We start from the raw sequence: 144,179 nt of genomic DNA, 5'->3' as shown, positions 1-144,179 counted from the left end.
TACTGGTGGAGAAGAATGAAGAAAGATATTGTGGGGTTTGTAGTTTGTGTCTCAATTGTCAGCAGGTGAAATTTGAGCATCATAGACTGGGTGGTTTACTTCAGCAGATGGATATTCCCAAGTGGAAGAGGGAGAGGATCACTATTGACTTTGTAGTTGGACTTCCACAGACTTTGAAGAAGTTCGATGCTATTTGGGTGATTGTGGATCGGCTGACCAAGTCCGTGCACTTCATTCCAGTATGTACTACCTATTCTTCAGAGTGGTTGGCAGGGATCTATATCCGAGAGATTGTTCGCTTGCATGGTGTCCTAGTTTCCATCATTTCAGATAGAGGTACTCAGTTTACTTTGCTATTTTGGAGGGCCGTGCAGAGAGAGTTGGGTACTCAGGAGGAGTTGAGCACAACTTTTCATCCTCAGATGGACGGGCAGTCTGAGCATACTATTCAGATATTGGAGGACATGTTGCGTGCTTGTGTCATTGATTTCGGAGGGTCATGGTATTAGTTTCTATCGCTTGCAGAGTTTTCTTATAACAACAGCTACCAGTCGAGTATTCAGATGACTCCATATGAGGCTTTGTATGAGAGGCAATGTAGATCTCCAGTTGGTTAGTTTGAGCCTGGTGAGGCTAGGCTATTGGGGACTGATTTGGTGCAGGATGCTTTGAAGAAGGTGAAGGTGATTCAGGAGAGGCTTCGTACAGCACAGTCGAGGCAAAATAGTTATGCTGATAAAAAGGTTCGAGAGGTGTCCTACATGGTTGGCGAGAAGGTTCTACTGAAGGTTTCACCCATGAAGGGTGTTATGAGATTTGGGAAGAAAGGGAAATTGAGTCCGCGGTTCATTTGTCCTTTTGAGGTGCTTCAAAGGATTGGGGAGGTGGCTTATGAGCTTGCTTTGCCACCCAGCTTGTCGAGTGTACATCCGGTATTTCATGTTTCTATGCTCTGGAAGTATATTGGGGATCCGTCTCATGTTCTGGATTTCAGCACGGTTTAGTTGGATGATGAATTGACTTATGATGTGGAGTCAGTAGCTATTTTGGGTCGGTAGGTTCAGAAGTTGAGGTCAAAGGATATATCTTCAGTGAAAGTACAGTGGAGAGGTAGACCCGTGGAGGAGGATACCTGGGATACCGAGCAGGAGATGCGGAGCAGATATCCTCACCTGTTTGAGGTTTCAGGTATGTTTCTGGATTCGTTCACGGATGAACGTTTATTTAAGTTGGGGAGGATGTGATGATCCGGCCAGTCGTCTCATGAGTTACCACTCCATTTCCCCCATTTCTACTTCTTTATGCTTTGTTATCCCTGTTTTATGATATCGGGTTGGTCGGATCGAATCCGGAATGATTTTGGTAAGGTTTGAGACACTTAATCTCTTTTAAGGGAGTTTGAGTTGGAAAGTCAAATGGATGTTGACTTATGTGTTAAAGGGCTCGGATGCGAGTTCCGATGGTTCGGTTAGCTTCGGTAGGTGATTTATGGCTTAGGAGTGTGATCGGAATGGGTTTTAGAGGGTTGGAGTAGTTTTAGGTTTGAATTGGCAAAGTTGATATTTTGGCGATTTCCGGTTGATAGGCGAGATTTTGATATAGGGGTCGGAATGGGACTCTGAGAGTTGCAGTAGCTCCGTCGTGTCATTTGGTATGTGTGTATAAAATTTTAGGTCATTCGGACGTGGTTTGTTTGGGTTTTGATCAAAGCATATTTCGGAAGATTTTAGAAACTTAGGCTTGAATCCGATGTGATTTGGTAGAATTGTTGTTGTTTGAGGTATTTTGACGATTGGAACAAGTTTGAACAAGGTATTAGGTCATGTTTATGCTTTTGGTTGATGTCCCGGGGGCCTCGGGATGATTTTGGATGGTTAACAGAGAGGTTGAGATATTTTGCAGCTGCTGAAGTTTTTGCTGCTTCTGCTGTTTTTGCACCTGCGGTTTGGGGACGGCAAGTGCGGCATCGCAGGTGCGATGAGGGAGTCGCAGAAGCAGAGAGGTTGAGGGAGTCAGGGATCGCAGAAGCGGTCAGTTGGACCACATCTGCAAGGTCGCAGATGAGGAAGGTGATCGCAGAAGCGGGTTTGGCTGTTTAAGTGAGTACCGCAGAAGTGGTTGGCGAGTCGCATATGCGAAAATGCCTGGCAGATCATATAAATTATTTTATTTCGCGCGTTTGAGTTATTCCACCATTTTTGGACTTCGGCTTGCGAACTTTTGAACGATTTGGAAGAGGGATTTCAAGGGACCTTCGCAAAGGTAAGGATTTCGGACCTAAAACACATTTCTATGGTAGTATTTCATGGATTAAGACTGAAATTTAAGGAATTAAAGGGCTAAAAATGGAGGATTAAGGCTTGAGTTTAAGAGAACTTAAAATAAGGATTTGAGGGTTCATTTGAACTCTGATTTTGGTATTCTTGATATGCATAGACTCATGGGGAGATGAGAAATCTATTAATGTAAATTTTTTTGATTTTCAATATGTGGGCCCAGGGGTCGGATTTTGGTTATTTCGGGATTTGTGCCCTTTTATTGATTGTTTTCACTTGGGCTTCGTTCCCTTAGCATATTTTGACGTCGTCGTTCTGATTTTGGGTAGATTTGATGCGCATGGAGGCCGATTTGAGGGGCAAAGGCGTCGCGAGCTAGATATTTAGCCGGTTCGAGGTGAGTAATGATTGTAAATGATGTTATGAGGTTTTGAAACCCCAGATTTGCACATCGTAGTGCTACATTGAGGTGAGGCACATGCTTGATGACGAGCATGGGGTCGTGCACTATTGGGGATTGTGACTTGGTCCGTCCCAATTGATGATTTTACCGCATATTTGATTGAAAACTATTTTCTATCATCATTATTTGGGCTGAATGCCATATTTGGGCCTAGTGCCAACTATTTGAACCCTTCGGGGCTTTTTATTGATATTTCCTCACTGTTTTGACTTTACACTTGAACTCAATCATGTTATTTTTCACTGTTTTACTACTTAGCCATGTTTACTCAGTTTTAATACTTGAATGATATTTTAAATGATGTTTGGGTTGAGAAACACTGTTTTACTATTGCCGAGGGGCTTGTGAGTAGTTTTGACTGAGTAAGGCCGAGGGCTTAGTTGTGAGGAAACACTGATACTGATTTGAGGCCGAGGGCTTGAGATATGTACGCCACGAGGTGGCTTGATTGAAATGAGGACGAGGGCCTAGTTTGATACCACGAAATGGCTTGTTATTGCGCTTGGGCCGTAAGGGGCCCCTCCAGGAGTCTGCACACCCCTAGTGAGCGTGGGTACCCATTGTGATGTGAGATAGAGCCTGAGGGACTGGTATTGTTCTATGTGATTGAGCCAGAGGGGCTGGTATTGTTCTATGTGATTGCCCGATGAGCTGGTACTGTTCTAAGATGTTGCCCGAGGGGCGGATTTATCGATACTGTGCCCGAGGGGCGAGCCTTTATGTGTTTACTTTTCATAATTGACTGTCAATTACCTTCTTAATCATTTAAAAGGGCTTTTTCATGAAGTTAAATTTTGAGTTAAAGGATTTTACCTATCTTTCACTGTTTTACTGTTTTGAAATGGTTTTACTGCTTCATTATAAAATGCTTGTGCCCTATGTGATTTCCTACTTTCAGTCTTTATTTACATTTGTTACTCACTGAGTTGGAATACTCACTTTACTCCTGCACCACTGTGTGCAGATTCAGGCGTTGCTGATCCTGCCAGTGCGAGTTGAGAGCTCTCGGCGGACATTCGGAGTTTTACGAGGTAGCTGCTTGACGTTCGCAGATCAGTGTTTCTCCCTCTTTATCATTTCTATATCATATCAGATTTTTGTACTAGTTGTAGACCTTTCAGACTTGTATTAGGTTTTATAGATGCTCATGACTAGTGACACCCCGATTAGGGCTGTATTGGGTTGTACTTCCGCACTTTATTGACATTATTCACTATTTAGTATTGCTATATCATGTTTTAGACTGCCTTTATGTTGTTAACTTCTTTAAAAATTGAATTGGGTTTAATTGGCTAGCCTTGTCTTCACGAGAGGTGCCATCACGACCGAGTTCGAGTTTAGGGTTGTGACAGAAACACACCTGAGACCCCCGGGACCCCGTCTAAATACACAAACAAGTTCTATAAGCTAATACAGACTCGCTCGGGGTCTCAAATCATATCAAACAACACCAAAAATGTAAATCGCGCCATGAATCGAACTATGAACTTTCAAATCTTCCAACTTCGAAAACGCATGCCGAAACCAATCAAACCAACTCGGAATGACGCCAAAGTTTGCAGAGAAGTCCCAAATGAAAAGACGGAGCTGTTCCAACTCTCGAAATTGCATTCCAATCCCGATATCACAAAAGTCAACTATGGGTCAAACTTCTCTATTCTCCAAACTTCAATCTTTCCAACTTTTTGCCGAAATGCCTCAAATTATCCTACGGACCTCCAAATTCAAATCCGGACACATGCCTAAGTCTAAAATCATCATATGAAGCTGCTGACATGATCCAAAACTCATTCCGAAGCCGTGTACACAAAAGTCAAATTTCGGTCAAATTCTCACCGCTTAAGCTTCCAAAACTAGATTTCTTCTTCCAATTCGGTTTTGAATCATCCGGTAACTGAATTCAACCATGCACGTAAGTCGATACACATAATATGAAGCTGCTCATGACCTTATACTACTGAACAAAACATAAATTTTCAAAACAACCGGCTGGGTCGTTACATGAAAAATCCAAGTATTTCAAAAAGTCATATTTTTCTAACGTGTCAAAACTTACCGAACTATGCGGGTCTGATTCTCACCGAATATGAGATACGCAGGTAAACCTCATCAGTTCGGCCCCAATTTTCAAAAGAAAAATATCCAAAAATATTTTCCTTTACTTCCTTCTTTATAAAAGTCTTTCTTGGAGACCCCAATTTTTAAAAATCCAAAAATATTTTCTTTTAATTTCTTCTCAAAATTCAAAAATATTTTCATTCTTCTTCAAAAGTTTTTCGTTCAAAAATTGAAAAAAAAAATAAAGATCCAAAAATATTTTCTTTTTTCTTTAGAAGTCTTTCTTTCATAAAATCAAAATAATAGTCCAAAAATCCTAAAATATTTTCTTTCTTCTTTAGAAGTCTTTCTTTCAAAAATCTCAACAAAAAAACACAATAACAAAAATATTTTCTTTCATTATAGAAGACTTTAATTCAAAAAAAAAATCAATCAAATCAAAATCAATTTTGTTTCGTTTTCCTATTTTAGAAGTTTTTCTCCCAAAAATCTAAAAAATAAATTCAAATCAAAATCCAAAAATATGTTCTCCCAAAAAAAAATCAAAATCGAAAATTCATAAAAAAAAGAAAAGAAAATTTCTTTCTCCTTAAAAAATCTTTCATTCGAAAATTCAAAAAAAGGAAACAAAGAAAAAAAATCAAAATCCACGAATGTTTTCTTTCTTTAAGAAGTCTTTTTTTGAAAAATTCCTAAAGAATAAATAAAAAAACAAAGCTAGCTTATGAACTTTGTTCCCGATATCCCCGAACTGTGTAATGATCTGATTCATGCAGGCATTACGATACGTAGGCAATCCCCATTGGATTCAATCACAGCCTTAAACAAATTGAGTGAAAAATAAACTAAAAAATAGAAAGAAAGAAAGAAAAATTGAATGAATAAGAAAGAAAAGAGTGACAAAAAATAACAGAGAAAAACAAAGAGCGAAAACAACAAAAAGAGAAAATCAAGATGTGAAAGATCCAAAAAAAAGTGTGCGGAATGAAAAGAAAAGAGGTATTGAGTGAAAAAGGGTTAGTTAAAGCCGGGATGAAACACACAACCATTCAAACACATGGTAGAAACGTCTAATTGTTTAAGTGCATTGCATCCCAGCGTGCGATTTTCTATCTATTAAATGTCTCAAAACTAGCAAGGTTTTTGTGTGTGCAAATTATCCAAGTTCTTTTCAAGGTGGTTGATTTTTGTTGGTAATCTAGCTTCCCATCCTTACTTCACAAGATCCAAAGTGTCACGACCTAATTTTTCCTCCGTCGGGTATCGTGATGGCACATAGTTTTAGGGACTAGGTAAGCCTAACATTAATTGAAATAATAATATTATTTAAATAATATCTAACACTTTGAAATAGAAATCTCTTAAAATTTACAGTTCTCAAAATCGGTAGTACAGGTCACAAGCTCTACAGAGTTCGCTACAACTTCTAAATACAACTGTTTGGAAATAAGTAAAAACAGTGTGAGTACAAAATAGGAAGGTGACTCCGAAGCCTGCGAATGTAGCAACAGGTTTACCTTGAGTCTCCTCAGCAAGAATCCGCATAGCTACTAACGATCAAATACCTGGATCTGCAAAAAAATAATATAGAAGCGTAGTATGAGCAAACCATAGGGGTGCCCAGCAAGTATCAAGATTAACCTCAGTGGAGTAGTGACGAGGAACAATCAAGACACCCACTGGTCTAATAAACTAAACAGGTATAAATATAGAAACAACAAAATACGATATTTGCATAAAGACTACACAATATGGCTAACAATACAGTAATTGCAATAAGAAAGGAAACAAAAGTATCAGCAAAATACCAATAAAATGACACAAAAGAGTGAATGGAACACAACCTAAATCCGAACTCACATATACAACAAGGACAAGTAATAACTCAACAACTATAACCGCTTTTATATCAGGTTTTAGTCAACAAACTCCACGAGGTGCCGAACCTCGGACAAATCACAGCTCACGATCTCAATACCTGAGCCCTAACACTTGGCATCCTGTGCCCTCGTAACACCTCATAACTGCACTAACGACTCACATGCCAATAGAGCCATTCTTACATAGAAGGCAAGTAACAAGAGTGTGGATCTATACTCAATAATATAAAGAAAACCTATTATCCGATATGATTGCTTAACTACGTGTATGCTTGTGCAAGTGTCCTAACATAGTCCATACCAGCAAATAAGCATAAGGAGAATATTTTCTCCCAACTTTCATAAGATAAAGCTCACACAGGTAAGTGTACCACTACACAAATATCAAAAACAAGAATGCCCCCAGGCCATCACAAATCATCACCAATCAATCCCTGACATAGCCCACCTTGTCTCACCACGTGTGCAATAGTAACATAAATGCCCGCCTTGTCTCGCCATACGCGCATAATAATATTACCACCTTGTCGCACCACATGTGCAACCCATATATATATATATATATATATATATATATATATATATATATACACATATATATATATATCCCGCCTTGTCACGCCGTATGTGCAAATATCAATATTAATAATAACACGACAGAAATCTCGTGCAACCCCATAACAAAATCCGCACGGCAGAAACCTAGTGCATTGCAATGTCAACATCCGCACGACAGAAACCTCGTGCATCACCATAGCAAGTACAACAAAAACAATGACAATAATACAAAGTTCGGCAAGTAAATCAGCGCAAGAACTTTAAATCACAAAGAAATGGTAGAACCAGTTCACAAGAAATAACCACAGTAAAGAATGCTAGGCGTAAAGAAAACAGCTTAACAAGGAAAAACTAATGTGTAGCATCGATCCCATAATATAAAATTCAACAACAAGGAAGCTGACACGAGTCAAATAGTTCCAAATAAAGACAAGTCAACTAAGATATAGGATATCTAAACTTCTTTTAAGGTTGAGAAATTATGAAGAATATTCAACAATTCAATTAAGGATAGGCAGCGAAAAGATAATCATAACCTCAATTAAGACTAAACAATTATAGGATGAGATAATTATAATTTCAAATCAAGATAAGCAGTTATGAAAAGATAGCATGACAATAGAAGAGGTAAAATCTTTAGTTAAGTCAAATAAGAGTCAAATAGGCAATAAGAGTGAATCCTAAAGCAATTAATTCTAATTAAAGCATATAGAGGTGAAACTAGTAATATGAACTCAATCATATCAAGAACAACTTCATACTCAGTGAATATAAGGACCTAATAACCTAAAAGGCTAACTTTCCATAAATAAATCCGAGCACGCACTCGTCACCTCGCGTACACGGACTACAATCAACATAGAACACTCAAATCCTAAGGGAAAATCCCCTACACAAAGTTAGGCAAGATACTTACCTCAAAGAAGAAAAACCGATACTCTAAAATGAACTTCTCGGGTAAAATGAACTCCGAACGACTCAAATCTTACCAAAAATAACTTCAAAGTACAAATAAAACTCATAAGAAACTTTTCCGGATCATAAAGTCTCAATTTTTATCAAAATCTAAAAGTCGAACCACGGGCCCGCACCTCGAAACCCGACAAATTTTACAAAATTTGAACACCCATTCTGATATGAGTTCAACCATATAAAAATTATCAAATTCTGATACCATTTTGCCCTTCAAATCATGATTTTTCATTTTGAAAAGTTTCTTCAAAAACCTCTATTTCCCTCAACTCAAAACACAAATTAAATGATAAAAATAAAGATAAAATCATGGAATATAATAAATTCTAGGTGAAGAACACTTACCCAATCGATTTACTAGAAAAAACCGCAAAGAATCGCTCAAAACCGAGCTCTACAAGTCAAAATATGATAAAAATGTTCTAACCCTCGATTTGAAGATCTAATATTATGCCCAGGTCCGTATGCATCGCGAACGTGGAGAAGAAAATTGAGGCTGCCAAGAAATACCCTTCACAAATGCGAGTGAAGGGACGCAAACACGATGAACAATGGACAAGAGCTTATGCGAAGGCAAAGAGGAAAATGATCACCAGCGCCCAGGGCCTGGTTTCTGCTACGCGAATGGGGAAGGGAGGATGCAAACGCGATGAAGGGGATGTGCAGGGCTATGCGATCGCGAGGCATACTATGCGAATGCGAAGAAGGAAAATCTGACGGGTCAGTAGAACACTATGCGAACGCAAAAGGCACTTTGTGATCGCAAAGAAGGACATTAGACACTAGAAACCAACGATGAAAAAATAGAGGAAATTAGCCCGTAGCCCATACGGACACACCCGAGACCCCCGGGACCTCACCTAAACACACAAACAAGTTCTATAACCTAACACGGACTCGCTCAGGGCCTCAAATCACATCAAACAACAACGAAAATACAAATCGCTCAATCAAATTTATGAACTTTCAAATCTTCCAACTTTTAGAACTCTTGCCGAAACCTATCAAATCAACCCGGAACGATGCCAAATTTTGCAGACAAGTCCCAAATGACATAACAGAGCTGTTCTAACTCTCGGAATCACATTACAACCTTGATATCATAAAAGTCAACTCTCGATCAAACTTCTCCATTTTCCAAACTTTAACTTTTCCAACTTTCGTCGAAACGCCTCAAATTACCATAGGGACCTCCAAATCCAAATCCGGACACGCGTCTAAGTCCAAAATCACCATACGAAGCTGTAGAAATCATCCAAATCTCATTTCGGAGCATTTTACAAAAAAGTCAAAATTCCGGTCAACTTACACCGCTTAAGCTTCTAAAACTGAAATCTTTCTTCCAATTTGACTCCGAATCATCTGATAAGTGAATTCGACCACGCACGCAAGTCAATACATAGGAGATGAAGTTGCTCAAGACCTTATGCTGCTGAATAGAACTTAAATTCTCAGAATGACTGGTCAGGTCGTTGCACAAATGCAGGATGTTATATCTCTGCTTGTTGTCTACAACCTGAATCAACAACTACTAAATAGAATAGGATGTTGTATCTCTACATATTGGAAATGTGGGACGCTTGGTATAATGGTAATGAACCACAAAGTGCAATTCCTGGGTTCCATAAGTTGATCCCAAGGTCAGATGGGGCTACCAACATCCCTATGCCTAACCCGCTCATCCCATGCGGGCACCCTCCAATGTCGTCTAACTGTACTGGTATGTGTTAGTTTCCAGGGCACCTCCAGTATTGTTCTCCACAGCGCCTGTCTTTACCACGGTGCAACCAACCGTGCCTAGGACATGTTTTAAACCTCCAACATTCACTTTCCAGGGACCACAATTTCAACAGGATATGTGCTATATAACTCCGGACTCATATACTCAACCTCCACAGTATGAGTTCCGGCTGAGCCAGAAAGAATAGTCAAAAATCCCGAGCAGGAAGAAATGGCTCGATAAATGAAAAGCCTAGATGAGAGTTTGAAGAACATGCGGGGCTTGAGTGGCCAAAAGAGCGTCTCTTACGCCAACTTGTGCATTTTTCCCCATGTCCACTTGCTAGCTGGCTTCAAGATGCTAAAATTTGAAAAGTACAACGGGCATAGAGACCCGATCGCTCACCTGAAACGATACTCTAACCAGCTGTGCGGCGCTGTTGGAAAAGATGAGCTGTTAATGGTCTATTTTGGTGAAAGCCTCATCAGAATTGCTTCCAAGTGGTACATGGATCAAGAAATTACCCATTGCCATCTATGGGATGATTTGGCTGAGATTTTGTTCGCCAGCTCCAGTATAATATGGACATCGCTCCCGACGAAAACTCTTTGTCCAATTTGAAAAAGAAAATAATAGAAAGATTCTATGAATATGATGTCAAATGGCACGAGCAAGACACCGGGGTAAAGCCTCTAATGGACGAAGCAAAAATAGTTACAGTTTTCCTACAGGCCCAAAAGGCGGACTACTCTCAGAACATGATGTCCATTATGGGTAAACCATTTGCTGAGGCTATAATAATTGGGGAGATGGTCGAAAATGGTTTAAAAACTGGCCAAATCTTGAGTCATTCTTCCTTTTAGGACACATCATAGGCCATTCAGAATGGTTAAGAGGATTTGATAAATAGAAACATGAGGCAAGAGGGAGCTATGATGGCATCGAGCTCAAGGGGGCCTGCAGGTCATTCAACTAATCATATATGCTTCCTAATGTTCCACAACACTATTATCCCCATTAAGATGCTGCTTATGCTGTGGCACCGCCTCCCTAGTGATGAATGTGCAACCTTACACGCGACCACAATGTTATACACAAAATCAAGCTCCACCTCCCAGAAATGCCCATCCCTTCCAAGCGCCGTATAATCCCCAACCAAATGTTCCCCAATACAATCCTCACCCAAGATAGCCGCTCAGAAGGAATCAGTTCACCGCTATTGGTGAATCGTATTCAAGTTTGTTTCAAAACCTAATCAGGCTAGGTCTTTTACAGCCAGTGGCGCCGAACCAGCCAAACCCCGAGTCCCCCTCACACCAAGTTGATGCTAGATATGAATACCACTATGGAGTAGTAGGACATGATATTGAAGACTGTTGGACTCTTAAAAGAGCAGTGGAAGACCTCATTGAGGTCAAGGTAATAATGTTTAGGGATGAAGAGGCCCTAATATGACGAACAATCCTTTGCCTACTCTCATCAATGGGCCAGTAGTTGGAATGATCTGTGATGATGGGAAATTTGATCCGGCACTGAAGGCCATAACAGCCATTGCCAAGACAGAATAAAAGCAAGAAAAAAACGGTCACCAAACTTGAATGTTCCCTGTCATATGGGAGTCTCGGTAGTCGGTCTTGCTATCATTTCTGCGTCCGGATTAATGCATGGTGTAATCCAGATATTTTACCTTTATTGTCTTAGTTTTGTGATGCAAACCCTTCTATCTTTAAAAATTTAAAAAATCAAATGAAATTAATACTTCATTGTCTATGAATATCTCTTTTCTTAATCTTTTCACTTTTCTTATTCTCTTTTCAGTTCTGTTAATGTAGATTTTAATGAAATGACATATTTGCGGACTTCATGCCAAGATCCTAAAATGCTATCAGACCCCGAAATAATGAATCAAGAAACATAATATTTTGAAGACAAGGATTGTAGGAAAATAAATAGAAAATTGAAACAAAGTTGAGATTCCCTCTCTTCGGATCATTGTTGAAGCCGAGATTGAGGACAAAGATTGGGTCAAGAACCAATTGGAAAAATTTACACTACTTGATGAAAAACGATTGGCCGCAGTTTGCCACTAGCAATTGTACCAACAAAGAATGGCCCGTATCTACAACAAGAAAGTGCGGACCAGGAAATTTCAAATAGGACAACTCATTCCAAGACGTATCCTCCTACCTCATGAACAAGCTAAAGGAAAATTGGCTCAAAATTGAAAAGGTCCATACATTGTAATGAGAGTACTGCTAAAAGAGGGCGTTGTACCTGAAAAGTACCTAGAAAGCACCGAAGGAAATGTCCCTGAAACAACTCTCAACACGGATGCAGTCAAAAGGTACTATGTTTGACCCTCCATGAAGTATTAATGTTCTCTGATTGGGATGGCGAAAACTTTCATTCTCGCTATCCAAACATCATTAACCCTTTTGTTAACCCTTTTGAGCCGGTTACCTTTCTTTAATTACCCTATTTGGAGCATGAAGATTTTATTTAAAAAAAGAGAAGAAAAACAAAACAAAGAAGAAAAAAAAAGAATAAAAAAAGAAAAAAGAAAAAAGAAAAGGAAAAAGAAAAAAAAGAGAAAAAAAGAAGAAAAAGAAAAAACAATCCAAACAAGTTCATGTTCATTGAACTACGTTCGACTTGATTCCAAAAGGATAAGTAGGTAGCCTCTCTCTGGGGTTCAGTCACACCAAAACAAAAATCTACATTCCCCCAAAAGATAAAACTGGGACAGAAGTTATAATGGTTCGACAATAGTTTTGCCCGAAAGGTTCCAAAGTTGTAATTTAATCCAAATTCTTTCTACCTAAATCATTTTCAAGACCTTTCGATCAATTGATGAGAATGTTCAAGAATTGGAGGATACAATTACTTTTGTCTGATAAGACCAAATAAGAGAAATAAAATGAGAGAGTCTTATTGATGAAAACCCTCACGGGCATAGTAAGGTGACAGTGAATAAAAAAACCAAAATGATAGTCTTGTTAGTGAAAATTCGCAAAGAGCACTATAAGGCGATAGTGAGAAGAGAAAAAAGAGAGGTAGGCTGGTGAAAACCCGCAAAGGGCGCCACTGATCGAAAAAGATTATCCTCACAGCCATTGGCATCGAAACAATCCTGGGCAAGGTTTCTCGGATTCGAAGCAAAAGTTGTGATGAATTTCTGAGAGTTGGACAGTTTGTATAAATCAGGCATCAAATCTAAAAGACATGTCATATTCATTGAAGTCCGCATGTATTCCAGATAGATCTTTCTTTCCTTTCCCTGAAAGGGATACCTTTCTCCATTCTATTGTTTGTTTTTCTTTGAATCCATTTCTGTCTAACTTTATTCCAAAAAACTAAGATGAAGAAGAGATGGCAAGACTGATTTACAGAACTTTTGTTTGCCACAAGCTGATATTCAAGAGGCACCCAGCCTCGGCAGGTGCATCAAGTCGACCCCGACTGGCATGATGGCTGATGTTTCGAAGTCAAAACTCTCAAAAAGGAAATCAAAGTGAAGTGCCTACAAGGGAAAAATGAAATTGAAAAGGATAAGTCCGAAGTGGCTAACCGTCTTGGCAAAGTTTGAAAAGCCAAAAGTCCCTAATGCTCTAAAATTAAAATTAGACTAAAGAAGTCAAATGCCCACAAAGGCCAAATAAAGTTGAAAAAGGTTAAGTCCCACGCGACTAACTGTCATGGTAAAATTTTGGAAAAGCCAAAGGTTCTCCGGAGCCAAAAATGTAATCGGTATTCAGGAAACAACTAGTTGCAGGTGAAATTATCATCAATGAAGCCAGCCAAGATCAAGTGACTAAAGCACTCAAGGCCGCAAAACCAACACCATTTTAAACTAACAATTGTTCTTTGTTTGAAAAACATAAAACTGATACAATCCAAAAGCAACCTTGCAAGAAGCAGGTGCAAGCAAAAGAAATTGCACGGTGGCTAGAAATAGCTCTGCAACAACAACAACTCCAAAAAGGGAAGTCTTCTCCAAATTCTTTCCAGCATTTTACTCATACTCTTAATTAAAAGAATAAAGAAAAGAAAGAAAGTTCAAAATCATGGTAATATAGGGTCTCCAATCTGTAGCTGCGTTTTCCAACATAGAGTCTCCACTCCCTAGTTGTGTTATTTTAGACATAAGGTCTCCACTCCCTAGTCCCTTTTCTAACATAGGCTCTCTACTCCCTAATTTTATTTTATTTTAGATATAGGGTCTTCACTCCCTAGTATCTTTTCCAACATTGAGTTTCCACTCCCTAGTTGGTGTTATTTTAGACATAAGGTCTCCACTCCCTAGTCTCCTTTTCCAGCATAGGGTCTCCACTTCCTAGTCTCTTTTTCCAACATAGGGTCTCCACTCCCTAGTTGATGTTATTTTATATATAGGGTCTCCACTCCCTATTCTTCTTTTTCAAAATAGGTGTTTACCGTGAAAATGGTAACAATAATTAAATTTGTAAATGAGATTCTAAAAATACGTGATCTATTCCCGAGCTAGTTGTTAGAGCAGTTGATGCTAATGATATGGATTTTAACAAAGAAAAGCAAGCTAAAATGAGATAGTAATAGAACCTTAGGGCCTGCTGCCCGGGTATAGGTCTGATTGATGAAGGACCTCGGGGTCGACTTCGGGGTCAAGCTTGAACTATCGGGGACAGTCGAGGATGGGATAACAGTTGAAGATATAATTAAACAAGGCTTTTTGTGGCCAATACTAAGGCATACAATGAAGAACAAGTAAGAACGCGATGAATATCGAGGTGGCCTCAGGCCAATGAGAACGAACAAGGTAGAAAGAAAAGAGAGAGAGAGAGAGAGATTATTGTATTTGTGGAGAAATGGGGCTACATCAGTCCAGTCTACAAAGTAATGGGGATCCCCTTTATATAAGAGGGAAATCCAATATGGTACAGGGAACGTTAGTCGTAAAGGTATAAAGACAAGATGGCAAGACATGGCATCTTGAAAAATAGGCCATGGATAGACCAACCATGTCAGGTTAAGCCGCGTGCCTTGGGGACTTCTCTCTCACTTGTCATAGCTTGATGTACCTGTTAGAACACGATATCCTTCGGACTGATATGTATGTCGAACCTCGAGGATGAGTCTCGACCTCATCTCCGAGTGTTGAGGGATGTGACCGCGAGATGGTTCTATGACGGGGGGAATCAGGCTCCCGGATTCTCCGTATACAGATAGTCTCCGCATTTCTTAGAGTGAAGGCGATGAGAAATGATAAGAAACAGTTCTGAATCTTGCTTCCTATGGTTCCCTTATGAATGGATACAAGGTATTAAGGCGTATTACATGTAGCGATCCTGCAGATTTCGGCATTGACTGCGGCGGTTGGCTTCCTTCAATACGCCTAGGATGCTTTTATAAATACTTATTTCTTCCTTTTTGGGTTACATCTTGTGCCCAAAACCCTTGGTGAGGTCTTTTTCCTCTCGTTCTCGTCCTTTCTCGGGGACGCGAACCCTCCTTTTTCTTCTTTCCTCAGATTACTCCAAGGATGACGAATATTACCACTTCTCCTTCACAGGAGGTTGCGGGCTCATCTTCATCGCTTTTCTCTCGAGGTGAAGTGGCCACTCCCCCCATGCTTATGAGTGCATTACGGGGTCTTTTGCGATGACCTCCAATTTTAGGGTTGAAAGACCCTCCTTGAAGTCAGGGAGCCATGAACCTGTAACTCGGTACATTAGTTCTATAATGGACATAAAAAGAGTGAAGGCAGACTGCTGCTGGGGAGATACCATGCTCATGAAGATCCCCACCCATGATGAAGATATTACGGCTTACGAAGCCGACTTCTTGAGTGTGTATACCTACCCATTCTCTTTGGGGCTGGTGGGATTGCCCTCGTTCTCAATTGACCCCGTGATTCTCGACTTCTGCCGGAGTTATCAGGTGACTCTAGGTCAAGTCCACCCTTTGTTCTGGCACGTAGTTTATATGATCAGGCATTATTCGAGCATGATAGAAGCAATGCCCTTTACCCTAAATCACTTGGTCTAGATGTATATCCCTCGTCTGCTTCGCAAAGGCTTAGTCAAGCTTCGAGATCCCTTTTTGATCCCACCGGGGAATTTGAGGACGGTGCATGGTTAAGCCATTTTGTTCTAGTGAGGACATCTGATCTGATTCCGGCGGAAAAGCTGCCGTTCCCTGAGATATGGAATGCTGGGTGTAAGTAGACGTGGTGCCCTTGCCCTTTCTTGGTAACTTTTCTTCATACATTTGACTCTATCTTTCTTGTCTTTTTAGCCATAGCGATCTATCCCTGTGCGGTGCCGGACCTTCAAGATTGGATTGGTCGTTTACACTCAATCTGCTCGTACACCGACCAGGCGTGTGGGATTTATCCCGAGCCCGGTGGGAGGCCGGGGGCCCCGGTAAGTCTTGAGTCTTGACGCACCTGTGCATTTTGATGTAGCTTGATATCAGTAGCTTTCTCTGTATCGTGCATTTTAACATCTGCATTTATGCAGGTTTGGGAGAAACCTCACTAGTAAGGGAGTTGTCGTCCGTTGGAGGGGACACTCAGATGCATGACGAGGAGAGGAAGAGGCATGGGAGCCTACCGGTTGAGCCGCCAGAGTCCAAGAGTATCAGAAAGGAGGATCCAAAGGTCGGCCCATTGGCCCCTGTATCCAGGGCGACGAGAAATCTTCGTGCTGAGGGGTGAAGGAGAAAGCAACTTCTTGACACCCTATGAGGAGCGTTTGGGGCTGATTAATCCTTGGGCCGTGGAAATAGATGCTTCTGGGAAGGTGTGTGGTGCTGGCGCTGCTCAAATTCGTGGTGGCGAGGCAATGGATGGGGTATCGAGAACTGGCCTTGAATTGACAGGTGGCCGGAGTTCTCCCCGAACTGGGACGCCCTTGACATGCAGTTTGTAGGGACCTCGAGTTGGGCCTCGAGATGAACAAAGGACGGAGATCCAGATTAACTATGTTAGTCCGTTGGATATTGTTGATTCTCCAAAGGGGGATATCCTTCCATCTTCCAAAATTCAAGAGGAGTCTTGCGAGGAGCTTCTCATGGTGGGAGCACTGGCCAAGGGTGGAGATGCACTCAGGAGGCCGGTGATTATCCTTGAGGGTAGTTCCAAGGTCGATGCCTCATCTATTTTTGGCAAGATGGGCATGCTTTGCGAGCAGGAAACTTCATCTAGCCTTGTTTGCTATCTCGGGATGCTCCATCTTTTATCTTAAAAATTTATTTTATGTGGTTTCAGGCCGAGGAACTTTATAACCAGGCTCTCGCCCAATGTCAGGATGAGGTGAGTCGCCGTGACCGTGAGAAAGCCTTTTTCACCGAGCAGGTTATCTATCCTTTGCTTTTGTTGTCTTTTGAGCCCTTGTAAAATTTCGTCGCTTTTAACTCTTTGTGCCTCTATCTTGGGGCCACGGATACTAAAATATCCAAACTTAGCCGGCGTGTGGGCGAGGTGTCTTCTAAAAGGGACCACCTGAGGGAGAGAGCTACCTTGATTGAGCGTCAGTTTTAGGGCACAAGGGAGGATATCGACAAGTATAGGAGCCTTCATTCTAAGCTGGTGGCTGCATTGCTTCGCATCAAAGTTTACACTGAGGCGTTTGTATCTCCGCATGGGGAAGGCGCGGTTGCCGCATATTCTTGCATCGAGAGGGCGTTTGAGGGGGCTGGCCCGGATTTGCCTCGAACCGTGAGTCATGCTTGGCTGTCTTCTCGGGGGTTGGCCGTTGAGGGTGTGTTGGAGGGCAACTCGAGCGGGGTTAAAAATGGGGGTGGGTCCCCAGAGAGAGGGGATGTTGTCGAGAAAAAGCCATCGGGGGATCTATAATCATCTGGATGTAACCTTTTGAGGCCGTTAATTTGGTAATAGATTAGGATATGCTATTTTTTCCCGTCGATCCCCCTGTTTGTTTGTATAGTACTTTTAATTTGGCATTTTATGTGGATAATTCAACGACTCTATTTCCCTTTCTGTTTTGAATTCACTAATGATTGGCTAAAAAAACCTTAGATATGTAATATAGCCCTATGGCTTTTTTGGGCTAGCTCGGGGGTTCATCGCGTGGCCGGTTGGTGCGTCCTTCGACATGAACCGCCGTGAGGGACCCCGCGCTTTCGCCCTTGGGTATTTTGCTGTTTCCACTATTTTGGGTTCAGTCTCTGAGTCGCGCTGTGACTCGAGGTTTAATTGACCCTTAAGTTCTTTCATGCCTGCATAGATAGACGGTGATGGCCTTTTTGTGTTTTGGGTCGAAGTGACCTTACAGGTGGGTGTCCTGGAGGATCACTGATAGTGGCATTTATGTTGTTCCCTTAAGAATATTGTATTTTAGCTATTGCGGGTCTAGTCTCGAGTCGCGTTATGACCCGAGTTTTAATTGACCCTTAGGCATTTTCAGGCTGGCAATAATGCCTCTTATGTTTCAGGTCGAAGTGACCTTACAGATGGGTAGCCCGGAGGCTCACTCGGTTGGTGATAGCGGCATTTATGCAGTGCCCTTAGGCACGCTGTAGTTTAGCCATTCCAGGTCCACTTTCCGAGTCGCGTTGCGATCCGAGATTTAATTGACTCTTTTCGGTCGTCGAGACCTTTCAATATGTTGCCTGGAGGCCTGCATAGTTAACTATTTTGGATCCGATCTTAGAATCGGGTTACGATTCGAGCTCATTTTAATCCTCAAGTTGTCAATTTTTTAGCTGGCGACGATGGCTCTTATGCCTATTTGGTCATTGAGACCTTTTCATATGTGGCCCGTAGGCTTGCTTAGCTGGAGACAATGTCTCTTACGTTGTGTTTGCCCGTGGGATTTTTTGTAGGCTTTGTTTTCCGCTCGTTAAGGTCTTTTGGAATATTTTCGCCTGACCCGTCGTTGGTTCCGGAGAACCTCGATTTCAAGTCGTTATTGGCGATGTTTCGAGCACCTCGGAAGGTTCATAGCTCGTAGGTCAAGTAGATCAACGCTATTGCGATTTGGAGCCGACATGGTCAGAGCTCATTTTTGACTATTGAGGGAAGCCTGTTTTAACCGGTTCTTTCTGAAGTATATTCGGAGTAGTAGCCTGCGATTTTAGCGACAGTCGGGCATCCCCAAGTCACGTTATTTTGGCTATATCAGCCGTTTTGACCATAGTCATGTGCATTTGGCCATACCATTTTTGATCTCGAGTGATAGTTTAGGTGTCTACGCCGAGGGTATGCCCTTTAGGGATTCTTACAAATGCGACATATAGCCTAAACATTGGGATTTTCATGCCTGTTGAGATCTTACAATTTATTATGCCTGTTGAGGTCTTACAGTTTGTATAATGTAGAATAGATCTGGTCACACCGAGGCTGCCCGTTAGGGGTCTTACAGTTTTGGGTTTTCCAGCGTATGGTGATTAATAGCAGTCCCCGAGTCATCGAGTTTGTTCAAGCTTGAAGACAGCTTCTCATGAGCTCAGAGTTGCCTTGTAGGGGCTTCTTGAGCCCGGAGTTCCGATGCTAGGGTCGTGCGGGTGTTGAATTGCTGATGCTAAGTCTCCGAGTATCTCGAAATTCAATCGGCAGAGAGGCCCTTACCGCGAGTATGTTGAAATCCCCTTTCCGAAGTACGGAATGCCGAAAAGATATTCTTTATTCCTTGGCGTGCATATATGTTGTAAATACATGCGGTCTTGAGCTTGATCTGATATGTTGTTCTCTATCGGAGCCCTATTCGTCTTTCTCCCGGGGCGGGGTCGACTGCGAAAGAAATCCTGCAGGTTCTTTGAATCCTTCTGGGGAAACGTATAGACATCGTCTCATTAAAAACCTTGCTGGCAAAAACCCGTTTTGGGGGTAAAAAACCCAGTCGAAGGAAAAAATTGAGACGTTTGCTCGAGGATATTCGTGGGGTTTCCCATTCGGCCGCCTTAGCAGTAGTACCGTTTAAGCATCGATATATTCCAGTTACTTGGAAGCTGCTCGCCCTCTATGGTACCAAGCTTGTAGGATCATTTGCCGACTATCCCAAGGACACGGTATGGTCCTTCCCAATTTTGGCCCAGCTTCCCCTCATTAGGGTTTCTGGTGTTGAGGGTAACCTTCTTTAGGACGAAGTCCCCGACTCTGAAGTATCAAAGATTCATTCTTCGGTTGTAGGACCTTTCAATTTTCTATTTCTGGGCGACCACCCGAACCAGCGAGGCTTCCTATCTTTCGTCGAGTAGTTCGAAGGTCGTTGACATGGCTTCATTGTTTGACCCCTCGCTAGTGTGTCGGAATCTGGCGCTTGATTCTATGGCCTCCACCGGTATCAGTGCCTCGGTGCCATACACTAGAGAGAAAGGCATCTCTCCGGTGCTTGATCTTTGAGTTGTCTGATACGCCCACAGCATCTCGGGCAGCGTTTCTTTCCATTTTCCCTTGGCACTTTCCAACTTCTTTTTTAAGTTCTGAATGATGGTTTTATTTGTAGATTCGGCTTGGCCATTTGCACATGGGTGGTACGGCGTTGATATGATTCTCTTGATTTTGTTGTCTTCAAGGAACTGTGTTACCTTGCTCCTGATGAATTGCCTCCCGTTGTCGCATGTTATTTCGGATGAGATTCCAAATCGGCATATGATGTGTTCCCATATAAAATTGATGACTTCCTTCTCTCTTATTTTTTCGAAAGCCTACGCTTCCACCTATTTTGAGAAATAATCAGTCATGAATAAAATGAATCTAGCCTTACTTGACGCCGTCGGCAAAGGACCGACAATGTCCAGCCCTCATTTCATGAACGGCCATGGTGATTAAATGGAATGCCGTTGTTCTCCGGGCTGGTGGATCATGGGGGCGAACCTCTAATGCTTGTCGCATTTTCGAACGAATTCCCTTGCATCCTTTTCCATGCTGTCCCAATAGTAGCCCGCTCTGATCACCTTTCAAACTAAGGAATCGACCCCATAGTGATTCCCGCAGGTGCCCTTATGGATCTCCCGGAGTACGTAGTCCGTATCGCCCGGCCCCAAGCATACCGCCAAAGGTCCATCAAAAGTTCTCCTGTAAAGAGCCCCATCTTCATCGAGCGAGAACCGGACCACTTTGGTTCGTAGGGCCCTAGATTCCTTCGGTTCCGTAGGTAGTTTTCCATCCTTCAGATAATCAATGTATTTGTTTCTCCAGTCCCACGTCAGGCTGGTGGAATTAATTTTTGCGTGACCTTCCTCGACCACAGATTTGAACAGTTGAACGACGGTTCCGGGGAGCAGGTCTTCTTCTTCAGTGGAATATCCTAGGTTCGCGAGGGCATCGGCCTCACAATTTTGCTCTCGAGGTACATGGACTAAGGTCCATTCTTTGAAGCGACGCAGTGCAATTTGGATTTTTTCCAGATACCTTTGCATTCTATCTTCTCGAGCTTCGTAGCTTCCGTTCACTTGGCTTACCACGAGGAGAGAGTCACATTTTGCCTCGACAGTCTTGGCTCCCAAATGTTTGGCCAATTCTAAACCTGCAATCATAGCCTCATACTCAGCCTCATTGTTAGTCAATTTTGTGATTTTTATGGATTGTCTGATTATGCCACCGATTGGCGGTTTTAGGACTATATCGAGTCCGGATCCCCTTACATTTGTGGAACCATCCATGTGCAGGGTCCATACCCCGGAAGACGTGCCTAATTTTAGTAAAATCTCCTTCTCTACCTCGGGTACGAGGGTCGGGGAGATGTCGGCCATGAATCTGCCAGGATTTGGGACTTGATGGCCATCCAAGGTTGATACTCGATGTCATACCCTCTGAGTTCGATGGCCCACTTGGCCAACCAACCCGATAACTCAGGTTTATGCAGTATACTCCAGAGAGGATAGGTTGACAGGATGCAAATACGGTGGCACTGAAAGTAAGGCTTTAGTTTACGCGAGGCGCTTATCAGTGTGAGAGCCAAATTTTTAGATGGGGATACCGGGTTTCGGCGTCCCCTAAGGTCCGACTCATATAATAAATAGGAAATTATGTACCTTGCTCTTCTCGGACTAGTATGCCGCTCACCTCTATCTTGGATACGACCAGGTATAGGTATAGCATTTCATCCTCCTTGGGCGTGTGCAACAAAGGCGGGCTAGATAGGTACCGCTTCAGTTCTTCCAGGGCGTGTTGGCATTCTGGAGTCCATTCGAAGTTGTTCTTTATTTGGAGCAGAGCGAAGAAATGATGGCTTTTGTCCAACGATCTCGATATGAATCTGCCCAGAGCCGCTATCCGCCTCGTCAGTCGTTGAACGACTTTTACGTTGTTTACCACCGTAATCTCTTCAATGGCTTTTATTTTGTCAGGGTTGATTTCGATCCCCCTGTTTGAGATCATGAAGCCCAGGAATTTGCCCGAACCTACTCCGAAGGCGCACTTCTCAGGATTGAGCTTCATGTTGTAGCTTCTGAGGACAACGAAGGTTTCCTACAAATGAATCATATGGTCCTCTGCGCACAGGGATTTGACTAGCATATCATCAATATATACTTCCATTGATTTTCCTCCTTGGTGTTCGAACATATTGTTAACCAGCTGTTGGTATGTTGCTCCCGCATATTTTTAGCCCGAAGGGCATTATGTTATAACAATATGTACCATATTTTGTGATAAATGAGGTATTTTCCCTATCCTCAGGGTTCATCTGGATTTGATTGTACCCCGAGTAGGCATCGAGGAAAGTGAGGGTCTCGTGGTCGGCCGTAGCATCGATCAGGCAATTGATATTAGGCAACAAGAAGGAGTCTTTTGGGCATGCTTTGTTCAAGTCTTTATAGTCTACACACATCCTTAGCTTATTCCCCTTTTTTGGTACTACCACTAAGTTAGCTAGCCATTCGGGATACTTTACCTCTTTGATGGATCCGATTTTAAGGAGCTTCGTCACTTCCTCCTTGATGAAGGCATACTTTACCTAGACTGTGGCCTTTTGTTTGCTTCACGGGTTTGAATTTGGGGTCAACGCTCAATCTGTGGGAGGTTATTCCCGGAGGAATACCTGTCATATCCAAGTGGGACCAAGCAAAATAGTCGATATTGTTACTAAGGAATTGAATAAACTCTGCCCTAAGTTCAGGGGTCAGCCCTGTTCCCATGTATACCTTGCGATCCAGGAGGTGTTTGATCAAAATAGTTTGCTCCAGCTCTTCGACTGTTGACTTGGTCGCGTCAGATTCTTCGGGGGCGACGAAGGTTCGGGGTGAAAAGAAGTCTTCCTCATCGTCTTCAAGGATCCGCATGCTTCCCTCCTTGTCCGGGGCCGGGCATGCGGGGGTTGGCATCTCGTGGTGGACCGCGATAATTTCCCTCATTGGCCGTTGTTCCCCATGTATGGTCGCGATGTCGTCCCTGGTGGGAAACCTTATCACCTGGTGCAAGGTCGAGGGCACTGCCCTCATGTTGTGTATCCAAGGTCTACCAAGTAGGGCATTATATCTCATGTCATCGTCGATGACTTGAAACTTGGTGTTCTAATTCGTGCCAGACGTGTTGTTTGGGAGAATGATTTCTCCCTTCGTTTCTTCTCTGATCATGTTAAAACCATGGAGGACCCAAGGGGTGGGAACAACTTGATTGAGCAGCCCTATCTGTTCTACTCCTTCTGACTTGATTATGTTGATCGAGCTACCTGGATCCACGAGCGCGCACTTTATTCTGGTGTTGTTTGAGAGAAACGAGATTACTAGCTCGTCGTTGTGTGGTTCCATCATTGTTTCGAGATCCTCTTTGCTGAATATGAGGGTTTCTCCAGGTAAGCACTCTCGGGCCGACCCCTCCTCTGTAGTGTTCGTTCTCGCTCGTTTGGTCACGGGTCCTTGGGGAATGTTGGTTCCCCCAATAATTATGTGGACATCGGCCTTTGGGTTGGTTGTTCCCTTTTCTCCATCGCCTTTGAGGTTCCAGCTTCCTATTTCACCGGTCAAACCAGGTGCCTCATCCTAAAAAAGAGATCTTGGACAAGAAAGATTGTGAAAGAGAATGTTCGTCTGTGCAATGAAACTAGCAAGAAAATAAACACTCTTATTTTTATCCCCACGGTGGGCGCCAAACTGTTTACCGTGAAAATGGTAACAATAATTAAATTTGTAAATGGGATTCTAAAAATACGTGATCTATTACCGAGCTAGTTATTAGAGCAGTTGGTGCTAATGATATAGATTTTAACGATGAGAAGCAAGCTAAAATGAGATAGTAATAGAACCGTAGGGCTTGCTGCCCGGGTATAGGTCTGATCAATGAAGGACCTCAGGGTCGACGTCGGGGTCGAGCTCGAACTTTCGAGGACAGTCAGGGAAGGGATAACAGTTAAAGATATAATTAAACAAGGCTTTTTGTGGCGAATACTAATGCATACAATGGAGAACGAGTAAGAATGCAATGAATATCGAGGTGGCCTTGGGCCAGTGAGAACGAACAAGTTAGAAAGAAAAGAGAGAGAGAAAGAGAGATATTATTGTATTTTATGGAGAAATGGGGCAACATCAATCCAGTCAACAAAGGAATGGGGATCCCCTTTATATAAGAGGGGAATCCAACATGGTACAGGGCGCGTTAGTTGTAAAGGTATGGAGACAAGATGGTAGGACATGACATCTTGAAAAATATGCCCCGGATAGACCAACCATGTCAGGTTAAGCCGCGTGCCTTGGGGACTTCCCTCTCGCTTGTCATAGCTTGCTCTACCTGTCAGAACACGATATCCTTCGGACCGATATATATGTTGAACCTCGAGGATGAGTCTCGACCTCGGCTCCAAGCATCGACGGATGTGACCGCGAGATGGTTCTATGACGGGGGGAATCAGGCTCCCGGATTCGCCGTATACAATAGGGTCTCCACTCCCTAATTGATTTTATTTTAGACATAGGGTCTCCACTCCCTAGTTTTATTTTCCAACATAGGGTCTCCACTCCTTAGTTGATGTTATTATAGACATAGGGTCTCCATTCCATAGTCTCCTTTTCCAACATAAAGTTTCCACTCCCTAGTTGATGTTATTTTAGACATAGGGTATCTACTCCCTAGTATCCTTTTCCACCATAGGGTCTCTGCTCCATAGTTGATGTTATTTTAGACATAAGGTCTCCACTGCCTAGTCTCCTTTACAATATATGATCTCCACTCCCTAGTTGATTTTATTTTAGACAATCAGGGTACACCATTCTCGAAGAATCATGTTTTCTCAAGGTACACCATTCCCGACCTTTTATTGCTTTCAATAATGAAGTAATATAGAGTTTTGTTACAAATAACTCACGAAATTTTCCTACTAAAACTGGGGCAGACAAATTTTGTCTATTTGTTTGTTTTAGTGTTTGAGCCAGTTTTACCTCGAGGCATGGCATTCAAGATGACCAAAAGAAGAAGTCTCAGTCCTAAGTAAATAAAAGGAAAGAAAAGAAATGAATCCAAGATGTAGAAGGGGATGAAAAGATGTGGACTGTTCGGACATGATTTGCACCATGAACATTGCATTTCCCCTTTTGATCAAAAGAAGTCGTAGAAGAATGAACTAGCATCTGCAGCTAGCAAGTATCAAGGTTCACATTAGATTCTGTAGAAGAACTAGTCAAGACTCAAGATTAAGTTTTAGAAGACTTATAGATAGGAATCTTGTAACTCGTGGCTGATAGGCTTGTTTATTTTCTTTTTTATTTTGACTTTGGTGCAATCAAGAGTTCAGCAAGAAGTAACAGTAGCAACAGCAGTGAAATCACAGTTTATTAGTAGTCCTAGCTACCAAAATTCTAGAACTACACTGACCTGATTCCTTTATAGCCAAGGATATGTCGACAACCTCGGAAGCAAGGGTTGATCAAACTTTTTCAAAACGCCTCCCATGGAGTGTCAAACAGGCAAAAATTGTTCATAATTGCTTACTTTACCTTTGCTCGAAAACTCTTCATGTTCTCGAGCAAAGAAGGGTATCTGTGAGCACGTAATATTTGCTTAATTATACAACTTTTAATTATTTTATATAATTTTAGGAATTTTTCTATATTTTACTTGATTTGTTTTGTGCATATTTGTGTTTGGTGCATTTTTAGTAGAATTTTAAATCCTAAAAATAACAAAAATATTTTAATCTTTACATTTTTAGATTTTGAATTGCATAATTAATTGCATTTGTAAAACATTAAAATACCAAAAAAATACTTTGGTCACTTTACATGCATTGTTAGTTAAACAAAATTAGTTAATTGTTAAAAAATATTTAAATGGGTTAATTTACAAATTAGTTTTAAATTAGGTTTTGTTAAGATAAGTGGTAAATTTTAAATTAAAACAAAGAAAGGAAAGAGGGGTCTTGTGATTTGGGCCAATTTCAACAGCTCAATCTCCATGTCTGCCCAGTCCACATTCTTAACCGGCCTGCTCCTTTGTAACACTGCAAACGACGTCGTTCCAATTTCCCCACTCACTAAAACAACCCCAATCCCCTCCAATCAGATAGAGATCACCCCCTTTACACAAAAAACCCTAGCCACCCCCATATTTCCCGATCCTCTAATGACATACCCCCTTTCTCGCCTCTGTTTATTCTCCTCTCCTCACTCACACAAAGATATGTGGCGACCCGGCCGGTCGTCTTAAGAATTAATGCCCCGATCCCCTATTAACTGATTTGCCTGAGTTTATTTCTGTTATTTTGATTTGCCAGGATGTTCGGTTTTGAGTTTTGGAGAGTTTTAGGACACTTAGTCCCTAAATGAGAGCTTAAGTGTTGGAAAGTTGACCGTAGTCGGAACAGTGTGAAAACGGCCTCGGAATGGAAATTCGATAGTTTTGTTAGCTTCGATATGTGATTTCAGGCTTAGGGGTATGATCGGATTATGTTTTGGAGGTCTGTAGCTAATTTATTCTTGAAATGCCGAAAGTTGAATTTTTGAAGTTTCCGGTCCGATAGTGAGATTTTGATCCGAGGGTCAGAATGGAATTCCGGAAGTTGGAGTATCTTTGTAGTGTTGAATGTGATGTGTGTGCAAAATTACCGGTCATTCGGACGAGGTTTGATAGACTTTTGATCGAAAGCGTATTTTGAGAATTTTGGAGTCCATAGGCTTAAATCCATGGTTAATTCGAGGTTTTGATATTGTTTTAGCTATTTGAAGGATTAGTACAAGTTTGGGTAGTGGTTTGTGACTTGTTGGTGCCTTTGGTTGAGGTCCCGGAGGCCTCGGGATGAATTCGGATGGTTGATAGAAGCATTTGGAGTTTGAAGTTTGCTGCAGCAGCTGGTTTTCTGTCATAACCGCACCTGCGGTTTAGGTCATGCAGGTGTGGAGCCGCAGAAGCGGCAGAGAGACCGTAGAAGAAGAATTGAGGGAGGTCAGCAGTTCCCACATATGCGAGATAATTTTCAGAGAAGCGGTACCGCATCTGCGAGTTAGAGATCGCAGGTGCAGAAGTTGGCCTTTAAGTGAAAGGTCGCAGGTGCGACCTTGGCTCTACATAAGCGAGACCACAGATGTGGGACCGCAGATGTGGAAATCGCTGGGCAGAACATATAAATTCTTGCCTTCAAGAAATTTAGCCATTTTTCATCTTTTTCTAAACGGGAAGAAGCTTGGGGAGCACTTTTCAAGAGTGATTTTCAGAGGAGTTCATTGGGGGTAATGTCTTTGGTCCCTAAACTTGTTATTGGAATGAGTTTTATCAATTTAAGCATGAAAAATTATGAAAAATCAGTGGTAATTGGGGGTTAGGGCTTGTCTAATTGGAGACCTTTGAGTGATGATTTGAGGGACAAATTGAGGTCCGATTTTGGTGTTTTTGATATGACTGAACTCGTGAGAGTGCGAGGTTTCTGATAATATAAATTTTATCCAATTCCAAGACGTCGGCCTAAGGGGCAGTTTGGTCATTTTATATAATTTCACGTATTAGCTTAGAATTTAACTGTAGAATCAGTTACTTGAAGTGTTATTTACATTATGCAATTGAATTGAATAGATCTGGGCCATTTGGAGTCGAGTACTCGTGGCAAGAATGTGGTCTCAGGTTGATTTTGAGCCGGTTCGAAGTAAGTGGCTTGTCTAACCTTGGGTGGGGGACCTTCCCATTAGGATTGTCACCCCTCCTTTTTGCGCGCCCGCCCCGAAGGGTTAGAAATGCGCGGGTGGAGTTTTTCCAATTTAAGTGACAATATTCGAAATGGGATTATTTAATTCAGAGTCGCCACTTGGGAAAGGTTTGGCTTTTGGTGTCCCAAGTCACCGGTTTATCTTGAATCCCAAATCGAGGAAATTTTCGACTTTTCCAAATGGAGTCTGCGAACCAGAAATTCTAAGTAAGGAATTCTGTTGACCCGAGGGAAGGTGTTAAGCACCCTCGAATCCCGTGGTTCTAGCACGGTCGCTTAAATTGTTATAATGGCTAAATATCTGATTTAAATACATGTTGTGACTTATGTGCTTTTATTAAGTTTTAACCGCTTTTATTATTATCATTTATTTTTATAGAATTGCAACGTCGTGAAAATGTATCTCGAACCACGTCACAATCAATGCACCCGTAATTGTTAACACATTTCGACTCCATTGAGATTTGAAATTGGGTCACATAAATGCGCACCCGAATTTAGGAATGTAATTTGATTAAGTCGCGCCTAAAGAATCTAACGCGTTATTGTCTTCGGGGAGGGGAGTGGAATTCACTAAACAGCCCGTCCCAAATTCTAAGTATTTATTATGACCAATTATTGAGGGCCCCGCAATTTGCCTTTTGATTCGGCGAGGCTCGTCTCATTATTTTAGAAGGGTACCCTACAAGGACTACATTTTTACTACATTTATCTTTAAAGGGAAGGATGATGCCGAATTTTGCTGGTTTAGACAAATACGGACTGAATCCTTATTATGTTTGCCGAACCTAAACTTGTTTGATTACCTGATTGATTGTTCATGAGGTGAAAGCTACGGCATTCTTTGTCTTCAACAAGTGAATATGCTTATTAATTCGCTAAGTGAGATTGCAAACAAACTAACAACATATATTGAGTTATGTTTTAACGACCTCCAAGTTCTATTCTTAACACTCTAACCTATTTGAAATTGATAAAGAAATCGGCTGTATTATTAGGAAAAATTACTACTAATTGAACTCAAAAATGATTATTAGTTTTTCTCAACAATCATTACATCATTTCGAAACGAAGAATCTGTACCGAAACCTGATATCAAACCGGCATTGGAACAAATAAACTGACAAGCGAAACTGGCATTCATAGCCAGACTTTTAATATGACTGCATGAGAGTTTGTTTGGGATACATCTATCCCAGACCTAATACCACAGATTTGTCGATTCAGTGGTCTGGGCAGAAATACATACAAGTGTTTGCCCTGACTCTATGTTATACAGTCGTAACTAAACCAAACAGTATTATACTGAACTGAACGTATCCCAAATCAAACATGTTGTCTATCATATTGTTATTGCTATTGAACAGCGCTATCTAACAGTCCATCTCAGCAGAATGTATGCTAGTTTTATACAAAGTGTTTGCAGTTTGCAGTAAAATACAATCCCACTAACATTCGACCTATTTTTAACACCAATGTTATAACATGAACAGCTGTTCTTTTCTTTATTTCAACTTCAAACTTTCAACAATACAAAGTTTCAGAGGTTGTGTACCTGGAAATATTTGACAATTGAAGGAAAGGGGGAGTCAGCAGAATATAATGACAACAAAATGCAGCAGCAATCACAGCACTATCAGTAGCAGCAGGGCAGAAATAGCAGCAGACAAAGCAATACAGCAAGAACCCAGCTCGAGTGCAGAGATGCAAATATAGCCAATAGAAAGCAATAGCCAAATAACAGCAACACCCAGTGGAGTAGAATCAGAAACTCCAGATAGTAGTAGACCAATGAAAGCACTCAACTAATAGACACAACTGAGATTTCAAAGGATCAGAATTGGCTTGAACAAATTGAAACAACTGAAAGCCCAATAACAATAGGAGGAAGAAGGTTTCTGATTGTTGGTTGTATAGCTTCTATCCCTTAACCTCTCTCTATCTCTGTTTGTGTTTTTCCTATTCAGCTCTTAAGGTTCAATGTCTATCCTTTTGTGTGTGTGTGTATGTATTTCTATCTCTCAATCCTGTCTCTAATTCTGTCTGTATCTCCAGAACTTCAACTCTCCTCTATCTATGCTCTCTCTGACCTCTATTATCCGATGGTATCCTCTCCTCCTTCTATCTCTGTATGTCCTCCCTTTTATAAGCTTTCACATTACCCCTTTTACAGCCTGTTTAGACCAACAGAAACCCCCTCATGTGCTGCCCTCTTTTCAGTTCCACTTAGTCATTTAAGTATTAACCAAAACCCCATCATATTCCCTTGGCAGGCTTACTTTTGTAATGTTTATTATTTCTGAAACTAAAGTAGGGTGTGGGCAGCAGGATGTATCTGACAGCATATGCTGTCAAAACATTTTTAAATCAAACAAAAGCCTTTATGCACATGTTGTGCACAAGTGCACAAATGCACATGTTGTGCACAAGTGCACATGCCCTCCAATTCTGACTGCAACTTAAACAAAATCAAACCCTTTACACTTCTGATTCAGATTAACAACTATAAGTAGCTAAATTCAATTCCCAACTGATTCATACAATGCTAAACAGGAGCAAATCAATTTGTATATTGTTCAAACATCTGAAACTAATTGACGACATATGTCGACTCGACTATACTAGTTATAACTCGTACAATCGAGACCAAAGTCAGACATTTAACAGTATCGAACACATGATTCGAATTGTACTGACTACGCAAAATTACATGGGAAGAATCAGTTGGTCAGTTCACATTTGAAACCCAATTAATTGCACAACAAATACATACATACAAATTATCAGAACAATTAGAAGAAAGACTCAATCAAACAACAAAGGTTCAGGCGAGATGGACAGGAACAGTTGATAAAACTCAAAACACAGATTAAAAACAAAACCAGAACAAATCTTTTAAACGAACATGGACTAACATAAATAAGCAAAGAGAATCAAAACTCACCTCAAATCTTGAAAAATCAAAAGCCTTAACTCGGATTCGGACAGACCTTTCTTAAGGCTGAACGGGCTTTAATCGAAGTGTTTCTCAGATGAGAAACACTTCGATTAAGGTCCATTAGACCTTAATCTTTTAGTTTGAACAAAACACGGACCATCGACGAAGACCTTCAAAGTTCCAAAAATTAGATCCGGGATTCGTGCTTCCCTGGTCAGATTCGGACCAAACCAAGCATGGTTTGGTCACGAGGGGGGTCTGGGGACTGTCTGGTGCGAAGTTGAGGTCGATTGGTGTAACTCGGGTTCCGACTCGAATCTTCAAATGAAGATTCGAGAAGGTGGGAAGGGATTCGAACTAAACGGCCAACAGATCGATGTTCAGGGCGGTGAGGGGGTTCTATGGTGTTCAGGCGGAGGTCATCGGCGTTCATGCCGCCGGGATTAATGGCGAGGGATAAGGGGGCGGCTAGGGTTTCGTGGGGAAGGAGGTGAAGACGGAAGCTGGGGTATTGGATAGGGGGCAGGGTGTGGTAGGAGGCTTATATATGGAATGGGGGGATTGATTTCAACCGTTGGATGAGACGAGATGGACGGCTTGGATCTGAAGGTTTAAACGAAACGTCGTCGTTTGGCTTAGTAGGGGTCAGAATTGGTTCGGGTAACGGGTCGGGTAGTGGGGTTACGGGTGAAAGATCCGGACCGTTGGATCGGCTTGGTTTAAACGGTTGTGATGGGTTGGCATCGAAACGACGTAGTTTTGGTGTTAAACTACGTCGTTTTATGGCCTGGGGGTGGGCTGTTTGGACTGGTGGCTTGGGCTGTCCGTTTGGGCATTATTTGTTTGGGCCAATTTTAATAAATTGGCCCAAATCCGGAAAGGCAAGACCCCCCCCCCCTTTTTTTTTTTATTATTATATAAAAAGAAATACAAAACTAAATAAAATCAAACACCCAATACAATTATTCACACACACGTTAAAATAATTCAAAAATGGGTAAAATTAAACAAAAAATAAAATCACGGACGAAGATGCCTATTTATGATTTTCTATTTAACGACCGGATTACGGTTTGAATTATGCAGGACACATATATTTTCGAATTTTATTTTTTTAATAAAGTAAATAAATAAAAATGGGCCGAAGTCACAAATAAATCAACAAGGTGCCGCACAGAAATTCAAAATCGTACAGCAGGGCCAATTATTATAATTTTTTTATTTCTTTTTGAAGCGATTGTCGTGCGAAACAAAAATCACATGCTCACAGCTGCCCCTCTTTGTTCGGAAACACGAAGGGTTTTCGTGCAAAGACAAAGTGAGCGTGTATGAGCGATTTTTTGCCTGTAGACCACTCCGCATGAAGCATTTTTGAAAGATCCGACCGAATCTTGCTTCAAAGATTTCCTACATTTCCTGGGCTAAACAGGAATCAGGTCAATGTAGTTCGGGAAGTTGTGGTAGCTGGGACTACCATGGGATTGCAATGCTTGCTGCTACTGCTGCTGCTGTTGTCACTGCTACGTTACTGACCGCCTTATTACAACCAAAGAAAAATTGAAACTGAACTAAATACTTATATGCATGTCAACTGCTAGTTACAAGATCCCTATTTATGATTCTTTGGCGACTTGATCTTGAGTCTTAGTTGATTGGGCTTGGAGACTTCGATCTGAATCTTGATGCTTGCGAGTTGTGGCGACTTGCTTAATCTCCGGGATACTCAGTGAGACGCGACTGGCAGAGTTCTGGACCTTAATCAAATCTTGGAGCGATCCGTCTTCCATTTTCTCCAGTATCTCGGGACATCTTCTTTTCTTCTTTGATTTTGAGTTGAGACTCATCTCGCGGGTCATTTCGATCCGTGTGGCTCGAGGTTAGACCTGCGGGAAAAAACAAACAAACGAACGAAATTTTCTGCCCCAGTTTCACTAGGAAAATTTCGTTAATTATTCACCAGGAAGTTCATAAAATTGATGAAAGAGGATATGAATGCCCAGTTCAGGGTTGGAGCCCCAACATCGGCTAGCTGGGGAGATGTTCGGTTTGGGGTTAAAGACCCTAACGCCAAACAAAGGAAAATTCAGTTTTAGGGTTTAAAACCCTAATGCTGATTGCATGGAAAAAACTCAGTTTAGAGTTTAAAACTCTAATGCTGGCTAAAAGGAAAAAGTTCAGTTTAGGGTTTAAAACCCTAATGCTGACTAAAGGAAAATTCAGTTTAGGGTTTAAAACCCTAATGCTGATTGCATGGAAAAGCTCAGTTTAGAGTTTAAAACTCTAATGCTGGCTGAAAGGAAAAAGTTCAGTTTAGGGTTTAAAACCCTAATGCTGACTAAAAGGAAAATTCAGTTTAGGGTTTAAAACCCTAATGCTGATTGCATGGAAAAGCTCAGTTTAGAGTTTAAAACTCTAATGCTGGCTGAAAGGAAAAAGTTCAGTTTAGGGTTTAAAACCCTAATGCTGACTAAAAGGAAAATTCAGTTTAGGGTTTAAAACCCTAATGCTGATTGCATGGAAAAGCTCAGTTTAGAGTTTAAAACTCTAATGCTGGCTGAAAGGAAAAAGTTCAGTTTAGGGTTTAAAACCCTAATGCTGACTAAAAGGAAAATTCAGTTTAGGGTTTAAAACCCTAATGCTGATTGCATGGAAAAGCTCAGTTTAGAGTTTAAAACTCTAATGCTGGCTGAAAGGAAAAAGTTCAGTTTAGGGTTTAAAACCCTAATGCTGACTAAAAGGAAAATTCAGTTTAGGGTTTAAAACCCTAATGCTGATTGCATGGAAAAGCTCTGTTTAGAGTTTAAAACTCTAATGCTGGCTAAAAGGAAAAAGTTCAGTTTAGGGTTTAAAACCCTAATGCTGACTAAAAGGAAAATTCAGTTTAGGGTTTAAAACCCTAATGCTGATTGCATGGAAAAGCTCAGTTTAGAGTTTAAAACTCTAATGCTGGCTGAAAGGAAAAAGTTCAGTTTAGGGTTTAAAACCCTGATGCTGACTAAAAGGAAAATTCAGTTTAGGGTTTAAAACCCTAATGTTGATTGCATGGAAAAGCTCAGTTTAGAGTTTAAAACTCTAATGCTGGCTGAAAGGAAAAAGTTCAGTTTAGGGTTTAAAACCCTAATGCTGACTAAAAGGAAAATTCAGTTTAGGGTTTAAAACCCTAATGCTGATTGCATGGAAAAGCTCAGTTTAGAGTTTAAAACTCTAATGCTGGCTGAAAGGAAAAAGTTCAGTTTAGGGTTTAAAACCCTAATGCTGACTAAAAGGAAAATTCAGTTTAGGGTTTAAAACCCTAATGCTGATTGCATGGAAAAGCTCAGTTTAGAGTTTAAAACTCTAATGCTGGCTGAAAGGAAAAAGTTCAGTTTAGGGTTTAAAACCCTAATGCTGACTAAAGGGAAAATTCAGTTTAGGGTTTAAAACCCTAATGCTGATTGGCTGGGGATAGAGCTCTAGAATGCTATACGATCATCTTTCTGAGTTTTCTTGTTTTAATAGAAAAATAAGAGGGAGTTTTGCGGGAACTTACCTTTTGAGTGAATTCCTTATTGCCAAAATGTTTCTTGTACCCGTGTACCTTCTTCTTTGGGCGACACCTGCTTCTTGCACGGTTGTCTTGGATTAATACCTGTTTCGACTTAAAGAACAATTGTTAGTTCGAAAATGACGGTCGGTTCGGTGACCTTGATCGTTCCCGGTTGCTTTGTTGCGTCTTCATTTCTGTTGTGAAGTCCCGCCATTGATTTGATTCATATGCCGAAACCCTTTAGACCGCTCAGGCTTGTATTTCCAGATTCTGTGATGATTTGCCTCGTAAGGCTCTTTTTTCTTTTCTTCTTTTTTTTTTGTGTCCCGTTTTGCTTGGAGGTTCTCAACGGGGATTTTATTGGAGGTATTTTGTGGGGATTTGTACAAAAGGGAAGCTCTGTGGGGAATATTTACAAAGTGGATTCTTTGTGTGGATTTTTGTACAATGGGCATGCTGGGGATTTATTTCAAAGTGGGATTTCTAGGATTTGTTGGGGTAAGCTTGTTGGGGAATGTTTACAAAAGGACTCTCTGGGATGTGCTGGGGAGATTCCATTTTTTTTATATTGAGGAGATTCTGTGGGAGATTGTACAAGACTCTGTTGGGATTTGTACAGGGGGAGACTCTGTGGGGATTTGTCCGAAGGTGGACTTGCTGGGGAAGATTTCAAGATTTCTCTCTTTTTCCTTTACTCCGGAACACCATCAAACGTCATGATTCATCATGCTTGGGTAATCATATCAACGAGATGAGGTGCTTTCCTTCATGAGACGGGATTCCGTGCAAACAAACCATGCCACCTACTCTTTCCGGTGTGTCCTGAACTCGGGGTAAAAATGCAAAAGGGATTCGAAAAGAAACAAAGCAAGGGAAAACAAATCAGAAAAGGAATACCCTTTTCGGGACGAGAAAGACTTATCTGAGGAAGATAACGCTGGCTTTAAATGACATGACATGCTCTTTGGACTGGACGTCCGACCTTCCATGAACTTGCGTTTTCCTGAACCAGAACAGATCTGTGATTCCAAAACCGGTGGAACTTTGCCGAGACCTTCTTGGGGTGGCGTCATTCCTTTTCGGCCAACAGCGCCCTTTGCGGGTTTTCACTGGCTGACCTCTCTCATTTCTCTTCCTGTCATCGCTTGATAGCACTCTTTGCGAGTTTTTACTAAACAAGCTCTCTCATTTTGGTTTCTCTACTCCCGTCGCCTCGTGGTGCCCGAAGGTTTTCACCGCCGAGACTCTCTCATTTTATTTCTCTCAACTCAGGGTGTGCCGGTTTCCATTTGTGATGCTTATTGGTTTCCCACTATCTTTGGTAATTGATTTGAAGGCTTGTACTTGGTAAAGAGAGGTAGCTGATACTAAACTTCTCAAGTGTCCGACATGCCCCGGTTTTCAATTTCAGGGTGGATGGGATTTTGTTGTTGGTGTGACTGAACCTCAGGGAGAGGCTGCCTACGTATCCTTTCGGAATCAAGTCAAACGTAGTTCAGGCCTCAATCAATGTTTTGTTTTGTTTTGTTTTTTTTTTTTTTTTTTTTTTGTAAGCGGCTCAAAAGTTGGTAGAGAGAATTGGGTAGTGTTTGGGGAGCAGTGGGGAATAAACACCTTCGCCATTTTCAACGTGTCAGGACCACTTGGAGTATGATCTAGACGTAGTACCTCTTGACTGCATCTGCATTCACCGCTGTGTCAGGGTCATTTCCTTCGATATCACCTAAATACAATGCTCCTCTTGGCAATATTTTCCTTACAATGTATGGGCCTTTCCAATTTGGGGCAAACTTTCCTTTTGCTTCTTCATGATGCGGCAGAATACGCCTCAGTACCAATTGTCCTACTTCGAAATTCCGAGGTCGGACTTTCTTGTTGTAAGCACGGGCCATCCTTCGTTGGTATAACTGTCCGTGACAAACTGCAGCCATCCGCTTTTCATCAATCAACGTCAATTGCTCCAGTCGAGTCTTAACCCACTCGCTGTCCTCGATTTCTGCTTCGACAATGATTCGAAGTGAAGGAATCTCTACCTCTGCCGGTATTACGGCCTCGGTCCCATAAACCAAAAGATAAGGAGTCGCTCCCACCGATGTGCGTACCGTAGTGCGGTACCCCAATAATGCAAAAGGTAACTGCTCATGCCACTGTCGGGAACTTTGTATTGTTTTCCTCAAAATCTTCTTGATGTTTTTATTTGCAGCTTCCACAGCACCATTGGCTTTTGGCCGATAAGGAGTGGAATTCCTGTGTGTTATCTTGAATTGCTCGCACACATCTCCCATCAAGTGACTGTTCAAGTTTGCTGCATTATCTGTAATGATAGTCGCAGGAATACCGAAGCGACAGATAAGATTTGAGTGTACAAAATCCACTACAGCTTTCTTGGTGACCGACTTGAGAGTGACAGCCTCTACCCATTTTGTGAAGTAATCGATGGCAACCAGTATAAACCTGTGTCCATTCGAAGCCTTTGGTTCAATTGGTCCAATGACGTCCATGCCCCAAGCGACAAATGGCCAAGGTGCGGACATGGGATGCAGTTCCGTGGGAGGTGCATGAATCAAATTACCGTGCACCTGACACTGATGACACTTCCGAACGAAACTAAAGCAATCCTTTTCCATGGTCATCCAGTAATAACCTGCTCGAAGGATTTTCTTTGCCAAGACATACCCGTTCATGTGAGGTCCACACACACCTGCGTGTACTTCGTGCATGATCTTTCTCGCTTCCTCGATATCGACACATCTTAAGAGATTGAGGTCCGGAGTCCTCTTATATAACAATTCACTGCTCAAAAAGAAACCACTTGCATGTCGCCTAATGGTCCTCTTTTGATCTCCAGTTGCATGCTCGGGGTATTCTTGTGTCTTCAGGAATTTCTTGATGTCATGGTACCAAGGCTGCGTATTTGATCCCGCCTCGATTACACTGCAGTAACCGTGTCTTTCCTTGATTTGGATTTCCAAAGGATCGACGTGGGCGTCGCCCGGGTAGGGTAGCATAGAAGCCAGAGTAGCAAGTGCATCTGCCAGTTCATTGTGACACCTCGGAATATACCTGAATTCTATTGAGGTAAAGCGCTTGCTGAGGTCCTCCACATGTTGTCGGTATGGGATAAGTTTGACATCCCGAGTTTCCCATTCGCCTTGAACTTGCCGGATGATCAGGTCAGAATCTCCCAAAATCAGTAAGTCTTTGACATCCTGATCGATTGCCATATGTATGCCCATAATGCAGGCTTCATATTCAGCTGTATTATTTGTGCAGAAGAAACGAAGTCTAGCTGTGGCGGGATAATGCTGACCGGCAGGTGAGATCAAAATTTGCCCCAATCCCTATACCCTTGGCGTTCACGGCTCCGTCAAAGAACATCTTCCAAACATGAGCTTCCTCTGAGATCACTTCTACGGTGTTTACCTCTTCATCTGGAAAGTAGGTATCCAATGGCTGGTATTCCTCATCGACCGGGTTTTCGGCCAAATGATCTGCTAACGCCTGGGCTTTCATTGCCGTGCGAGTGACATAAACTATGTCGAATTCCGTAAGCAAGATTTGCCATTTAGCCAGTCTCCCAGTAGGCATTGGTTTCTGAAATATATATTTCAAGGGATCCAACCTGCTTATGAGGAATGTAGTGTGGGCTTGGAGATAATGCCTCAGCTTTTGAGCAACCCATGTGAGAGCGCAGCATGTCTTTTCCAACAGAGTGTATTTGGCCTCGTAGCTGGTGAATTTCTTGCTCAGGTAGTAGATCGCCTGCTCCCTTTTCCCGGTCACATCGTGTTGCCCGAGGACGCAGCCAAAAGAGTTCTCCAAGACTGTCAGATACAAAAAAAGTGGCCTCCCTGGTTCGGGAGGGACCAAGACTGGGGGATTCGAAAGGTACTCTTTGACTTTATCAAAGGCTTCTTGACACTCCGTTGTCCACTTAATCGCCGCATCTTTTCTTAACAACTTGAATATGGGCTCACACGTGCTTGTCAGCTGGGCAATAAACCGACTGATGTAGTTCAGCCTGCCCAAAAGACTCATCACGTCTTTCTTCGTTCTTGGGGGAGGTAGATCTTTGATAGATTTTATCTTAGTCGGATCTAGCTCGATACCTCTCCTGCTTACGATGAAACCCAAAAGTTTACCTGACGGAACTCCGAAAGCGCATTTGGCTGGATTTAGCTTCAAGTCATACTTCCTTAGCCTCTCGAAGAATTTCCTCAAGTCTTGGATGTGATTATCCTGTGTCCTGGACTTGACTATTACATCGTCCACGTACACCTCTATTTCCTGATGCATCATGTCATGGAAAATGGCGGTCATGGCCCTCATGTAAGTAGCCCCAGCATTCTTTAGACCAAATGGCATGACCCGATAACAGTAGGTGCCCCAAGGCGTGGTGAAAGCGGTTTTCTCGGCGTCCTCTTCATCCATCAGCACCTGATGATATCCAGCGTAACAATCTACGAAGGATTGTATCTCGTGTTTGGCGCAATTATCAACGAGGATGTGGATGTTGGGCAGCGGGAAATTATCTTTGGGACTTGCTCTGTTCAGATCTCGGTAATCTACACATACCCGAGTTTTCCCGTCCTTTTTCGGTACTGGAACCACATTCGCCAACCATGTTGTATATTGGACTACCCGGATCACTCCTGTTTTCAGTTGCTTGGTGATCTCCTCTTTAATTTTGTCACTGACCTCGGTTTTGAACTTTCGTTGCTTTTGTTGAACCGGAGGACAATCAGGATGAATCGGCAATTTGTGAACCACTAGATCGACACCTAGTCCCGGCATGTCATCATATGACCAAGCAAACACGTCTTTAAATTCAAGAAGAAGTTGAATTATCGCCTCTCGCGTTTTCTTGTCCGTGTGAATGCTTATCTTGGTCTCCCGGATTTCTTCCGGGGTTCCTAAATTTACCGGTTCAGTGTCATTCAGATTTGGCTTAGGTTTATTCTCGAAATATTCCAACTCTCGGTTTATCTCCCTAAAAGCCTCTTCCGCATCATATTCTGGTTCTGGATTCATTAATTCGCAGTTAAATAGCTCATTGTGATCTGGGCGTGAAGTCCGCAAGCATGTCATATTTAAAGCCGCATTATTAGGACTGAAAAGGAAGATAAGAGGAAAAGTAATAAAATCAGAACAAAAGAAAGAATAGGAAAGCAATGATGATTTTTTTTATTTTCTTTGGAAAATTGGAAGACAACAACGTTTACAACTAGGAATTCGGAACAACAAATGAAAAGAAGAAAACGTTCAAGTTATGTCCCGGAGATAACTTGTGATACAGGAAAGGTGGCAGGACAGGTCTACCCGGACTTCCGTCTAGTTGGGAATGGCGTGATCTCCCAGTTTTGGAGCTTGGCGTTTGGCCCCATGTACATCATCTCAGCAGTGCTCGTGCCTTCGCCTGGTTGAACCATGTGGACCTCGTAGAGCATTTCCCTCATTGCCCCACATATTTCCTCGATTTCCTCAACTGTGAAGACCTCATCTTCTTCTTCTTCAGTGTACCTTGGCCTGACAAAAGTCGCATGTAAATCCGGCAGTGGTTGAGGCAACTTCCAGCCCTCATTTCTCCTTTTCTTTGCCCATTTTTCGTCTGCTGGAGTAGGTTTGAAACCTAGTCCAAAAGGTTTCTTGATGACTGGTAAAGTAATGGGTTCCGTCATTCCCTGAAGGGTTCGTCCAAGCCCCTTCCCTGGCCTAAATCCGTGTCGGATCATCTCTTTGGCCACCATAACCGAAGCGTTAGACAAGAAAGGCTGGGGGCAAGGTACTCCCTCTTCGTGCTGCTCTGCCAATACCACCTCGAAAGCTTGATAGACCGTATGCTCGCTCCCTTCTCTTGGTTCAAGATACGGGATAGATGGGTCCCGATAAATGGCATGTTCATCTTCTCCATGGACCACGATCTCTTGGTCTTCATACTCGAACTTCACCATCTGGTGAAGAGTAGAAGGCACGGCTCCTGCCGCATGGATCCAAGGCCTGCCAAGGAGGAAATTGTAAGATGTGTCCATGTCGATCACTTGGAAAGTGACTCGAAATTCGACTGGTCCTATGACCAGCAGCAGGTCTATTTCTCCCATGGTGTCTCTCTTGATACCATCGAAAGCTCTCACGCAGACGTTGTTGGGTCGGATTCTTCCGGTCTCAATTTCCATTCTTTGCAGCGTGGAGAGCGGGCAAATGTCAACACCTGATCCCCCATCCAGCATCACCCGCTTGACATAGTAGTCCTCACATTTGACTGTTAAATGCAATGCCTTGTTGTGTGCTGCTCCTTCCGGGGGTAGATCGTTCTTGCTGAAGGAGATTTGGTTGACGGCGAAGAATCTTTCTGTCATCCGCTCTAATTGCTCCACCGAGGTTTCAACCGGCACATATGCCTCATTCAGGGTCTTCAGTAAGATCTTTTGATGCTCGGCCGACCTTGTCAATAATGATAGCATGGACACCTGCTCAGGGTGCTTGCGCAACTGATCTATCACTTCGTAATCCGGCATCTTCATTTGTTGGAAGAACACTTCCGCTTCTTCAACACTCACGGGCTCCTTTGGAGGGAAGCGCCTTTGTGTGGCGTTGTTCAGTTCTTGGGTATTTGAGTACCCTCCAACGAAAGTATTTTCTGGAAGTTCTTCCATGACCTCCTTACCTTTGTATGTTACCAAAGTCTTTTGATAATTCCATGGCACTGTGGACGGGTTGGTCATTGGCTTTTGTGGCACGCGTCCGATAACCACTGGCTCATTCAGCCGAGGTGGTTGAATCGTCCCCCGGACCACATAGGCCCCTTTTGGCATGTACATAGGTTTTGTCTTTTTGATCCCGAAGTTCTGCGTCTTCTTGGCTTGACCCCGCGGTATGTAAAGAACTCCACCCTTTGCTGGTACCACTTTCTTCTCCACCTTCTTTTCAGGCTTGCTTTCTGCAGCCTTGACCTCCTCCCCCCTTTCTGATTTCTGGTCTATTTCAGGCCTCCTCCCCGTGTCGACAATGGCAATTATGGCTTTCAAGGCAGGGTCGAACTCTTTGTCTTCACAAATCATGCCGACCAGCGGCCCATTATTGTGAGCGGGCAATGGATTGTTAGTCACATTTGGGATCTCTTCGTCCCTTAGCACTATTTTTCCCTGCTCTATCAAATTTTCGACCACTCTTTTCAATGACCAGCAGTCGTTTGTATCATGTCCTTCGGCCCCTGAATGATAGGCGCATCTGACTCCGGCTTTATAAGAAGGAGATGTCGGGTTTTGCCTCGTTTGGGGAATTGGTTGCAAGAAACCCAACTGGACTAGCTTAGGGAACAATGTGGAGTATTGTTCACCGATGGGCGTGAAAGTCCGCCGTCGAGGTGGCTCCTGGGGGCGGTAGTTATTCTGCGGGGGTTGTGGGTTATAGTGGTTGCGGTAAGGAGGCTGATTTCTGGGAGGTGGAGCTGGGCCTCGGTTGGCTTGTTGTGGTGAATGGTTATAAGGTTGGGCATTCATGACCATATAAGGTTGATGAGCATATGCCACATTTGAGTGGGGGTAGTAGTGTTGTGGGGCCCTTTCCGGAAAATGGGGCCTGGGATGACGATACTCCCTTGCTTCAGAGGCTGCCATAGCCGTTTCTTCCTTCTTCTTCCCCCTTGTCGTCCCTCCAGACCCGCTTTGGACGGCCTGGGAGGTTGCCCTTAGGGCTGCTTGACTCAGAATCCGACCCGTTTTCAGCCCATTCTCTACCATCTCTCCTATCTTGATTGCTTCCGCGAATGGCTTACCCATGGCCGACATCATGTTTTGGAAATAGTCAGACTCTTGAGCCTGGAGAAAGGTAGTGACCATTTCCACTTCATCCATGGGAGGCTTCACTCTCGACGCCTGTTCACGCCACTTAATAGCATACTCTCTAAAGCTTTCCGAAGGCTTCTTCTTCAAATTCGACAGAGAGTTTCGGTCTGGCGCAATGTCGATGTTATACTGGAATTGCTTTACAAAATCTCTGGCGAGATCATCCCATATATGCCATCGGGACATTTCCTGATCCATATACCATTCCGAAGCTATCCCTACTAAGCTTTCCCCAAAATACGCCATTAGCAGTTCTTCTTTTCCGCCGGCTCCCCGCAATTGGTTGCAGTATTTCTTAAGATGTGCAATGGGGTCACCGTGCCCATCGTATTTCTCGAACTTGGGGGTCTTGAAACCCGTCGGCAGGTGCACGTGAGGGAACATGCACAGGTCGGCGTAAGAGACGCTCTTTTGTCCGCTCAACCCTTGCATATTCTTCAAACTTTGTTCAAGGCTTCTCATTCTCTTAGCAATCTCATTTTGTTCTGCAATCCTGGGGTTCTGATCCTGTCCCGGTGCGAGTTCGCACTGAGGCGGTAGAGGATTATTGTTGGTAGCGAACCTGGTTGGTTCCATTGAGAACGATGGTGCTTGGAATGTAAAAGAGGATGAGTCAAAGCTTGGCTTGTATGTGGCAGGCTGTGCCGTAGCTGGGCAAGGCGATGCAGTAAAGATGTTCATGCTTGCATCAGTGGCCGACATTCGGGGATGAGGCTCAGAAGGTGATCCTGCGGAGAAAGCGGAGTTGGCTGGGTACCCGAATGGGGTAGCAGGGTAATTTATGGGGACATTAGAAGTCCCACCTGACCTGGAGAATAATTCAGGGAATCCGGGGACGACACTTGGCGGCTCTTTCCCATTGTTCCAGTCATCCAGCATTTCCAACATGCGGAGCCGTAGGATTCTATTTTCTTCCGCAGTTGCGGATTCAGGCGTGAGGACGGCTGAGATTGAGCTCTCCTCAGAGACGGGGACTGTTTGCAATGGAATTTCCGAAGACATTTCCACACTTCCTTTTGACCTGGTGAAGTAAGTGTGAGTACTGCTTCTAGTCCTAACAACAGGTAGTTGAACACCTCTCCTTGATCTCGTGAAGTATGAATGCGAGGCCAGACTTTCACCAAACCAACCGTCTTTTCAAAAACCCTGGAAAATGCTCAATGACAAGTGCACGGTTAATTTGCAGCAAATAACGGATAGTTAATCTCACGTTGGGCATGATGCACCTATACAGTTAAGTGGATTGCTATATGTCTGCTACGAGAGCATGCGTCATTCCGGTATTTTTCCTCTTATTTCCCCCTTTTTTTTCTTTTCTTTTGTTTTCCTTTTATTTTATTTACATTTATTTTTTTTTTATATATTTTTTTTTGTAGCAAAAGAAAATGCGATCGGATCCGATGAGGATTGCCTACGTATCACGATACTCAGTGAATCAGATCATTACGTAGTTCGAAAACACAAATGAGCGTGAAAGAAGCAAACTCTTTATTATTGAAGCAGTCTATTACAAACTACATTTTGCAAAAGAAAAAGCAAACTTTGAAAATAAACCTAGACTCAAAAAATAGACTAAAAATCACCCTGATGAAAAAACAGGCAGAAGATGCTAAGATACAGATTTGACCTATGAATGCATTATGGTTTTAAAAATTGGTTTCCGCGGGGCGTCGTTCGGCCTCGCCGCGGTCCTAGGCGTGAGATCCCTCTCAAGTTGCTCTAGCTCGTGCATAGTCTGCTTGACATAAACCATTACTGCCGAGAGGAAGGTAACACTAGACATGTTCTCACATCGTAGACATCGTCTGGTGATGGCGTGGGCAACGGCTTTGATCCTATCTCTGGTTTGCTTCTTCTCTACAAGCAGGTGCTTTATCTGATCGCTGCATATCTTGAAGACTTGAACATCTTGCACGTGTTGATGCTTCAATCGCCGTACTTCCAATTTCATATGGGCTATTGTGTCATACCAGTATCTGCTTTCCATTTGGAAATCCTTGGCCTGACTAGCTGCTTTGATTTCAAGTGCTGCCATCTCTCTCTTTATTTTAGCAACAGTCTTCTCGTGGTCGCCTTCCAATTGATTCAGGTGTCTGCGATGCTTATCTGCTCTTGTATCCCACTGTGCCTTGAACTCTGCTATGATGTTTTCAGATTTCTCCAAACCATCTCGCCATTCCCTGATTTCACCTTTTAGCCCTTTTATCAGCTGCTCGTCCGATCGACGCCTTGGTTGTCTATCTGCGTCCAACCTTATTTGTTTGATCTGAGCTCTGAGCATCTCATTTTCTTGAGTTAACCTGTTCCGCTCTCCCAGATCGGTAGCAATTTGCACGCTGTGCTCGTATTTCATGCCTTCTACTTGTTGTTTTAATCTGCTGATTTCGGCACAATAACCTCTTTCCTTTGCTAACCAATCCCAATGCCTTTTCGATGACTCGGTGAAATCCCGGATGTGGGGTCTCTTAGCTGGCCTTTCATGCTCGAGTTCCCTTCTATACCATGCAAGGTAACCTGGCGCCGTTTCTCCCTTGGCTCGATCCCGCACGCAAGTATCTGATTTCAAATATTGACCCTCATTCCAGATTTGGCGAATCTTCGCTTCTGGGAATTGTCCGTTAGGACTTATCTCAACTGTTTGAGTGCTAAGATCTTCCTCATGAGGTACTGTCTGGCACCTTCCGAACTGTCTCAAAACTCGGCAGGGTGCGTAAGGTTGAATGCTCTTAAGCCCCATCAGTAAGAAATGAGTTTTAGCCGCCGACATATATAAGATCTCATCAACAGGTAACCATCCCAACGCCCATTGTATTTGGCTGGCAGTAAGAGCTTGCAAGAACGAGGTCCATGCCAGGACTCCTTTAGGCCAAGTGATCTCTCTGGTTCTCGTGTAAGATTCTTCTATGCGGGTTTTTTCCGGGGAACCATGGCTCAATACCCCGGAATGATGGCAGAGGTGCTCGGTCATCCATATCTGTAGGAGCAAGTTACAACCTTCGAAGAAATTTCCCCCAGCTTTACAAGTTGTGAGAGCTCGAAAGATGTCAGATACCACCATTGGCGCGAGAGTGCTGCCACTTTGCGTGAGTAAAGTGCTGGCGACCCCAGATATCTTCAAATCAATGTTTCCATCTTTTCTCGGAAATACCAGAAGACCCAGAAACGTTATCATGAACGCCACCCGTCTGTGCTCGTCCCACTTCTGACGAACTCCTTTGCTGCACAGTTTGTTGATTGGATTATTGAATCCCCCCTCGTGACCGTATCTATCATATATGAAGCATGGAGTACAGAATCCGGCTGCTAGATCCGGGTTGTGGACCGTTCTAGGTATTTTCAATGAATCCAGGAACCGATGTACCGTGACGACTCTTGGGGCGACCAAGTATTTTTCCCTCAACGGGAGTTCAGTATTCCCGATGTATCCGGCCATTTCTTCCAAAGTTGGGGTGAGCTCAAAATCAGAGAAATGGAAAACATTGTGCGCCGGGTCCCAATAGGTAACCAAAGCTCTTATGATATCTCCCCGAGGCTGGACTTCCAACAGACCCACAAGACCTTTCAAATATTTCTTAACCTCATTTTGTCCTTCAACACCTAGATCATTCCACCATAGCCGTAACTTGACAGGGATTTTGGTCATTATTGAAAAATGTTCATTTTGCATCGTGCTCATCCTGCACATTTATTAAGGTGATTTTAACAAAATTGACTGACTCAAAAAATATATATTTTTTTAGAGAGGATCAAGCTTTGCCCACGGCCTTTAAACACTTCAGAGACAAAGATTTTAAGGCTGTGCGGGTCTAAAAAAACGCTAAACAAGACCCAAAGGTGGCTGTTTATGCAAAGTCAGCCTTCCGGCGTCCCTTTCGGGAACATTTGGCTATTTATGATAAAACAATGTCACCTGACTTATTTACGACTCTATTAAAAATTTGACACATCTTTTATTTATTTATTTACTGATTTTTGGCTATTTAGAAAAATGGGGTTGAACCCGACGAGGGTTGCCTACGTATCTCACATCCGGTGAGAATCAAACCGGCGTAGTTCGGGCATATCATGAATAGAGAAAACCTAGAAATCAAGAATAAGTATTATTATTTTGAAAAAAGATAAAGGCTCAAGAAAAAATATTTTTTTTTATTTTTTTTTTATGCAATATTTGGATCATTAGTCTGAATTTATAAAAGGGGTACTACAAAAGAAACAACACACTTTTTGAATTATGGATTTTCCATTTTTTTTTACTTTTAAAATAAACACTTTTTCTTTTTTTTTTTTGATTTTGAAAGTGATAAAAGAAATTTTTTTATTAAGAATTTTTTTTTAATAACTCTCAATAAAAGACAGTTTTTTTTTAGAAAAAATTCCGGCGAGGTTTTGACACTACTTGGACATTGGTTTTATTCTCCAAAAATAAGTAATTATCTCCCCTACGCTGCTATTTTCCCCTTTTTAGGAACCGGTCGACATGCGGAACCGAAGCAAATAAATGCACAACACAAATAGGATGCACCAGGGGGTCTTTTTCGTTTCAGGCTGCCTGTCCTAGACGGACCCAACCCCTGTGTTGAGTCCCCTAAGTCAAATGCAACATGATGCAGATAAGCGTTCCTACTAGGGATCCGGCATGAAGTCAAGTTATTCTAGGTTCGTAACCTGGGTATTTGTTCTAGACTGTGCACCCGAGCGGACAACTCGAGTCGAGGAGGGGGCTACGTACCGGGGACCCGCGAGATCGTCCGGCTTTGTAACTTGTCCGTCCTCTTTCTTATTTTAGGTATTGACATTAACAGAATAGGGAGTCCCGACCAGCGAGCTTCTCCCCGGAAGTAAGAAGAGAAAGGTTTCGGCACAGTTTATATACAGTTCAGATAATATCAAAGCGGTAAAAGACAACATTTAGCACGTTACGCAAAAAACATGTAATAAAAATCAGATAATAAAGCCAAATATAACAATTATTCTAAGCTCGAATTCTTGAACCCTGAACCAGTGGTTCTGGGTGTACAATCTTCCCCAGCAGAGTCGCCAGAGCTGTCACACCTCCTTTTTGCGCGCCCGCCCCGAAGGGTTAGAAATGCGCGGGTGGAGTTTTTCCAATTTAAGTGACAATATTCGAAATGGGATTATTTAATTCAGAGTCGCCACTTGGGAAAGGTTTGGCTTTTGGTGTCCCAAGTCACCGGTTTATCTTGAATCCCAAATCGAGGAAATTTTCGACTTTTCCAAATGGAGTCTGCGAACCAGAAATTCTAAGTAAGGAATTCTGTTGACCCGAGGGAAGGTGTTAAGCACCCTCGAATCCCGTGGTTCTAGCACGGTCGCTTAAATTGTTATAATGGCTAAATATCTGATTTAAATACATGTTGTGACTTATGTGCTTTTATTAAGTTTTAACCGCTTTTATTATTATCATTTATTTTTATAGAATTGCAACGTCGTGAAAATGTATCTCGAACCACGTCACAATCAATGCACCCGTAATTGTTAACACATTTCGACTCCATTGAGATTTGAAATTGGGTCACATAAATGCGCACCCGAATTTAGGAATGTAATTTGATTAAGTCGCGCCTAAAGAATCTAACGCGTTATTGTCTTCGGGGAGGGGAGTGGAATTCACTAAACAGCCCGTCCCAAATTCTAAGTATTTATTATGACCAATTATTGAGGGCCCCGCAATTTGCCTTTTGATTCGGCGAGGCTCGTCTCATTATTTTAGAAGGGTACCCTACAAGGACTACATTTTTACTACATTTATCTTTAAAGGGAAGGATGATGCCGAATTTTGCTGGTTTAGACAAATACGGACTGAATCCTTATTATGTTTGCCGAACCTAAACTTGTTTGATTACCTGATTGATTGTTCATGAGGTGAAAGCTACGGCATTCTTTGTCTTCAACAAGTGAATATGCTTATTAATTCGCTAAGTGAGATTGCAAACAAACTAACAACATATATTGAGTTATGTTTTAACGACCTCCAAGTTCTATTCTTAACACTCTAACCTATTTGAAATTGATAAAGAAATCGGCTGTATTATTAGGAAAAATTACTACTAATTGAACTCAAAAATGATTATTAGTTTTTCTCAACAATCATTACATCATTTCGAAACGAAGAATCTGTACCGAAACCTGATATCAAACCGGCATTGGAACAAATAAACTGACAAGCGAAACTGGCATTCATAGCCAGACTTTTAATATGACTGCATGAGAGTTTGTTTGGGATACATCTATCCCAGACCTAATACCACAGATTTGTCGATTCAGTGGTCTGGGCAGAAATACATACAAGTGTTTGCCCTGACTCTATGTTATACAGTCGTAACTAAACCAAACAGTATTATACTGAACTGAACGTATCCCAAATCAAACATGTTGTCTATCATATTGTTATTGCTATTGAACAGCGCTATCTAACAGTCCATCTCAGCAGAATGTATGCTAGTTTTATACAAAGTGTTTGCAGTTTGCAGTAAAATACAATCCCACTAACATTCGACCTATTTTTAACACCAATGTTATAACATGAACAACTGTTCTTTTCTTTATTTCAACTTCAAACTTTCAACAATACAAAGTTTCAGAGGTTGTGTACCTGGAAATATTTGACAATTGAAGGAAAGGGGGAGTCAGCAGAATATAATGACAACAAAATGCAGCAAGCAATCACAGCACTATCAGTAGCAGCAGGGCAGAAATAGCAGCAGACAAAGCAATACAGCAAGAACCCAGCTCGAGTGCAGAGATGCAAATATAGCCAATAGAAAGCAATAGCCAAATAACAGCAACACCCAGTGGAGTAGAATCAGAAACTCCAGATAGTAGTAGACCAATGAAAGCACTCAACTAATAGACACAACTGAGATTTCAAAGGATCAGAATTGGCTTGAACAAATTGAAACAACTGAAAGCCCAATAACAATAGGAGGAAGAAGGTTTCTGATTGTTGGTTGTATAGCTTCTATCCCTTAACCTCTCTCTATCTCTGTTTGTGTTTTTCCTATTCAGCTCTTAAGGTTCAATGTCTATCCTTTTGTGTGTGTGTGTATGTATTTCTATCTCTCAATCCTGTCTCTAATTCTGTCTGTATCTCCAGAACTTCAACTCTCCTCTATCTATGCTCTCTCTGACCTCTATTATCCGATGGTATCCTCTCCTTCTTCTATCTCTGTATGTCCTCCCTTTTATAAGCTTTCACATTACCCCTTTTACAGCCTGTTTAGACCAACAGAAACCCCCTCATGTGCTGCCCTCTTTTCAGTTCCACTTAGTCATTTAAGTATTAACCAAAACCCCATCATATTCCCTTGGCAGGCTTACTTTTGTAATGTTTATTATTTCTGAAACTAAAGTAGGGTGTGGGCAGCAGGATGTATCTGACAGCATATGCTGTCAAAACATTTTTAAATCAAACAAAAGCCTTTATGCACATGTTGTGCACAAGTGCACAAATGCACATGTTGTGCACAAGTGCACATGCCCTCCAATTCTGACTGCAACTTAAACAAAATCAAACCCTTTACACTTCTGATTCAGATTAACAACTATAAGTAGCTAAATTCAATTCCCAACTGATTCATACAATGCTAAACAGGAGCAAATCAATTTGTATATTGTTCAAACATCTGAAACTAATTGACGACATATGTCGACTCGACTATACTAGTTATAACTCGTACAATCGAGACCAAAGTCAGACATTTAACAGTATCGAACACATGATTCGAATTGTACTGACTACGCAAAATTACATGGGAAGAATCAGTTGGTCAGTTCACATTTGAAACCCAATTAATTGCACAACAAATACATACATACAAATTATCAGAACAATTAGAAGAAAGACTCAATCAAACAACAAAGGTTCAGGCGAGATGGACAGGAACAGTTGATAAAACTCAAAACACAGATTAAAAACAAAACCAGAACAAATCTTTTAAACGAACATGGACTAACATAAATAAGCAAAGAGAATCAAAACTCACCTCAAATCTTGAAAAATCAAAAGCCTTAACTCGGATTCGGACAGACCTTTCTTAAGGCTGAACGGGCTTTAATCGAAGTGTTTCTCAGATGAGAAACACTTCGATTAAGGTCCATTAGACCTTAATCTTTTAGTTTGAACAAAACACGGACCATCGACGAAGACCTTCAAAGTTCCAAAAATTAGATCCGGGATTCGTGCTTCCCTGGTCAGATTCGGACCAAACCAAGCATGGTTTGGTCACGAGGGGGGTCTGGGGACTGTCTGGTGCGAAGTTGAGGTCGATTGGTGTAACTCGGGTTCCGACTCGAATCTTCAAATGAAGATTCGAGAAGGTGGGAAGGGATTCGAACTAAACGGCCAACAGATCGATGTTCAGGGCGGTGAGGGGGTTCTATGGTGTTCAGGCGGAGGTCATCGGCGTTCATGCCGCCGGGATTAATGGCGAGGGATAAGGGGGCGGCTAGGGTTTCGTGGGGAAGGAGGTGAAGACGGAAGCTGGGGTATTGGATAGGGGGGCAGGGTGTGGTAGGAGGCTTATATATGGAATGGGGGGATTGATTTCAACCGTTGGATGAGACGAGATGGACGGCTTGGATCTGAAGGTTTAAACGAAACGTCGTCGTTTGGCTTAGTAGGGGTCAGAATTGGTTCGGGTAACGGGTCGGGTAGTGGGGTTACGGGTGAAAGATCCGGACCGTTGGATCGGCTTGGTTTAAACGGTTGTGATGGGTTGGCATCGAAACGACGTAGTTTTGGTGTTAAACTACGTCGTTTTATGGCCTGGGGGTGGGCTGTTTGGACTGGTGGCTTGGGCTGTCCGTTTGGGCATTATTTGTTTGGGCCAATTTTAATAAATTGGCCCAAATCCGGAAAGGCAAGGCCCCCCCCTTTTTTTTTTTTTTATTATTATATAAAAAGAAATACAAAACTAAATAAAATCAAACACCCAATACAATTATTCACACACACGTTAAAATAATTCAAAAATGGGTAAAATTAAACAAAAATAAAATCACGGACGAAGATGCCTATTTATGATTTTCTATTTAACGACCGGATTACGGTTTGAATTATGCAGGACACATATATTTTCGAATTTTTTTTTTAATAAAGTAAATAAATAAAAATGGGCCGAAGTCACAAATAAATCAACAAGGTGCCGCACAGAAATTCAAAATCGTACAGCAGGGCCAATTATTATTATTTTTTTTATTTCTTTTTGAAGCGATTGTCGTGCGAAACAAAAATCACATGCTCACAAGGATTGGTATTTTTGATAATTGAAATGCCTTGTACGTGAGGTGACGAGTGCATACTTGTGCTAATTGTTGGAAATCCAGTTTTCATTAAGTAAATACTAGTATGTTTTGTTTCCTGTCTCTATTACTTGCACTATTAAACCTGTTGTTAGCTTAGGAAAGCATGTCTAAGTGACTTAATTGCTTTATTTGTTCAACCTGTTTTACCTGAATTCTGTGCAGCATGCTAGGCTAGAATTACTTGTTGCCTTAATATGAAATTTGCCATTTCTGAATATCCTTCCTGTTACAGCTGTGTATTTACATTGGGACTACGGATGTGGAATTCTGGTAGCTCCCCCTTGTCTGTTTATTTTGGGACTACGGATGTGGGATTCCGGTACATGCCCCTGCACAGTTATATGGAACTACGGGAATGCACCCGGTAGATTCTCCCAGTACTGGGTATTTACATTTGGGACTACAGAATGAGATTCTGGTAGATCTCCACACACTACGAGTTGGACTACGGGACGGGATCTTGGGAGATCCATTGGATATATACATATGGGACTATATGACGGTATCCTGGGAGATCCCCAATTGTTATTATTGGTGTTGAGCTGTAATTCTTTTTCGTGTTTACCTTGCTTCTGTATAGTTGTCGATGTCCTGTACATCCTGTGTTATTTTACTGCTACACTTAACTATACTGTTGATCTTTATATTTTATTTAACCTCAGTAGGGCCCTAACCTTCCTCGTCACTACCCGACTGAGGTTAGGCTTGTCACTTACTGAGTACCGCTGTGGTGTATTCATGCCTTTTCTGTGCATGTTTTTCATGTGCAGATCCAAGTACCGCTACTCAAGCCTACCATCCTTGAGGGAGGCGTCTCCTCGAGAGACTTCGAGGTACATCTGCGGCATCCGCAGACCAAGGAGTCCCTTTCTACTCTAGCTGGTAAACATTGCCCTTTTATATTTCTTTCTTGTTAGATATTCAAAGGCTTGTGTTTTTCGTGAGTTTCTGGATTTTGGGATAGTGTATTAGATTCTAAGAAGTTGTGTTGTCTATGTCGAGCAATATTCTGTATATTGTGTTTCATCTGGTTATTTTTGGCTTTTAATTACTAGTTCCACGAGTTTTTCATTTATTTTCTGCATTTGTTAGGCTTACCTAGTCGTAAAGACTAGGTGCCATCACGACAGTTCACGGAGGGCGAACTGGGGTCGTGACAAGTTGGTATTAGAGCTCTAGGTTCATAGGAGTCATGGATCACAATCCAGTATATTAGAGTCTCGTTGATCGGTACGGAGACATCTGTACTTATCTACGAGAGGCTATGTAACTGTTAGGAAAATTTCACTTTATTTGATTTCCTTGTCGTGCGATATTTTGACATCACAATTCTAAAATTCCATCTTCTATTCTTTCACAGATAGTGAGTACACACGCTAACCGAGATGATCAGGCACCTGCGCCCCCTACTGCCGTCGTCAAAGGCCGGGGCCAGGGTAGAGGCCGAGGACGCGCACGTGGTGCAGCCGGAGCACCTGCACAAGCTGCCACCGAGGTACCACCAGCAGTTCCAGCCGGAGTCTAGGCACCTGACATGCCTACTGCTACTACTACTCCAGCTCTTTAGGAGACTGTGGCACAGTTCATGAGCATGTACACCACTCTAGCTCAGGCAGGGTTGCTTCCCCTTGCTGCAGCTACGTCTCAGGCCAGGGGAGGAGCACAGACTCCCACTGCCCGCACTCTTGAGCAGCGAGTGCATGTTGAGCAGGCCCCTAAGATTATTCCTGTACCGCCTGCAGTGCCAGATCAGCCCGAGGACAGGGCAGCGACTTCCGAGGATGAGCAGCTGAGGCTTGAGAGGTTCAAGAAGTACAAGCCTCTTATATTCAGTGGTCTAGCATTGGAGGATTCTTTGGAATTTCTAGATGAGTGCTACCGTATTCTCCGTACCATGGGTATATCAGGATCGAGCGGGGTTTCTTTCACTACTTTCCAGCTTCGAGGAGCCGCCTATGAGTGGTGGCACACCTATGAGTTAGACAGTCTGGATGAGGCTGCTTTACTGACTTGGACTCAGTTTTCAGATCTGTTCCTGAGATAGTATGTTGCTCAGAGCCTTAGGGATGCATGGCGCGCAGAGTTTGAGAATTTGCGCCAGGGTGCTATGACTGTCTCAGAGTATGCTGTCTGTTACACTAGTTTATCTAGGTATGCACCAACCTTGGTTTCTACTGTTAGTGAGAGGGTTCGCCGGTTTATTGAGGGTCTTATTCCCAGCATCAGGTCTAGCATGATTTGTGAGTTGGAGATGGATATTTCTTATTAGCAGGTGGTAAGATTTTGCGAGGAGGATAGAATGTATGCATGCTAGGGAGAGAGAAGAGAGGGAGGCCAAGAGGTCTCGAGAGTCGGGCCATTATTCTAGTGCCCGTACCCCAGCTTTAGGTCGTCATGGAAGGGGTTATATGAGTCGCCCTGTTCATTCATCTCTTTCAGCAGCTAGTAGTGCTCCAGCACCTCCTAGGCCTCAGGAGCCTTATTATGCACCTTCGATTTCTAGCGCGCCTCCTGCGCAGGGTGCTTTCAGAGGTCAGTCCAAAAGACCTGGCTCGAGCCTGTCATAGCCACCACGTCCTCCCAGAGCTTGTTTTGAGTGTGGTGATACACGCCATATGGTGAGGGATTGCCCAGACTTGGGAGGGTGCACCTCCACAGACTTCTCAGCCATAGCGTGCCTCGCAGAGTTCTCAAGCTATGGTTACAGCTCCAGTTGCTACCCCACCTGCTCAGCCAGCTAGAGGTAGAGGTCGGGGAGGTAGAGGTCGCCCTAGAAGGGGAGACTAGGCCAGATACTATGCCTTTCCTGCCATAACGAGGTTGTTGCCTCCGATTTTGTCATCACATGTACTCCTATTTTTCTCTGCATTTGGGTGTATCTTGGGATTCTTTGAGTTCCCCTATTTATGTTTCTACTCCTGTGGGAGATTCTCTTGTTGTGGACCGCATCTATCAGTTGTGTTTGGTTGCTCTTAGTGGTTTTGAGACCAGAGCCGATTTATTGTTGCTCAGCATGGTAGATTTTGACATTATCTTGGGCTTGGAGTGGTTGTCACCCCATTATGCTATTATTGATTGTCACGCCAAAACCGTGATGCTAGCTATGCCAGGTGTACCACATGTTGAGTGGAGGGGTACTTTAGATCACACTCCTAGTAGAGTTATTTCTTTTCTGGGTTGAGAAGGGGTGTGACGCGTTTTTAGTTTATGTGAGAGATGTCAGTATTGATACCTGCATATGTGAAGAAAAAGGATAGTTCTATGCATATGTGTATTGATTATTGCCAGTTGAATAAGGTTACAGTGAAGAACCGTTATCCTTTGCCTCGTTTTGATGATCTGTTTGACCAGCTTCAGGGCGCACGGGTGTTTTCTAAGACTGATTTGCACTCAAGTTACCATCAGTTGAAGATTTGGGAGCCAGATATCCTGAAGACTACTTTCAGGACTCAGTATGCTCATTACGAGTTCCTTGTTATGTCATTTGGGCTGACCAATGCCCCAGTAGCCTTTATGCATTTGATGCACAGTGTGTTTCGGCCATATCTTGACTCGTTCGTCATTGTCTTTATTGATGATATTCTGGTGCATTCCCGGAGTTGGGAAGATCCTGAGCAGCACCTGAGGACTGTGCTTTAGACTCTGAGAGAGAAGAAGTTATATGCTAAGTTCTCAAAAGGTGAATTTTTGTTGGATTCAGTGGCATTCTTTGGCCACGTGGTATCGAGTGAGGGTATTCAGGTGGATCCGAAGAAGATAGAAGCCGTGTAGAGTTGACCCAAACCATTCTTAGCTATAGAGATCTGCAGTTTCCTTGGTTTGGTGGGCTACTACCATCACCTTTTGGAGGGTTTTTCGTCGATTGCAGCCCCCATGACTAGGTTGACCCTGAAGGGTGCTCTGTTCTAGTGGACAGAGGAGTGTGAGGCGAGCTTTCAAATGCTCAAGAAAACTTTGACACAACCCCAATTTTGATACTGCCTACATGTTCGGGGTCTTATACGGTCTATTTTGATGCCTCGAGTGTTGGCCTCAGAGCGATGTTGATGCAGGATGGTAGGGTGATTGCCTACGCGTCCAAACAGTTAAAGACACATAAGAAGAACTACCCTGTTCACGACCTTGAGTAAGCTGCCATTGTTCACGCCCTGAAGATTTGGCTCCATTATTTATACGGGGTTCCCTGTGAGATTTATACTTACCATCGGAGCTTGTAGCACCTGTTCAAGCAAAAGGATCTAAATTTGCGCCAGATGAGGTGGTTAAAGTTGCTGAAGGACTATGATATCACTATTTAGTATTACCCGGGCAAGGCCAATGTGGTGGACTATGCTTTGAGTCGTCGGGAGGAGAGTTTGGGAACTTTGGCTTATTTACCAGCATCGGAGAGGCCTATGGCGATGGATATTCAGGCCTTAGCCAGCCAGTTTGTGAGATTGAATCTTTCGAAGCCTAGTCGGGTTCTAGCTTGCGTGGTTTCTCGGTCTTCCTTATTTGATCGTATCAGGGAGCGACATTATGATGACCCTCATTTTCTTATCCTCAAGGACAAGGTTCAACACGGTAATGCAAGGGATGTGACTATTGGTGATGACGGGGTATTGAGGATGCAGGGTCGGATTTGTTTACCCAATGTTGATGGGCTTTGAGAGTTGATTCTAGGGGAGGCCCATAGTTCGCGATATTCCATCCATCCGGGTGTCGCGAATATGTATTAGGATTTGAGGCAGCACTACTGGTGGAGGCGGATGAAGAAGGATATAGTTGGATTTGCAGCTTGGTGCCTCAACTGTCAGCAGGTGAAGTATGAGCACTAGAGACTGGGTGGGTTGCTTCAGCAGATAGAGATTCCGGAGTGGAAGTGGGAACGGATCACCATAGACTTTATAGTTGGGCTCCCACGGACTTTGAGAAAGTTCGATGCTATTTGGGTGATTGTGAATCGGCTGACCAAGTCCGCTCACTTTATTCCTGTGTGTACTACGTATTCCTCAGAGCGGTTGGCGAAGATTTATATCCGGGAGATTATTCGTCTGCATGGTATTTCGGTTTCCATCATTTCAGATAGAGGTACACAGTTCACATCACGGTTCTGGAGAGCTATTCAGCATGAGTTGGGTACTCAGGTGGAGTTGAGTACAATATTTCACCCTCAGACGGACGAACACTCCGATTGCGCTATTCAGATTCTTGAGGATATGCTCCGTGCGTGTGTGATTGAGTTGGGAGGGTCTTGGGATCAGTTCTTGCCATTGGCGGAGTTTGCTTACAACAACAACTATTAGTCCAGCATTCAGATGGCACCGTATGAGCTTTATATGGTACACGGTGTAGATTCCCGATGGGTTGGTTTGAACCTAGTATGGCCAGATTATTGGGCACAGACTTAGTTCAGGATACTTTGGATAAGGTTAAGGTGATTCAGGATAGACTCCGCATAGCCCAGTCCAGATAGAAGAGTTACGCGGACCGGAAAGTTCGTGATGTTTCCTATATGGTTGGAGAGCAGGTTCTGCTTTGGGTTTCGCCTATGAAGGGCATTATGAGATTCGGGAAGAAAGGAAAGTTGAGTCTGAGATTTATTGGCCCTTTTGAGATATTGAGGCGTATTGGGGACATTGCTTATGAACTTGACTTACCTCCTAGCTTGGTTGTAGTTAATCCAGTATTTCATGTTTCGATGATCCGGAGGTATCACAGTGATTTGTGGAAATATTGGACAGGCAGGTTAGAAAGCTGAGGTGAAAGAACATTACATCAGTAAAGGTTCAGTGGCGGGGCCAGCCGGTCGAGAAGGCGACCTGGGAGACCGAGCAGGATATGCGTAGCCGTTACCCTGATCTTTTCACTACTTCATGTATTTCTCTATGCTCGTTCGAGGACGAACGAATGTTTAAGTGTAGGAGGATGTGATGACCCAACCAGTCGTCTTAAGAATTAATTCGCCAATCCCCTATTAGCTGTTTTCCTTGAGTTTATTTCTGCTATTTTGATTTTCCGGGACGTTCGGTTTTAAGTTTCAGAGAGTTTTGGGATACTTAGTCCCTAAATGAGAGCATATGTGTTGAAAAGTTAACCGTAGTCGGAATAGTGTGAAGACAGCCTCGGAATGGAAATTTGATGGTTTTGTTAGCTCCGTTAGGTGATTTCGGGCTTAGGGGTGTGATCGGATTGTGTTTTGGAGGTCCGTAGCTAATTTAGGCTTGAAATGCCGAAAGTTGTTTTTTTGATTTCCGGTCCGATAGTGAGATTTTGATCCGAGGGTTGGAATGGAATTTCGGAAGTTGGAGTAGCTCCGTAGTGTTGAATGTGACGTGTGTGCAAAATTTCAGGTCATTCGAACGAGGTTTGATAGACTTTTTATCGAAAGCGTATTTTGAGAATTTTGGAGTCCTTAGGCTTAAATCCATGGTTAATTCGAGGTTTCGATGTTGTTTTAGGTGTTTTAAGGATCAGTATAAGTTTGGGTAGCGGTTTGTGACTTGTTGGTGCCTTTGGTTGAGGTCTCGGAGGCCTCGGGATGAATTCAGATGGTTGATGGAAGGATTTGGAGTTTGAAGTTTGCTGCAGCAGCTGGTTTTCTGTCATAACCGCACCTGCGGTTTGGGTCCCACAGGTGCAGAGCTGCAGAAGCGGCGGAGAGACCGCAAAAGCGGAATTGAGGGAGGTCAACAGTTCCCGCAGATGCGGGATAATTTCCGCAGAAACGGTACCGCATCTGTGAGTTGGAGACCGCAGGTGCAGAAGTCAGCCTCTAAGTGAAACGTCATAGGTGTGACGCATATGCGGAAATCGCTAGGCAGAACTTATAAATTCTTGCCTTCGCCAAATTTAGCCATTTTTCATCTTTTTCAAAACGGGAAGAAGCTTGGGGAGCACTTTTCAAGAGTGATTTTCAGAGGAGTTCATTGGGGTAAGGTCTTTGGCCCCTAAACTCGTTATTAGAATGATTTTTATCAATTTAAGCATGAAAAATTATGAAAAATCAGTGGTAATTGGGGGGTTAGGGCTTGTCTAATTGGAGACCTTTGAGTGATGATTTGAGGGACAAATTGAGGTCCGATTTTGGTACTTTTGATATGATTGAACTCGTGAGAGTGCGGGGTTTCTGGAAATATAAATTTTATCCAATTCCAAGACGTCGGCCCAAGGGGCAATTTGGTCATTTTATATAATTTCACGTATTAGCTTAGAATTTAATTGTAGAATCAGTTACTTGAAGTGTTATTTACATTATGCAATTGAATTGAATAGATTTGGGCCATTTGGATCGAGTACTCATGGCAAGAACGTGGTCTCAGGTTGATTTTGAGCCGGTTCGAGGTAAGTGACTTGTCTAACCTTGGGTGGGGGACCTTCCCCTTAGGATGGGTATTTTTGATAATTAAAATAGTTTGTACGTGAGGTGACGAGTGCGTACTTGTGCTAATTGTTGGAAATCCAGTTTTCATTAAGTAAATACTAGTATGTTTTGTTTCTTGTCTCTATTACTTGCACTATTAAGCCTGTTGTTAGCTTAGGAAAGGATGTCTAAGTGACTTAATTGCTTTATTTGTTCAACCTATTTTACCTGAATTCTGTGCAGCATGCTAGGCTAGAATTACTTGTTGCCTTAATATGAAATTTGCCATTTCTGAATATCCTTCCTATTGCTGCTGTGAATTTATATTGGGACTACAGATGTGGGATTCCGGTAGCCCCCCTTGTCTGTTTATTTTGGGACTACGGATATGGGATTTCGGTAGATCCCCCTGCACAGTTATATGGAACTGCAGGAATGCACCTGGTAGATTCCCCCATTACTGGGTATTTACATTTGGGACTACGAAACGGGATTCCGGTAGATCCTCGCGCACAATGAGTTGACTACGGAACGGGATCCCGGGAGATCCATTGGATATGTATATATGGGACTACAAGATGGTATCCTGGGAGATCCCCGATTGTTATTATTGGTGCTGAGCTGTAATTGTTTTCCGTGTTTACCTTGCTTCTGTATAGTTGTTGCTCTCCTGTACATCCTGTGTTATTTTACTATTGTACTTAATTATACTGTTATCTTCTATTCTATTGATTTTTATATTTTATTTAACCTTAGTAGGGCCCTGACCTTCCTCGTCACTACCCGACCGAGGTTAGGCTTGGCACTTACTAAGTACCGTTGTGGTGTACTCATGCCCTTTCTGCGCATGTTTTTCATGTGTAGATCTAGGTACCGCTACTCAGGCCTACCATCCTTGAGGGAGGCATTTGCTCGAGTGACTTCGAGGTACATCTGCCGTGTCCGCAGACCGAGGAGTCCCTTTCTACTCTAGCTGTTAAACATTACCCTTCTGTATTTCTTTCTTGTTAGATATTCTGGAGTTAGACAATTAGATATTCAAAGGCTTGTGTTTTCCGTCAGTTTCCAGGTTTTGGGATAATGTATTAGATTCTGAGAAGTTGTATTATATATGCCAAGCGGCATTTTATATTTTGTGTTTCATACGGTTATTTTTGGCTTTTAATTACTAGTTCCGCAAGTTTTTCATTGATTTTCCGCATTTGTTAGGCTTACCTAGTCATAGAGACTAGGTGCCACCACGACAGTTCATGGAGGGCAAACTGGAGTCGTGACAAGATCTCTCACAAAACAAAGCTAAAAAAGAGGTTCTAGATTCAAAAAAAATTGAATTTCAGATCTGAAATAAATAAAAAATTCTCATAAACAAAACAAAAAAAGACAATCAGAAAGGGGTATTCGAAGCTGATTTCCAGTTCTTACTTGATTGCTGCATGTTTTTATGGGTTTTAGGAAGCTTTAGATCTTGAAGAGCGGTTGTTCACCACTGGATTTGTTTGTTTCAACTGAGTTTCCTTTCTACAACTTCAGAACTTTATGTAGGTCGAGTTTAGAAATAAAACTGGAGTTATTCATGTTCAGTTTGTGATTGATCTCCTAGATCTAGTTTGTTTAGTTTCCAAATCTGTATAATTCTCCTTATTTGATTAATATCTGATGCTATAAAACATGTTTCAATTAAATGTCTAAGTTGTTAAGTAATTGTTGATTAAGTTGATACGGTTTGTTGACAGAACTCACCTCCTAAAAACAATAATTCATGCTTAAGGTTAGCTTACAGGATTAAACTAATTCTTACTATTGTTTTAGCAATTTGATTAATGATAGTTGTTCCTTGTGAATTGAGAATCTGCTGGGAAAATGAAAGCATGTGATCGAAGGAAATCCATTTTTATGAAATTTAGTGTAACTAGGGCCTAGATCTGGATTTGTATTAGTACAATTTCGTAATTCACATGATGAGCATCAATATGTATGATCGAAATTCCCTACTCCTATAATTAATTGAACCATTTACTAGAATTATTTTTTGGTAATATATTCAAGATTCATGTTTGTTGGGCATATTTCAACATCCCATATCCATCTTTCGAATTACAAAAAAGGGAATTTAATTTGTTGCATGTGCCATTGGGCCTGTGTACAAAGCAAGAGTTAATTGGACTCTACAACTATATGGCCCATGAGACTTCTGAGGTTTGTAAAGAATTTGTTGACTTACCAAATGGCAAGCAGTTTAGAAAGGCACATTTGGGCCTCAACATGTGCCCCCTTTGTATCGTACTAAGACTTATATGCATGGCTGTCTAGTTACAATTTTTATCTGTTTTGAATCATTGATGAAGAAGAACAAATTATGCTTTCCCACAAATAAATTCCATAATATTTAGACCTTCACATACAATCTCAAATTTAGAAACAAAAATAAATAAATGAGCTATGAACATTCGTAGTTTCCTTTAGGTAAGATTAATCATAAATCATTATGACTATGGGTACAGTTCCCGTCGCATAATCATGATACATAATCCCCAATTCGAGTGCGCTATTCACGCTACTCAACCATAATTTCAAGTAATAATAATAAACATGTCGTAAATCACGGGTGCGTTTCATGTGGCACGGTTTTTAATGTGTATCAAAACGGCGAGTGTAGACATAGTAACTTATTCAAATAAATTTCAGAAATACTAAAAGCGGTTTAAATAAAATATAAGCGGTAAAGAGTAAAATGCACAATAGGTTTAAAATATGTAATAATTAAGATAATTAAGCAAAATATTAATTGTTAAGTGACCATGCTAAAACCACGGGACTCGGGAGTGCCTCACACCTTCTTCCGAGTTAACAGAATTTGTTACCCGGTTTTTTGTGTTCGCGGACCATAAATAGAGTAAATTTTCTTGATTTGGGATTTTAAAATAAAATCTGTGACTCTGATTAAATAAATAATCTCATTTCGAATAATGTCACTTTAATTGAAAAAACTCCATATTTCTTTGAAAAAGGGAGTTGTGACACCACCAGAATAAAGAATAATTAGAAAATCTCGTCAACACTAGTATAAAGCATAATAACAAGAGAAAGAATACTAGTCTTTTGCTATCAATATTTTTTCATGTCCTTACAGTAGATTGAAAGCCTCTATTTATACTAGAGCTATGATTACAAATCATGTCCCCTTAACTACCAATATTAATTCTATAATAAAAGATAATTAAAAGGTGATAAAGAATAATAAACGGTAATAAAGCATAATAAAGATCGGAGGAATCTTGGGGTCTTATGTAATGTTAATGTAATGGTCATATCTGAATTACTTCTTATCCGGCCACAGGTTTGTATCCGGTGTCACCATGGTTAAATTACTATTGACTGGTCATCTTGACACGTGTTGCTTCTTAATTCATCGAACTTGTGAGATGGGTTTTTACCGTATACAGATAATCTTCCCATTTTCCGATTACTCACTGTGATGTAACCAGAAAGTGGAAGAACTTTATCCTTTCCACCCTCATTACTGCCTCATTAAAAATACTGCTAGAAACATCCAATCAGAATAAAAATCGGGCGAAGGGAAAAAGAGTGCAGAACTTAGGAAATTCAGATGGCAAATCCGCCACTCATTATTCTTTTGTCGATGACCGATTACTGTTGAAGAGGTAACACCATCACAGAAAGCCTGATCTCGTATTTTTAGCGTTCACCCGGAACTTTTAGTCTCTAAGTTTGACTCTTGGATTTTTTGTTGTACCCGACACTCTTTTTTTGAGTTTTGACTCTTGGATTTTTAGTTGTACCAGAATCGTTTATAACCTTATAGCCTTAGAGACCGGAAATGTTAATGACAAAAATATTTGTACTTCTGGTTTTGATAAAGTTCGAAAATTTCATGAATCCGGTTAAATTTACGTTCAGGAAAGAAGGCATCGATCCTTCTGCCATTTGATTGGATGGCTTTATAAAAAAGTGCCATTATATTTACGGTGTGCTTACGAAGAGGGTGTCTCATGTTCATCCGAGCGCAACTATTTGGATTCATAATCCTTATTTGCTTTTGAGTGTAACGACCCGGCCGGTTGTTTTAAGAATTTATGCCCTGATCCCCTATTAACTGCTTTCCCCGTGTTTGTTTCTGCTGTTGTGAGTTGTCGGGGGGAAATATTTGGAGTTTCAGAGAGTTTTGGGACACTTAGTTCCTAAATGAGAGCTTAAGTTCTAGAAATTTTATCGTAGTCGGAACAGTGTGAAGACGGCCTTGGAATGGAATTTTGATGGTTCCGTTAGCTCCGTTGGGTGATTTCGGATTTAGGAGTGTGTTCGGATGGTGTTTTGGAGATCCGTAGCTAATTTAGGCTTGAAATGCCAAAAGTTGAATTTTCGAAGTTTGTGGTTCGGTGATGATATTTTGCTCCAACGGTCGGAATGGAATTCCAAAAGTTAGAGTAGCTCCGTAATGTTGAATGTGACGTTTGGGCAGAATTTCAGGTCATTCGGATGAGATTAGATAGACTTTTTGATCGAAAGCGTATTTTGAGAGTTTTTGAAGTTCTTAGGCTTGAATCCGATGTTAAATTGGTGTTTTGAGCATTCCGAAGATTGGAACAAGTTTGAAGGATGTTTTAGGATTGGTTGGCATGTTTAGTTGAGGTCCGGGCAACGTCGGGTGTGTTTCGGATGTTCAACGGGGCATTTTGGAACTTGTAGAAATTGCAGAAAAAAAAACTACAGCAGCCCAGTTCTAGTTTCCTTCTTCGCATCCGCGAGTAGGGTCTCGCGTTCGCGAAGAGGAGCTAGGGCTGGGGGAGTTTTTGTGCTTCGTGTTCGCGAAGAGTCTCCCGCGTTTGCGAAGCTGGGAGGTTTCATAACTACGCGTTCGCGATGATGTTCCCGCGTTCGCGTAGGAGGATGAGGCTTTGCATCGCGTTCATGTCATGTGTATCGCGTTCGCGATGAAGGAATCTGGACCTACGCGAATTTGTGCTTCGCGAACGCGAGGGGGCTTCCGCGTTCGCGAAGAAGGGATATCTGGGCAGTATTTAAATAGCCCATCTACGACCCTTCTTCATTTTTCAAACATTTTTGAACGGGATTGAAGCTTTGAAGGGTGATTTTTGAGGAAACCAAAGGGGAATCACTTGGAGGTAATATTTTTGACTTCATAACTCATTTATATGTGATTAAAGGTCTAATTATTAGTGAAAAATTTGGGGAAAATGGGTAATTAGGACTTGAGATTAAGAGACCTTAACATGGGTATTTGAGGGGCCAATTGAACTCCGATTTTAGTGTTCTTGTTATGTATAGACTCATGAGAGTATGAGAATTCTGAAATGTAAATTTCACCCGATTTCGAAACGTGGCCCTGAGGGCCATATTGGTCATTTTACCTAATTTCGCGTATTAGCTTAGAATTTATTTGTAGAATCAGTTACTTGAAGTGTTATTTACATTATGTAATTGAATTGAATAGATTTGGGCCATTTAGAGTCGAGTACTCATTGCAAGAATGCAATTTCAGGTTGACTTTCGAGCCGGTTCGAGGTAAGTGGCATGCCTAACCTTGTGTGGGGGACATTCCCCTTAGGATTTAGTATTATGGTGTGACGACCCGGCCGATCGTCTTAAGAATTAATGCCTCGATCCCCTATTAATTGCTTTCCTCGAGTTTATTTTTGCTATTTTGATTTGCCGGGACGGTTGGTTTTGAGTTTCGGGGAGTTTTGGGACACTTAGTCCCTAAATTAGAGCTTAATTGTTGGAAAGTTGACCATAGTCCGAACAGTGTGAAGATGTCCTCAGAATGGAAATACGATGGTTTCATTAGCTCCGTTAGGTGATTTAGGGCTTAGAGGCATGATCGGATTTTGTTTTGGAGGTCCTTAGCTAATTTAGGCTTGAGATGCCGAAAGTTGAATTTTTGAAGTTTCCGGTCCGATTGTGAGATTTTTATCCGAGGGTCATAATGGAATTCCGAAAGTTGGAGTAGCTCCGTAGGATTTAATGTGATGTGTGTGCAAAATTTCAGGTCATTCGAACGAGGTTTGATAGACTTTTTGATCGAAAATGTATTTTGAGAATTTTGGAGTTCTTAGGCTTGAATCCATGGTTAATTCGAGGTTTCGATATTGTTTTAGGTGTTTTAAGGATTGGTACAAGTTTGGATAGTGGTTTGTGACTTGTTGGTGCTTTTGGTTGAGGTCCCGAAGGCCTCGGAATTATTTCGCATGGTTGACTGAAAGGTTTTGGAATTAAAGTTGCAGCTTCAGCTACTTGTTCTATCATAACCGCACATGCGGTTTGGGTTCCACAGGTGCGGCGCCGCAGAAGCGGCTAAGTGGCCGCAGAAGCGGAATTTGGCCATCTCTTCAGGAACCGCAGATGCGGGTAGTTCACCGTAGAAGCGGTACCGTACCTGCGAAAGGGCAACTACAGATGCGGAAAATGGGACTTTAAGTGAAAGTCGCAGATGCGACCTAGGCTCCGTAGAAGCGGGATCGCAGATGCGGTCCCAGGGCCGTAAATGCGTAAATCGCTGGGCAGAACATATAAATTCTTGCCTATGTGAAATTTATCCATTTTACATCTTTTTCAAAATGGGAATAAGCTTGGGGAGCACTTTGGTCCCTAAATTCGTTATTGGAATGATTTTTATCAATTTAAGCATGAAAAAATTAAAGTAAATCAGTAGTAATTGGGGGGTTCGGTCATGTCTAATTGGAGACCTTTGAGTGATGATTTGAGGGACAAATTGAGGTCCAATTTTGGTACTTTTGATATGATTGAACTCGTGAGAGTACGAGGTTTCTAGAAATATAAATTTTACCCGATTCCGATACATGGGCCCAAGGGGCATTTTTGTAATTTTACCTAATTTTGCATATTAGCTTAGAATTTTATTGTAGAATTAATTATTTGAAGTGTTATTTATATTATGAAATTGAATTGAATAGATTTGGGCCATTTGGAGTCGAGTACTCGTGGCAAGAGCGTGATTTTAGATTGATTTTTGAGCCGGTTCGAGGTAAGTGACTTGTCTAACCTTGTGTGAAGGACCTTCCCCTTAGGATTGGTATATTTGGTAATTGAAATGCCTTGTACGTGAGGTGACGAGTGCGTACTTGTGCTAATTGTTGGAAACCCTGTTTTCTTTAAGTAATTACTAGAATGTCTCTTTTCCTGTTTCTATTACATGCACTATTAAGCCTGTTGTTAGCTTAGAAAGCATGTCTAAGTGACTTAATTGCTTTAATTGCTCAACCTGCCTTACCTGAATTCTGTGCAACATGCTAGGCTAGAATAACTTGTCGTCTTAATAAGAAGCTTTGCCATTTCTGTATATTTTCCTATTGCTGCTGTGTATTTATTTTGGGACTACGGATGTGGGATTCCGGTAGCTCCCCCTTGTCTATTTATTTTGGGACTATGGATGTTGGATTCCGATAGATCCCCCTGCACAGTTATATGGAACTACGGGAATGCACATAGTAGATTCCTCCATTACCTGGTATTTACATTTGGGACTACGGAACAGGATTCTGGTAGATCCCCGCGCACTATGAGTTGGACTACGGGATGGGATCTCGGGAGATCCATTGGATATGTACACATGGGACTACATGACGCTACCCTGGGAGATCCCCGATTGTTATTATTGGCGCTGAGCTGTATTTCCTTTTCCGTGTTTACCTTATTTCTGTATAGTTGTTGCTGTCCTGTACATCCTGTATTATTTTACTACTGTACTTATTTATACTGTTCTATTCTATATTGTTGATCTTTATATTTTATTTAACATCAGTATGGCCCTAACCTTCCTTGTCACTACCCAACCGAGGTTAGGCTTGGCACTTACTGAGTACCGTTGTGGTGTACTCATACCCCTTCTGCGCATGTTTTCCATGTGCAGATCCAGGTACCGCTACTCAGGCCTACCATCCTTGAGGGAGGTGACTGCTCTAGAGACTTCGAGGTACATCTGCTGCATCCGCAGACCGAGAAGTCCCTTTCTATTCTAGCTGTTAAACATTGCCCTTCTGTATTTTTCTTTCTTGTTAGATATTCTTGAGTTAAGACTGTTAGATATTTCCAAAGGCTTGTGTTTCCGTGAGTTTCCAGGTTTTGGGATAGTGTACTTGGTTTTGAGAATGTGTTGTTGTATATGCCGAGCGGCACTTTTAACACTGTTTTTATCACTCCTCATTCTGTTTTAATTTGTTTATATTCCGCATTTGGTTATCTTCCACAATTTAGACTTACCTAGTTGTAAAGGACTAGGTGCCGTCACGATGGTTCACGGGGCGAACCGGGGTCATGACATGTGGTAATTGAAATGCCTTGTACGTGAGGTGATGAGTGTGTACTTATGCTAATTGTTGAAAATCCTATTTTCACTTAAGTAGCTTTAATTATGTTTTTTTCCTTCCTGCTTACTCTACTTGAAATTTAAATCTGCTGTTAGCTTAGAAAAGCATGTTTAATTTCCTTAATTGCTTTATTGCTTAAACTGTCGTAATTGTATTATGTGAAGCATGTTAGGTTAGAATTACATGTTTTACTTGGTATGAAATTTAGCTTAATTGGGTATTCCTTGTGTTGTTGCTGTGTGTTTTACTTTGGAACTACGGGATGGCATCCCGGGAGATCCCTTCTACGTATTTATGATTTGAGTTGAGGTGCGGGATATCGAGAGATACCTAGCACGTATACTGAGGATACCAAGAGATCCTCGGGATACCAAGATCTACCTAGCATATATTGAGGATACCAAGAGATCCCTGACATGTATTGAGGGTACTAAGAGATCCTCGGGATACTGAGAGATTCCCGGTTATTATCTTTGAGAAGAGTGGTATTCCTGGTGATTATTTCTGTTTCTGTTTCAGTTATAGCTATCCTTATTATCATGTATTTATTCTTATTGTTATCTTGCAACTGTACTACTTTATCTTATACTACCGCACCTTATATTTCATTTAATCTCAGTACGACCCTGACCTTCCTCGTCACTACCCGACCGAGGTTAGGATTGACACTTACTGAGTACCGTTGTGGTGAACTCATGCCCTTTATGTGCATGTTTTCCATGTGCAGATCCAGGTACCTCTACTCAGACTCATCATGTTTGAGACGAGGCGCTTGTAGAGACTCTGAGGTATATCTTCCGCATCCGCAGATCGAAGAGTCCCTTTCTACTCCTCCTTTTTAGTATTAGACCTTCAATATTTTTTCTTTCCTTTGTTAGACATTCTGGAGTTAGATACTTGTAGACATTCAAAGGCTTGTGACCATGAGATTCCGGGTTTTGGAAAATGTATTCAGATTTCGATAGTTGTTATTGTGTATGCCAAGCGACACCTTTAAACATTATTTCACTTCACTATTTGGTTTTTATTATATTTTCCGTAAATTGGTTTATTTTTTAGCATTGTTAGGCTTACCTAGTCGTAGAGACTAGGTGCCATCACGATGGTTCACGGAGGGCGAACCGGGGTCGTGACATTGAGTGTGAGAAAATTTTAAGAATGATTTTGTTCATTCAGACATATACAAGAATATTCTAGAAGGTGCAAGTTTTATTTTATTCAAATCCTTGAACGTACACAAGTGTTTATAACTTTGCATATACGACACTTTACAAGAAATGGACAAGAGAATTGTGGCCGGGATGATACTTATTGGGTCTAATCTATTTTTATTCTGATTCCTTCTATTTATTTTCTCTCGGGGCTTATCTAGCAGTCCCTAGTCCTTTTTTTTATTTCGGAGCCAGTTCGGGCTATCTCCGGTATCCTTTACGAACTATTCTGGAGCCATCTTCAGATGCTTCCGATACTTATTATTGCGATTCCTACTGCTCGCATGCAACAGTCCCTGATGTTTGTAGACATTACTAGTTATTTTCGGGTGACTCACTACGAAAATGTTCCTGCCTCCCATCAGTCTGTGATCCTAATCAGTATAGTTCAAATCAGCGTTTGGAGTTCCTTTGATCAAGTTTGGTTGACCATGATTTCGGGCTATATAAGATGTCGATATAATTACCTGATCATCTTCTACATGAATCTTTGACTCGTACATATTATGAACATTTGCCAAGTTACAGCAACAACAAACCTAGTAAAATCTCACAAACTAGATCTGGGGAGGGTAGTGTGTACGCAAACTTTACCCCTACTTATACGAAGGCAGAGAGATTATTTTCGGTAAACCCTTGGTTCAAGAAAGATAAAAGAAAGAAGCAATAACAAGCAAACCTATCAAAAAACTGAAGCGATAATATAGGACTAACACTAATAAGTGCAATTAAAAATTGAAGTGAAAGAAACATCAAGCAATAACAGAAATCTAAAGAATAATAAGAAGCAAGACTAACACCCAGTAATCTACTAAAGCTACTGGAACGGGCAAGGACAATGCACAGCTACCTAAACATCTACCTTAATTTTTAACTTCCACACATTCCTATCTAGGGTTTTGTCCTTAGTAAGCTTTAGTATCGCCATGTCTTTCCTAATTACCTCTTCCCAATATTTCTTCGGCCTACCTCTAACTCTCATTGGACCCTCCAAGACCAGCCTCTCACACCTCCTCACTAGGGCATCTATGCCTCTTTTTTTCACATGTCAGAACCATGGAAGTCTCTCTTCCCGTATCTTGTTGGGCCACCCCACCTTGTCTTGAATAGCCTCATTTATAATTTATCTAACCTGGTATACTCGCACATCCATCTTAACATCCTCATTTCAGCCACCTTCATCTTCTGGACATGGGAGTTCTTAACTGGCCAACACTCAGCCTCACACAACATAGTCGGTCTAACCACCATCTATAGAACTTACCTTTATGTTTTGATGGTACATTCTTATCACACAATATACTGGAAGCGAGCCTCCATTTCATCCACCCCGCCCTAATACGATGCGTGATATCCTCGTCAATCTCTACATTCCCTTGTATAATTGACCCAAGGTACTTGAAATTCTCTCTCTTAGGGATGACTTGTGAATCAAGCCTCGCATCTTCGTCGACTACCTGAATCACACCACTGAACTTGCACTCCAAGTATTCTATTTTGGTCCTGCTCAACTTGAACCCTTTAGATTCTAGGGCGTGCCTTCAAACCTCTAACCTCTTATTAATATCGGCTCGTGTCTCATCAATTCGTATAATGTCAACTGCAAATAATATGCGCAACGTCACTTCCTCTTGAATATGGCACGTCAGTGCATCGACCACTAGGGCAAATTAAAAAGGGCTGCTACCTAACCCCTGGTGTAGCCCCACATTAACATCTACAGAAGTTGTTGCTTGAAATTCCAACAAACTTTCCTTCAATTTCCTGAAGGCATCGGAGCTTAAGGGATTAAGACCCTTGGTAAATGCTTCTGCTGCCCATTCATCATGTACTATTGGCAACAACATTCTCTCGTTTTGAAACCTGATCACAAACTCTCGCAATAAATCTAAGTCTCTTTGATCGATTTTCAAAATATCTACTTTCCTAGCTTGAACTTTCCTCGCTCCAGTGTGAGCTTTGATGAAAGAATCTACAAGCATTTCAAAAGAATCAATTGAGTACTCATGTAAAAGTGATTACCAAGTAAAAGCCTCTTTTGTTAGGGTTTCGCCAAATTTCTTTTAACAAGATTGACTCAATCTCATGCGGAGCCAAATCATTTTCCTTCACAACTGCGGTGTACTTTGTAATGTGCTCATGTGGATCTAATGTTCATTTATATTTTGAAATATCTGGCATCTTGAATCTTTTTGGAATCAACTCTGGAGTCGCACTCGATTTAAATGACAATTAAAAATACTTTTTCGAGTCCGGACCCTTTAGCATGCCCATCACTTGGCATGTGCGTCACCTCAATACCAATCACATATCACATAATGTGGGGTTTTGAACCCTCAGAACCAAGTTTGAAAGAGTTACTTACCTCGAACCGAGCAGAATCCTACTCTACAATGCCCTTGCCTCTCAAATCGGTCTCCAAACATCCCGAATCTAGTCACAAGTAATACAATACAATCAATATATGCTAAAAGGATCAATTCCACAAGAAAACTACCAAATTAGAGTCAAAATCTGAAATCGACTCAAACCAAGCCCCCGGGCCCACGTCTCGAAATCCGACAAAAGTCACAAAACCCGAAAGCCCATTCACTCACGAGTCTAACCATACCAAATTTATCAAAATCCGACCCCATTTGGTCACCCAAATCCCCAAAATCCACTCTCCAATTCTCAAGCCCTAAACCCCCAATTTCTAGTTCAAATCCATAAGTAGATGATGAAGAAAGCCATAGATTCACAAAATTTAGACCAATCCGGGTTAGAATTACTTACCCCAACATTCTCCTTGAAAATAGTTTAAAAATCGCCTCTCTGCCTAGCCTCTCAAGAACAAAATCAAAAATGAAAGTCCAAAAGTCGAGCTGGGGTTTCTCTGCCCATGAGTACCGCACATGCGGCCCCTTCAACGCTTCTGTGATGCTGCACCTGCGGAAAATCCATCGCAGGTGCGGATTTCACTTAAAATCTAAGACTCCCCTCCTGCAGCCCCACGACCGCATTTGCGCCTATCACAGGTGCGGAAATCCATCGCACCTGCGACTCCCTCTCGCACCTGCACCTAGCTGCCCGCATCTGCGACTCTCGCAGGTGCGGGGAAATCTTCGCACCTGCGGATCATGCCCAGCTCCCTTTTGGCCGCATCTGCGACATCTCCTTCATTTCTGCGGACATGCACCTACGGTTCCCACTCTGCAGGTGCGATTACACCAGCAACAGCAGCATTTCAGCTGCTCTTCCTCACCTCAATTCAAGCCGTCAACCACCCGAAATAACCCTGAGGCCGTCTGGACCACAACCAAACATACTAACAGGTCCTATAACATCATACGAACTTAGTCGAAACTTCAAATCACTCAAAACAACATCAAAACACCAAATTACACCCGGATTAAAGCCTAAATAACTTCTAAACTTCTGAAATCCACAAACGATGTCGAAACCTACCAAAACCACGTCCGAATGACCTCAACTTTTGCACATAAGTCAAAAAAAACACCACGAAACTACTCCAACTTCTGAAAAGCCAATCCGACCCCGATATCAAAATTTCCACTGGCGGCCAAAATCGCCAAAATTCTAACTTTCGCCAATTCAATCCTAATTCTACTACGGACCTCCAAATCACATTCCGGACACGCACCTAAGTCCAAAATCACTTAATGGAGCTAATGGAACGATCAAAATTCAAATTCGAGGTCATTTACATATACGTCGACATCCAGTCAACTTTTCCAACTTAAGCTTTCAATTAAGAGACTATGTGTCTCAATTCACTCTGAAACCACTTTAGACCCAAACCAATTAAACCGATATATCATAATATAGCTAAAGAACACAAAAGAAGCAGGAATAGGGGAACATAGCTATAGCTCTTGAAATGACCGGCCAGGTTGATAACTAGGGATTTTAATGCATTTTATACTCCTTCTTGCTTATGCTTTGATTAGAAATTCATACAAAATAGTCACAAAAGACTCACAAGTGTGCTTGATTGCGCGTTTGATCAACAAAGTTACAAAATATCAAAGATTAGCTCAAAAAGGAGTAAAACTTGCACAAGTCCCAAGACAAGACAAAGCTCAGGCAAAACAGGCCAGTGCGGCCACACACCATTCTGTGCGGTCCGCACTAGTGGATTCAGAGAGGTTGACATTCAGGCACAAAGGCAATGCGGCCGCACTACATTTTTGCGGTCCGCACTAAAGTTAATGCGGCCGTACTCGACTTAGTACGGTTCGTAGACCCAAGAATCAGAGAGATGCCAGTTTTGAAGTTTCAAGCCAATGCGGTCCGCAGTCCATTATGTGCGGACCGCACTAGAAGCCTCCACGACCGCATTCCGTTCTGTGCGGTCCGTATTGCCTGAGTTTAGAGAGTTGGATTTTGAAGTCAACAGCCCTAGTGCGACTGCACTCCATTTTGTGCGGTCCGCACTAACCCTGCAGGGGCATTTTTGTCCATAATTTTCAGCTTAGTATAAATAGCTTCTTTTCCCATTTTTAGGGTATTAGATAGTTTTGTAACGTAGCTGCACTCGTGGGTTTGACTTTCTTAGTCATTTTGGGCAATTTTATCTACTTTTTATCATTGAATCTTGTTATTTACCTTAGTGATCAATTAATATGAGTTGTTCTTTATCTACTTCTTGCTTTTCTTCTTTAATTATGAGTAGCTAGACACATAAGCTAGGGTTGTGGCTCAATCCTAGTATGGGTAATTGATGGGTCTTGTATTTTAGGGCTAAATTTACTATGAGTGTTTGATATTTGGGCCTATTTCATGGTTAATTTTTGAATTAGTGGTTACAAACACTTGTTTGTGTTTAGTTGACTTGGGTTCTTCTTGAGAAAGAGAGTCTAAGTCTCCGAAATTGGCCCAACAAGGAATTGGGCCGTACTCAAGGGATTGATAGCCCTAATTAAAGGGTTAAACCCCGAGAGAGTAATACCCGACTTGAACCCTAGTTGTTTGTGCAAATTTGCATACCCAATTGGTCTTGAGAAAGTCATTTTGGGCAAAATCACTCAAACCACCGAGAGGTGTAGAGTGGGTAAAATTGTGCAACGGTTATATCATACTCCCCAGTTATGTTAATCGTGTCTTAGATTCAATTACCTGTCAATTAACCACCTAGGTGAAAGTCATTACCCTAGTGCCTTTTAAACCATTTGAAAAACCCTTTTTAGTTTAACTCTTAGCTTAATCTGGTTGCATTTACCATTCGTAGTTGATAATAGTAGAAGTAAAACAAAAACTCCAAAAAGGATTAGAAGTGTAATTTGGAACACATATGCAATCCTAAACTAGATAGATACTCGATTCCAAATTCTAGCTCTCTGTGGAAATTGATCCTGACCCAATCGGGTAAAAGCTGCTCCAACCCTCTCTTGCAACTCAATAGTAGTGCAGAGTAGGTCGTGATCACCTTTTTGGCGCCGTTGTCGGGGAGTTAACGGTTTTGTCTATCTATTTAGTTAGTTTTGTGTATTGTTCTTCTGTCCTTCTTTGTTACTAACTTGTTTGTGTCACAACTCATGTACCAAATAGCAGCGAACAACACTAATGACCCTCTTGGAAACAAGATTGTGGGGGGGGAGGTAGATGATGTCGGAGATGATGAGGTGCCTCTTGTACCTCAAGGACAACATAGAGGCCGCAATGCCAATGCTAATCCCCATGACAATGTTCTAGACCCTCCTCCGCCACCTCCAAGAGTGGCTCCTAGAATACTTCCGAACTAGGGCTATGCGAGTGCTATTGTCCCACCTTGAATCCGAGCACGCAATTTTCAGATAACCAATATGATGTTGACATTACTTGAGCAGCGTGAGTATTTTACGGGTGTTGAAAATCAAAATGCCTACAAACATCTCAAGGTGTTCGTGGATACATGTTGGGGGAGCAAGCAGACAAATGTGTCCGATGATGCTCTTAGGTTGAGACTCTTCCCATTCTCACTTCGGGGGAAGGCATTAGATTGGCTCGAGAGACTTCCCAACCATTCCATCACAACTTAGGATGAGTTGGCGGATAAATTCATTACTAATTTTTTTCTCGCAGGGGCATATGGCGGCATTGCATGATGAGATATTGGATTTCAAGCAAGAGCCCACGGAACCTTTGCATGAGATTTGAGAGCGTTATAGAACAATGGTGAAAGAATGTCCCAACAATGATATGACCGAGGCTATGATACAACAAACCTTCTACTGGGGCATTAATACAACAAATCAATGCATATGAAGCTGTCGTATGATGAGGTATGTGATGTACTTGACGAGATGGCTGACACTTCTTCTGCATGGCAAGTAGAGCCAATGTGCCTTAAGGTGACCCCATGATTATTCATTTGCACAAGGAACTACATGATCACGGGCAAGTTATAGCTGATCTTACAACTAATATGAACAAATTAGCAAAGGCATAGTTGCAACAAGTTCAAAATCCTCGACAAGTGAATGCCATGGAGGGTGTTAATATTCTTGTCGACAAAAGAAGGCAACAAAACCAAGGGAATTCTGAGCAATTTGATGATGACTGTGAAGGATTTCAAAATGTTGGTTATGATGACCAAAGTGACAAGGTTCAATATGCAAATAACTATCAAGGCCAACGGGGCAACTCTTCCAACCAACAACAGTGGAGACCTCAAGGCAATTGGGGCAACCAACAACAAAACAGTGGTAATTGGGGGAACAGCAACTAAAACAACAATTGGGGCAATCAGAACAACAATCAAGGCAACCAAGGGAATTGGAACGGTAATAACAACAATTGGGGTGGCAATAACAGCCAAGGGGGATGGAACAATGGAAACCAAGGAAATCAGGGGTAAGGCTTTCAAAGGCCCCCAATATACCAACAACCAAACAACCCACCCCCATTTCCATCTCAAGGTCCTAGTTCTTCTGGCAATGATATGAGAAATATTGAAATGATGTTCAAACAGATGATGAAGAAGAATGCGTATTTTGATGCACAGTTAGCTTCCCACAATACCTCTATCAGAAACTTGGAAGTACAATTGGGCCAAATCTCTCAGTCTTTAAATACTCGCCCTAGGTGTGCTCTACCAAGTGATACCGTAGTGAACCCGAAGGGTGGGAACAATCATGTTATGGCAATTACAACGAGAAGTGGGAGAGGCAGTGATGTGAATGCCTCCAACCAAAAGCAAATCTTGGATGATGATGTTGAATTGCAAGAAAATGAAGTCCCTTTGGTAGTTGAAGATGTGGTTAATGAAAATGTGAACATTGAAGTGAGGATTGACATTCAAGATATCGAGGTGGAAACTCAAAATGATGTCAACCCATCTAGGGAACACATAATTGACATGCCAGAGCCAGTTGTGACTAAAGCCAAGGCACCTTTGCCAAGGCCACCTCCAGCTTATCCTCAAAGGCTCGCAAATCAAAAAAATGATAATCAATTTAAAAAGTTCATTGACATGATGAAGAGCTTATCTATTAATGTGCCTTTGGTGGAGGCACTTGAACAAATGTCGGGCTATGCAAAATTCATGAAAAACTTGTTCACAAAGAAGCATTCTATGGATTGTGAAACTATAAAGATGACTTACCAAGTTAGTGCTATAGTGCATTCAATGGCCTCGAAGCTTGAAGATCCCGATGCTTTCACCATTCCTTGCACCATTGGGAGTGCGGATTTGTTAAGGCTCTATGTGATTTGGGAGCTAGTATTAATTTGATGCCCTGCTCAGTTTTCAAAACTTTCGGTATTGGGCAACCTAGGCTGACTTCCATGAGGTTACAAATGGCGGATAGATCGATGAAGATACCCTTGGGTATTATTGATGATGTGCTTGTATGAGTGGACAAATTTATCTTGCCAGTTGATTTTACGATCTTGGACTGCGAGGTGGACTAGGAAGTTCCTATCATACTGGGCAGACCTTTCCTAGCTACGAGGAAGGCATTGGTAGATGTGGAAGCAGGGGAACTCACCTTACGGGTGGGTGATTAAAAGGTAGTCTTTCATGTGTGCAAATCTATGAAGTAGCCCAACAGTACCGAGGTGTGCTCTTTTGTTGACCTCGTCACAACAGTGATAATTGATGACACCAGTGCAATGATCAATGTAGAGGACCCATTGGAGGCCGTATTGTTGAATCTTGATGTCAATGAGGATGCAAGCCTAGTGGAGTAAGTGAATGCTTTACATGGAATGGGCTCTTATTCTTATGAGCGTAGGAAATTGTCTTTGGATCTCGAGAATAGAAAGACTCCACCAACTAAACCTTCAATTGAGGAGCCTCCGGTATTGAAGTTGAAGCCACTTCCTCCACACCTCAGGTATGAGTTCTTAGGCTCAAATTCTACTTTGCCAGTTATTCTTTCTTCTTGCCTTACTAACATGCAGGTTGAATGAAGCAATGCAAGAAGTTGTGAAAAACAAGGTGATCAAGTGGTTGGATGTCGGGGTTGTGTACCCCATCTCTGATAGCCCTTGGACTTCACCGGTGCAATGTGTACTGAAGAAGTGTGGCATGACCATGGTTACAAATTCTCAAAATGAGTTGATTCCTACAAGAATAGTCACTGGTTGGAGGGTATGCATGGACTACCGCAAGTTGAATAAAGTGACCCGCAAGGGTCACTTCCCTTTGCCTTTCCTTGACCAGATGTTAGACCGACTTGCTGGGCGTGCCTTCTATTGCTTCTTAGATGGGTATTCTGGGTACAACCAAATCTTTATTGCTCTAGAAGATCAGGAGAAGACCACATTCACTTGTCCATATGGCACTTTTGCCTTTCTAGAATACCTTTTGGGTTGTGTAATGCACCGGCTACATTTCAACGGTGTATGATGGCCATTTTCACCGTTATGGTGGAAGACATTTTGGAGGTATTTATGGACGATTTTAGTATTGTGGGGGACTCATTTGATGAATGCATGAAGAATCTTGATAGGGTGTTGGCCCGTTGTGAAAAAACCAATCTTGTTCTCAATTGGGAGAAATGTCACTTTATGGTGGAAGAAGGAATTCTTTTTAGGCATAAAATTTCGAAGCATGGTATTGTGGTAGATAAAGCAAAGATCGATGTGATTTCAAGGCTCCCTCCCCCTATATCCGTCAAGGGAGTTCAAATTTTTCTTGGGCATGCGGGGTTCTACTGGAGATTTATCAAAGACTTTTCGAAGTTAGTGAACCCTTTTGTGCAAGTTGTTGGAAAAAGATGCTAAGTTCGTGTTTGATGAGAAATGTATGCAAGCCTTTGAACTTCTCAAGCATAAGTTGACCACCACTCCTATCATTACGGCGCCTAATTGGAGATTGCCCTTTGAGCTCATGTGTGATGCGAGTGATGTTGCGGTTGGGGCGGTTTTGGGTCAAAGAGTGAACAAAACTTTTCATCCGGTGTACTATGCGAGCAAGACAATGAATGATGCGCAAGTGAACTACACGGTGACCGAGAAAGAACTTATGGCTATTGTGTTTGCTATGGAAAATTCTGGTCGTATCTTATGGTGGCCAAGGTTATTATTCATACCGACCATGCCGCTCTTCGGTACTTGATGACGAAGAAGGACTTCAAAGCTAGACTGATGCGACGAGTCTTGTTACTTCAAGAGTTTGATTTGGAGATTGTGGACCGGAAAGGTAGTGAGAACCAAGTGGCGGACCACTTGTCCCGCTTGGAGAAGGAGGGGAGGCCTCGTGATGGCCTAGAGATTAATGATTCATTTCCTGACAAACAACACCTTTCGGTGTCGATGAATATGAATGATATGCCATGGTTTGCCGATGTTGCTAATTTCCTTGTGACCGGTATAATCCTGTGTGAGCTCTCTTCTAACCAAAAGGAAGAAGCTCATGCGGGATAGTTTGGACTTCTATTGGGATGAGCCGTACTTGTTCAAGATTTGCACAGATGGTGTGATCCGAAGGTGTGTCCCGGAGGAGGAGCAATTGAGTATCTTGGAGGCTTGTCATTCCTCTCCCTATGGTGGACATCATGGCGGGGAGAGGACGACTTCTAAAGTTCTTAGTTGTGGGTTTTATAGGCCAACTTTGTTCAAAGATGTGGGTGATTTGGTGAAGAGATATGACGAATGCCAAAGAGCGGGTGGAATTTCGAAGAAAGATGAGATGCCTCTCAATACCATCCTTGAGGTTGATATTTTTGATGTATGAGGCATTGATTTCATGGGCCCATTTGTTAGCTCTTGTGAGAACACTTATATTCTTGTGGCGGTGGACTATGTTTAAAAGTGGGTTGAAGCTGTGGCTTTTCCCAACAATGAGGCCCGGAGTGTTGTTGCATTTCTCAAAATGAGCATTTTTACAAGGTCTGGTACTCCTCGTGTAATCATCAGTGATGGGGGGGGGTTCATTTTTGCATAGAGCTTTCGACAACTTGCTTTCAAAGTATGGTGTCAATCACAAAGTTTTTACTCCCTATCATCCTCAAGCAAGTGGTCAAGTTGAAGTCTCCAACAGGGAAATTAAAAGCATATTGTCAAAGACGGTCAATACAAATAGGACTGATTGGTCAAAGAAGTTGGATGACGCTCTATGAGTTTATAGGACTGCTTACAAGACTCTGATTGGTATGTCTCCGTATTGGTTGATGTTTGGGAAACCTTGCCATCTACCGGTTGAGTTAGAGCACAAGGCCATGTGGGCTTTGAGGAAGCTTAATCTTGAGTGGAATGATGCAACCAATCTTTGTGTGGAGCAACTTAATGAACTTGATGAATTCAGATTCCATGCCTACTCCAGTTCATCCTTGTATAAGGACAAAATGAAGTACCTTCATGATAAATATGCTCGTGGAAAGGAGTTCAAAGTAGGTGATTTGCTTCACTTGTTCAACTCCCGGTGACGTCTATTTCCGGGAAAGCTCAAATCAAAATGGAGTGGACCTTTTGAAGTGGCTTTTGTGACCCCGTTCGGTGCTCTTGATTTAAAGAAGAAAAATGGTGAAGTTTTCAGAGTTAATAGGCACCGGGTCACGCATTATCTTGGAAAAATTGATGACAGCCATGTGGTGGCACTTCTCCATTTCAAATGATGTGATGGTAACTTGCGTCGTGCCGCGGCGTTAAATCAAGCACTTCTTGGGAGGCAACCCATGTGTTTTTCTTCTTGTTTTTCTTTGATTTTAATTTAGGATAGGATTTATTTTTGGGCTAACTGGTTGTGAGATGTTACAGGATTGTGTTGGTGTAGTGCAGGACATAGTGAAAAAACGTGCCAGGTCTCTGAAGTTCTTAGAGAAGCAGCACTACATTTAGTGCGGACCGCACTAGTGAAGGGTGAAATGATGACCTCTCTGAAGTTTTCCACTGCGGACACACTACATTTTGTGTGGTCCATAGTGGACCACTGCGGCCACAGTCCATTTCGTGCGGACCGCAGTGGGTTACTTGGTCAAACATGGCAAAAGCTGTGTAGTGCGGACCGTGGTCGATTTTGTGCGGTCTGCACTGGTTGGTAAGACTGGGTTCCAGGTCATTTTCTATAAATAGGGCCTGAGGCCCTCCTTTTACCCTTTTCGAACCCTGACTCTTAAACTTATACAAGCACTTGTTCATCGCCGTCTTTGTTCGTAATTATCTCTTGGACTTGTTACTCTTCATTAACTCTCACATCTGGTACCATTGCTTTCCTTTTAATTATTCAATTTTGTTAATTTCTTTTGATTTTAGTTTTTCTTGTTTCCCTCTCTATGTTTCCCATAGTTTTTCTTCAATTGATTAGGTTAGGGTTGTAAATTTCTTGATTAGAGTAGGATCTTGTAGTTAAAAACAATGGGAAATCACATAGGGGCATTGTTTAGGTATTAATTATGCTTAAAATCAAAATCCATTAAACCCTAACTTAGTGCCACAACTGGGCACTCAGTGCGGACCGCAATCGTTTTTGTGCGGTCCGTAGTACCCCGGTGCGGTCCGCAATACCATTTTATGCGGACCGCATTGATGAAACTTCTGAAAGCTGAACTTTGGGCAGTGCGGCCGCACTATATTTTGTGCGGTCTGCACTGCCTAGATACAGAGGGTGGGTAGTCTGAATCCTACTCCTGTGCGGACTGCATGGCCATTTTGTGCGGTCTGCATTAGCTCTTGTGTGGCCGTACACCACTTTGTGCGGTCCGTACTGGGTACCTTCTACAATATGTTTGCAACTCTTTTCTTCTATCTGCAATTCTATTTCTTGCCTGCTGCTATTGATACTAATAAAGTCATTTGAATTGTGTTTGCAGAAAATGGTACAACAACGAGGCAAATGATCTAAACAACCTGGTAGAGGTAAATCTTCCTAGGGAGGTAGCAGAAAATGATAAGACTCAGTTCCCAAGCTAGGAAAACATCAAGAACATAAGGAAAGCGATAAAAGCGGCTGACAGAGCCATTGACATGTCGGGGAGTGAGTACAAGCCTTCCCGGGAGATCTGTTCGGACTATGTGCCAGAATACATCCCTGACTTGCCGGAGAGACATAGACTGAGAGATACACCTCCAACATCCCCCACTTCCCAAGCATTAGTGAACATCTCTTCTGGTTCATCTGAGGGCTCAGGTGATGGTAGTTGGGAATACTCCACCTCTCCCACTACTTCATTATCTGGAGAGGGTGCAGTAGGTGATGAGGAGGAAGTAGGGGAGACGAAGAAGTAGGAGAAGGAGGTGAACCACAAGTGTGGGGTATTGCCCGAACTAGGAAGCCGGAGGTGTTGCAGGACCAGTTTGTTAGTGAGGTAGCGTACCACAAGTTCAGGGAATGGTGGCCGATGAGGAAGTTAATCCCAGAGAGGAGTTTTATTGATAGAGACTTGCTACCTCACAACCCCAACATGAGGAGGCAGTTTAGGACAAGAGTGGGCTGGGAACATTTTCTAGATGAGTGTGTGGATGCCAATGAACACTTGGTCAAGGAATTTTACAGCAACTTAGCCCACATAAAAAAGGGCTCCAAAATGACCAAGGTTCGTAATCTGAAGGTGTTGTTTGACGGGAAGATAATCAATGACTATCTTGGGTTTAATAAGGAAGATGAGACCCTGTACATGGCAAAGATGGAAATAGGAGAGGAGGTTTGTCCCTGGCTAGCACAGTACCTGGCAATCCCAGGTACCACCCCGACTGGTTGACTGCTGGAGTCAAGATCTTGAAATGGGTTTGAACTTTGAGGCACGAGGGTGGGAGACCTTTGTATATAGCAGGTTGGACCCCATGACACATGACAACTCCCTCCCTATCCACCGGGCTGTGATAGTGGCTTCGATCATGGCGGGGTACCCAATCAATGTGGGGAATGTGATGTCGCGAATTATTACTATTGCGGGTGTCGAGCATGACAGAAACTACCCGTTCCCCAGTTTCCTCACTATGTACTTCCGGGACCTGAAAGTGGAGAAGAGGCCCTTAGACATCAAAGTCAAAGCGAAGGCCGCTTTCTCCTGGTACAACATGCAGGGGGATGACAACCCCAAGAGCAAGAACTTTAATAGTGCAGTTACTGCTCCAACTGGCCAGTCTGAAGAGCCAGTTGTGGCAGTGACTCCAGCTGAGCCTGCATCTACTTCCACTGTTGCCCCTCCTAGTCCATCCACCTCAGCAGACCCAGAGATTCCATCTTTCCGGGCCCATCCTATTACTGCCCACCGACTAAGCCAGGCACTTCTGAGTATCAACAACTAGATGCAGACTGCCTCATCCAAGTTGTCCATCCTGAATACCACGGTAGAGGCTCAGTTGGCACCTCCAGTCTCACAGGTTTCCCATTTGATAGAGGATGCTTTGAAAGAGATTTTAGACAACCATAAGAAAATCCTTGACACTCAGAAGGTACTGACTGAGGTAGTTGATTCACATAGCAAGGCTCTCAAGAAGCTTGCTCGGGAGCACAAGAAGCTGAAGAAGACACAAGCATCCAAGGAGTCCGTGAAGGTGTTGAGAGCTGATGTTGACAAATTGAAGGTGGATCAGCTGCCTTTAGACTTACTACTCTAGGACCCAGTACCTGTAGCTCAATCCTAGCCAGAGCAGTCACAGAGGCCTCCCAAGAGGAAGAGGATGATTCCTAGAGCAGATGATGCAGTCATCCAGTTGGCCGACCCACCAGAGGCTTCCTCCAGTCAGCCTCAAGATGCACTTCAGGAGCCTATCTAGGTCCAGGACCAGGTCCCAGCAGTAGCATAGCAGCAGGTCACTGGGAACTAGTCTGAGGCTCCCGAGCATAGTGAGGACCCTGGGACCACTCAGGAGCCTATGCAGACAGACAGGCCAAAGGGAGTCCCTATATCCTTTTTCCTATCTCTTTTTTATGCTTTATTTGGTTTAGTTGGCATTGGGACAATGCCAGCTCTCATTTGAGGGGGTAGGCCCTACTTTTTATTCATTCAAATGATTGTATATATATTTGATACTTTGGATGATTGTATATATATTTGATACTTTTTTATGCTTTCTTGATTTTTCACCTTTAGGTTGTATATAATTTTGACATTTCGTACATTTATCGCACTTTTATTTTACTTTGGGTATGTATATAAAGTTATGTTATATTGTACATATTCATCCCATCTATTGTATATTCAAATCCCCTCTTGTATATATTCATTCTACTTTCCGCAAATTTTTTATTCTTAGCTTCTTATTTGTGATTCTTAGCTTCTTGTTTCTCAAGTTTGCAATAAGCCTTTGGTTTTCTTAATGCCACGGTTCTTTCCAAAGGAGGAGTGTTGTGTGAACCGGGTAGCGCTTCCCAATGATGGATGGCATGACAACCTTCTTAAGGGTTTAAGTCCGTTTTTCTTTTCGTTTTTAGTAGTTAGTAGTTAAGGGTGCCTCAAGCAAAGCTTCACTTGGGCCTAGCACATTTGCCTTTGATCTTATGGTCAAAAACAATTTGTTGGGTTTAGGATGGTGAAAGTAGTGACCTTGAGACTCTTGTATTGACCGATAATCATTAAGTGGTTTTTCGAGACCATTGTGTGCTCAAATATTATCTAAGGTCATTGTGGGTCCCCGACTCTGCGTCTTTAGCAATCCCATAGCTTGTGTGGTGAGTAATCGCATTGCAAGTCCAAGTTCCGAGCCATTGGTCTAGAACTTGAGACATGATTATAGGCTCTCCTTGGTCCAAATGATAGTTGAACACACCCATAACCTACCAATGATAATATCCCTAGTCAACCCTTTTGAGCCTTAGACCTTTTTCCTTCAAGAACAATAATACAAGCCTATACCCGTTCTAAAAGATACCCCCTCTTGGCACCCGATCTTTCCTTTATCACATGGAAAAAGTATAAGTTTAGGGGGAGAGATGAGCAGTGCAACAAAGTGGTAAAAAAGCACAAAAATGAAGAAAAGGAAAGGTAATGAAAGAGAAAGAAAAGTAAAATAGCAAATAGAATGTTTAATATGAAAAAGAACAAAAAGGGAATCAAGAAAAGCAAAGAAAGAAAGGTGTGGAAAGTTGAAAAAGGAGAAAATGTTTGAAATGCATAAGAAAGAGTGACAGTGTGTCTCTCTAACTCCTTAGAAAGAAGTGAAATGACTCAAAGAGTCAAGTGAATGGATGTCAAATGAATCAAAAGAAGTGCTTAAGGGAAGATGAAACCTACTTAGACCAAAACATTTCCTACCCTGAACCAAAAGCCTTCACAATGTCCCCACAAAAGCCCTATATGATCTTGAGTTCTTACATTAGTGGATACTCACATAAGGGGCAAGCATATGGTACCTAGAGCCGGACTTGGGACTTTTTCTTGAGGGAGATGAGTGAACTTCCATTAACCTCGTTTTGGGTGCCACTATTCTAAAGGTGAGGTTTGCTTAGGGAGAGTTGAGGATGTGTAAGTTTGGATTCCATAATGACCGAAGTAATAGAAAAGAGTTCTTTGATGTGTTGAGTCAATTCTTGATGCTCTTGTGTCGTATTTAATACATGGTGTTTCAAGGAGTAAAAGTTGTTAATGATTCATTTGTATTGAGGGCAATTGTTAGTCCCAACTGATGCTAGATAAGGTTATTTTAGGTTAGCTGAAAATTTCTTGGATTTTCCCTTAAGGGGTGGGTCTTATTTTGTTTGCTTGAGGATAAGCAAAAGCTTAAGTTTGGGGAGTTGATAACCAGGGATTTTAACGCATTTTATACTCTTTCTTGCTTATGCTTTGAGTAGAAATCCATACAAAATAGTCCCAAAAGGCTCACAAGTGTGCTTGATTGCAGGTTTGATCAACAAAGTGACAAAATATCAAAGATCAGCTCAAAAAGGAGTAAAACTTGCACAAGTCCCAAGACAAGACAAAGCTCAGACAAAACAGGCCAGTGCAGCCGCACACCATTCTGTGCGGTCCACACTAGTGGATTCAGAGAGGTTGACATTCAGGCACAAAGGCAATGCGGCCATACTACGTTTTGTGCAGTCCGCACTGAAGTTAATGCGACCGCACTCGACTTAGTGCGGTCCGCAGACCCAAGAATCAGAGAGATGCTAGTTTTGAAGTTTCAAGCCAATGCGGTCCGCTGTCCATTCTGTGCGGACCGCTACTAGAAGCCTTCGCGGCCGCAGTCCGTTCTGTGTGGTCCGCATTGCCTGAGTTCAGAGAGTTGGATTTTGAAGTCAAGAGCCCTAATGCGTCCGCACTCCATTTTGTGTGGTCCGCACTAACCCCCCAGGGGCATTTTTGTCCAGAATTTTCAGCTTAGTATAAATAGCTTCTTTTCCCATTTTTAGGGTATCAGATAGTTTTGTAACGTAGCTGCACTCGTGGGTTCGACTTTCTTAGCAATTTTGGGCAATTTTATCTACTTTTTATCATTGAATCTTGTTATTTACCTTAGTGATCAATTAATATTATTTGTTCTTCATCTATTTCTTGCTTGTCTTCTTTAATTGTGAGTAGCTAGACCCTTAAGCTAGGGTTGTGGCTCAACCCTAGTGAGGGTAATTGATGGGTCTTGTATTTTAGGGCTAAATTGACTATGGGTATTTGATAGTTGGGCCTATTTCATGGTTAATTTCTGAATTAGTGGTTGGAAACACTAGTTTGTGTTTAGTTGACTTGGGTTCTTCTTGAGAAAGAGAGCCTAAGTCTCCGAAATTGGTCCAACAAGGAATTGGGGCATAATCAAGAGATTGATAGCCCCAATTAAAGGGTTAAACCCCGAGAGAGTAATACCCGACTTGAACACTAGTTGCTTGTGCAAATTCTCATACCCAATTGGTCTTGAGAAAGTCAATTTGGGCAAAATCACTTGAACCATCGAGAGGTGTAGAGTGGGTAAAATAGTGCAACGGTTATATCATACTCCCCAATTATGTCAATCGTGTCTTAGATTCAATTACCTATCAATTAACCACCTAGGTGAAAGTCATTATCCTAGTGCCTTTTAAACTATTTGAACAACCCTTTTTAGTTTAACTCTTAGCTTAATGTAGTTGCATTTACCATTTGTAGTTGATAATAGTAGAAGGAAAACGAAAATCCCAAAAATGATTAGAAGTGTAATTTGGAGCACATATGCAATCCTAAACTAGATAGATACTCGATTCCAAATTCTAGCTCTCTGTGGAAATCAATCCCGACCCAAAATCGGGTAAAAGCTGCTCCTACCCTCTCTCGCTACTCGATAGTAGTGCGGAGTAGGCCGTGATCACAGGTCACTACAACATATATGTACCTGCACAAAATGTGCAACAAGAGTAGTATGAGTACGCAAATCAACGCGTACCTAGTAAGTATCCAATATAACCTCGAAGAAGTAGTGATGAGGGGTCTATTCCGACACTTACTATGGGCTAAAAATAAAATGCCGATATTATATTTAAGAATGAAATACAAAACATAGTTGAAAATTCAATAACTTGAAATAATCAACATTCTTTTACTAATGGAAATCCCCAAATTTATTTTTCATCATTTAACAGTTTATATCTCAAGCCAATAAGCAATGTCAATTATTATTAGTTCCAAAGATTTATCATGCGCAAGTCATGCCGAGGTCGTATGGCCCGATCCAACATATAAATATAAACTTTACACTACCGAGGGTCGAACGGCACGAACCATAGATGCATCTATTTAACCTGACGAGGCGAACGACCCGCTCCTATGAGAGTAGTGGAAATTTACCCCGCTCGTGGAATATATTTGCGATGCGGTTGAACATAGATTTCTCAAATTATTATTATTGTAATATTCTTTAATTCTTTTCAAAAATACGAAATTCAAATAAAAACTTTCAAGTCCCGAATCCTTAATTTCAACTCTTTTCAAGGAATTTAACAAGCATACTCAATCTCAATTCCTTTCAAGGCAAATAATAAACAAAATCAAATAACAGTATCAACAAGGCATGGTGTAAACCTAGAACTACCCGATCATATGCATAATTAGTAGCTACGTACAGACTCTCGTCATCTCGTGCATACGTAGCCCCACAAATAGAAGCACATATTAATCTAATTTATCTATGGGGTTAATTCCCTCTTACAAGGTTAGAAAAAAGACTTAACTCGCTCCGAAGTTCCATAACCAGCTCCAAAGCCCCTCTAACACCTCAAAACGATGCACGTCGCTCCAAAACTAGTCAAACAATATGCAAATCAATAAAAATGAACTCTAATGCTCATAACAAATCGATTTAAACAATTTCCCAACTCTGCTCGAAAAGTTGATAGAGTTACCCTCGGGCCCACGTGCCCTGATTACGAATATTTTTGAAGACAAACTTTACTCATAACACCACGAACTCAAATATATAATTTATTCCAAATCCCATGTCCAATTTCGTGGTCAAACTGCAAAAATATAAGTTTCTAGGTTTTTCTTCAAAATGCCAAATGTCTAATAATTTTTATGCTTGAATCCATATAAAAACCATGTATTTAACTTACAATGTATGAGAATAACTTACCTTGGCATAGATGATGAAAACCTCCACTTGAAACTCTCCAAAAATCGCCCAACCAAGAGAAAATGGAGGAAAATGGGCCAAATCCCCGTTCTTAAAGAACACCAGACCCAGCGACTTTCTCGCACCTGCAGTCACTTGACTACTTCTGCGGTTCCGCAAGTGCAAATATTCCGCTTCTGCGGAGATGCCCCCAGCTACCCGCTTCCACTTCTGTGCCTTTCCTTCCGCAGGTGTGATCTCGTTTCTGCAGCGATATAACCGCATATGCGGTCTCAACACTTCCCAACAAAAATTGCATCTGCGCCCCTCTTGGCCGCTTATGCGGCTCCGCACCCGCGGCCAAAACCTTGCAGGTGCAGTTACACCAGAAGGCAGCTACTTCAGCACTTCTTCTAGGTCCAAACTCGATCCATTGACCATCCGAAAACCACCCGAGGCCTTCGGGACCTTAACCAATTGTACCAACGAGTCCTAAAACATATTACAAACTTAGTCGAGCCTTCAAATCACATCAAACAACGCTAAAACCATGAATTGCACCCCAATTCAAGCTTAATGAACTTTTGAACTACAACTTCTGTATTCGATGTCGAAATCTATCAAATCACATCCGATTGACCTCAAATTTTGCACACAAGTCGCATTCGACATTACGAACCTGCTCCAACTTCTAGAATCATAATCCGACCCCGATATCAAAAAGTTCACCCCTGGTCAAACTTCCCAAAACCTTCTAGTTTCTAACTTTCGCCAAAAGACCCTGAAATGACCTACGGACCTCTAAATCCACATCCAGATGCACTCCTGAGACCAAAATCACCATATATAGATATTCTAGAATCAAAATCCCAAGCGAACATCGATAACATTAAAATGGACTTCAACCCAAATTTATGAAATTCTTCCAAATTGCCAACTTCTGCAATAGGCGCCGAAACGCTCCTGGATCATCCAAACCCCAATTTGGACATACGCCCAAGTCCAAAATCATCATACGAACCTATTGGAACCTTCAAATCCCGATTTTGAGGTCGTTTACTCAAAATCAAACCTTAGTCAGATTCTTCCAACTTAAAGCTTTCGAAATGAGAATCGTCTTTCCAAATCAACTTCAAACTTCCTGAAATTCAATTTCAACCACGCGCATAAGTCATAATACCTGAAGTGAAGCTACTCATGGACTCAAATTGCTGAATGACATGCTGGGGTTCAAAATGACCGATCGGGTCGTTGCATTCTCTCCCACTTAAACATATGTTCATCCTCGAACGTGCTATGAATTGCTCTAGAGCTGTTCGAAATCACTGTTTAATACCTTTTGCACCTACCCATGCTACCACAATTCATTTAAGCACATTAGCTCGAGCAAATCTGAAGATTCCCCCTTTTATTTAGTCGAATTAGACTTAGAGCCCAATTCCAACATCTGGAATTGTCTGTCAGGCCTGTTTCCATCATCTGAACACCGTATCAATCACCACACAATGCACCAATACATGATTGTATACCTTTGGTGAATCCATGCCATGCACCGCATAATTCACATGACCATAATATCATCCTCTGATAACAATAGCCGGAATCTCACAAACCTGATTCCCACAACACACCTCATGATGTATATAAGTCATGTTCAACTCTTGTAATGTTGCCACGACAGTAAAGACATGTAGAAACTCATAACTACCTGCCAAATCACAATTCATGGAGTCTCTCCTTCTGAAAAGATACATTACCTCATGCTAAACTGAATATCGATATTTACTCCTTAATCTGCCTTATATAAATCTAATCGCACTGATCCGAGGTCCAATAATCTCATCTCACACAGTACAAGGTACTTTGGCAATAAGCCATCTCAGACACGACCAAGAGTCTCATATAATGGCACAATGTGCCAACAAGCTGCAAGATCTAATGTGATACATAAGGAAAGGAATTATGGGAATAACTTCCTAACCCACGTAACTAATTAAACAACCAAAAGGATGTTATGAACCTTCCTCAGAAAATGAGAAACAAAACACACAAGAATAGATATTGGGGGAACTGTACTCAACATCACACCGTTGTGGCGTGAAACCTGATCCACACATGATACCGTTGCAGCGTGCAACCCAATCCAACCATGATACCCGTGGTAGCGTGCCACCCGATCCAAACAATGTACCCGTGGCGGAGTGCCACCCGATCAACAAATAATAATATATAAGGAAATACTTACCGATATAAAATGATTATACCTACGAAATATCTGAATATCAACCACAAGCACGCGAAGTGCATAATACAAATCCTAGGAAGATGGATAGCGCCATACGCTACAAAACTCAAGCACATCTAAGGTGCAATAAATGACCTGCATCTTAAGAACCATCCTGCTCTCAAAACACCACAAGCTACACAGGATCTCAATACTAGTGCGAATTATCAAACTGCCTCACAACCCACATGGCACAATAGAGATTACACGGAATAGCTGATGATGGAAATAGCATTCCCAGTCCCGAAGACTCCTCCGTAAACAATGATATGCTAAAATGAACACATCCGGCCTGATATAAAGCCCACATTCACATTTAGACCCCTCTACGGACTTCAAGCTAATTTTGATTGTTCCGTACTGGACCAATAACCTTTCACGGATCCACAACACGCCTTTTTCTCATGACACACAATAGCAACCGTCAAATCCAAAAATCATTTCCACAGTGCACTACCAAATGAACCGAGCTCCCCTCAGGCATAAATTCTCACATTGGCGATAGTACCATAATCTCCATACTTGGTCTTAATCCTTTATCAATCAAGTGACTACATGTCACACTTATAAAAATGCTCCCGTGGGATACACTCTCATGACCTTCCGTACTAGGTAACAAATCTGCACATCCTTACCGCCATCCATACTAATGATGTAAAGTGAATCAAGAATCTGTAATCAATATTCAAAGCCTCTAACACAGGACACCGATCTCAGGTGACGCTAAAGGCAATACCACCTTACCCTTAGCATCTAAATCCTTTCCTACTCATCCGAGCTCGTGACGCTCTTGTCGACATAAAACTGCAACCTTGATCCTTGACTTTAAATTCCCATGCCTCACTGCATTTAACATACCAATACGTGAGAGTTTAAGGATTTCATCATAACTCCTGAACCACCAATAGGATACGCACTTCATCATATAGGAACCTTCCACTTAACTCATTTCAGGATAATCATTGCAACAAGCGACTGAATTCTTATAGTAGTAGAAAATACAAACCTCAAGTAGTGGTCTAAACCACCATAACTCTTCCGGGATCCATCTACACATAACAAGATATAATACTTGGATGCCTCCAAATATAATCAATTACGGCGGCCGCCAAGCCTCGTATGTACTACCATAAAGCACATGCATATCTTAACACGCTGAAGGAAGTGATCATTGCCACCATCATGCCAATTCAACTATTGTTAACCAATCCGACTTTTTCTAATTACTCTGGTCTGGACTTAGGAAATAATAACAGCTCCATTCAAAACATAACAAACCCAAATCCACACTCATCCTGAGTGACCTTATTTTAAGGGACCATGTTGTCTTAAAACCCACGAACAATCTCACACCCTCCTTATGCGCATATTCGCATCTTCAACTACTGCACCCATTCTGATAATTCCTCTATGAATCCAAAGTTATTTCCTCCCATTCCTCCAATGCTACACCGCGAATCGAAGGTAACATAGAACACTCTAAGCCCCTTTTACATTACACTACAAAAGCTCGATACTTAACCATGCCACGGACTCAAAATCCTTAGGCACCGCACTTTCTTTTTGAACCCTCTAGGACCATTATTGAGAGTCACCCACTCTGACTTGGTCCCAAATATAATCAACTCCAAGGCTTTGCTACACATGAACACCCACTCAAAGAAGCACCCAGCTGAATCACCTTCCTTGTAAATGTAACGATCCGACAGGTCGTTTTGAGCACTTGCACTTTGCTTGCCAATTCTTGGGTATGACTAGCCCCGTATTATCTATTATGACTCATGTAAATCACCGATTTTGGTTTTCAGGTTAATCAGAATAGATATTGAAGAATGGTTCTCAGCTTGAAGCTTTAAATTTGAAAGGTTTTACCGAGTTTTGACTTCTTAGTATTTGATATCAAATTTGGATTTTTATGATTTGGTTAGCTCTGTTGGGCGATTTTTGACCTAGGAGTGCGTCCGGAATGGAATTTGGAGGTCCGTGGTAGATTTAGGCTTGAATTGGCAAAATTAGAAATTTAACATTTCCAATCGGCAATGGAAATTTTGATATCAGGGTCGGAATGGAATTTCGGAAAATGGAGTAGGTCTGTTGTGTCATTCGTGATGTATGTGCAAACTTTCAGGTCATTCAAAGGTGATTTGATAGTTTTCGGCGTTGTTTGTGGAATTTGAAAGTTCCTAAGTTCTTAAGCTTGAATTCGAAGTTGATTTGGTATTTTGGTGTTGTTTTGAGTGATTTGAATGCTCAACTAAGTTTTAATGATGTTATGGGAGGTGTTGGTATGTTTGGGTTGAGGTCCCGAGGGCCTCGGGTGTGTTTTGGGTGAGTTTTGAGCGAGTTCGGGCATTACCGAAACTCATGCAATGGTCCTAGTGTTTAAATCTACCGCTGAGGCAGAGGTTTTACCGTTGAGGAGGAAGTTTTACCGCTGAGGCGGAAAAAGGAGTGCTGAGGTGGTCCAGGGGAGAATCTGCAGGTTCGTTGGTCCGACTTCGGAAGCCTATATCTTTTTATCTACAAGGAATGTTGAGATGATTCTAAAACGATAGTTGTATCCCTTCGTATCTAGTTTCCCGAACGGTAAAGAAATCATAATTTGCATATGTGTAGAGAACGTTATGGCCAAAATACTAAGGCATGTCTATGCAGCCACCAGAAGCGCGGTCAGAGGTGGTTTACCATGGTCAGCGATGATTTTCCACGGTCAGCGGTGATGGGGATCCAAGAGGTGCACTATAAATACGAGATTTGGGGTTTTATTTCATATTTTGACCTATAGATCTTGGGCTTTGGCGATTTTTCGAGGGATTTTCAAGAAAACCATCGGGGTAAGTGATTTTAACTCAATTTTGGCTAAAATATATGATTATAATGTTGGATTCATCATTTGAGTAGAGATTTGGGATGAAAATTTGGAAAAAATTGTGGAACTTCATAAAATAAATTTTTGGGATTTGAAAGTTGATTCAAAATCGAAATTGAGTGAAACTAGTATGGTTAGTCTCGTAATCAAGTGGATTTCGGATTTTGTGACTTTGGTTGGATTTCGAGATGCAGGCTCAGGGCCCGGCTTTTGAGTTGACTTTTCGACTTTTGGTGTTAAGCTTAGTATTTTCTTATGGGATTGATTCCTTTAGCTCATGTTGAATTTATCGAATTGTTGTGGCTAGATTCGGAGCATCCGGAGGTCAATTTGAGAGGCAAAGGCATTACGGAGTAGGATTTTGGCTTGGTTGAGGTAAGTAACGCTTCCAAACTTAGTTATGAGGGTTAGAAACCCCGAACTATTTGTTATATGATGATATTGATATGACGTACATGCCAAGTGACGGGCGTCTGGGCATGCACCGTGAGAATTTGTGACCTGGTTCATTCCATGGCACCGATTAGTGATTTTATCATGTTGATATCTATGTATTCCTCCATATGATGAAGTAAATGAACTGTAAATCATGTAAGTTATCATGCTAGGGCTTCATGCCAATACTGTTGAGACTCGAGTGGTCGTTTCGTGCTGTTATTTCACTGATTTTATTGATATTATGTACTTATTCATATTCATGCATATCATATCACATCTCAGTCTTAGTTGTTATTTATTTTGCATATCACATCATTATTCCGGTCTAGTTTCATGCATTGTGAGACCATGGGTGAGACTTGACAGTAATGCCTGAGTGAGGCCAACAGCCTGATTATGGGTGACAGTTATGGGATCTGGCTACATGTCGCAGCAGTTTATTGATATATGCCTTCGTTGGCTTGTGATAGCGCTTGGGCTGTAGGAGCCCCTCCGGAGTTTGTAACACACCCCCAGTGAGCGTAGTTGATTACATTCAGGGATGGATCTTCCCTTGGTATGGAGATGGATTTTCTCCATAAGGCTGTACTGGCATGTTCCTCGGTACTGGAGACCGATTGTCTGTGATGTGTATATATTTTGGGATGGATCTTTCCTGGGCCTTGTGAGCCATATACAGTACCGAGTAGTTGTGAGGTTGATATCATTATTATTATTATCTGGAGATGGATCTTCTCCATATGCTGGATTGGCCTTCCTCACTATTGAGTGACTGCTGCCAAAGACGTATATATTTCGGGATGAATCTTCCCTGACCATATGAGCCATATACAACACTGAGTGGATGAGCATTTGAGATTGTGGGCAGATTGAGGCCCTCAGCATGATGTATTTTCATACAACATGTGCATTGATATGTAGATATAGCAGAGTCACATTTCTTTACCATGTTCATATCTACTCTATTCACTGTTTTGAACTGCCTATTTAAATTGCAAGCATGCCTACGTTTCTATACATTATTTATGTTATCTCTTGAGAAGGTTGAGTTCGTCATTACCTCTCAGTCCATAGTTTGGGCTTGTTACTTACTAAGTTGGTGTACTCACGTTACCTCCTGCACCTTGTGTGTAGATCCAGGTATCTTAGGCCACGGTAGCGGTTGTTGATCATTATCAGTCGCGGGTTTTCATTGGAGATAGCGAGGTAGCTACCTGGCGATCGTAGTCCCGCCTTTCTCCTTCCTTATCTTCCTCTTAGTGTATTGTTGACTATTCTCAGACTATGTTAGTCTTGTTTATTTCGAACAGTTGTAGTATTTTTGCTCATAACTTAGTGACACTCGAGGTCGGGCTTGTATTTTCCGCATTTTGGTTTTTGAATTTAACTTCTTTTACGGGATTTCAGTATGAGAAGGTTAATATCTGGTTATTAAATGAAATATCGAAATTATTTGGGAATGTGCCGGCTGGCTTAGTTCCATGATAGGCGCCATCACGACCGGGGTGGTTTTTGGTCGAGACAAGTTGGTATCAGAGCCTAGGTTACATAGGTCTCACGTGTCATGAGCGGGTTTAGTAGAGTCTTGCGGATCGGTATGGAGTCGCTTGTACTTATCTTCGAGAGGCTATAGAACCGTTAGGAAACTTCACATTCTTGAATTCTCATCGTGCAACATTGATTTAACTTGAAATGTAACTCTTTGAATTCCTTCCATGCATTCGTGTACGCATGTGAGCGCTCGGTATCAGCTGTGCATCAACAGCTTGTGATTCCTTGGATGAGGTGCGAGATGTCTTTTTATGTGTTGATGTTGGGCCAGTCTGGAAGACTTGAGGCTGGGTTTTGTCCGTGGCTTAAGTACTGAGATTTTGATTGTGTGAGCACATGCATTAGGGACTTATATGTCTACTTGTGTTCTTATTGGTGGGATTTATGACTAGGTGACTATGGGGTGAGTATGATTTGACTGCGAGATGTGTTCAGATTGTTCGAATGCGACAAGAAGAGTTTGCTGGAGATGTAGCAAGGACTATTGGGTGCTTGACTTCTGCCTTACGTTGGCGTATGGCCTCGAGCTATGGGTATGTGGAAGGACCTCTCATGTAGTTTAGTTGTGGAGTGAGGTAGATCTTCATGTTGTGTTATGAGTTCATACTCATGCGGATTAAGTGATTATAATAGTTATGATTTTGGAAGAGTATAGAGATACCAATTTGAGGCTAAGTAGGTGGACTATCCCCTGTGGGGTGTTATGAGGTTTTTGTGATCCGTATGTTATTGGTTGATAGTCCTCTTTTACCAGAGAAATATACGTGTTGCAATTTAAATTTGGATCGCTTATGAGAGAGAGCTTAACTGTTACGAGGGTGAATGCGAGATTTCCAGATGATTTGAAATACTAGATGGTTTGTGTTACATGAGCTTATGAAGGATTTAGTTGACTCTCACTATGGTATTATGGCAGTGATGAAGTATGGCATTGTGAATTATTGTGTGTTTTGATCTGTGGCTTTGAGCTGAGGGGGGGAGTCTGCTATTAATTAGTTTATTGCACAGTTATGTGTTGTGTTGGTTCCAATTTGATGTATACTAGTGAATCAGTTATGGCTTATAGAGGTTGAGATCAAGGATGACTTAAGTAAAGGAAATTTTGGATAAGGTTTGTCTTATGCTTTATGGGTACATGGGAAACATGGAATGATTTGAGTTGTTATTGGTGAAAGATGTAATGTGCGTGGAGCAGGAATTTATCTGGTTGCATTAAGGTGGGGTTACCTCCTTGGGTGTTGGAGTGCTAATGGAGTACATGTCGATCGGTCCTTTAGTTAGTCTAATTGAGATTTGAGTAGAGTGGATGACTCTCGAGAATAGTTCCAATGAATTCAAGATTTATACGTAATAATTGGAGATCTTCATGATGTGTAGTTGGCTAGAAACTGAGGTTTACATTAGAGGATGTCTAGACTTGTGGCATTTTTGTAAGATTATGAATCTTACATACCAGTATCAGGAAAGCAAAGGTAATGGCTTTAGATTCGTATAAGGTCTCTTCAGAGAAGGTATCTCGGTTGTGGTACTTTTGGGGGTGTTTCAGAAGAATACAACGATTTATGAGCCTTAGGGTAGTGTGGTTTTATGTTAAAGTTCATGGGGCAAGTTTAGTTAAGGATAGTGGTGTACTAGTAAGGAAATGTATCAATTTAAAGGTAATTTGGAAGGAACTCGGAGAATTAGGATAGCTTGGTAGTAGGTTGGATCAGCATGGTAATGGATATGATCGGTTCTTGGCTGCTTATGATGCGGTCGGTTTCTACAGGTGTTTCGTGGCAATGCTCTTAGGTTTTAATGGATGGCATAGCTCAGTTGAGTTAAAAGAATTCAGTCCTGACAGTTTGGTTTTGTGCAAATGGAACCCAGGGAGTTCTTGATGATTTCTACCACGGTTGGAGGCGTACATTTCTGCTGGCACGAGGAGCATGTGATGTATAGCAATTTTCTTCTAGATTGGACCAATGGAAAGTTCTTGGATAGTTGAGTACATAGTTGCTTGTAGCTCGGAGTGGGTTATGAAGTTCTCATATTTATCATATGATGGTATGGTATATGCGGTATATTGTATAGGGTTGAGGTTTGCATGTGTAAGGTCACGGTTCAATTTTGAAAGGAAGGTCATAAATTCATAGGCGGCATGACATGTTTCAGGTGACTAGCTAAATAAGATCACTGATTGGTGTGACTTGATGAGGGTATACATTTCAGAAGAAAAACAAGGCGATGTGTTTGAGTTATGGATACTTAATTGGTATTGCGGCACTATCTTGTCTGATCAACTGTTGATATTCAAAGTTTGCTTGGTGGCACAGAAGAATTTTTAAAATTTCCCCTCGTGGGATGATAAATTATTAGGGATGTGTTATATATTCAGATGGTGGAATTGGGACCAGATATGGTGATTCGGGTGCTATATAGATTTGGAGACTGGGAGTTCTTATAACAGGTTGTGTTGTGGTTGTGGATTGCGTGTACCGGCCTTGCGTGGATCCTTTGTTTCTTAGTATGTTACATTTTCCTGTGGTATTAGGTATTAACGGGTTGTCTCTGCGTCGTGTTATTCTAGACTAGTGCGCTAAGACGGCGACATTGGCTATGCCGGGGATGCCACGGATTGAGTGGTGTGGTTCGACGAATTATGTTCCTAGTAGGGTGATTTTTCATTTTTGAAGACCCGGCGGGTGGTTGGAAAGGGTTGTCTTTCTTATTTGGTTTTCATGAGGGATGTCAGTGCAGAGACTCCTACTATTGATTCAGTTCTGGTGGTGAGGGATTTTTTGGATATGTTTCCTGCTGTCGGGCATGTCGCTGGATAGGATTGTTGATTTCGATATCGATTTGGTGCCGGGCACCATATTTTATGGCACCGCTGGAGTTAATGGAGATAAAGGAGTAGCTTCAGGAACTCCTTGATAAGGGGTTCGTTGGTAGGCCAATATGGATGTGTGTTCTGCATCAAATCAGCTTTGTTGACTCTGAGTTGCTATTGTTGAGGGATGTGTTGATTCGACTGTTATTGAGCTTATCAGTGTTCTAGGGTAGTCTAGGAGTTACCTTCCATATTGCGAGGCATTATGATTTGTTGGTTATAGGCACATATGGCGCGGTTCTATTGGGATCCCATAGTGGAATTCGAGCGGAAAGAGTATTGGGTATTGCTCGGTGGATGGCGTGTTGGTTATATCCTTTCGGTTTGTGTGGTGTTATGTCATTTGCCTCACTGTGGTTATGATAATTTACTTTTGGTACTAGATATCAAATTGCACATGGTTGTTGATTCTGAGCATAGTGGCTTGAGGTGTTTCATGTGGACCAGTGTTTGGATGGGGTCGCGCATTGGAGCGAAGTTATGTGGAGGTATGATCCTTTGGGGTTAGATTCGTGTGTTCTGGTTCTACAATGTGTGATGGGTTCTCGGCATTGTGTTGTGGTGGAACTGGTGAGCTTGCAGTACAGCTCTCTTATTTGAGTCATTTTTCATGATTTGAGTACATAGGGTTGTTGCTTCTCTATGCACGGATTGCACGGGTTGTGGCTTTGAATGGTATTGATGTGTCATGTCAATAGGGTAGTCGTGTTGGATGAGATTGAGGTCATTGGGAACTATATTGAATACTATCGGATTCGATTTCAGAATGTTGCAAGGATAATATCTGGTTTCGGCTTAGAAGTTACTACGGTCCTTGCCGAAGGAGAGGGAGCTCCATGACTGGTTGATCTAAGGGATGGTTATGACTTTCTGCCTGTTTCATTCATCATTGGCAGTATGAAAGTTGATAAGAGGTTTATTATCGGTATTCGGTTGTTTGAGCAGTTGCTGTCATTTGAAGTTTTTGCTGTGAGTGTTCGAGTGGTATGGTATACCCCGTGAATTCCATCTTGAATTGTGGTTAGGGCTTGCTACAACGTGTTCAGATTTATTCGATGTGTAGATGTGAGATTCTGATCTTATAGATAATTCTGAAAGTGGAATCTATTTCTAAGATTTATGGGCTGGGTTGGATTGTGAAATTTCAATTACATTGTATTATCAGACTTATATGAGATAGGGTGATGTGGGGTCACTCCCGGGTATGTGCATGGTAAGGACACAATGATTTGATGGTTTTCGGAACAAATCTGGGTACGTGCGAGGATGAACGTACGTTTAAGTTGGGGAGGATGTAACGACTCGACCGGTCATTTTGAGCACTTGCACTTCACTTGCCAGTTATCGGGCATGACTAGCCCCGTATGATGTATTATAACTCATGTAAATCGTCGGTTATAGTTTTCAAGTTAATCGGAATAGATATCGAAGAATGGTTCTCAGCTTGAAGCTTTAAATTTGAAAGGTTTGACCAAGTTTTGACTTCTTAGTATTTGATATTGGATTTGGATTTTTATGATTTAGTTAGCTACGTTGGGCGATTTTGGACCTAAGAGCACGTTCGGAATGGAATTTGGAGGTCCGTGGTAGATTTAGGCTTGAATTGGCGAAATTGGAAATTTGGCGTCTCCAGTCGGCAGTGGAAATTTTGATATCGGGGTCGGAATGGAATTCCAAAAATTGGATAGGTCTGTTGTGTCATTCATGACGTGTGTGAAAAATTTTAGGTCATTCGGAAGTGATTTGATAGATTTCGGTGTTGTTTGTGGAATTTGAAAGTTTCAAAGTTCTTAAGCTTGAATCCGAAGTTGATTTTGGTGTTTTGGTGTTGTTTTGGGTGATTCGAAGGCTCGACTAAGTTTTAATGATGTTATGGGCAGCTTTGGTATGTTTGGGTTGAGGTCTCGAGGGCCTCGATTGTGTTTCGGGTGAGTTTTGAGTGTGTCCGGCATTATCGGAACTCAGGCAATGGTCCTGGTGTTTAAATCTACCACTAAGTCAGAGGTTTTACCGCTGAGGCAGAAAAAGGAGCGCTGAGGCGGTCCAGGGGAGAATAAGCAGGTTTGTTGGTCCGACTTCGGAAGCCTATACCTTTTGATCTACAAGGAATTTCGAGACAATTTAAAAACGAAAGTTGTATCCCTTCGTGTCTAGTTTCCAGAAAGCTAAAGAAATTATAATTTGGACATGTGTAAAGAAAGTTATGGCCAAAATACTATGGCATGTCTGTGCAACCACTAGAAGCGCGGTCAGAGGTGATTTTCCGCGGTCAGCGGTGATGAGGATCTGAGAGGTGCACTATAAATACGAGATATAAGGTTTTATTTCATATTTTGACCTAGAGAACTCGGGCTTTGGCAATATTTTGAGGGATTTTCAAGAAAACTATCGGGTAAGTGATTCTAACTCAATTTTTGCTAAAATATATGATTATAATGTTGGATTCATCATTTGAGTAGAGATTTGGGATGAAAATTTGGAAAAAATTGTGGAACTTCATAAAATGAATTTTTGGGATTTGAAAGCCGATTCGATGTCGTAATTGAGTGAAACTAGTATGGTTAGTCTCGTAATCAAGTGGGTTGTCAGATTTTGTGACTTTGGTCGGATTTCGAGATATAGGCCCAGGGCCCGGCTTCTGAGTTGACTTTTGAATTTTGGTCTTAAGCTTAGCATTTTATTATGGGATTGATTCCTTTAGCTGGTGTTGATTGTATCGAATTGTGGTGGCTAGATTCGGAGCTTTCGGAGGCCAATTTGAGAGGCAAAGGCAGCATGGAGTAGGATTTTGGCTTGGTTGAGGTATGTAACGCTTCCAAACTTAGTTCTGAGGGTTCGAAACCCCGAACTATGTGCTATATGATGATATCGAGGTGACTCACATGCCAAGTGACGGGCGTGCAAGCGTGCACCGTGAGAATTTGTGACCTGGTTCATTCCATGACACTGTTTAGTGATTTTATCCCGTTGATATCTGTGTATTCCTCTATGTGATAAAGTAAATGAACTGTAAATCATGCTAGTTATCATGCTAGGGCTTCACGTTGTCATCTCATTGATTTCATTGATATTATGTACTCAGCCATATTCATGCATTTCATATCACATCTCAGTCGCAGATGTTCTTTATTTTGCACATCACATCATTGTTCCGGTCTAGTTTCATGCATTGTGAGCCCATGGGTGAGACTTGACAGTGATGACTGAGTGAGGCCAAGAGCCTGATTATGAGTGACAGTTATGGGATCGGGCTGCACATCGCAACGGTTTATTGATATATGCCTTCGTTGGCTTGTGATAGTGATTGGGCCATAGGAGCCCCTTCGGAGTCTGTAACACACCCCTAGTGAGCGCAACTGATTATATTCAGGGATGGATCTTCCCTTGGTATGGAGATGGATCTTCTCCATGAGGCTGGATTGGCCTGTTCCTCGGTACTGGAAACCGATGGTCTGTGATGTGTATATATTCCGGGATGGATCTTCTCTGTGCCTTGTGATCCATATATAGTACCGAGTGGTTGTGAGGTTAATATCATTATTATTATCTGGAGATGGATCTTCTCCATAGGCTGGATTGGCCTTCCTCAATACTGAGTGACTATTGTCAGAGACGTATATATTCCGGGATGGATCTTCCCTGGGCCGTATGAGCCATATACAGTACTGAGTAGATTAGCATTTGAGATTGTGGGCACATGCGGCACCCAGCATGATGCATTTCATATACCATGTGCATTGACATGCAGATATAGCAGAGTCACATTTCTTTATCATGTTCATATCTGCTCTATTTACTGTTTTGAACTGCCTATTTAAATTGGAAGCATGCCTATGTTTCTATAGGTTATCTTTGTTATCTCTTGAGGAGGTTGAGTTCGTCACTAACTCTCCGTCCATAGTTTGGGCTTGTTACTTACTGAGTTGGTGTACTCACGTTACCCCCTGCGCCTTATGTGCAGATCCTGGTATCTTGGGTTGCAGTAGCGATTGTTGATTATTATCAGTCGCGGGTTTTCATTAGAGATAGCGAGGTAGCTGCCTGGTGATCGCAGTCCCGCTTTTCTCCTTCCTTATCTTCCTCTTAGTGTATTGTTGGCTATTCTTAGACTATGTTAGTCTTGTTTATTTCGAACAATTGTAGTATTTTTTATCATGACTTAGTGACACCCGAGGTCGGGTTTGTATTTTTCCATATTTTGGTTTTTGAATTTAACTTCTTTTACGATATTTCAATATGAAAAGGTTAATATCTGGTTTTTAAATGAAATATCAAAATTATTTGGGAATGTGTCGGCTGGCCTAGTTCCATGATATGTTTCATCACGACCGGGGTGGTTTTGGGTCGTGATAGTAAATCACCTCTACACGAAACATATATCCTGAGTTTTTCCAAAGCCTGAACATGAATCGATAAGGCCAATTATAGCATACATTCCTCAAATCCCTTGCTCAAATTACCATTGATGTTCTCTTTTCTTGGTCGTAATAACCCGCCAATATGTTGATAACCAAAAATATCACAAGTAGATAACCATGCAATTTAGTCACAGGCGGTGGGGCTCTCCTGTTTTTCTTGAAGCTACCATTTGATAACTCTAGAACCCACCAAGATTCCTTATCCCCCAATGACATGATCTTGCACAATCAACCTGCCAAATTCCTCGAAATCCTTCTATTAACATTTCATGAACACTCTGAATCACTAGCCACATTTACATATTCGACCTCTTACCGGATAGCCAGTAGAATTCTTTGTAGAAGCTTCGTCAACACAACGCAACCGCTAACCTGCTCACAGGAGATGACCCACCTGTGGAAATTACATGTCGACATCTTCCAACGTCGCTGCACTAGGTACTATTACTACGAAATCAGTAACTTATCCTGAGCCCATGCTCATTCACCAGTTGTACAAGTCCGTTCACTCCCCATTGACCTCCCAAAAAGAGTGACAATACATTCCAACCCGAAGTCATGTTGCATTCCTCTTCATATCAAGAAAACTCCTTCCCGCCGTATCCAACCTTCATCCATATCGCAACCAATATCCCAAATTAAGCCCATATACCTAGTCACTGTCCACCATGAATCCCAAATCACTCTAAACTTTCCTCAATGCGTGCATCTATCCTACCACAAAACCCATGTGCTACTCTGCCACTCTCCCACTTTGATCAAACCCTCTACTTTAAGCAACTACTCGATTTCTGCTACTTACACCTGGCCTTCTAGAAATTTAACCACCACAAGACACTTTCCACATGTCCTTCCTCATCCTTCACTGCCCAGTTATTGACTTAAATCAAATCGAACTCTATAGTACTTGAACCAATAGATCACTACCAACTTTAAACCTTTCCGAAGATTATCTTTTTTGAGCCATCCACACTAGGAACGCCGATTAGATCCTGAACCACGGTATACCGCGATCTCTGACAACTACTTCCCTGGCACCATTTTGCAATACTCTACCCAAAGGCGAATTGAAGAAGATCATAACACCGACGAACATAACACATGCAACAAGGACGACGACACCACATCACAGATAAAAATTCCACAACGCTCGAAAATACCAAGTCTCGTCACCCCATCAACCCAAACCTGAGCATTCATAGTTCGATTGCCTTTCCTCTACCGGAAATAAAATACTGAATCTTTGAATCGTGTACTGAGTAAAACCTCCTTTCAAGTTATTCACTGGCTCGACACATAGACAAGCATCCTACCATTTCACAACCACTGTGCGATAGCAACGCATGAATCGTCATAACAATCTATGCCAAATCTCAAAAACTTAGGTAGTACGATACCGAGCTGAAATGACAGAACGACCTTCCGCAAGGCGACGATAATATCCCAATCAAATACGTAGGGAGAAACATCCCGCACCATATCTGTAGTCATTAAAATTCCTTGATTCCCAATTTATAACAAGCCCTTCACGTAGCATAAGATTGAATAGGAAGAAAATAAAGGCATAAGCCTCAAAGGAATCAAATAGCACGATGAGGAATCAAGAAGGGAAGTGCTTCTAACAACCCTATAGCATCTCGAAGATAAGTACAGACGTCTCTATGCAGATCTGCAAGACTCTACTAGACTTGCTCATGACTCGTGAGACCTATGTGAACCTAGTGCTCTAATACCATATTGTCATGACCCAAAATTCATTAAAAGTCGTGATGGTGCCTAACAACGCTATCATGCAAACCAATAATAATTGATTAACTTAATTACTTATTTTAGTATTTGAAATTACGTTTTCCTTCAATTTAAGAGTGAAAGGTGGAATTTACATAGTAAATAATAATATTTTTAATAATTTCAATACTGAACAACCCATAATCACCCCAAAACCCGGTGTCATGAGTGCATAAGCATCAACTAGGAAGTAAAATAAAATACTGCATCTGTCTGGAATACAAATTGGATAGGAAAAATATAAATACTCTGAAGGAGACTCTGCTGGCTATGGGCCGTAATATGAAATGCAGCTCACTTAAGTTATCACATTAAACACACCTCTACTCTCACAAGGCCACTAGACATATGTACCTACACAAAAATGTGTAGCAAGAATAGTATGAGTACGTAAATAATGCATACCCAGTAAGTATCCAGTCTAACCTCGAAGAAGTAGTGACGAGGGGTCAACTCCGACACTTACTATGGGCCACAATAAAATGCTGATATTATATTTAACCACGAAATACATAACATAACTAAAAATTCAATAACCGAAAATAATCAACAATTCTTTTACTAATGGAAAATTTGCTTGTCATCATTTAACAATTATATCTCAAGCCAATAAGCAATGTCAATTATTAATAGTTCCAAAGAGTTATAATGTGCAAGTCATGCCGAGATCGTACTGCCCGATCCAACATGTAAAATTAAATTGTGCACTGCCGAGGGTCGAACGACACGAACTACACATGCATCTATTTAACCTACTGAGGCGAACGCCCCGCTCCCATGAGAGTAGTGAAAATTTATTCCGCTCGGGGAATATTTTTGCGACGTGGTTGAATATAGATTTCTCAAATTATTATTAGTCTAATATTCTTTAATTCTTTTCAAAAATACGAAATTCAAATGAAAACTTTTAAGTCCTGAAATCCTCAATTTCAACTCTTTTCAAGGCATTTAATAAGCATACTCGATCTCAATTCCTTTCAAGACAAATAATAAATAAAATCAAATAACGGTATCATCAAGGCATGGTGTAAACCTAGAACTACCCGGACATAGACATAATTAGTAGCTACGTACGGACTCTCGTCACCTCGTGCGTATGTAGCCCCCACAAATAGAAGCACATATTAATCTAATTTATCTATGGGGTTAATTCCCTCTTACAAGGTTAGAAAAAAGACTTAACTCGCTCCGAAGTTCCATAACTAGTTCAAAATCCCCTCTAACACCTCACACTGATGCACGTCGCTCCAAAACTAGTCAATGTGCAAACCAATGAAAATGTACTCTAATGCTCATAACAAAGCGATTTAAACAATTTCCCAACTCCGCTCGAAAAGTCAATAAAGTCACCCTCAGGACTACCTGCCCGGATTATGAAACTTTTCGAAGATAAACTTTACCCATAACACTACGAACTCAAATATACAATTTATTCCAAATCCCATGTCCAATTTCGTGGTCAAACTCCAAAAATATAAATTTCTAGGTATTTCTTCAAAATCCCAAATTTTTACACATTTTCATGCTTGAATCCATATAAAAACCATGTATTTAACTTACAATGAATGAGAATAACTTACCTTGGTATAGATGATGAAAACCTCCACTTGAAGCTCTTCCAAAAATCGCCCAACCAAGAGAAAATAGAGGAAAATGGGCCAAATCCCCGTTCTTAAAGGACCCCTCTTCCCATCGACTTTCTCGCACCAGCGGTCACTTAACCGCTTCTGCGGTTCCATAGGTGCGGAAAATATTGCGCTTCTGCGGAGATGCCCCCAGCTGCCTACTTCCGCTTCTGCGCCTTTCCTTCCGCAGGTGCGGTCTCGCTTGTGCAGCGAGATAACCGCATATGTGGTCTCAGCACTGCCGAACAAAAATCGCATTTTCACCCCTCTTGACCGCTTCTGCGGCTGCGCACCCATGGCCAAAACCTTGCAGGTGCGGTTACACTAGAAGGCAGCTGCTTCAGCACTTCTTCCAAGTCCGAACTCGATCCGTTGATTATCCGAAATCCACCCGAGGCCCTCGGGACCTCAACCAATTATACCAACGCATCCCAAAACATATTAAAAACTTATTCGAGACTTCAAATCACATCAAACAACTCTAAAACATTGAATCGCATCCCAATTCAAGCTTAATAAACTGTTGAACTTCAAACTTCTATATTTGTGATGACCCAAAATGTCATCACTTGTGTTTTAAGTGCATTCAGTTTTTCGAGGCCTAAAAATATCCCTTTTACCCCACCTTGATTTGCGTGTGTGGTTCGGACCTATATCCGGAAAGCCTTTTATGTGAAAATAAGACAAATAGAAATTCTAGAGTTAAAATTTGATTATGGTTGACTTTGGTCAACATTTTGAGCAAACAGAATTGGATCCGTGTTCCGACGATCTCGGGAGGTCTGTAGTAAAATATTGGACTTGGGCATATGCCCAGAAATAAATTCCGAGGTCCCAAGCCTTAGAATCAATTTTTGAAAGAAATTATTTTACTGAATTATCTAAGAAATAAAGAAAAGAATTAATGTTTGAAACCATTGTTATCGGGCCCATATTTTGATTACGGAGCCTGGTACAAACTTTTTATAGTATTTGAAAGATAATTGTGAAGTTTGGTGAACAACGGAGTTTATTTGACGTGAGTTGGACTTCCGGTTGAAGAGTTATGAACTTTGAGAGTTCTTGATGAAAATGTTGAGTTTTGAGGTTTAATTCATGATTTTACATGTTATTTTGATGATGTGATCGCACGAGTAGGTCCATATAATGTTTTTGAGTTATTATGCACACTTGGTTTGGGGTTCCGAGTGCTCGGGTGAGTTTCGGGTAGGTTCCGGGATGTCTTAGGCTTAAAAACATAGTTGTTGCAGGTTTAGAGAAGTGGAAGGCCTCTGAACAGACCAGTACGGTCCACACAAACAGAAATGCTGCTACGGAGGGGCTTGTGTGGCCGCACTGGATTTTGTGCGAACCGCGGTGAGGGCGTTACGGCCGCACTAGATTCTGTGCGGTCCGCGGTGTTGAATATTTAACTGATCCAACTTCGGAAACCTATATCTTTTGAGCTATAAGGAATTTTGAGATGACTCAAAAAATGGAAGTTGTAGCCCTTTGTTTCTAGTTTCCATAAAAGTAAAGAAATCACAATTTGAACATCTGTAGAGAAAGTTATTACCAAAATACTAAAGCATGTCACTGCAGTCCATTTGGGAGCTGTGCGGCCGCAGTTGATTTTGTGCGGTCTGCACAGGGCAGCTGAAAGTAGTATATTAAGACAAGATTTTCAGTTATTTTTCATTTTTCAAAACCTCAAAAACATAAGAGGCAATTTTTCAAATACCCTTTTTTCTCCAAAACATTGATAAGAGATTTCTAACTCGTTTTCTTCAATCATTAACATCTTTTAACATGATTTCAACTCAAAATCAATGATTTTCATGGGGGAAATTGGGTGTTTTGGGTAGAACCTAGGTTTTTTAAAAATTGGGGATTTGGAACTCGATTTGAGGTCCGATTTTAAAACATATTATATATTTGGGTTCGTGGGGGAATGGGTAATCAGGTTTTGGTTCGAACCTAGGGTTTTGACCATGTGGGCCCGAGGCGACTTTTGACTTTTTGGTAAAACTTTAGAAAATTCATTTTCATGCATTGGGGTTGATTCATTTAGCATTTATTGACGTAATTAAGTAACTTGTGACTAGATTAGAGCAAATTGGTGGTGGAATCAAAGGGTAAAGCTATAGTTGAATCGTGAATTGTATTCGTGGCATCGAGGTAAGTGTTTGGTCTAACCTTAGCTTGAGGGATTATGAGTTGTGTCATATTTGCTACATGTTAATTGTGGAGTACGATGTATAGGCATGGTGACGAGTATCTATACGTTGGAGTCAAGCTTGCATGTGAGTCTTGTATTATAATTGTTATGACTTCGTTGTGGTTTATTGCCCTTCATATGTTATTATCACCATTGTTCCCTTGCTGGGATGTTTGTTTGATATTAATGATCCCTTGCTGGGATGTTTGTTTTGATAGTATTGTTCCCTTGCCGGGATGTTGTTGAAATATCATTGTTCCCTTGTCGGGAAGTCATTATATTACTCTCGTTCCCTTGCCGGGATTCCTTTGTGATTATTGTTGGCTTGTAAATGGGAGCGGGTGATATGCCTACCACAAGATATAATGAAATGGGAGCAGGTGGTACGCCTACCACAAGATATAATAAAATGGGGCAGAGCTCAGCCCCGAGCAGCAACACCAGCGGTGAAGCCTCAGGTTGATTTTGATGATGATGTTATGGCCCCAGCAGTTCCGGTGGGCCCAGATCAGGTCCCAGAGGGGTTTATTGCTACCCCAGTTCTTCAGGATGCTCTGGTCCGTTTAGTGGGCCTCATGGAGAGTGTCACCCGAGCAGGCTTGTTTCTTGTAGCACTAGCCATCTCTCAGGCTGGAGGAAGAGCCCAGACTCCTGCTACTCGCACTCCAGAGTAGGTAGCTACCCAAATTCAGACTCCAACGGTTCAGCCAGTTGTAACAGTTCAGCCGGGTATGGTAGCTCAGACCGGTGATGGAGCAGCTATGTCTGCCGATGCTTTGTGGAGGCTGGATAGGTTCACCAAGCTCTTCACTACCACTTTCAGTGGTGCATCTACCGAGGATTCCTAGAATTATCTAGACACCTGTCACGAGGTTCTCAGGAACATGGGGATAGTTGAGACCAATGGGGCCGATTTTGCTATTTTTCGCTTGTTTGGATCCGCCAAGACTTGGTGGAGGGATTTCTGTTTGGCTAGACCAGCCGAATCGCCAGCTTTGACTTGGGAGCAGTTTACTCAGCTATTTCTGGAGAAGTTTCTCCCCATCACCCAGAGAGAGGCCTATCGAAGGAAGATTGAGCATCTCCAGTAGGGTTCTATGACTGCTATCCAGTATGAGACCAGATTCATCGACTTGGCTCGTCATGCTCTTGTCATGATTCCCACCGAGAGAGAGAGGGTGAGGAGGTTTATTGATGGTCTTAGTCAGCCGATTTGTCTTCAGATGGCTAGGGAGACTGGGAGTGAGATGTCTTTCTAGGAGGCGGCCAATATGGCCCGAAGAGCTGAGATGGTTCTGTCACAGGGAGGTGGTCATGGGTCGGACAAGAGGCCTCGTCTTTCAGGTAGATTCAGTGGTACATCTTCTGGAGGTAGGGATTCATATGGTAGGGTCCATCCTCCCAGGCCTTTCCAGTCAGCACTTCAGGTTTCTTACGGTGCTTCAGGTGGTCGTGCTTCTCAGATACAGTGTTCTGATCAACAGTCCTATAGTGCACCACCAGCTCCTATCGGTGCACCATCGCTTCAGAGTTTCTAGGGTCGTCAGCCCCAGCAACTAAGGGCTTGTTTTACTTGTGGCGATATGAGGCACATTGCTAGGTATTGCCCTCGAGCTTCGAGTAGTTCTCTGTATCAGGGTTCTCCTGCTATGGTTCAGACACTAGGTGTTCCACAGCCCACCCAGCTAGCTAGAGGTGGGGTAGAGGAGCTAGAGATGGTGGTAGAGGTATTAGAGGTGGAGACCAGCCAGCAGCAGGCCGTCCCAATGATGTAGTTCATAGGCGGTGGGGCCCAGCTCCGATGATATGCTCTTCCAGCTAGGCCCGAGGCTGAGGCTTCCGATGTAGTTATTACAGGTACAATTCAAGTTTGTGATAGAGATGCTTCAGTTTTATTTGATCCAGAGTCTACATACTCGTATGAGTCCTCTTATTTTGCACCATATCTGGTCATGCCTTGTGATTCTTTGAGACATCCTATTTATGTGTCTATGCCGGTGAGTGATTCTATTGTGGTAGATCGAGTCCATCATTCATGTATAGTTGTGATTGGGGGTCTTGAGACTCAGGTATAGATTTGTTGCTTCTGGACATGGTTGATTTCGATGTTATATTAGAAATGGACTGGTTATCACCTTACCATGCTATCTTGGACTTTCATGCCAAGACTGTGACCTTAGCCTTACCGGGTTTACCTCGTTTAGAGTGGAGAGGGACTCCAGGTCATTCTACCCGTAGTGTTATCTCTTATGTGAAGGCTAGGTGTATGGTCGATAAGGGGTGTTTGGCCTATTTGGCATATGTTCGTGATTCTAGTGATGAGGTTCCTTCTATTGATTTTGTGCCCGTTGTTCGTGAATATCCTGAGGTATTCCCTTCAGACCTGCTGGGCATGCTGCCCGACAGGGATATTGATTTTTGCATTGATTTGGCTCCGGCACTCAGCCCATTTCTATGCCATCGTATCGTATGGCCCCGCCTGAGTTGAAAGAGTTGAAGGAGCAGTTGAAAGACTTGCTTGAGAAGGGTTTCATTAGGCCGAGTGTTTTTCCTTAGGGTGCGTCGATGTTATTTGTTAAGAAGAAGGACGGATCGATGAGAATGTGTATTGATTACCGGCAGTTGAACAAGGTTACAATCAAGAATAATTATCCATTGCCGAGTATTGATGATTTGTTTGATCAGCTTCAGGGTGCCAAGGTATTTTCGAAGATTGACTTGAGATCTGACTACCATCAGTTGAGGATTAGGGCATCCGATGTCCCTAAGATAGCTTTCCGCATACGGTACGGGCATTATGAGTTCTTGGTTATGTCATTCGGGTTGACAAATGCCACAGTAGCTTTTATTGATTTGATGAACCGAGTGTTCAGGCCTTATTTGGATTTGTTCGTGATAGTCTTCATTGATAATATTTTGATATATTCCCATAGTCTGGAGGAGCACGAGCAGCATCTTAGAGTGGTTCTTCAAACCTTGAGGGATAGTGAGTTATATGTTAAGTTCTCGAAGTGTGAGATCTGGTTGAGTTCAGTTGCATTCCTGGGTCATGTTGTATCAGCGGAGGGTATTTAGGTTGATCCAAAGAAGATTGAGGCAGTCAAGAACTATCCTAGACAAGCATCAACTACAGAGATTTGGAGTTTCTTGGGAATGGCAGGCTACTATTGTCGGTTCGTAGAGGGGTTTTCATCTATCACAGCCCCGATGACTAGGTTGACCCAGAAGGGTGCCTCATTCAGGTGGTCGGATGAGTATGAGGCGAGCTTTCTGAAGCTCAAGACAACTCTAACTACAACACCAGTGTTGGTTTTACCCACAGGTTCAGGGCCTTATACAGTTTATTCTAATGCATTTTGTATTGGACTTGGTTCAGTGTTGATGTAAGATGGTAAGGTCATTGCATATGCTTCGCGGCAGTTGAAGATTCATGATAAGAATTATCCGGTTCATGATTTGGAGTTGGCAGCCATTGTTCACACGTTGAAGATTTGGAGGCATTATCTGTATGGCGTGGCATGTGAGGTGTTCACGGATAACAAGAGTCTTTAGTATTTGTTCAAAAAAAAGGAGTTGAATTTGAGGTAGAGGAGGTGGTTAGAGTTGTTAAAAGATTATGATATCACCATCTTATATCATCCGGGAAAGGCCAATGTGGTGGTCGATGCTTTGAGTAGGAAGTTAGCCAGTATAGGCAGTCTTTCTTATATTCCGGTCGGTGAGAGACTGCTTGCTTTGGATGTTCAGGCTTTGGCCAATCAGTTCATGAGGTTGGATGTTTCTGAGCCCAGTCGTGTGTTAGCTTGCACAGTCGCTCGTTCTTCTTTATTGGAGCGTATTTGTGATCGGCAGTATGATGATCCCCATTTGTGTGTCCTTAGAGACACAGTGCAGCACGGAGGTGCCAAGCAGGTTACCTTAGGTGATGATGGAGTTTTGAGATTGCATGGTCGAGTTTGTGCGCCTAATGTGGATGGGCTCCGAGAGTTGATTCTAGAGGAGGCCCATAGTTCCCGATACTCTCTTCATCTGGGCGCTGCGAAGATATATCAGGATTTGCGGCATCATTATTGGTGGCAGAGAATAAAGCAGAATATCATTGCATATGTGGCTCGGTGTTTGAATTGTCAGCAGGTTAAGTACGAGCATCAAAGGCCTAGTGGTTTATTTCAGAGGATCGAGCTTCCCAAGTGGAAGTGGGAGCGGATCACTATGGATTTCGTTGTTGGACTCCCGCAAACTCGGAGGAAGTTCGACATAGTATGGGTCATTGTTTATAGGATGACCAAGTCAGCGCATTTCATTCCTGTGGAAGTCTCTTATTCTTTCTAGAAGTTAGCTGATATCTATATCCGGGAGATTGTTCGTCTTCATGGTGTGCCAGAGTGTATCATCTCGGATCAAGGTACGCAATTTACCTCCCATTTCTGGAGAGCAGTTCAGCGAGAGTTGGGCACGCGGGTTGAGTTGAGCATAGCATTTCATCCTCAGACGGACAGGCAGTCCGAGCGGACCATTTAAATTTTGGAGGATATGCTCCGAGCTTGTGTCATTAACTTTGGAGGCTTGTGGGATCAGTTTTTTCCTTTAGCAGAGTTTGCCTACAGCACAACTACCAGTCAAGTATTCAGATTGCTTTGTATGAGGCTTTATATGGTAGGCGGTGTCAGTCTACTTGGATGGTTTGAGCCGGGAGAGGCTCGGTTGTTGGGTACAGATCTGGTTCAGGATGCCTTGGAAAAGGTCAGGATTATTCAGGATAGGCTTTGTACAGCTTAGCCTAGGCAAAAGAGTTATGCTGACCGCAAGGTTCGCGATTTGGCATTCATGATCAGTGAGCGGGTATTGCTTCGCCCTAGGGCGTGATGAGATTTGGGAAGAAGGGCAAGCTTAGCCCTAGGTTCATTAGCCCGTTTGAGATTGTTGATTGAGTAGGAGAGGTGACTTATAGACTTGCATTGCCGCCAAGCTTATTAGCCGTGCATCCAATGTTTCATGTGTCCATGCTTCTAAAGTATCACGGCAATCCATCCCACATGTTGTCGTGCCCCCTTTTTCTAAAGGCAAAATCGGGTTCATGACATTTGGGAGGACAACTCGTTCCCTCTTGGGAATTGGGTTTTTTGGGTTGAAGAGTCACCACCTAATGATTAAAGTGCATTATGACACTAAAGAAGAGTTCGAGTTGGAAAACTAGAGTTCGGGTAAGGGCTAGAAATTATCTCAAGGGGAAGGTGTTAGGCACTCCCCAAGATCCACTAGTGTGGTTCCCGGCCATGTTACAACTGTGACTTTAACTAACAAGTAAGCAAATAAAGGTCTCAAATAAAAGGGGATTTACACATAATGTTGCAAGTGAATTAAAAGTTAGAAGAAAGATAAAGAAAATAGAAATCTTAAGCAAATAGTTTGGACAGTTAAAAAAAAGGGATAACAAGTAAAGGGGAAGGGGTCCTAGGTTTACAAACAATATGGATTACATCAATGCAATACCCGGCAATCACTTCTCAAAAGAGGGGTCACACGTGGTATTCGCGCACCGGTCATCATGTCCATATCTACCCCTTCCCACCACGTTAAGGTATTAAACGCGGAATAGTGTAGTTGCTTACTGCATGCTATTACCCGTCCAGATCCTATCAGTCCCGGAGGCATTTGGGACTACTAGTCCTAAAGGGAGGGAGGTTGGTTTTTTTTTCAGAGTTTTAAAAGGACAAAATTCTAATGCGACAAACAAAACACATAAACAAGTAGGGGGAAACAAATAGCAGTTTAAGGGCTCAAACAGGCCTCCTCACTTAAAGGAGCAAATTATTTTGCATGACTTCAAATACTGGTTATAGTCTGAATTAAATTTAAAAGCATTAGGACAGACTGATTTATCACATATTTCTCAGATAAGGAGTTCGAATTAGCCTTGTCTGGTTGTAGTTATCAAAAACTGACACAGTTAATTAACGACCTAATGGTTTGCCTAAGTGAGACCTATAGGCATGATATCTAACGGAGCGTACTGATTTTAAAGAGAGGGTTACTGGTTCTATAAACAAAAGATATGCAGATTTTAAACGACCTTATGACTGATTTTAGACTCATAGACGAAATAGACGAAGTTGATTCAATTGATTACTCCTATAGGCAAGTTATCTAAGCATTATTGGTTTTAAACGATTACATAGATGCAAGAGTCCTATATGAATGGTATTTAAGATAAGAATGCAGAAGTGAAGAAAAACTTATAGGCATGGTTTCTAAGATGAGAATGCAGAAGTGCAGAAAACTTATGTGCACGGTTTCTAAGATGAGAATGCAGAAATCAGAAAATCTTATAGGCATGAGTTCTAAGATGAGAATGCAGAAATCAAAAAAATTCTATAGGTAAGTTTTCTACCCTTTGCATACATTCACCCCTATCCCTTTTCACTAGCCAACCCCAATAGTTATTACAAATTATTACAGACCCGGATGAATCAGAAAAAGAGTAAAATTACATCAGAAATTCTAGCTACAACCAAACAACCTAATTTAGACTCAAAGTCCAACAATATGAGATAAACCAACTTCCAGGATCAGATTTCCAAAGGCCTTTCTCATGTTTGGGATGTGGCAAAGTTCCCAAGAGTCTCAAAGGGCCTCGGGCAGTGCTTACACCCCAAACACATTGAAGAATTGAGATCATAGTGCAGTGTGGAAGGGCCAACCCCCTGATGTCCACGTTCAAAGGGAACTCAAGGTCCCAAAGCAAGGCTCATAAGAAGGGGAAAGAACTTAAGAGTCTAAGAATAAGTGTAAGTGCATAGGGGAATTAGGGGAAAGCCATGGAAGGCTGGTGGTCATGCTCAACAATTGGGAATGCTGGCACACCCCCGACCAGCCTGTTAGCCAAATCTTAAGAGTTAGGATCCATTGTGGATCAGGTAATGACCTGAGCAGAAATTTAAATACTGCCAGGCCATGAGCCTTAACTCAAACACATGGAAGGGAATAGGGGGTAGGGATTCACAATAGAAACAGGTGCATGGAAAGAACATACTTAGCACAAATCATTGAACATGAGTAGTAAAGTAAACATGATTGCAGAAAATTGTAAATAAGCACATAGGGGTGAGGAAGAAACATTAAATCAGAACATACCAGTTTTAGGGGAAAACAAGTAAAAACAGTAGTCTGAGAAAAAGCCAAGTTGCAGCCAATCAATTCCAAAAGATCTCAAACAAAAGAAGAGTGTTGAAAGAGTATTGAATTCAAAACAATATTGCAAGTGTGCAAGTATTGAATTGGAGTTAAGGTTGGTAGTGCGTAGGTCGTGTGAGCTGAAGGTGTAAGGTTTCTTAAAAGTGCAGATGGGCAGTCCCTTTTATAGTGCAGAAAGCAAGTAAGAAAGGCAAGGAAATATCATTTAAATCAACCTCCCTTTGGTTAAGGGATTCTGATTTCAACAGTTAAAAATTAGTTAAGGAAAGAAGTTTTAATTAAAACCTTTTCAAAGTAGCACAAAAGGGGTAAGTACATAGAAGTTATTTAAGGAAATCAATCAACGACATACAGTTTGTGCCAAATATGGCAAGGGAATCAATCAAACAGCCATGAAACCAAAATTACAAGTTCAATTCGAATGAACCAAGTCAAGAAAGGTAAAAGAGGTTCAATTGAAGAAAAATCAGTGACAATTCATCAGCCTTGTTAAAGGGGTTTCGGAATAAATCACGTAATTGGTGAAAACTTTTGAAAGAGGAATTTCGCATATATAAAGCACACAGATCAAGCAAAAGGAATCGTCAGGTTTCTTTGAAAAAGAGTCTAACAATGAAAGACTTAGAGCCACAAGCAAAAGGGATTAGAGTTCAGTTACAGACTCATAGTGAGTCTAAAAGCCTAGAGTCCCAAAGTGGAACCCTAATACCACTTGCCAAAGAAACCCCCAATTCCTAGGGTTTCAAATTGAGTCAGACAATGGAGATGAGAAGGCAGGCCACTTGAGAGGGGCTCAGAAGTTTTTTCCAAAGACTTATGAGACACAAACACACACGATAGAAAGAACACTGATTCAAAGTCATGAGAACATGCTTGAGAAAACTTGGAATTTAAACAAGTTCAGAAGAAAGAGATGATACGAGCTTTAAACAAAAGTAGATGAAATATGCTTAGCATGAACACAAATAGAACTCAGTAAAGTGAACAAAATCAAAGAACTCAACCATAAACACATATAGCAAAGAATAAGGATTAACAACACGGATTAATATGAGAGCATAAGAGTGACAACAAAAATAGAAGAGTCTCGCATAATAGAAAAGAAACAAGAGAGCAAAGTCATGCGTAGTAGAAAAGAAAACATATGAGCCTAACATAGATAAACACACATAAAAAAAGAACGGAAAGAATTAGAAAGATATTTGAAGAAATTTTTCCAGAAACCCTAAAATCGAAATTGAACGATTTTGAAAAAGAAGATTGGGGAAAACCTTTAAAATGTCAAATAAAGCCCAGACATATCACAGATCTAAGAAAATAGACGAGTACAGAACCTCAGACGGCTTAGAGTTGTAGAGAAAACCCTAGCAATGAGAAAGGTCTTGAGGAAAGTCAGATCCTGAGTCAAAAAGACTCATATTGCTTGAACATGCCGGAATAATGGCCGGAGAAGCCATAGATCTACAGATCTGACAAGGATATAAAGAAGACCATTGAAGTCGGTCTTCAAACACTGAATAGCTTAGGTCTGATGGTGAGAAAGGATGAGTACAGACCGTCCATGGCCGGAGACGCTATGGATTCTGGTGGAAACATGGTGAGATAAGGTGGGAAACGATTAGGGTTTCGGAGAGGTTCGAGAGAGTTTGAGAGACGAAGAGGGTTCAAAGGCGGCGTCGCAAGGGAAATGAATTAGGTTAAGGGTGGTTTGGGAACTAAAAAGGGAAAGGGGAGATTATGGTCGTTGATCTAAATGATCAATGTTCTGGATCTAAGGGGAGCCGGGTGGGTTTTTAAATCGGTTCAGGGGTCAGGTAATTTGGGGATTGGGCTAGTTTAATTTGGGGGTGGAATTGAGTCAAATTGAGGGCCAAAATTGAAAGGTGAAAGGGCTGTAATTGTAATAGAAATGGGCCAAGTGTTAAATAGCCTATTTTTCCTTTTTATTTTATAAAATAGTAATAATAATTTTAAAAGTAAATTAAAAATATTGAGCCAACAAATACTATATAAATATTAATTTAAAAATACTGGAAAAATTTTTATAATTATAAAATGCTACTAATCATGAAATAGGCTATAATTGCAATTACATGCAATTTAGCTTAAAAATACCAAATAGATTTGTAAAATATATACAAAAATTACCTTAATTATATTTTGGTGTAAATATGAGAATAAAATAAGTTATTCACTAAGATGATAATCTTGGGAATAATTATTGGATTTTGTACTGCTAAAAATAGACAATAAATTGATTTTAAAATCTTAAAAATTAGGAAAAAATACCAAAACTCTTGGGCATGCTTATATATGTATGTACATGCTATTTTGAAAGTATTTTGTATACAAAAATACATAGGGAAAAACTTTGGTATCAAAAACTGCCCCTCTTTACCCGGGAAAGATGAAAGAGTTGTCGGGTAAAGATATGATGGCCAATTTTGACCGAATGAAATGATTTTGAAGAGTTTTGACCGATCTCTGGTTTATGAACTACTTACATATCCCTGGTATTACAGGAATCAGGCCATATGTAGTTCGGGATCCATCGGCAGAGTATGCCGATGGAGATTTTCGAAAAGCGGACGCGATGTTCAGGTTGAGAAAGGATGGTTAGAGTCTGATAGGCTGCGGGAACTGGAGCGTGATCGCTCCTGCTAAGATGGTCGTTGCTAGCTGGTGTACCTGCGAATGAACATTACCAGCATATATATATATATATATATATATATATATATATATATATATATATATATATATATATATATATATATGTGCATAAATTTAAACGTGATGCAAGTTCCCGTTGGACCGTGAATATTGTCTTTGGACGGTTAGGATGACGTCCTCCTACCATGATGTCCTGGGCCATGAAGCGTATGATAAAGGATTCGCATGCTATGAAATGATGTTCTTGGGCTATGAGGATGATGCCTCTGAACCATGATGCCTTTGAATAATGATATGCAAAATATAATATGGGGTCCTCAGGCCATGGCATGGCGTTCTCGGGCTATGAAAATTGTCCCTCCGAATAATGACGCCTTTGGACAATTTGGCGATCTTTCAGCCCATGAAAATGTAGAAGGTGGCGATTTTTCAACCGATGCAAGACGTAAATAAAGGGTGGCAGTATTTCAGTCATGCAAGAGAAATAGAATGGCAATATTTCAGCCATGCAAGAGAAATAAGGTGGCGGTATTTCAGTCATGCAAGAGAAATAAGGTGGCAGTATTTTAGCCATGCAGATGGAGGTAGAGCTTAACCTCGGAAGGTAGAAAGGTAGCCTTATGCAATGCAGAAGATGCAGATGGAGGTAGAGCTTAACCTTGAAAGGTAGAAAGGTAGCCTTATGCAATGTAGAAAATGCAGATGGAGATAGAGCTTAGTCTTGAAAGGCATAAAGGTAGCATTATGCAATACAGAAAATGCAGATAGAGATAGAGTTTAGTCTCGGAAGGCAGAAAGGTAGCTTTATGCAATGTAGAAGATGCAGGTGGATGTAGAGCTTAACCTCGGAAGGCAGAAAGGCAGCCTTATGCAATGTAGAGAAATGTAGATGGAGGTAGAGCTTAGTCTCAAAAGGCAGAAAGGTAGCCTTATGCAATGCAGAAGATGCAGATGGAGGTAGAGCTTAACCTCGAAAGGCAGAAAGGCAGCCTTATGCAATGCAGAGAAATGCAGATGGAGGTAGAGCTCAGTCTTGGAAGGCAGAAAGGTAGCCTTATGCAGAAAATAAAAGGCGAATAGTAATGAAATCTCTTAGCTAATGGATGATAGCCGATAACTGATTGCTATATTGTGGCTGCTGTGGATGTCGTGTACGGATAGCAACTGTAAATAGGTGATGATTCCGAGAGTTGTATTCTTGGTAAGTATGAGTGTATAGATATATCTGATGATTTTACGACTTGAGTGCCTGCATCCAAAGAAAAATCGTGAGTTTTGTAAAAAGGGGGAAAGGCTAGTTCGTTTCCCCATGAGCTTCGCTTGTCCTGCTTGGTGTTGTGTATCATCGAGGTAGCGTTGCTAAACAAAGCAATTTTGATACCAGACATGCATGATTTAAAAAAATGTAAATACATAATTTAAAATAGTTTTCTTTAGACGAACTAACGAATGCGATGCGGTTCAAGACATTGCAACCTCTCTCGCTCCACAATTTTGAGGGTCCTCCTTAAAATTCTGCCCCAGTTTACTGGGCTGGTGCTTATGACGGCTGCGTGCAATAAATGGCTGAAATCATCTTTGGAATTTTGAGGGTCCTCCTCAAAATTCTGCCCCTGTTTCCAATACCGGGGGAAATGAAAATTTTATTGGATTGTGACCGAACCCATAGGGCTGCCTACGTATCCCCTCTTAAACGGGAATCAGGTCAGGCGTAGTTCAAATACATTATACAGGAAATCGTAAGAGTTACACATAGTATCGCTTCACTGCATCTGAATTGATCGACTTCGGCCAAACATCACCGTCCATTTCTGCAAGTATGAGGGCTCCTCCGGTTAGAACCCGGTGAACCATGTATGGACCCTGCTAGTTGGGAGAGAACTTCCTTTTGGCTTTATCTTGATGCGGGAAAATCTTTTTTAACACCAGCTGCCGCGGTGTAAACTGTCTCGGCTTGACTCTTTTGTTGAAGGCTCTGGACATTCTGTTCTGATAAAGTTGACTATGGCAAACTGCATTCATTCTTTTCCCATCTATAAGAGCTAACTGCTTGTAGCGACTCCTTACTCATTCTGCATCGTCAAGTTCTACTTCCTGTATGATTCTAAAAGAGGGAATTTCTACCTCGGCGGGGATGATTGCTTCTGTACCATAATCTAACATATAGGGAGTTGCCTCGGTTGATGTGCGAACTGTGGTGCGGTATCCTAATAAAGCAAATGATAACTTCTCATGCCACTGCTTATGTTTCTCTATCATCTTCCTTAGTATCTTCTTGATATTCTTATTGGCGGCTTCTACAGCTCCGTTCATCTGAGGTCTGTAAGCCGTAGAATTCTTGTGTTTGATCTTGAAGGTTTCACATATGGCATTCATCAGGTTGCTGTTTGAGATTGGAACCATTATCAGTGATGATTGACTCCGAAATTCCGAACCGACAAACAATACGGTCGCGGACAAAATCTGCTACCACTTTCTTAGTCACTGCTTTGTACGATGCTTCTTCAACCCATTTGGTGAAATAATCAATTGCCACTAGAATGAACCTGTGCCTGTTTGATGCGGCAGGCTCGATAGGTCTGATAACATCCATGCCCCAAGCGACGAACGGCCATGGCGAGCTTGTTGCAGTAAGCTCGTTTGGAGGCACCTTTATCATGTCTACATGTATCTGGCAGCGATGGCATTTTCGGACATACTGGATGCAGTCCGTTTCCATAGTCATCCAAAAATAACCAGCTTGAAGTATTTTCTTGGCTAAGACAAAGCCGTTCATATGTGGTCCACAGATCCTCGCATGAATTTTCTCAAATAATCTGGATGTTTCCTTTGCGTCGACACACCTTAGTAATCCCAAATCAGGATTCGTCCTATACAAGATTCCTCTACTATGAAAGAAGTTGTTAGATAGTATCCTAAGTGTGCGCTTCTGAGTAGGATTTGCGAGTTCTGGATATTCACCCTTCGTCAAATATTCCTTGATATCATGAAACCAAGGTTTTCCGTCTGCTTCTTCTTCTACATGAGCAGAGTAAGCTGGCTGATTATAGATCTTTACCGGAATAGGATTAATGAAGTTCTTGTGTGGGTGCTGTATCATGGACGATAGGGTAGCCAATGCATCGACAAACTCATTCTAAACTCTAGGAACATGTTGGAACTCTGTCTTTGTAAACCTCTTCCTCAAATCTTGTACATGAAGCAGATAAGGGAGTATCTTGGAGTTCTTGGTTGCCCATTCTTCTTGGACCTGATGTATAAGCAGGTCTAAATCTCCGATCACTAGTAATTCCTGAATGTTATGGCCAGGGTATAATCAATTGACGCAAATCCAAATTCCAACGGCATCATAGAAGTACCGAAAAAAGTGTATGACAGTTATGGGGTCAAGAATTATTGGTTATCTTAGAAATGGAGAGTTTATTTCCTGGAAAAGGTAGACTTAATGGTGTGAAGGCGAGATTGAATCTTGAATCTGGAGCAAGACAGTTATGTCCATCATAGATGCTATGACTTTCGGGCATAACATTGTTATTTGTTAATCTCAGAGACATGAGACTGTTGTTGATTTTTTTTTGGTTAACTATTATTTAAAGAAGCTTAAATAGCAATATTACAAATTAAGGGAGCACTATTGTTCCCTGCGCAGACTGTACCATTGTTTGCTACTAATTACTATTACAAGTCGAACTTTCTCTGAGAAACTGTAATATACTATTGAATAGAACACAAAATTAGGGAAGGAATTTATTGATGATCAAATGAGTTTACAGTGGAACTTTATTAACTATCTATTACAAGAACAAGACTAAAACAATGGAATTAGACCCAATGTATAACTGGCCAAAATCCTAATAAATCCAATACGATCAAATAACTGCTTCTTGACCCCTTCTTTGGCTAAGAGGTCTGCGACCTTGTTCTGCTCTGCGAGAGTTTTGGATCTCCCAGTCGTTGCATCGATGGCTTGCATTCACAAATTATAGAGCTATAAGATTCATGGCCATTGTTGATAAAATTTAATACCTCAGCTGAGTCGGTGCATATTTCCAAAGGCATCAAATTGTTATCCTTTGCAATTTGAGTCCCTGCATAAGTAATACTCTCTCCGTTTCAATTTATGTGAACTTAATTCCGTTTTAGTCCGTGGAAAAAGAATGTCCCATTTTCATATTTGGATACAATTTACCTTCATGCGATGATTTATAGTCATATAAAACATATGTGCCACAAAGTCTTCTCTTTTTTCTTAAATTCTGTGTTGTGCACAGTTAAATGCATTCATATAAATTTAAGAGAAGGCAGTAATTCTATCAAAGTATTAATACTATTTGGGATTCCCTTTATAAAGCCAAGTGTCCAATCACCTCTACTACTACGTATAACTCCTCTAATTCCCCCTACACCTGGGTTGCTAAAGGAAGAACCATCAGTATTAAGTTTATAGTTCCTAATTAATGGAGGTTCCCATTTTACATTAATAATATTCTTAGTAGCATATCATGCTTAGCAAAGCGTATTTAGTAGCCTCAGCGATGGTATCCTAAGAATTGATGAGTGCCTTCTTCTAATAAAAAACAGATTGTCATTTATAGCTAACCAAATATGCCATAAACAGAAAGGGATTAGTTCTTTCCAAGATAAAAAGCTATTGAAAGAATTGTTCTTAATTAAATTCCAGGTGTTGCACCATTCATCGGGAGAAAAAATGACATTGTTGTTTACTGTAGGATTAGAGCAAGTTTGGATGATGGTATTCCCAAAGGCTTTAACATTGCTGCAGTCGAAAAAAACATAATGTATTGATTAGTAGGTAGTTTGTTGTGGTGGAGAAGCCAAATAAAGAACTTAATCTTGTTGGGGGCTTTAATTTTCCAAATCCAATTGAAGCTTTTGCTATTGTCGTGAATAGTGCTATCATTTTTGGAGTCTAAGAGATTGGAAGAAGATCGTATTGATGCTAAAAATGCAGAACAAAACCAAAATACAAGCATGCAGAATTTTACAAAAGAAAAAAAAAACATGCAGAATTGGATTTTCAATTTTACATGCAACTGAAAAAGTTAAAAAAGATTGAGGCTCTGAAACCCCCTCCAAACTTGCTATGTTGTGTCTTTGTCTGCTCTTAGGAAAGGACAATTCGTACAAGTAATTTTCTGTAAGCACGAGCATTGGCGAATCCAAGATTTTAAAACAAGTGCGGATCAGAGTAGCATTGCACTCATCATTTGTAACACACAACATATTCAAGAATTCCTAATGAGTTAAACCTAAAACATCGCTTATTCTTTTTTCAAGCTAGCTGAACGTTTAGCTTGAAGAATATTGTAATTTCACTGTAGGCAAAATAAAGCTGCAGAATGGAGTAGGAAAACACAGATAGTACAAGGATATCTATAATTATGACCACAACGTCTTATAGTAAATTAAGAAACAAGACATGAGAGTTCCTCTCAGATGAAAGAAATCCTTTTTACCTAGACATAGCTCATTGGAACAAACTGCAATAGACGCTCTCCATAAGGAGAGATGACGATTAAACGACTAAATAAGATATGCAAACTTTCAACCAAAATGAGACCTACCAAACCTAATTTGCTAGGCAAGCTCTATAGCTCAATATTTCTTAAGCTTTCTTGGATATGAGATCCTCAATTAAGTCAGCAGCATCTTGAACTGTTGCAATAGTCTGTGCATTCTCTTCTTCCACGGTGATTCCAAACGCTTCCTCAAGTCCCATGACAATCTCAACCTGAACATGAAACGATAATATCAATAACCAAGTCAATTGAGCCCCGCAGAGCAGAATTCACACAATTCATAAATGACAATCAGAGGCATTCCAAAATACGACACGATATTTTGAACAGGGCTTAGAGTTTTATACGAAGATCCTCCAACAGGAAATTGCAGGAAGAGAATGAACAAACTATTGGAGGTTCAAAAGCTAGACAAGAAAAGAAAACAAGCAGCTAAAGCTACCCTACTAGAAGCTTAGGATGTCTTAGTTACAGAAAATAAGAGTAAAGCTCAGTATCTCTTGTATAATATGGTGTTACAAACAGCATTTTATCATATTTTAAGTTGTTCAAGATGACAACTCTGTCTGAAAATTCAGGAAATGATTTAGAAATGAAAGTAGCTAGTCAAAGTTTCTAAATGAAAGCACACCACTTTACTTTTACATTCCAGCAATACAACATTATCATTAGGGTTCTAAATACGTTAGGAGAATCCCATATCGAGACGCTTATAAAGGTTTTGAAGGCCTTTTTGAACGCCACAACATTGCAGGGTTAAGCACAGCAAAAGTTTGTTCTGAAGTCAACATACCGTGTCAAGAGAATCAGCACCAAGTGCTGTAAATTTTGACTCTCCATTGACTACCTTATCGTCAGTAAGAGCCAGTTGTTTCTTCACAATTTCACACACTTTGTCGACTGTCTCGGGTTTAGCCTGCACAAATACACTTCTTAGTTTTAATAAGAGACACAGGGTTAAGTTAATTTCTAATAAGCACATATTTTCTTGCACCATGTGTCACTGTCAAGTGAGCCGGACAAGACAAAATTAGGAAAGAGGCAACAGCTGTGCTGTTGCTACTGATAATAATGTACTTGGCCTAACAGGTACGAAGTGACGAACACATGTTCACATAAATGCTTTCAAATTTTGGTCCACAAAAGTCACAAGATAGATGATGTTACTCCTTCCCTCTTCTTTCTATTATTAATTTTAAGCAGAAGAGTTAGGTATACAGAATAAATCTTATCATCTAAAAGATAGTACATTGAGTAAAAGGAAGCAAAGCCTTCATAACAACAGATTTGTCAATTGCCAAATACCACGCACTGTAGAGTCACTGACCTCTTTTATCAGCTAAACAAAATATAACACTAAGCCAACACTATTAAACATGCAATAATTGTGATACAAGTAAAAATGCCAATTTTCAAAAAAAAGAACATCCGAACAGCTTGGATTAGAATTTTAATAAAAAAGAAGCAAAGACAATACCGCACAGGTAATGCTGAAGCGACGAGTAGCTGGCTTCAACCTGAGAGAAGGGAAGCTCACTCCCTTAACAGAAAGAGAAGAACCCTTCAAATGCACCTGCACCATTTCAAGGGAACAAAGTCAATAGAGTTATAGAGCCATGACCGATTACAAATACAGAGGAAAGTTAAACACACAGATAAAGGGTTGTATAAGTTAGATAAATACTTTTAGTAAAATAGGTGAAAAACTTATGAGCAATCACAATTCCCATATGAGGCAACAAAAAATCCCCTTTGCTTAAGCAACATCATGAAAGCTTTGGTTTTAATAATAACTTTATCAATTATACATTAAATTAATCGCAAAAACAAACTTTCAAATACAAAAGAAGTTTAAAAGAACATACATTGTATTCTAATTCTAAAGATTTATAGTACAAAAAAAAATGGTGAAGCTGCAAATGAAGATTTTTCCTCCTCAAAAGAATCTTTCACAACTACCACATTCTATCATAAACAGATCTAATCTATTAGACAGACAAAAAGAAAAAGAATAAGAAAAACTGCAAGGTCCAAATAAATAGTTTAAAAGAGCTGCAAAATCCAATCTTTTAATCACCTAAAGAATCTCTGAAACAAAATTCCCATTATATAACAGTCTATTCCCAAATAAATCGTTAAAAAGGACACATGAAAATCACTAATAAAGCAGCAAAATCAAAACTTCTCATCACCAAAATATCCTTCAAACAAGTTACATAACAAGATCCAAACATTTTAAAACACATCACCAAGAAAATAGTAAAAATAGAATCTTTACCAAAAAAAATCAAGAAACTCACAAATATAAAATTACGCAGATAAGATTTCAGACAAAAAAACACAAGATAAACAACAAAAGGGTCTAATTATAAAACAAGAAAAACATAGAAAAAAAAGAATAGAATTGAGAGTGAAAATAAAGAAAATAGACCTGATTCTGCTTGAAGGAGCAGGAAAGGGAAGAGATGGCGAAAGAAGCCATTGTTGAATGAATGGATCTAAAAAGAAAATGGATCTGAAGAGAGAAAGTGGCGGAGAATACGAAGACTGTGAACAGCTAGATAGAGAGCAAATGGGGAAATAATAAAGGGTATAGAAGGTATGGTTCGCTTTTATAGACCCTTTTCTTATGTTGGGTTTTCAGTTGATCATTTCTGTGCTACTTTGATTGTATCGAAATTTTGGAGTATTTCAGTTCTATGTGGAATTTTTTTTAGATTTTCTTATTTCATTAGAATTATTTAAAGGGGTTTCGTTCAAATTTAGGAAGATATTTTTTGCAAAAGATAAAAACTTTTAATTTTATTGTAACATTTCACGGGTATTCCAAACATAAGCTTTTTTCTATTTCAATGTTTTAAAATAAATTTTACTGAATTTTAAATTGTAATCACTAATTGTATAAACAGTTTTGCACATAATTAGTGTAATTTGATTTGAATACACAAACTTATCTACTTCTGTTTTAAAGTTTTTCGTTCACATTTGCGGTATTAGTACATGTACTAATTTGATTATATTGTCTCCTGTCCACTTTAATTGATTTTTTGAGTTTTTATTTGTGGTTCACAGTATTTGATTTTTTCAGATATCAAAAAAAAATTAACTTGTTTTTTCCAAAGTTGCCCTTAAAGTAAAGATACTGGGAGTATTTGTTATATATTTTCAATGAACAAATTAAGGTTAATATGGTCGATTTTATTGTTAATTAATGCTAAAAGATGAATTCCTTAATATGTGTGAAAAACAACCAAAAAAATTAATTAAAAATGGATCGGAGGGAGTACAAAAATATTTTACACAACACTATACAAATATTAACAAATTACTGTCAACAAATAGTAAAATTGCAATTGTACACGGAGGATCAAGTGTTCGTCATCGATATACAATCAAACCTCTCTATAACAGTATATCTATAAAACAATCATTCACTATAAAAGCTAAGTTTTTTCGGAATCGATTTTTATATTATGTTATAATTTATGCCCTTTATAAGAGCACCTTATTATTGCTGCCAAAAAATATCGGAACATACGAGATTGTTATAGAAATATTTGACTATAGTGGAGAATAAATGATGAATCACTTTAATTGTAATGTGCAGTTTTTTTATCAAACAAATAAATAAGGTTCACTATCTTTCTTATTGGGAATATCGAAATATTTATATTCAGCTAAAAGGAGCCAATAATTTGGGAAATCTGTTTCCGCCTTAAGATTAACATCGTATTTTCTGCGAAATTTCTTATGCCTTCTTAATAGAAAGAATTACAAGAAAACATACATCACTTTACATCATAATCAAAAATGGCCCATATTTTCAAGTTTTACCTCACCTAGCCCATATTGTACATATTTTAAAAGCACTAGCAAATTTAAAATCTGTATTCTTACAACCATTGTTTCTAAAAGCTATGGAGTTAAATCTATGATTTCACAACCATTACTTTCACTCTCTCTTCTTCTCATATTTTCTACATATGCTTCAAGGGACCGTGTATTTTCTGCTTCTCCTCTTGTGTCACCTACTTGAAATGTAAGAAAATTGAAGAGTATAAGTCCACCATTGAAGACCATTCCAAGTTTTGCTTTTGAAAATGGTTTTTTTTTTAATTTGTTAGTTGTTTGGATTGGGTGTTATTCCAATTAATTGAAAATATCAAAAGGAGTTCAAAATTTAAATTTGAAGTGATTTGGAATAGATTTGAGCAAGATTTGAATTAAATTTCAGAAAAGACGCAAGGAAGAAGACGAAGTCAGTTTTTTGTATAATTATGTATAATCTTGTATAATAGTGTATATGAGTGTAGAAACACATCTTATACATTATTATACACTTTTATACACCTTTATACAAGCGTCTGTAGACGAACTTCTTCCATGATTTTCAGTTGCAATTCTTATTCAAAACCAGTCCAAATCTCCAATAAATGACTTCAAATTTTATATACACCCTCCTTATACTATTTCTAACAAGTCTAAATAACACTCACTCCAAATTTCTCACAAAATCAAATTCGGAATTTAAACTCACATATTTATGCTTGTTAAAAATCTAATTTTCACCACCCAAATGAAGTTGGTTTGTTGAATTAATAATTGAGTCATAGTTACTGATTCGAAAATTAATTTAAAAGCTTGAAGAATCTTTTTTTAAAATTAAATAGTAATTTTAAGAACCTATAGGAGTTGGATGTTGAATCTTAGCCTATTATTTTGGGCTAGTTGGTTATAAATTGAAACATGGGTTATAAAATTAAAAAGTAAGGAGTTCAGTTGTTCTAATGTGAAATTTTTCCTTCTTAATATACCTTAATATTTTGTTAAAAAATCTTTATTGTTACTAAATAAGATATGTTCAAGGCACCTTATTTTTATGTGCTCTAGTAAATGAATTCCACGTGAACACCAAATAGATAAGTTTATATCTTGCACCCAACTATTTTTATTAGAGAATAAGACTTAAACCAGTATTTTTTTTTTTATATTTGAAAGAATAAGCTAATGGGAATTTGACACATCAGAAAAATGAAGTGATGAATTAAATTGTTATTTACAATATTAAAATTGTTGACTTTTTGAATTTTGGAATGTGTATTGGGGTGTTAGTTGAAGTAAAATATTGACACTAACCAGGAGAAATCTATTGCTCTCGTGTATGTGTAACGATCCCGCCGTCGTTTTAAGAATTAACGTTCTGATCCCTTATTAACTGTTTTCCTCGTGTTTGTTTCTGCTATTTTGATTTGGCGGGATGATTTGTTTTAAGTTTCGGAGTGTTTTGGGACACTTAGTCCCTAAAAGAGAGCTTAAGCTTTAAAATTTGGACCGTAGTCGAAGTAGTGTGAAGACGACCTCAGAATGGAATTTCGTCAGTTCCGTTAGCTCTGCTGGGTGATTTCGGGCTTAGGGGCGTATTCGAATTGTGTTTTGAAGGTCCGTAGCTTAATTAGGCTTGAAATGCCGAAAGTTGAATTTTTTAAGTTTTCGGTTTGATAGTGAAATTTTGATATCGGGGTCGGAATGGAATTCCGAAAGTTGGAATAGCTCCGTAGTGTTGAATGTGACATGCTTGCAAAATTTCAGGTCATTCGGACGAGGTTTGATAGACTTTTTGATCGAAAGCAGAATTTGGGAGTTTTTGGAGTTTTTAGGCTTGAATCCGATGTCAATTTCGTGTTTTGATGTTGTTTTGAGCGTTCCAAAGGTTGGAACAAGTTTGAATAATGTTTTAGGATTGGTTGGCATGTTTGGTTGAGGTCCCGGGGGTCTCGGGTGTGTTTTGGATGCTCAACGGGTCATTTTTGGACTTAGAGAATTGCAGAAAAATGCAGCAGATCTATAGTTCTGGTTTCCTTCTTCGCGTTTGCGAAGTGGAGCTGGGGCTGGTGGAAGCTTAAAGCTTCGCGTTCGCGATGATGGTCCTGCGTTCGCGAAGAGGGTCCTGTGTTCGTGTAAGAGGGGGGAAAGTTGCTACCGCATTCGCGACAGGGACAACGCGTTTGCGATGAAGGAAATATAGTCCAAATGAAGTTGTGCATTGCGAACGCAAGGGTCCTTTCGCATTCGCCAAGAAGGAATTACCTGGGCAGATTATAAAATTTCAAAATCGAGGGTTTAGCCATTTTTATCAAAATTAGAGTTTGGGAGCTCGGATTTGAGCGAGATTTTGAGAGATTTTCTGAGATATCGATTAGGTAATGATTCCTAACTCTTTTTTGCTTATAACCCATTAATCTAAACGTGAATTTATCATCTAATTTTGGATTTGGGTGAGAAATTAGGAAAAAATTTGGAAAGGTTCTTAGGCCTAATTTTCGAGTTTTGATTGGGAATTTGACATCGGATTAGGATAATTTTGGTATGGTTAGACTCGTGAGTGAATGGAAGTTCATAATTCATAATTTTTACCTGATTCCGAGACGTGGGTCCGGGGAACTTTTTGGGCAATTTTCTTAATTTCGCATGTTAACTTCGAATTAATTAGTGGAATTAGTTACTTGAAGTTATATTTACATTATGCAATTGATTTGAATAGATTTGAGCCATTTGGAGTCGAGTACTCGTGGAAAGAGCGTGGTTTCGGGTTGATTTTTGAGCCGGTTCGAGGTAAGTGGCTTGTCTAACCTTGTGTGGGGGAACTCTCCTTAGGATTTGGTGTTGTTGATATATGAAATGCCTTGTGCGTAAGGTGACGAGCGCGTACATGTGCTAATTATTGAAAATCTTATTTTCATTAAGTAAATATAACTGTGTTTTTCTTCCTTGTTGTACATTACTTGCAATTTAAACCTACTGTGAGATTAGGGAAGCATGTCTAAGTGACTTAATTGTTTTATTTGTTCAAACTGCTTTATTTGAATTCTGGGCAGCATGCTAGGTTAGAAATACCTGTTTTACCTTGGTAGGGAATTGGATTGAATTGAATATTCTTCGTGTTGCTGCTGTGTGTTTACTTTGGGACTACGGGACGGTATCCCGGGAGATCCTCCTGTTTGTTTACTTTGGGACTACGAATCGGTATTTCAGTAGATCCCCCTGCACATTTATATTTGGGACTACGGGACAGCACCCGGTAGATCCCCTGTACTGGATATTTACTTTGGGACTACGGATTGGTATTCCAGGAGTTTCCCTTGCATCATTATGATTTGGACTACGGGACAGTATCCCGGGAGATCCTCTGAACATTTACGTTTGAGACTACGGGACGGTATCCTGGGAGATCCCCTATTGCTATCTCTGTGTACTAAGTTAGATTCCTTCTGTGTTTTTAATTGATATAAACTATTAGCACTTAGATTATATTGTCGTATTCTATACTGTGTACCTTGTTTATTTCATCTATAATCAGTAGGGCCCTGACTTCCTCCTCACTACCTGACCGAGGTTAGGCTTGACACTTACTGAGTACCGTTGTGGTGTACTCATGCCCTTTCTGCTCATGTTTTTCATGTGCATATACAGGTTCTTCAGCTCAACCCTACCATCCTTGAGGCGATGCGATCCTTCAGAGACTTCAAGGTATATCTACCGTGTCCGCAGACCGAGGAGTCCCTCTCCATTCTCTCTTGTAGTTACAGGCCTTTTGTATTTACTTTGTTTTAGACATTCTGGAGTTAGAGCACTATGTAGTATCCTTAGCTTGTGATTTCACGAGATTCGGGATTTTGGAAAGTTGTTCAGTTTTTGAGATCTTGTATTGGTATATTCCGAGCGGCATCTTAAACGCTTTTATATTTGTTTCCAGTTTTTATTAGTTTATTTTTCGCATTTTGTTTCTTTTCCGCAATTGTTAGGCTTACCTAGTCATAGAGACTAGGTGTCATCATGATAGTTTACGGAGGGCGAACTTGGGTCGTGGCAAGTTGGTATCAGAGCTCTAGGTTCATAGGAGTCATGAATCACAAGCCGGTTTATTAGAGTCTCGTGGATCGGTACGGAGACGTTTGTACTTATCTACGAGAGGCTATGTAACTGTTAGGAAAATTTCACTTCATTTGATTTCCTTGTCATGCAAGATTTTTGATATCATAATTCTTAACTTTTGTCTTCTATTCTCTCACACGTGGTAAGGACATGTGCTACCGGAGATGACCAGGCACCCGCGCCCCCTGCTAGAGCTGTTAGAGGTCGTGGCTGGTGTCGCGCCCCCCTTTTTCCCTCCCTTTCCTTCGGAGAGGAGTTTCCATGTTTCGACATTCATGGGGTGTGATGACTCATTTCCTTTTGGGAATTGGGTATTTTAAAAAGTCACCACCTAATGACTTAAGGTGCATTAGGACACCTAGAGGGTTCATTTATAACTATGTTTTGATAACCAGAGATAGGGTAAGGGCTTGAAATTATCCTAAGGGGAAGGTGTTAGGTACCCCTCAGGATCCACTAGTGTGGTTCCCGGCCAGACAATTTTTTGTTAATTTGTGCAATTAGCAAGTAATCAAATAAGGCTCAAGTAAGAGGGGATTTAAGTTAAACACACAAGTGCAAACAATTATTGAAAAGGCAGGTTCTGATCAAAACATGCTTGCAAATGTAAAAGGCGTCCTAGGTTTGTTTGTAATATAGATCATCTCAATACAATACCCGGTATGACACTCCTTAAAAGAGGGGATACACATGGTATTAGCGCACCGGTCATCATGTCCATATCTACCCTTCCCACCCCATTAAGGTATTAAAGCGCGGATTGGTCTCGACCTCTATTGCATGCTATTACCCGTCCCATTCCTATCAGTCCCAGAAGAATTTAGGACTACTATTCCTCTAAGAGGGGGTTTAGGCTGACTCTTAGGTTTAAAGGTAAAAAGGCTAAGGCGACATACAAAAACACGTAAGACTGCATTTAAAGGGGAAACATGTAAACAATTAGAAGGCTCATGTAAATCTCTGCAAATAATGCATATAAATAGCACGACTTAAATATAGTTAAGGTCTGAATTTTAAAATCCTAAAGCAGGGTTTGAGTCAAAATCAGATTCATTACATAACTCAGAAAAGAAGTCCGAATCAGGCCTGCCTGCTGGTTGTAGCCGTTGATAATTAAACAAAGGCATTTCAATTTTATTCTAATTATTACCTTAGGCTTGCCTGGCGTAATAATGATATCCTATGAGCATGATATCTATATTGATTAGGAGTGAAGTAGAGCAGTGATTAATTTTAAACGGACAACTTGAGATCCTATAGACATGATTTCTAACGATATTAATTTAAGGCAATATTTGAAAACTTATTAAAGAGGCGACAGATTAATTAACTAATCCAATTCAGAATAAACAACGTGAACTAAATGGTTTCCCCAACTAAATTGGTTTTAAGTTCTATAGGCATGATTTTTATTATAGCCATTTAGATCATATAGGCATGATATCTAAGTATTAAAGCTGACTTTGGACTTATATGCATGATTTCTAGGGAGACGAATCTGAATACATGCTGTAATGAAAGCTGAACTTCAATTACTTTACACCCTATAGGCATGATATCTAATTATAAAGCTGATTTTAATCCTATAGATATGATCTCTATTAAAGCCATTTAGATCCTATAGACATGGTTTCTAATTGGGTGAAAGTAAAACATGCAGAATTTATTTTAAACCAAAGCAGATCCTATAGGCATGTTATCTAACAAACCATATTTTGAATCAAAATAGACCCTATAGGCATGTTATCTACCCAATTTACCCACAATATACAACTACTCACCTTTTTCACTAATCACCTCGATAATTGTTTACAAATTATTATAGACCAAATGATTGAATTATAAAAGAAGTGCAAAAATAAGAAGTTGAAACCATAGGAAGCCTGATCCTGACTTCCTCTCTGAGTAATGTAATAAACCACTTCAAAAACCAATATTGTTCCAAAGCCTTTCCCTTATCTGGGTGTGTCAGAGTTCCTTAAGGACCTCAAGGGATCCCGGGCAGTGCTTACACCCAGATTTGTATAACCAGATAGAATGAGTGTAGTGTGGAAGGGTCAGTTCTTATGTGTCCAAGTTCAGAGGGAGCTCAAAGGGTCCCAAGGCAAGGCTCACACAAGAGGGGCAGAACCTAGATTCTAAGAATATAGTGGAAGTGTAGAACACATGTTGAAAGAGATTTATTTAGAAAGTTGAACTGATAGTCCATTTTGAAAGCAATTAGTGACAGAGGTGATTGAAATCAGTTGTAGTAGTAAAACTCAAAACTACACAAAATCAAGAGTCATTCAAAGGGGTCAAAGGGGTTTGGGACACACATACATTTGATTGTAAACACAAAACCCCATTAAGGGTCTTAGGAATAGTTGGACATGCATAGCAATGGCTGATACTAGCATGATCACAGGCTAGTCAGAAAGAACATGAGCACATTGAGGGGATAGGGACTTGGGATGGCAAGTACACAATAAATGACTGACAAAGCATGCTTTGAAACACATATAAGGGAGTGTATTAATCTAAAGGGGAAGGGGATACATTACAACATGTTGGTAGTGTAACTTGACCGCAGAACCACAAGTAGAAGCAGATAAGAATGAGAGAACTAAAATAGTTAAAGAAGCATGTTGTTGTTAAGGCTTTAAAAATTAACTAGGACATACAAGTATAGAAGCAAAGTGCAGAAAGTAAGAAGGATTCCACAGTCTAGCCTTGGCTTTCAGCCGGCTAGACAAAGTAGTAGCACAAGTAGTAGTAAAGAAAGAGAGATTTTTTGAGTGCATAAGTGTGTGTTTTTGAACTCAATTATTCGTGTGTTTAAAGAAAAGAGGGTACGGTATTTATAGCTTTGAAAACGAGTAGAGAATAAGGTAACAAGTAAGGTTTTATCACAGACATGGAAATAATCACAATTAGAATCAATTAAAACAAGTACTTCCCTTTAATCAAGGGATTACTGCTCAAACGGATACTAACAAGGTTAATTAAGGAAAGAAATCAGTTTGAGACAGATTGATTCTTGCCATATAAGGGGGAAGTAAAAGTATAAGGTAATATTTGAGTCTAAGTACAAAATATACCTTAATTTTGGGGAAGGATTCAAGGTAAAACATCACAGTAATTAAAGGAAGGAATCAATCAATTTAAACAAATGAGTAAAAATTAGGGTTTATAAGGGAACCCTTTGAAATCAGTCGTAATATTGAGGAAATCAAGATCAATCAAGAAAGAATCATGACTCTGCACTTCAACATATAAATAGCAAGGAATGAACAAGCATATTAAACATGCAGGGTTGAACATATATACAAAAAAGGAGCAAATTAAATAAATAGACAGAAGTGACATGAATAGGCTAGGGACTATTCAAAGCATAGTAATCAACAAGGTCAAGCAGTCAGGGCTCATACGTAGAGCCAAAGCGAAGAAACCAGTCCAACAGGTAAAGAGAGTCAAGAACTCGCAGTAGTAAGTGAGGAAAACCTTTTAAGAAATTAGGATTTCAATAATAGTCGAGTTTAAAAAATGATAAGAACTGAGAACCAGATAAGTCAAACAAGAAACAAGGATTCAAACACAAAGAACTTAATCGAACCAAACATGCATATGAAATAAGCAAAGAGAGTCTTCAGAAACCCAGATAGAACCAGCAGTTAGGTTTTTTTAACACGATGAACCAGGTAGAAGGAAAAATCATAAGCAAATCATTTAAACACAGTAACACCATAAGCTAACACTAAAAAAAAACCAGAGAAGAAATCTTTTAAGGGAGTTTAAGAAAACCCTAATCGTTGAAAATGAAGAGTCACTTTGAAAGAAAATCGAAGAACTTTTGAGAAAATGCTTAAAAAGTTCATAACATCCATAGATCTGAAAGAAAATTGAAAAGCTCTTAAAGCTAGGGTTTCAGAGAACCCAGAAAAGTGAGAAAGACCTTGAGAAGTTACCGTTCTAGCCAGAAAAGCCATGGATCTGACTCGAACGGTCATGAGTGGCCGGAAAAAGACCATAGATAGAGGTTGAGCAGGGACTGGACCAGATCTCTTTGAGATCTGTCCATGAAATCACGAAAATAGGTAACTAGTAGACATAAGAGACGAGTACATGTGTCAAACCGCCATGGGAGTCCATGGATTAGGCGGGGATTGAAAGGGATTAGGGTAGATTTGGGTGGCGGCGGCTAGGATTTAGGTGAAGTACAGAGAAAGTTTGATAGGAAGGGAATTAAGGGCGATGGTGGTGAGAAATGATTTAGGTTAGGGGTCGTTTAGGAGTTAAAAATGGTAAGGGGCGATGGTGGCCGTTGATCTAAATGATCAACGGCCTAGATTAAAAGGATAGGTGGGGGATCTGGGTTTGGGTTGGTTAAAATTGGGTCAGGGTCGAGTTTAATTAAAATTGGGTTGGGAGGAATTGGGGCCTGATTTGGGTTATAATTGAAATACAACAATGTGGCTACGAGTTAAATGGCCACTTTTCCCTTTTAATTTTATAAAAAATAGTAAATAACTTCTGAAAATAAATTGAAAGCACTAAAATGATTTATAATATATAATTAACAATTTAAAAATATAGTATCCTATTTTATAAAATATAAAACCTAATTAAACCTTAAAAAGACTAATATTGCAATTATATGCAATTTAGCTTTAAAAATACTAAATAAAATTATAAAAAATATGTAGAAACTCCATTAGCCATATTTTGACATAAATATAAAAATCCAATAGATGGATTATCAAAAATTAATAATTTTGAAAATAATTATTGAGATTTTATGGATAAAAAGGGAGAAGATAAATCAATTTAAACCTTTAAAAATTGTGGAAAAATAATAAAATATTTGAACTTGCTTATATATGCATATATACTATTTTGAAGTTATTTTACATATTGAAAAATATATAGGGAAAATTGGGTATCAACAACTGTCCCTCTTTACCCGGGAAGGATGAAAGAGTTGTCGGGTAAAGATATGATGGCCAATTTTGACCGAGCGAAATGGTTTGAAGAAGATTTTAGACTGCACTCTGGCTTCTGAGCTGCCTACATATCCCTGATTTTATAGGAATCATGTCGTATGCAATTCAGGATTCACCTGTGGAGTGTGCCGATGAAGATATTTCAAAAGCGGATGCAATATCTAGGGGGTGAGTGATAGGCTTATGGGAATGATTAAGGCTTGATATGGATGCATGAACTAGAGCAGGATGCTCCTGCCGGGATGACCGTTGCTCGCTGGATTAACTGCAATGAAACAATACAAGCGTATTTTGTGCATAAATTTAAACATTATGCAAGTTCATGTTGGTCTATGAATGTTGTCTTTGGATAGTTAGGATGACGCCTTTAGACCATGATGTCCCGGGCCGTGAAGCGTATGATAAAGGATTCACAGGCCATGAAATGATGCTCTCCTGCTATGAGGATGGTGCCTCCGAACCATGATGCCTTTGAATAATGATATGCAAAAGATTGAAAGGGATCCTCAGGCCATGACATGGTATTCTCAGGCTATGCAGATGGTGCCTCCGAATGATGACGCCTTCGGATGAGTTGGTGCTATTTCAGCCCATAAAGGATGTGTTGGTATGATGTGGACAAGATATAGCTTAGTCTTGCAATTTGAAGGACAGAGCTTAGCCCGTAAGAAAAGCGAAATAAATAGTGCTTGAGGTGGTGCTTAATTTGGAAGAAAACTGGAGGCAAAGCTTAGCCTCGGAAAGCAGAATGATAGCCTTATGCAAAAATGTAAATGCAGAGAGAGGTAGAGCTTAACCTCAGAAGGCAGAATGATAGCCTTATGCAAGAATGCAGATGGAGAAAGCGTTTAGTCTCGGAAGGCAGAATGGTAGCCTTATGCAAAGATGCAAGTGCAGATGGAGGTATAGCTTAACTTTAGAAGGCAGAATGATAGTCTTATGCAAGAATGCAGATGGAGACAGCGTTTAGTCTCGGAAGGTAGGATGGTAGCCTTATGCAATGCAAGAATGCATATGGAGACAATGTTTAGTCTCGGAAGGTAGAATGGTAGCCTTATGCAATGCAAATACAGATGGAGACAACATTTGGTCTCGGAAGGCAGAATGGTAGCCTTATGCAAGAATGTAGATGGAGACATCGTTTAGTCTCGAAAGGTAGAATGGTAGCCTTATGCAATGCAAATGCAGATGGAGACAACGTTTAGTCTTGGAAGGCAGAATGGTAGCCTTATGCAAGAAAATAAAATAACAAACGATAGTAGAGTTTTCTTAGCTGATGGCAGATTGCAGCGTTGTGATTACTGGGCATTGTGACTACGGAGCATTACTGGTATGTACTGATAGCAAATGTCGGTAAGTACAACGGTTCGGAGAGTCGTACTCATGGGCGTACAGTACGTTTAAAGATTTCGCAATTCTAGTGCCTGCATCCAAAGAAAAATCGTGAGTTTTGTAAGAGGGGGGAGTTTAGTTCGTATCCCTGCCAACTTGCTTGACTTGTGTGGCTTTGATCTGGTGATACCATTTATGTTATTGGGGTAGCGTTGCTGCACAAAGTAGTTTCAATAATAAACATGCATGGTTTTGTAAAAGTATGACATAAATGTATAATTTATAAATAGCTTTTAGATGAACCGACAACTGTGGCATAGTTCAGGACATTGCAACCTCTCTTACTACAGAATTTTGAGAGTCCTCCTCAAAATTCTGCCCTAGTTTGATGGGTTGACATTTTTGACTATTGTTCGTGTGGCGATCGGCTGAAATTACTTTGGAATTTTGAGGGTCCCCTTCAAAATTCTGCCTCAGTTTCCAATTACGGGGGGAAATGAAATTTTTATTGAATTGTGACCGAACCCATAGGGCTGCCTACATATCCCCTCTTAAACGGGAATCAAGTCAGGCGTAGTTCAATTTACATCATATAAGGAAAGTATAAGGATCATACATAGTAACGCTTGACTGCATCTGAATTGATTGGCTTTGGCTAGACTTCTCCATCCATTTCTGCAAGTATGAGGGCTCCTCCTGTCAAAACCCGGTGAACCATGTATGGACCTTGCCAGTTGGGAGAGAACTTCCCTTTGGCTTCATCTTGATGCGGAGAAATTTTCTTCAACACCAGCTACCCCGGTGTGAACTGTCTTGGCTTGACTCTTTTGTTATAAGCTCTAGACATTCTGTTCTGATAGAGTTGATCATGGCAGACCGCATTCATTCTCTTTCCGTCTATAAGGGCTAGTTGCTCATAATGACTTTTTACCCACTCTGCGTCGCCGAGCTCAGCTTCTTGTATGATCCTTAGGGAAGGAATTTCTACCTCAGCGGGAATGACAGCCTCTGTAATGTAAACCAGCATGTAGGGGGTTGCCCTAGTTGACGTGCGGACCATAGTACGATACCCCAAAAGAGCAAATGATAACTTCTCGTGCCACTATTTATGCTTCTCTATTATTTTCCTCAATATCTTCTTGATATTCTTGTTGGCGGCTTCTACAGCTCCATTCATTTGAGGCCTGTAGGCTATGGAATTATTGTGTTTGATCTTGAAAGTTTCGCACATAGCTTTCATCAAGTCACTATTGAGGTTGGAGCCATTATCAGTAATGATTGACTCTAGAATCCCGAGTCAACAAACAATGCGGTCGCGAACAAAATCTGCCACGACTTTCTTAGTCACTGCTTTGTAAGATGCTGCTTCGGCCCATTTGGTGAAATAGTCTATGACTACTAGGATAAACTTGTGTCCATTGGAGGCAGCAGGCTAAATTGGTCCAATAACGTCCATTCCCCAGGCGGCGAACGACCACGAGGAGCTTGTTGCGTTGAGCTCGTTTGGAGGTACCTTTATCATGTCTGCATGAATTTGACATTGATGGCATTACCGGACATACTGGATGCAGTCCGTTTCCATATTCATCCAAAAGTAACCAGCCCGGAGTATCTTCTTTGCTAAGACAAAACCGTTCATATGTGGACCGCAGGTCCCAACATGAATTTTCTCTAGTAGCTTGGAGGCTTCCTTTGTGTCGACACATCTTAGTAGTCCTAAATTGTGAGTCCTCCTATACAGGATTCCTCCGCTGTGAAAGAAATTGTTGGACAATCTCCGAAGTGTGCATTTTTGAGTAGGATTTGCAAGCTCTAGGTACTCTCCTTTTGCCAAATATTCCTTGATATCATGAAACCAAAGTTTTTCGTCTGCTTCTTCTTCAACATGGGCACAGTAAGCTAGCTGATCATGTATCTTTACCGGAATGGGATCAATGAATTCTTGTCTAGATGGTGTATCATAGATGACAGGGTAGCCAATGCATCGGCGAACTCATTCTGGACTTTGGGAACATGCTGGAATTCCGTCTTCGTGAACCTCTTTCTCAATTCCTGTACATGATGCAGATACGAGAGTATCTTGGAGTTCTTGGTTGTACATTCTTCTCGCACCTAATTTTTAAGTAGGTCTGAATCTCCAATCACTAACAACTCTTGAACGTTCATGTCAATGGCCATTTTGAGTCCTCAGATGCAGGCTTCATACTCTACCATATTGTTGGTGCATGGGAACCCGAGTTTGGCAGACACCGGATAATGCTAACCAGTTTCTGATACTAGGACTGCTCCTATGCTACCTCCTTTGAAGTTTGCTGCTCCATCGAAGAACATTCTCCAACCATCATAGGATTCTGCGATGTCTTCTCCTATGAATGATACCTCTTCATTAGGAAAATACGTTTTCAGGGGTTCGTATTCTCCATCCATGGGATTCTCAGCAAGGTGGTCCGCTAGTGCTTGTCCCTTTACCGCCTTTTGAGTTACGTAGACAATGTCGAACTCACTCAACAGGATTTGCCACTTGGCTAGCTTGCCAGTGGTCATGGACTTCTGAAAGATGTACTTCAAAGGATCCATCCTTGATATGAGATTTGTAGTATAGGCATAGAAGTAATGTCTCAGCTTCTGAGCTACCCAAGTTAAATCACAACAGGTGCTCTCCAATAGAGAATATCGAGCCTCGTACGAGGTAAACTTCTTGCTGAGGTATTAAATGTCTTGCTCCTTCCTCCCCGTTTCATCATGCTGCCCCAGAACGCAGCCGAAAGCTCTATCTAACACTGTAAGGTAGAGTAATAAGGGTCTACCTGACTCAGGAGGACTAAGACTGGTGGCGTTGACAAGTACTCCTTGATTCTGTCGAAGGCCTTTTGGCAGTCATCGGTCCATTTGGTAGCGGCATCCTTCTTCAACATCTTAAAGATTGGCTCACAGATAACTGTAGACTGTGCTATGAATCGGCTAATATAGTCGAGCCTTCCTAGGAAATTTATCACATCCTTCTTGTTCTTTGGCAGTGGTAGTTCTTGAATGGCTTTGACTTTTGATGGATCCAGTTCTATTCCTCGGCGACTCACGATAAACCCAAGTAATTTCCCAGCAGGAACCCCGAATGCACAGTTTGCAAGATTTAGTTTTAGGTTGTACCTCCGCAATCTATTGAAGAACTTCCTCAGATCTTCCGTTTGGTCAGTGGCCTTCTTGGATTTGATAATAACATCGTCCACATATACCTCTATCTCCTTATGTATCATATCATGGAATATGGTAGTCATGGCCCTCATGTAGGTGGCCCCTGCATTCTTCAGGCCGAATGGCATCATCTTGTAATAGTACATTCCCCATGGCGTAACTCAGCATCTTCCTCATCCATCCATATCTGATGATAACCAGCGAAGCAATCTACAAATGATTGCAGCTCATGCTTGGCGCAATTGTCAATCAGGATGTGTATATTCGGCAAGGGGAAGTCATCTTCGGACTGGCCCGGTTGAGATCTCGGTAGTCGACATAGACTCTGACCTTCCCATCCTTCTTTGGCACTAACACAATGTTGGCTAACTATATCGGGTATTCTACTACCCTGAGAACCTTAGCTTTGACCTGCTTGGTGACTTCTTCCTTGATTTTCAAACTCATATCAGGTTTGAACTTTCTGATCTTTTCCTTTACCGGTGGACATGTTGGATCGGTTGGCAGTTTGTGAGCCACAATAGACATACTTAAACCAGTCATGTCATCATACAACCAAGCGAATATGTCCTCATATTCCGTTAGAAATTCCGTGTATTTTTTCTTTTTTGATGACAATAGGTGAACGCTGATTCGTGTTTCCTTGACGTTTTCTACATCTCCCAGGTTTATAATTTCGGTCTCATCAGGTTGGACTTAGGTCTGTTCTCAAAGTTCTCAACTTCTTTGACAATCTCATTAGGTATGTCATCCTCTTCTAAATCAATGTCCATTTGTTGCGTTGTCTTATTGCATGTCACAGTCATTGGTTCATCAAGATAAGTAATAGTAATGTTGTATAAGTAAAGTAATGAGAGAAAACGATAATGAGTGTTGATTCATAAGAAAAGTCAAAATACTTTGATAAATTGCATAACTGTTTTGAACATCGAAGATCTTATTGTGGGAATTGAAAATGCGAACAGAAAATCATTTAGTAAATAAAAACGGTGAATGATGCTTATTTTAGCCTTGCTACCCCAAAGCTCGTCGGGCTCTGGTTGTCCTGATGGTCCAATTATTGAGATGTGCAGCTCTGCTTACAGCCTGCACGGAAGGGCCTTCCTCCCCCTCCTCCTCAAGAACAACACAACAGTCCATGTCATTGTCTTCTAGGAACAAGTTCTTCACCGCTGCAAGTGTTTCTTCTTCATCTGACCCATAAACAATATCAGCCTATTGGAAAATCTGCTCCAAATGCGGTATCGACTGCTCTAGTAGGTAGTAAGGACCATGCCATGGTGGCGACCAGTTATTGAATTCTTCCCATGTGATTTATATCCCAAACCGAAGGTAGGGCCATGTTTCTTGAGCTTATTGGGCTTGTAGATCCCTTGGAGGTTCTTGCCGAGCCCTTTGCCAGGTTCGTACCCACTCCAATTCAGTATACTCTCGATTTTGTTATTCTACCACTTGTCTTTATCAACAGCATTGACCCGTTCAATGTGGTGGTAAGTCTCTCCACCCAGCTTCCTTCTTCCGTCGATCGCCGGAATGGTTTGGGGACTGTATATAGGGTTGCTATCGTCACCATGAATAATCACTTCTTGTTGATTCCATTCGAATTTTACTACCTGATGTAGTGTTGATGCTACAACCCCAACAACATGAATCCATAGCCGTCCCAGCAGCAAGTTGTAAGATGCTGGCACGTCTATCACCTGGAAATCGACATCGAACCATGTTGGTCCCATCTGCAAGCATAGAATAATCTCACCAATGGTGGACCTTTGAGAACCATCGAAGGCTTTCACATTGATTGCTCCATCTTTTATCTCGTACAGTCCTTTACCCAGCTTCTTGAGTGTCACCAGTGGACAAATATTGAGACTGGAACCTCCATCGATCAAGATCCTAGTGATGAAGTAGTCTTCGCATTGCATAGTGATATGCAGTGCCTTGTTGTGCCCCAACCCTTCAGGTGGTAGCTCGTCCTCATGAAAGGTGATCTTATGGCTTTCCAGCACTTGTCCTACCATATTAGCCATTTCTCCGCCAGTGATGTTACTTGGTACGTATGCTTCACTCAGCACTTTTAATAGAGCATTCTTGTGTGCCTCAAAATTCTGCAGCAAAGAGAGAATGTATATTTGTGATGACCTCTTGTTTAATTGGTTGATGACCGAATACTCCTTGGCATGTATTTTCCTTTAGAGGTGATCTGGACCTGTCTCAATGATGGGTGGCCGATTGGAGGCCTACTTGCTTGACTCAGCTAGATGTTCAGGGGTATAGACTCTACCAGTTCTTGTCATACCCTGTGCTGCAACAGTCTCTTCGAACCTGACCTTGCCTTTCCCCCTCGCCTTGGCTGTATAGTCCCAGGGTACAGACTTTGTATGGAACGGTGTCATGGTTGACATTACTACTGGCATTAGTGTGGCTATCCTTACTCTAAACGGAGCATGTGCCTTAGGTGGCAAAACTGTAACCTCAAATGGTGCGAGTGCATTTCCTGGAAACACGATCTCAACCTCAATTGGTGCCGGTGTCTTTGCGGATCATGTTGCTTCAAACTCAAGTGGTACAGACATATCACCTTAGCATCCTCGGATGGTTAAATCTGGACTATGATCGGGTTGAGAGTAATTATGGGTTTCTTTGGATCATCACCTTCTGCAATTAACCCGATTGATCCTTCGGGATCCCAGTCATCTTCTATTTCAATCATGTGGGTACCTCCACCCTTATGGTCTCGTAGAGGGTTGTTGTAGATATTTGGAGGGTTCCTTTGCCACAATAATCTTGTTATCAATCAAGGACTGTATCTTGTCCTTCAAGGAGTGGCACTAATCGATGGTGTGCCTTTTCATGCCGGAGTGTTATGCACAGGATTTGTTTGGGTTAACCCACTGAGAAAGGTTCTCAAAGGTTGCAGCAGGGATGGGGGTTGACATAACCCGTAGCTTTGAGTCTCTCATACAGTTGGTCGATAGGTTCAGTGATGGTTGTATATTGTTTTGGAGGTCTGCAATCAAAATTAGGTCGAGGTCTAGGGAAGTTTTGGCATGTAGAAGGTGATTGATAGTGGAATGGTTGAGCGTTATAGGTTTGGTAAACATGAGCGGGTTTGGAGTATCTGGGTGAAGTAGGTTGATATGTAGGAGGTGGAGATGACTGATAAGTTGGTGGTGGAGCTTGGTATGAGGGTGAAGGTGTTTGGTAATTTGGGGTCGACTGGTATGTGAGTGGAGGTGTTGGGTAAGTTTGGTATTTGAGGAGAGATTTGGTCCTCTGCGCAACCATCACGACCCTATGTCCCTTTTCTTGGACATACCACCAGACTGTAAGGCTTTATTTGTTGCTTGAAAGGCCTCGAAGTTCGTAACAATACCGCTTTTGATACCTTCTTCAATCCTTTCACCCAATTTGATATTGTCGGAAAACTTGTGGTTCTCAATCATCATCAACCATTCATAGTACTGCGGGTCCTGAGCCTGGACAAAGAGTTTGTTCATTTGCTCCTCTTCTAAGGCAGGTCTAACCTCAGCAGCTTCGGACCTCCAGCGAGTAGCATACTCACGAAACGTCTCTATGGGCTTCTTCTTTAGATTCTGAATATAGAACACGTCTGGCACATTCTCTGTATTAAACTTGAATCTATCTATAAAATCAGATGCCATGCCTACCCAGCTTGACCACTTCTTTGGATCTTGGCTGATGTACCAAGATAATGCATCTCCTTTCAAACTCCTCATGAACAACTCCATGTGGATTCTCGTCTTTCCCTACTCCAACCAGCTTGTCGCGGTATGTCCTCAGATGGAACCTTGGATTACCCATACCATCAAACATTTCGAACTTAGGAGGTTTGTACCCCCTCGGGCA

At 41.2% G+C, this 144,179-nt stretch overlaps 1 protein-coding gene across 1 annotated transcript; it reads right to left on the bottom strand.

Annotated features, from left to right (window-relative positions):
* Positions 1-122,714: 122,714 nt before the first annotated feature.
* LOC104217858 (acyl carrier protein 1, chloroplastic-like) lies at positions 122,715-125,632 on the bottom strand. Its single transcript, XM_009768188.2, has 4 exons — positions 125,306-125,632; positions 124,352-124,447; positions 123,668-123,790; positions 122,715-123,086 (listed from the first exon to the last, which is right to left on the bottom strand). The coding sequence occupies exons 1-4, from the start codon at positions 125,354-125,356 to the stop codon at positions 122,961-122,963; spliced, it is 396 nt and encodes a 131-aa protein (XP_009766490.1). The 5' UTR covers positions 125,357-125,632; the 3' UTR covers positions 122,715-122,960.
* Positions 125,633-144,179: the final 18,547 nt, after the last annotated feature.

Source organism: Nicotiana sylvestris, chromosome 1 (assembly GCF_000393655.2).
Source record: "Nicotiana sylvestris chromosome 1, ASM39365v2, whole genome shotgun sequence".
Classification (NCBI taxonomy): Eukaryota; Viridiplantae; Streptophyta; class Magnoliopsida; order Solanales; family Solanaceae; genus Nicotiana; species Nicotiana sylvestris.
Note: the sequence above shows the minus strand (reverse complement) of the source record. Positions and strands in the feature narration are given on the sequence as shown.

Bases quoted from the DNA above. Each gene is read 5' to 3' on its own strand.
- LOC104217858 (XM_009768188.2), bottom strand. From the start codon at position 125,356: ATGGCTTCTTTCGCCATCTCTTCCCTTTCCTGCTCCTTCAAGCAGAAT. The intron at 123,791-124,351 runs GTATTGTCTTTG...GTATTTGTGCAG, and splicing joins GCTTCAGCATTACCTGTGCG to GCTAAACCCGAGACAGTCGA. The intron at 123,087-123,667 runs GTATGTTGACTT...TTTCATGTTCAG, and splicing joins GTGCTGATTCTCTTGACACG to GTTGAGATTGTCATGGGACT.